The sequence below is a fragment of the Gracilinanus agilis genome, chromosome 3, assembly GCF_016433145.1.
Source record: "Gracilinanus agilis isolate LMUSP501 chromosome 3, AgileGrace, whole genome shotgun sequence".
Classification (NCBI taxonomy): Eukaryota; Metazoa; Chordata; class Mammalia; order Didelphimorphia; family Didelphidae; genus Gracilinanus; species Gracilinanus agilis.
The window spans coordinates 257,766,410-257,910,588 of record NC_058132.1 but is presented as its reverse complement, the minus strand read 5'-3'; positions in this window follow the sequence as shown (position 1 = coordinate 257,910,588).

Below are 144,179 nucleotides of genomic sequence, written 5' to 3'. Positions count from 1 at the left end.
GGCTCTTTAAGATATTCTAAAATTCTGGTTTAATGCTACATTTAGAAATTAAAGTCTTCATAGTGGTCAGTTACATATGTATCTTTTTAAAATCATTAAGCCTTTTGTTTTCTTAACACAATAATTTTCCTTAAACATCTCTCTCTGAAATACTCTCCCATACATAAAACTATTCTTTGCAATAAAATGCCAAGAAATATCCAACATTGTAACACATATGTCAGTGTATGAATCATTCAAAACCCATACCATCACAAGAGAATTGTGTTTAATCATTTGTCCTCTTAAACTGATGTTTAATCATCTATTATAAGTGCAGCTATCTTTTAGTTATATTTCAATTTACCTTATTAGGTTAAGATGTTCTGTTCTCTTGGTTGTTATTTTTTCAAATCTTTTATCAATTCACACAAATGTAAAGCCCAGTTCTTTTGTTGCATATGAATCTCCAGAAATTTAATTCAGATTCAAGGTACCCTGTAGGTCAAAACTATATGCCTCAAAACTATAGCTCATTATCACTCATTGCTGTGTACATTTTTAAGTAGCCCAAACCAAAGGACACAATTTAAAGTAAAAAACATTTGCAGAAACTAGATAACAGGATAAGTGACAAGAAAGACAGGTTACCTCCCCTCCGTAAAGGAGGGGACATATTCTTGGAAAACACATACAGAGCACACAGAGAGACAGCTCATGATTGTGATGCCATTAAGCTACCAATGCTCTCTACTGGTATCATCAAACTTTTCCCTTCTGCTCTTTGTTGGGTATCTTTGTAGAGTAACCACTATGAGGTTTTTCTGTTAAAATTTAGTTTTTTCCTCAAAGAAAAGAAGTTTGCCAGATCTTTAGCTTATAGCCTAAGGGCTGTCTTAGCCGGTTTGTGACACATACCTCAGTCAGCAGCACTCAGCCAGCTAACCCAAAAAGCCCTTATGCATTTTAAATCTATCATTTTGATTTTTTTTAAATCATGATGCCACTTGGGTTTATAAATCTGATAAACTCTTATTTTACTTAAAACTAAAATATTCCTTTTAGTTATTTTCAACTCCTATGATGCCAGGTGGTACATGATCTCAGGATGTATTAGAGAAGAATAAAAAAGCTGGTGACCCTACTTCCTTCTAGAAACCAAATGAGCCCTCTCTTGATTAGTTTACCATGTCTTTCTAAGTTGATCCCATCTGTTCTTCCTTACAGTGAAGTAATAATCCTATTACATTCTTATACCAAGTTTTTTTTTTCAATCAATCCACAATCAATGCGGTCCCATGTTTTTCCCATTTTTTTAGCACCCCAAACTGCTGAAATGAATGTTTTTGGTGTTTAGAAGGCCTTTTTTACTGTATTTTACCTCGTTGAGTTTCATATTCAGTAGTATGCTTGCTGGGTCAATAGTTATTAATCTTTATACTTTTCTCTTAATTGTATTCTTTAAATATTTCTTATTGGCTTGTCATCCTAAAAAAGAGTTGGGGGGTTAAAAAGAGTGGAGGTTAGTCTCCTCAGCACTGAGCTTATAGCTGCAGAGGTTGAAAAAGAGGTTGATCAGGAGGCCAGAGAGGTCAATACCTTATGATCTTGGCTGAGGTCCTCCTGGGCTTAGTTATGGCTTGGTAAGGGAAACACTGCTTAGGCCACAGCTATGAACAGTCATGATGTAAGTGGGCAGAGTTAAGGCAGGAAGGCTACTTCTCTTCTCTACTTCCTTTCTTGGTGGGTAATTCTATCTGTCCTACCTAGAAGGAAAGAAAGTAAGGATTTCCATCTACTTCTCAGATTCCTCCTTTCCTTCATCTCACCCTCCTGGCTCCTCTCTGTCTTCCTCCTCCTCCTTTTCTGTCTCTCTGTCTCTTTACATTTTCTTTTCCTTCCCTTTTTATGGGATTCGTAGAACCCATCCCTTTTAATCAGCAAAGCCTTGCCTTAAAGTATTTGGACAGTAACTCCACAAAGCTTACAGAGTTAATGCCAATATTATTGGCTGCATAGTCTTATGGAGTCCAGGCATTTGTGCTGATGGTGTCACTTAAAGGTGGGTATAATGCAGCTATAAGTAGCAGCTGGAGGAAACAGTGCTGCAGTCAGCATTTGTTCTTATAGCTATGGGATGAATAAAAAAATGCCTCTCAATGTTTTCCTTTAGAAAAGAAAAAAACAGTGCTAGTATTTTAAGCAAAATAGAAGAAATGTGTTTCCTCTCTCAGTATATAATTAATAGCTTTAATCAAACACAAGTTCTAAACAATTTTTAAACTCCCTGGAGTTCTTAACACTAGGAAGATTCAAGCAATATCAGCAACCTTTGCATTTGTATATTATTCTCCTTAAGCAAAATATATTCCTTTGATCACATAATTTCAAAGCTGGAAAGAACATCAGAAAGTTTCCGGTCCAAACATCAACCTGGATATAATTCCCATTTATAATACTCCTGATGAGTGTTCCCGGAGCCTTTGCTTGAAGACTTTCAGTAATGGGGAACTCATCATCTCATGTGGCAATCCCACTTAATTTTTGGACAGTTAAGCATTTGGATGTGTTCCGTCACATTCAGTCTAATTTGCCTCATTGTAGGTTCCATCCACTGTTCCTAGTTCTACCCTCTAGGACCAAGCAGAACAAATATATAAGATCTGTTCCATATGATGAATTTTTAGATGGTTGAAAAGAACTATCCCATTTCCCCCAAAATTTCTCAATAATAAACACCAATATTTCCTTCACTGTATCTTAGTATAACATCATTTTAAGTCACCTCACCATCCTTTGCTCACCTTCTGCTCATTCTCCATTTTTTAATGTCTTTCCCAGAAATACAATTTTCAAAATGTATGACCAAATAAGAAGTCAGTGAGATCATCACCTCTCTTCTCCTCCTAAAAATTATACTCTTGTTAATGCTGTTTAAGATCACATCAGCTTTTGGAGGTGCCCTATCACACTACTGCCTCATATTCATCAAAAAAGTCTTCTAATTCCCACAAACCTTTTTTTTTTAACATAAACTAGCTTACCACATCTGTTCAATTCTGACTTTTGCAACCATTAGTAGGATAGCCATTTTTAGAGTTCCTTTCTACTATTGCTTTAATGACATGGCTATCAATCCACCCATCTAACTATTCTCTAACTATTCTCTCTCTCTCTCTCTCTCTCTCTCTCTCTCTCTCTCTCTCTCTCTCTCTCATTAAAGCCAAGCATTGATCCAGTTCTCTTGAACATAGTCATATTAATGGATCTGGTAGTAGAAAATGAAAGTGAAGAAGAAAAAGAATAGTTAGAGCTCACTGAGAAAGGATGTTAAGTCATCTGATCTATTTTGTGAAAGAAATCAGTCAGTGAAAAATCACTTATTAAGTGCTGGGAACTCTGCTGTTTAGGCTGTCCAATTTTTGTGTCTTTGATATTTGAGAGATTCCAAATGTCCCCATTTACTTTTGAATTTGGAGATAAAGTGAACTTACATTCTTATACTAAAAAACAACAAAACAGATTCTCAGTCCCACAAACCTTCATTTTTCATAATGACACTAACTGCAAGCCCTGCTGAATCTTCCTTCACCTAATCATTTTTTGTTATAACTGGCTGACCTATTCTTCCAACAACATCCATAATATAGGGTTTTCATGACACAAAACCAAAATTATCTTTCTCTAATATAGGCCTACTTTTAGAGCTCATATAATTTTAAAATACATTTTGGTAGGTTGAATTATATGTATTAATAAACAAATTAAACACCAAAATAATACACCCAGTATCTCCCGCATTCTTCCCACCTGTCAGGTTTCCCCTTGCCATATGCCCTTTTCTCATGTGGCTATTACCATGTGTCAACTATGAACCAGTAAAAGAGTTTATTTAAAGCACAACTTCCTGAAGAGGAAATGCATTTTTCTGGATCCATTTCTGTTTTTCTGTTGCAATATGTCTCCAGATATTGCTTACATTTCTCTAATGCTTAAACTATGTTCTTCATCTTTGTTTGAAGCTTTAAGCTCTGGACTATGGGGCCATTTAAGTGGTTCAATGATATATATAATTACAATTTGGCAAATTAATATGATTTTTATTTAACCAAGGTCTAGAGTCAGGGTGCTTATTATAGGGTTCTTGGATCTCCAAGTTGTCAATGGTTAGATTATTTGGATGGGAAAATGTTATCTCTTTATTTTTTATTAACTATTAACTTAAACTGAGCATTTTATTTAACTAGGAATACAGGCAATAAAACATTATTTTTAGATGACATCCATAAGTATTACAGACTGACAAAAGTGTTTGTGACACAAAAAGTTTAGGAATTCCTAGAATAGAGTATTTCCAAAGTCTCTTCCAATTCTGAAATTCTCAGGCTAGAGGGAGAGCTTGCACTGAGTTAATTCTTTCTGACACTAAGATTCTGAAAAAGCTGAAAGTTAAGCAAAATATAAGAGAAAAAGAAATCAGAAAAATGGAAGGAAGGAAGGAAGGAAGGAAGGAACTGTGGACTATGCATTTGTTCACACAGCATGCACCAACTGTCCACAATTTACAAATAAAAATAATTCACATGCATATTGTATGTTGAGGTTTGTAATACATTTTGCTCTCTATAGCCCTCTGAGGTAAAGAATACATTTTAAAATTGAAGACAATGATTCTCTGAAACCTTAAGCCCCGCAACCATGATCACATAATGTCTGAATTCCAATTCGAAGCAGATCTGAGTCCTAGTCCAGCACTCTTTCCACATTGCCATGATGCCTCTTAAAAAGCATTATGCTAAACACTGAGGGGAATACAGAGTTGTGGGCTAATGATAAAAGATGATTTATAAATAATGCTTAAAGGTTTGCAAATTGATGTAAAGACATTATGTCCTTTGATTCTCACAAGAATTACATGAGACTTGATATTTCTTTTTATATCCTTTCCTTCTGTCTTAGCAATAGCTCTAAGGCACAAAAGCAAGGGCTAGGCAAAGGGGGTTAAATGAATTGTCCAAGGTCATGCAACTAGGAAGTGTGTGGCCAGATTTGAACCCAAGTCCTTTCAATTTCAGGCCTGGTGCTCTATCCACTGGGCCACTTAGCTGCCCCTGAGGCAGGTGTTATTAATATTGTTATTTTTTTTAAATTAAGGAAACTTTAGTTGGAAGGTACCTAAATCTGGATTTAATACAGTTATTTCAAATATACCTCCAGTGTCGTATTCATTATGCCAAATAAGATTGAAGCTCTTGAAGGAGCTTAGAATATAATTGATTAATACTACTTGTAACCAAAAAACTATAAGGCAGAAAACAGGCCATAAAAGATGGCTATCATAACATTTTTTAAAATTTTTATATCTTCATGTAATTGTTTTTTATTCTTACACCAGGCCTATGAAGTAGGCAAGGGAGGCATTATTATTCCCATTTTACAAATGAAAAAAAACTGAGGCTAAAAGGAGTTAAGTAACTTCAAGGACCAAATATCAAGGATTTCCTGTGAAGCAAGAGTATGACCCTCCCACTGTCAGAAATTGTCCCTTTCATTTTGTCACACAACTTGAAGCTTAATCAATCTGAGTTAATAAACATCCATTTTTTTAAAAAAATGCCACCCACCTAGGAAATTTCTAATTCATATCTGCAGTAAGAATTATTTAGCTCAGGTCACTTTTCTTCTAACACCCAATTTCAAGAGAGCTGAAGCACTATGAGTCCTGATGTAGGGGTTGGAAGAAAAGATAATCTTGTACTATCTTCTGTATAGTATAGACTTAAGGAAGGTACCAAAGGGTGCACATATGGGTATGTGGTGGGGAAGGAAATTGTTAGTCCCACAATAGAAGAAACCTTCAAAAAAAAGAGCAAAGGAGGACCTGACATTTAGAAAATGGGAAGATAAAAAGATGGGAGAAGGAAACAAAGAAAAAATATTTCTTAGACCTAGAAGAGACCTCAGAGTTCATTTAGTCCCACCTATACCTAAGCAGGAATTCCCTTTATAAAGTCCTTAAGTTCTCATCTGTTTTCTTTTCTTTTTTTTTTTTAACCATTACCTTCTGCCTTAGAATTGATGCGGAGTATTAATGCCAAGGCAGAAGAGTGGTAAGGGCTAGGCAACTGGGTTATGTGACTTGCCCAGGTCACACAGCTAGGAATTATCTGAGGCTACATTTGAACCCAGAATTTCCTGTTTCCAGTTTTGGCACTCTATCTACTAAGTCACTTACCTGCCACTATCCATTTCCCTTAAAGATTGACAGTGGTGAAGAAATCATCCCTTATGTTAAAGAAATCCTTCCCAATATGAGGCAAAGCTAATTATTCATAGGAAGTTTCTCTTGGAAAGGCCTTTCAACCAATCTTTCCATTATTTGTTTTGGAATCACTGCAACATCCACGACACCTTCCTCAGACTGCACTCTGACTTTTCAATGTCTTTCCAAAGATGTGCTCGTAAGAATTGAATACAACACGACAAATGTGGTCTGACTGAGGTCCAGGACACTGAGAATATCATCTCCCTTATTCTGCACACTATCCTATTAATGTAATCTGAGATCCCATTAGGTTTATGATGGCCACTTCACACTGTCGATTCATGGTGAGTTTGCAATCCACACCCAAGATCTTTTTCAAATGAACTTTTGTGTCATCCTAGCTGGTACCTGAACAACTGATTTGGTGAATCCAGGCATAGGGCTTTCTTCTCAAGCAGCATTTATGGGGGGATTTTTTCATACCCACTACCTCGTGGAGTAAGACCAATTGAAAGCAGCAGTTAGGGGTGCACGTTGACTGAGGATGTTGTAATGAGCAGCAGCTGCCAAAAGCTGTGGCAAGCAGACGGTCATAAATGACAGGGAGGGGAACATGGCAACAGTGACTAGCTTCTGTGCCATGGAAAATTGGCTCTGGGCCATTTTTAGTACATATGCCACAGGGGTTGCTGATCCCTCCTCTACAACATGAAAATGCCTGAATTCAATTGACTCAGTTTATGATTTTTATCATAGCCAATATCTTTGTAAATGTTGGTAATGGGCAACTAAAATATTTTATTGACTTTAGTGTCCTCAAAGGTTTTTAAGATTTCAGCCTTTATAGTCACATGCAGAATTTCTTTCCTTGACTAAAGGGGAGATGGTAGAGATTTAACATGGGAATGTGAAAAATTAAAAGGGAGAGTTTGGTTTGGTAGAGAAAGTGATTTGGGATTTGTTGCAGCAAGAAAGTGGCACATAGGTCACTATCCTTTTCACTCTTTTCCAACCAGTCCTGCTCTTTCAATAAGCTTTTAAAGAAGCAACAACAAAATAGTTGAGTCAACTGGATTGAAAGAAATGGAGGAAGTTCACGTGAGCAATATGAGATTAAGTTATTGCTACCAGAAACTAGAGGGAGTTCACTCTTAAGAAGTCTGCATTTATTGATCATTCCAGACTTTCCAGAGTAATGGGAGAAACTGTGCATCTGTGTAAACTGTAAAAATTTGGCACCTAGAATGACAATATTCAATAGCTAGAATTATAGACAAGAAGCTTGCTAGTCATAAAGTGTCAAGTGACAAACATTTGTGTTACAAAAAGTAAATCTAAAATATCCTAGAGAATTAAACAAATTTTTAAAAAGCATTATTATAGACACAATTGTTGCTTATAATCGCCTCATCATAACACTGATCTGTAAAAATTTGAAAGCAATATTTTCAATGGATATCACTAAACCAAATGCTCAGAACTTTAAAATTACATGAAATGAAATCACTCAAAATACAGACTTAGAAGAAATAAAAAACCATGCAAGAACAAAAACAAAGTATATTTCATCCCATTGTCTTCTTGTCTGCTACTGAAATTGCCCCAAATATGCTTTCTATGATTCTACAGAGGATGAGCTTGCATCCTCACTCCTTCATTCAACTACAAAAGTCAATTATTTTATCTGCCTATCGAAAATGAAACATCAAAAGCTCTTAGTAGAATAGCAACTCATCTCAAGTCTGTCTCCAGCTCAACTTCATTAAATAAGACTAATGTAATAATAACAAGAAGATGGTGAGAAGAATTGAGTTAATAACAGATAATATTGATAATAATAACTAATATTGATATAGTGTTTAAGTTTGGCAAAGCATTTCACACACATTAACTCATTTAGTCCTCACTACAATCATGTGAGATATGTATTATTATTATTCCCATTTAAGGATGAAGAAACAGGCAAAGAGAGGCTAAGTGACCCATAGAGAGTCACTTAGCTAAAACGCTTCTAAGGCAAGTCTTCTTGTCTCTGAGTCCAGGATGTTGTCTATTGTGCCACAGTCTCTTTGGGGATAGATAATGCAGGTAGTTCTCATCTCACCAGTTGAAGTGAGGTTGAACATATATATATTGCTTTGTAAATTTTAAAAGGGCTATCAGTTAATATTAATAGTAGTATTTGTGGATCATTTGCACTACATCTATGGTCTCTAGTTTTCCACTTATAAAGTGGATTGGAGGATCTCTAAGGTCTGTCAGCTTTAAATTCTATTCCACTTAAACCTTTCTATACATACATTTTTCTGTTCCCCTACAACTGCCAGAAACATCCCTCCCAAACTATTATGAATTTCATTATCGCATATAAATTTGATTTATTTACTTTCTACTTATGCTATACATACATACACATATATGTATACATACGTACACTCACTTCTTGTCTTCTCCATTAGAATGTAAGTTCCTTGAGAGTCAAGATTATTTGTTCTTTGAACTTTTTCTCCAGTCCCTAGCACACAGGAGGTGCTTCATAAGTACTTGTCAATTGACGGATCTTTGAATGCTTGATAATTAACATTCTTTTTTGCTATCTTGTTCTTAAAAAAATCTTGAGACTTCTTTGGTGTGGTGGCATCACTGGTGTAGTACTACTATTCCACTAAGGAAGATGAGCAAATCATCTATAATTTGTAGTCCTAAAGAGCTGCCTGGGCACTAACTGGTTGCCCAAAGATATGACCTGAACCTAAATTGTTACTCCAAGGCTGGCTCTATCCCCACTATATCATGTTGACTTTTTGTCTTACAAATAGTAGACACAACTACATTTTCTAATTAGTTGGCTGTGTGACCTTGAGCAAATCACCTGAGCCTCATTTGTGAAATGGAAATAATACTTGCAGCACATACTTTATGAACTTGTACTAAGGAAAGTCTTCTATGAACTGCAGACCTATATAAATGTGACTTATTAAGATATCACAATATAAAATGAGTTATTATGATAATGCTTATCTATTATAATAATGACAATAACTTGAATTTGCATAGCATTTTAAGTTTGCTAATCACTTTACAAACATTCCATATTTGATCATAAGATGAATTTTTTACCTAGCAGTAATTAATAGGGTATATACTTGAATTATCACTCCAAATTATTATGTAATGGAAAATGATGGTAATGTAAAATTATGATGGATTTACACTGATCCATTCCTATATTAGAAAGTTTGCTTACTGGGGCCATGCATCGGTCTTGTTACTATGAAAAGAATAAAGCTAGCTAGCTCACCCAGCAAGGCAACTTCACCCATAGTTCTGGATTCCTTAAATAATCAACTGATATGATATGACAAAGCCATAGTATTAACATCACTATAATAAACAATGGCACTGATAATAACATTATTTCCTGTATGTATATGTATGGAGGACACAGGGTATATTGTCATTTGAAATTGTCTCTTTGACTTACTATTACTACAATTAACACACTGAAACTCAACTCTGCCCTATTTGTAGGTTCAGCACTGTTTTACTCAGGGATATACTTAATAACTGTCAAGATCTCATTCTTAATGTTGATTATATTCAGTGTATGGCTCATACCACCAAAGTCACTGATATTGGGTGGGGCAGTAGGAGATGGAATAAAGAATGAAGGCATATTCAAGATACAGGATGAATCATTTCTGGTGGCTCAAATCAGTACAATGAACACTATGTCAATGTATCCATTTTAGAAGCCATCTTGGTTAAGACTATGCATTTTTAAATTTTAATTTTGTTATATTTTTCAAATAACAAATAATTCATTTTCTTTTCTTTCCATATCCTTTTTGAAGACTGAAAGAAAGAAAACACTTTTTAAACAAATATGCATAGTATACATGTATGTGGGAAAACAAAATATCTTTAAAAAGAACAAATAGGCATAGGTATGCAAAACAAATTCCCTTTTGGCTAACTCTTGAAATGTATGCCTCATTTTTCATTATGAGTCTATTACCAGTCTGCATTCCTCTGGAATTATGGTTTGTCATTTCATTGATCAAAGTTCTCTGATTTAAAATTTTTTTTTTCTTTATAATGTTGTCATTATGTAAATTCTTCTCCTGACTATACTCACTTCACTCAGCTTCAGTTCATTTAAGACCTTCAGCAACAGCAAATGACTTGCCTCGGGAGCCTTTGCTATATAACACCTAGGCACACAACCTCCACAACAGGCATTTTGCTAGGGTCTGCCTTAGACAGCTTCCTAGTCTCCCAGAGCAGTCACTCTCTTACCCTCTCACACTCCACAATATTAGCTTACATGATTCTTGGAAACTCCACCTAGCAACTCCCATCTCATTTCTAACTTTACACTGCTGCCTAATGCTCTGGGATTATTTCATTCCTAAACTCCATTTAATGGACAGTGATAACCTATCCAAATTTATTTGTCAATGACTAATATACTTTTAAAAAACCCTTTACCTTCCATCTTAGAATCAATACTGTGTATTGGTTCCAAGGAAGAAGAGCAGTAAGGGCTAGTCAATGGGGATTAGTGACTTGCCCAGGGTCACACAGCTAGGAAGTGTTTGAGGCCAGATTTGAACCTAGGACCTCTTGTCTCTAGGCCTGGCTCTTAATCCACTGAGCCACTTAGTTACCCTTGACTAATATACTTCTACCCTGTCATATCCTCCCCATCCCAGTTTCCTGAATCCTTTACTCTCCTTATATAACCCCCCACTTTTTATCCTCCATTGACTATTTTTTATTCCAACTCCTCTCAACCCAGCCTCTCTCATAGTCTGCCCACTGCTTGAGGGGTGCTTTCTGGAATCCCTGCTCTATAGGTAACAAACTAGCTTTCATCTTCAATTTTTTCCTTTCCCCAATCCTATCAAGTTCTTGGATCACTGAGACCTGACTCCTTCCTGAAGATACAGCTTCCCTGGCTATCTTTTAAAACACTTGTTGCATCTTTATTCACATCTCTGACTCATTGGTTTGTGATGAGAGAGTTAGAATATTCCTTGTGGAAAATTCCCATTGCTATTTCCAGGCTTTCCCTCCACCATCATCATTCACCTTTCTAAATCATTCATTGTCCTACTCACTATGGTGGCTCTTCTAAACCTTTTCATTCCTCTCCAGTTCTCCCATGGCTACCCTATACTCCCCCATATCATCTGAGATCCCTGCTCTCTCACTTATCTTCATCCTCTCTCTGATTACTGACTGCTTCTCTACTGACTACAAACATGCCCCAGATCTCTGCTATCCTCAAAAAACCCTCATTTGATCCCTGATAGTTATCATCTTATATCTTGTCTCCCTTTTCTGGCTAAACTCCTAAAGAAGACTGTCTACCAATGATGCCTCCCCCCTTCTTTCTTCTCATTCCCTTATTAATTTCCCTGCAGTCTGACTCCCAGCTTCATCATTCAATTGAAATACTCTCCTCAAAGTTATTAATGATCTCTTATATGACACATCAAATAGTCTTTCCTTAATTATACCCTTCTTGCTCTCTATAACTTTTGATGCTGTCAGTGAAGAAATACTCTACTCCTTGATATTTCTTTTCCTCTGGGTTTTCAAGACACTGCTCTCTCCTGGTTCTCCCTACACCTGCCTATGCTTCAACTTCTCTATTTTAATTCAAACATTCACAAAAAAGGTTCAGGATTCATGACCTATCCTTCCTGAGAGTAAGAGGTTGGTGGATGAAGAAATTATGGATAAGACCAGTTTTCTCTTTGTTCGTAATTAATAACATTCCAACTTAACTATACTACATCCTGGGTCAAAGTATTATTTTGTGCATTTTCAAAAAGTATAGCTTTTTACTCCAGTCACTGGCTTCTTTGTTCAATTTCTCAATTTTTGTTCTAGTGCCTAAAGCCTTTAAGCCTTCAAACAAAAAGAAGGAATGGAGTTTAAGAGACCAAGGGATTGAAGTAGTAGCAATGACCTTGAAACAGTAATTTTATTTCCTCATTATTCCTCTAATATTCATATAGAATCATGTATGAGTTACAAGGACCAAAAATTTGGCGTTAGACAGGACCTTATAGTCCCCCCACTTTTTATCCTCCATTGACTAGGACCATCTATCTAGTTCAATCTCTGTTTTCCAGGTGAAGAAATTGAGGACCAGGAGGGACTTAGTCCAAGGGCATACAGATTCTAAGACAGTGATGACATCTGTACCTAAGTCCTCTGCTTCTAGAGACAAGAGACATGGAACAACGCTCTCTTCTGAGACAAGTTCCATTTCTGCCTTTGAACATAGACTGGGAAAGTGGGAAACTTTGTTATTTAAAGCTTTTTCTAAAAAGAATCTTTAAAGTCAAGATCAAGCATCACCCACTCAGTGAAGTCTTCTACAATCTCATCTAGAGTGATAATGCTCTCTTCTTTTTCTTCACTCCAGGAGCACTTATTGCCTCTCTTCACTCTCTATCTCTGCCCTGGTCTATCTATCTCTTTCTCACACACACTCCCACATCAGGGATCTATGCTAAATCATGCTACTTAATGTTTTTACCAAATAACTTGATTGAAAGCATAGAAGATACATTTTTCAAATTTCATTGAAACAGAAGGAGCATATTCTGATTTCTGCTCCATGCTGCATATGCACAGATATTATCTACCTGGTTCCAATTCAACATGTGGAACTGTGGAAGTCCATGTCCAGACTTTTGTGACTGAGTGACTGATATTTTGTAAAGACAAAAAGTATTCTTATTAGTTAAACTTCAGGAAGGCCTGCTAACGTTATGAGCTTCTGCGTTGGAACTAAGAATGCATACATAAGTAGTGAACTACTTCTCTGATCCTTTCTCCATCTTTGGTGTCTTAGAGTAAGGAGGAATACTTTAATCTATTGAATGAGGAAAGAGCAGGTGACCACACCTCTATCTGAATACACTGTCCCTATGATCACATGTTGCTGCTGTTTCTCTTAAGTTTATTATTTCCTGATCTTAGGTGAATGAGTATTTCAAGATGGAAGTGCTTCAGTCACCTGGTGAGAGTTTAGGAAATCCAGCAAGACTTCTCAACAACAAACTGAATTGTTCCACAGTTGAAAGCAAGTGGTCACCAATGGCTGTGGTTTATAGCAAAGGAAACACTATGGATAGATATGAAAAGATTGCCTCACCAGTGACTGGAACAGGTGGTAGTGGCTGCTGGAGAAGTATAGCTAACACTAGAGAAAGTAACTACAAAAAAGATAAAGACTTACCAGAGGACAACCATAGCTTCAGGGATCATAAGCCCTTCTAATAAAGAGTACTGGCTATGGACTGAAGAAAGGCATTGATTCTTGGAGTCCAGAAAAGAGCTACACTAAGATTTTATAAGCATTTTATGAAGGGAGGCAGATCCTTTCCAGGGTCAAGCAAGACCTTTTACCACACATGTTATCTACAAGTGTTACTCATTACAATTTTATTTTAATTTTGGACCCATTCCCTCAAGCATCTTAAATTCTAATGGAGTTCAACTGTGATAGAAAATGGGAAGCATATCAAAGGGAAAGGGTTCAGGAGTTAAAGTGCCAGAAATCACACTCCCTATAGCCCTAAAAAAATGAGGTAATTAATTCTCTGAGGACCCCAACCTGAGGCGGCCATAAGCAGAAATCATGAAATATGGAAGGAGAGCTTATTTACAGGGAGGTAGAGTCTGAATCTAGAAAAATATCCATTGTTAGAATAATGAGTTGATTCAAGCAAGAGAGACTTTAACTTAGATGTAAAATTGTATGCTATAAAGTTCAAAAAGTCAGTTTCACAAATATATGACAGGAAGGTATGACTAGGCAAAATTTCATGTGAAAAGGAGTTTTAGTCTAACCTAAATGAATGTCAATCATGTGCCATGGCAATCAAAAAAAGCTAATGCTTTCATGAAGTGTTCAGAATGAGGGAATCAATATGTCTGGTTAACCTCTGACTTGTTTAGATCTCACATGGAGTACCTGTTTTCTTCTAGTTATTCCATATGATCAATTGGGAACATATCTATAATAGGTCAACTAAGAAATAACTGGAGTCTATGCCATAGTAGGATTGCAAGAAAGAAATGAGCATTTTTAGAGTAGAGAAAAGTGGGTATATTGATAGCCTTCTTCAAGTATGTGGAAGATTGCATATAGAAGAATAATACTTCTTTAGCTCAACCCCAGAGGGCAGAATTAGGAACAATGATGAGTGGAAGCTGGAGAGAGACAGCTTTAGTCAATGTAAGAAAAAACTTCCTAACAATTAGAACTAGAGTTCCTTTCCTTCACTGGAGGTCTTCAAATAGAAGAGGGATGACCACTTTTGAGGGATGTTGCTCAATTGATTTTTAATCAGGTATGAACTGGACTAGATGATCTCTGAAGTCCCTTTTAGCTTTTATATTTCTATAATCACTGCTACTTAATTCCAGATGATAAGAAATTCCTATATTCAAACATCAGTACGCAAATACATTCCAATGTTAATAGAGATACAGATATAAATTTGGGATCTTTTATTTTGTTTATAGGGAAATATTCATCAAAAACTAACAATAGTATTTATTTCCTGAAGGAGGTTACATAAAAATAACAAGCTTTTTCAAAATTAATTTCTTTCAAAAGATTATATTCTATTTCAGGTACTAATTTTTTACAGACTCATATTCAACATATTAATAAAAGTAAGGGCACTGTTAATCTGTCTCATTTTTATTTTTCTTTCTTTATTAGCAACCATAAGCATGGAAGAACACAAAATTGCACTGCAAAACTGCCGAGTGACTGATGGGCGAGTTCTACTGTGTACAGCTTTACTGCAATGCACCTGATGCAGCAAATAGATGCAGTAGAGAAGCTGGAATTAAAATCATTTCTTTTCAGAGCAGCAGTATTCTCTCTCTGCTGAGACCAAGTGAGAGATTTTCCTTCCTCTGCAAAATTTACATTACTATTTAATATCAATTCCTTTTAGTAGTAGTTACAAGGAAATGTATTTACTCCAGGAAACAGGATAGCCATTTTAGAAACCATACATAGTCATATTGATCGTTTTCCATTACCTAACAACCAAAGGAATGACATTATTCATGTTAGTGACTATATTAAACAAATTTCTGATTAATTTACCAAGCATTTGGTTTGAGATGAAAACAAGGTTCATTTTGAAAGCTGAAATTGGCTGTAAAAATCAGGGAAAAATAAAATCTGCACAAAATAATACTTGACTTATGGAAAAAGCTAAAAACTAGTATTAAATTTATAGGTTTTATCTGGGTATTAGGAGGCTGATAACTTCTGACGGGTGTGTTGTTTTAAAATTTGTACAAGCTCAATCATATTAATCTTCTTGCAATTCAAATAATAAATAGTGTTAGTTTCTCCAGTTGTGAAATCAAATTCTTCACATTAAACTCAATTCTGTAAATCTTTTGGTTACCAGTTGCATGTTTTTATAATAACCCTTGACATATAGATATATAAAAATTCTAAGCCTCAATTAATCACCTATCAACATTTATTGAGAACTTACCATACATTCTGCACTGACCTCAATGTGGCATAGGCAGAATAATATTAGACCTACCAAACAATTTTAGCATCTAATCAGTCCAACTGAGGGTGACTATTGCAAGGATTAGGAATATCAAGCTTAAAAGTTTAAACCTGCTACTATCCAAGAAATAGAGGTTCTTCCTCTATGGTACAATGCTCTGGTATTTTTTTTTGTAAGAGCTTTCTTTTATAATGGATCATGCATACACCATATTAGGGTGGCCAGTAATTTAGTGTATAAATTAGTCAATCATTTATTTAGGGTACAAAGTTTCATTTCTACATTGTTAGGACATCTAATGGTACAAACTAAATACAGGTGGGTAGTATAAAGACACAGATCTTTCCTGAATCCAGCTTGCCTCAGTTATCCAAGAAACCAAGTGTTTACACGGATTTTTTAAAAACTCAATGATGTTGGAGAAATGGCTTCATTCATGACCCAAAATAAAATAAGCTCTACTTGAGAGATTAGAGACAATTTCACAGAATAGTATAGACTTGATTTCAGCCATTAAGGAGAAATAAGAAAAAATTGGTGCATTGTAAGAAGGAAGAAAAGAAATGCATTTATTAAGCACTTATGATATGTTAGGTTCACTTAACCCTTTTTGCCTTAGTTCCTTAGCTATAAAATGAGCTGGAGAAGAAAATGGCAAGCTACTTCAGTATCTTTGCCAAGAAAACCCCAAATGGGGTTGCAAAGAATCAGAGATGACTGAAACAACTGAAAAACAACAAGGCTCATCAATTTTTCCTATAGAACATCTCTTATATATGCCTTCCTTTCTTCTCTGATACTATCACTTCTCTAGTGTAGGCCTTTATCACCTCAGACCTGGACTGTAGAAAAAGCCTATTGGTGAGTCTGCCTGCATAAATCTCTCCCACACTCCAATCTTCCATTCAGCCACCAAAGTGATTTTCCTAAAACATGAGTGGGACCATATCACACACACTCCCCTCTACTTAATAAACTCCCATGATTCCCAAACACCTCTAGGATCAAAGATAGTGCTCTGTTAGGCATTCAAAGTCCTTCATAACCTAACCCTCTCCTGCCTTTCCAGTCTTCTTATATCCTATTCCCCACTTTGATCTAGCAGCACTTGGCCTCCTGGCTGTCTCTTGGTTCTGGGCATTTGCTCTGGCTGTCCCCCAATGCTTGAACACTCTCTCTCCTCCTACTCTCCATCTTGGCTTCTTTGGCTTTGTGTAAATCCTAACTAAAATCTCGTTTTCTACAGGAAGCCTTTCCCAGCTTTCTTAAATTTAATGCCTTCCCTCTGTTAATTATTTGCTATTTATCCTGTATATGTGTATATATAAATATACATATATATGTATATGTATTTGTTTGTTTGGATTTCTCCTATTAGACTGCAAATTCCTGAAGAACAGGGACATTCTTTTGCCTTCTCTTGAATCTCTAGTACTTAACACAGTACTCGAAACATTTTGTTGTTTAGTTGTTTGTTGTGTCTGACTCTTCATGCCCCTATTTGGGTTTTTTAATGGCAAGGATACTTGGAGTGGTTTGCCATTTCCTTCTCCAACTCATTTCACAGATGAAGAAAATGAGGTAAATAAGGTGAAGTGACTCAGGGTCACACAATTAATAATTTTCTGAAGCTAGATTTGAACTCAGGGAGTTGAATCATCCTAATTTCAGGCCCTGGGTTCTATCCACTATGCCACCCAGCTGTCCATATTAAATATAGTAGGTGCTTAATAAATGTATATTGATTTATTGATTAAATTACTTACTTTTTGTCCTAAATATTTTAGACCAATATGGCTTACTATCCATTCCTCACACATGGTATTATATCTTCTTCTGTGCCTTTGTAAAGAGTTGTATTTTCTTCTCATCTTCACCTCTTAGAATCTTTATCATCTTTCACAGCACAGCTCTAATACCACCTCGTACATGAAGCCTCAATTTTTAGTGCACTCTATCTTTTGAAATTATTTTTTATTTCTTTGTTATTTATTTGTGTCCAACCTCACCATTATCAATAGAATATAAGTTGTTTAAGGACATGAAATGTTTCCTTTATATATTTTTGTCCCTTGTACCTTCTTAGTACCTTCTTAAACTAAACTGAATGCAATCTAGTTGCTGGATCATAGATGTAAACACTTGGAACAAATGATATCTTCAACTGTTTTTCCAACTCTAACTTATAAACATTTTCTTCACATACAATGGGAGTCTGTTTCTGTTGAGAAATAAATAATGAAAGCCGAGCTTTATGTTACTAGATAGTGAATATTTACAAATAAAGAAAATCTAAATATGTAAAAGATAACTACATAATTAGTTCTCTCTTTACAATATCTATCCTATCCTTATCCTGTACTTTCGTTATTGATACACTAATCGAAGTTCTCAGTACCACCAAATTTGGATTTTTTTAAATGGCCTTCCAACTGGCTCCCCTAATTTGAGCCTTCCCTGAGCAAAAATACCATTAATTTATCCTAAATTCCACTTCCATAATGCCACCCGTTGTCTAAAATACCTTATTACTTAATGCATCAGCTCTAAACATTTTAGCCTGGATTCTGTTATCCTTGTAACCTAGCTCCATCCTATTTATCCAACCCATTCTATAATTCAGTACTTCCCAAAACAAATTCTCCATTTTACTTAGACAAATCTCACTCACAAAGATTCCATGCTCTTACCTTTGTACCTTGGAGCATATGGTTCCCACCATCTGGAAGCAGGTAACTGGGATAAAGCAGGAAGATCTAAGTTAAAATCTATTCTCAAACATTTAGTATCTGTGTGACCCTACTACTTAAGTCACTTAACCTCTGTCTGCCTCAGTTTCCTCAACTGTAAAAGTGAGAACAGTCATAAACATCTATCTTCTAGGTTTGTCATAAGGATCATATGACTCACCAACAGGCTTTCCATAGTTCAAGTAGTAGGTGATAAGGGCTGACACTAGAGTGGTCATAGTGTAAGAGAAGAAAGGGAGACAAATCTATCTATCTATCTATCTATCTATCTATCTATCTATCTATCTATCTATCTATTTATCTATCAGATTCTCTGTAGGAGAAATTGATGAACCTTGGCAACAGATTGAATATTGGAGGAGAGAGAAAGTAGAGTCAAATATAACTTTGAGTCTGTGGCATTTGGAGGACATTGGTGTCCTGTAGAGTAATAAAGAAAGTAGGAGATGGGAAGGGTTTAGAATGGAAGATAATAAGTTGTCTTTTGGATCTATTTAGATTAAGGTGTCATGGAGGCAGGTAGGTAGCTCAATGGATAGAAAGCCAAGCCTAGAGATGGTAGGTCTTAGGTTCAACTCTGGTTTCAACAACACTTCCTAAGATATGTGACCCTGGGCAAGTCACTTAATCCCTATTATCCTATCCTTTATTGCTCTTCTGACTTGGAACTAATACACAGTATGATTCTAAGACTAAAGGCAAGAGTTGTTTTTTTTTAAAGATATCTACTACATATCCAGTTTGAGATGTCTGAAAGGCATTTATTTAGAGATACAAGATTGAGGTCAGCAGGGAGTTTGGGGCAGGATAATTAGGCTTGAGAATCATTATCTTAAAGATGGTAATTATGTCCATGGGAGCCAAAAAGATCATCAAATGAAGTAGTATAGGAGAAAGAAGGGAGGTGAGGGCAGAACCTATCATTCCAGGTTGTGATCTAGATAAAGTTCCAGCAAAGTATATAGAGAAAGTGGGGGGCAGATAGGTAGGAGAAGAAGCAGGAGGGAATGGTGTCCTAAAACATAGAGAGAAGAGAGTATCTAGGAAGATAAGTTGATCAACAATGTCAAAAGCTTACTGAGGATTAAGAAAAGGCCATCCAATTTGGCAACAAAGGGATAATAGGTTTCACATCTCCAGCATTATGAATTTCATCTTTTCCAGCTAGGTGTTGGGTCTGGAGTCAGGCAGACAAGAGCTCAAATCTGACTTCAGAAACTTATCAGCAGTGTGACCCATAGGCAAGAAAACGTCTATATGCCTTGAGTTCCTCATCTGTTAAACAGGAAAATAACAATAAATATCTTGCAGGCTTGTTTGTGAAGATCAAATGAGATGATATTTATAAAGTGCTTACTAGCACATAGAGAAATGCTTGTTCTCTCTTCTCTCTCCCCCTTTACAGTTTCTATCAACCTCTGAGTCAACTATTCTTTATGATTAGTAGTACAATGGATGAGTTCATTTTCAATAAATGAATGTTTTATCATATGAATATTTCTGACTGATAATTCATAATCAAAAAATTCTTGAGTAGCTCATGTATGTTGCCCAGTGGCAAAATCAGGAACTTGGTGATAATGAATGGCTTGGTATTTTTCCAAGGGCCACTCATGTATAAACCTTCATCATCATGTTGTTCCATGATGGCAGGAATTGTTTCATTTTTGTCTCTTAATGTCCACCTAATCTATTCACAGGACCTGACAGACAACAGTAGGTTAATGAATGCTAATTAATTGACTAGAATACTTGAAATCAGGCCTCCTTTGAGACCATACTTCTTCAAACAATTCTAAATCCTTTAAAAGCAAAAACAACCAAAAATAATTATCATCACAAAAACTATTGATTGATCTCTTTGTTTGATTCTCTCTAGTTTCATCATAACTCTGCTAGCCTAAAGACCAGAAGTGACCATAGTAATTTAATTAGTTTATGCCCTGAATGCCAAGGACTGCTTTTTGACCCTTGTCTTTTATGTTTCTATTAATGACATTCAAGTACTACATTAGAATTTTTAGAAACAGTACCACTTTACCCCCTCAGGCTTTGTCAGTATGTAAAGCATTATTTTGTTGTTGTTGGTTTCTTTGTTTTAATGATTAGTTGATTAAGTCAAATCACATAGAAGTGTGTATTTTTCTATATTGCACTACTATCATGAGAGAGTGTGTCAAGATATGTAGATGATCTTGAATCTAGGAAGACAGAAATCTGGTCTCAGAGGCATATTGGCTACATGATCCTGAGTCAGTTCCTTAAATCCTCAGAGGCCCAGGAAATGCCCTAAGACTATAAGTTGTAGGAAAATGCCAATATATGTTAGCAAAGAGAATTTCCTCTTCTGGAAATTCCCTACATTTCTACATTACTAATCCTGTTGAAGATATTACCAAATGATTGTTCTGAATATTATTTTTGTTTGGCCTTTGTTTTCAATGAGAACACTATGAAGTAATGTTGTGACTTGAAGTAAACTGGATTTAAGTGAGGCAAAGTGGCACAAAGTTGTCAGCCTCACTCTCTTCCAGTTTCCTAGAAGTCCTTTAAGCAAGATAAAAGTCAGGATGATTCCGAATATTCCGAATATAAAAAAGTGTTTTAAAATACATGATTCACTTATGTAGCTTCACTTCTCCAGGCATTTACACAGATGCCATGGAATTGAGTAATGGCCCTAGAGACAGTAAAATCAGAGTTCAAATTTGGCCTTACGAGCAGTAAGACTGTTGGCAAATCTTAACCTCATCTGCCTCAGTTTCTTTAACTTTAAAATAAGGATAAAAATAGCAGCTACCTCTCAGGGTTGTTGTGAAAATGAGATAATACCTTTATAGCAACTTGTTAATCTTAAAGGAATATAGAAATGCAATCTATAATAACAATAATTATTATGACCATAATAATTATCATGTACTGAACTGGCAAATATTATGGTAGATTCACAAAGAATTTTGCCTCGAAATTATAATACATTTATTATGTAATGTTATGTATTATGTTATTAGGATTAACTTTGTGTGATCCTCCTAAGAGAGGGAAGTAACTAAATTTTATTTAAACTTGGTATAGCTTCCTGAAATAGTAGGGTGCTACACACAACTTTAGCTGTATTGAATGTTCAATTTAAGGTTGAACGTATCTTTAGGCACTGTGTTGTCCAATCATTCTATGCCCTTCAGTATCTGATATGTAAAATGCCTGGTTTTACATAATATAGTAGGTGTTCAATAAATGTCAAAATGAATTAAAATTAAAATAAATGCCTTCTTACCTAGTTGAGGAGAAATATCATATAAACATTTTGGTCCCTCATTGTGAAATTCCATTTGGTTCTTGCTCCAATCTACTCATCCTTCCTATGATAGAAGGAAATGAAATTTTTTGACAAATTTTATGCATCACTTTGTAGGTCACTGCCAGAACCTGACATTGCAACCCCTGTCATTGTGAAAATCAAGAACAAGGAAAAGCTAAGAAAGCATTTCCAAGAATGTAGCCACTGGGGCATTTAAGTGGCTAACTGGATAGAGAATCCAGTCTGGAGACAGGAGGACCTGGGTTCAAATCTGACTTCAGACACTTGCTAGTTATTTGACCCTGGGCAAGTCACTTAACCTCAATTACCTAATCCTTACTTCTCTTCTGCTTTGCAACCAATACTTAATATCCATTCTAAGACAGAAGGTAAAGGTTAAAAAAAGAAAGAATGTAGCCACTACTATTTTGTGACAGAGTCATCATCTACTGACTCTTTGCTTTTACTCTATATGCAGACATATAGAGAAAGCAATTTAGGCAACCAGATTCCTGAGCTTCATTGCTCTGCCACAAGGAAAGCTGGTTTTCTTCTTTTTTCTCTTCCAATTCTAGAAGCACCACATAACACTCAGTGTAGGGCCACAAACCTAGAGGCCTGTGGTGTCTCTGATTATATATGTTGCCTTAAGGCAAGCTCAGAGTATCTATACCCTTGTTGGGCTTTTGGCAGTCGGTGCTGCATTCTTCCTCCTATAGCTCAAAAGCTCTGCCTCCCTGACTGTGCTAATAGTCATGCTGGTTACTGAACAATTGTTCTAGGTGATTTGATCTTACTGACTCTGAAGTTTTAAAAGATATATAAAGTTATTTTTGTCTTTTCCAAATGTAGGTCCTAAATTCTCCCTTTTCTGAAATTCATCCCTTTCAATATCAAAGTATATTTAAAGATTACTGATAAAAATGACTCCATAAATATTTTACACTTCTTTGTCTTTTTAGAACAGAAGATATTGAACACAATTTAATATTTTCTTGATGACCGATTCTCATCATACAAACCCAATCTAACAATGTACTATAATAAATAATTTAACTTCCTTTTTTGAAGCTTCTTTTTTTCTTTATAATTATCAGGTTCAGAGATATCAGAGACATTAAGTGGCAACGTGAATAAAATGGCAAGCCTATAGGTAGAAGGATCTGAATTCAAAACTTCCCTCAGATACTTACTAACTGTGAAGTCCAGAAAAGCCACCTTTCCCTATTTTTCCTTAGTTTCTTTACCAGTAAAATAAGGATAATAATGTCACCTATCTCCCAGGGTTGTTGTGAGGGTCAAATTAAATAATAACTATAATGTGCTTAGGACAATATCTGGCACCTAGTAAGCATTACATAAATATTACTTATTATTCTTATTTTTAATCTGTCTCCTTTAGTTGCTCTTCTAATTTTCCAATTCTATTTTGCTATGGTGTAAGAAACCATAACTTTTGAAAAATTAGTATAAATTTAATGTCAATAAAGACTTAGATTTAGTGTAATTCAAATAATTAATTTTGGCCGATTGCAAGCCTATAGCTTAAATTCAAAATTAGTTTTGGGGATTACACAAAAATGAAACCTTTCTTCTTTTTTTAACAACTATAATTTATTTTTATATTTGAGACCTCATTTGGAATGTTCTCCTTAGTACTGATATATGTGAGTATATCAACATAACAAGCACAAAGCAGGGAAACCTCTCCCCCACTGCCAATTTATAGTCACATCTTCTTTAAGAATAGTAAGGGAAAAGATAGGCCTTAACTAAATAAGGAGAATAATTTAGGGCTACTAAAAAATCAGAATGCCTATATATCTAAAGGTAAAGCCTTTCCTGGAATTTAAATTGAAATTTAAATATATTTTCATTAAAAAAAAGAAACAACCTAGATTAGATTTTATAGAGGCTTTCAATTTGCTGAGTTTTTGGTATGGTGAGCTTTTACTTAAATCTGACCTTGGACTTAAATTTATTATTTAGAATATATTTGCAATTTCTAGTAAGAAAAATATATGCTAAAAGCAGTATTCAAGCAGGAAACTACATTTTAAGGGTTGGAGAGTTGATATAATTATCTTCAATAAAGAGAGATGGACATCAGTTTGAAGACTTAGATAACTTTTTGAACAGACTAATTTTCATCTTGTTTTAAAATAATTTATTCTTATATAAGTCCTCTAACTTGCAAATTCATTGACCTTTGAAAAATGTCCTATAATTTCCTATAGAAGGAAAATAAATGTTCAGACTAAAGCAATAGCTGACCTTGGAACTGTTAATGTTCTCATGTAGGAACTGGAAAACTGCTTGTTTCCATCCATGTGAATGCCAAAGTTTCATCTTACTGTTTTGGGCAAACCATTGCCTATAAGAGATCTTGGTATTTTCCTCTATAAAATAGGGTTCTGGAGTGGCTAAGCTTTAAAATGGGCTCTAAATCCTATGATCTGTGATCTACATTTGTATATTACATATTAGAGACTTAAATATATAGCTCACTCTATGAACTACATGTAAGCATTTGATTATTCATAATGAAACAAATATTTGAATAGCATTCAAAAGCAAGAGAATAAAAGAAAATGTTTGACTTTTCACTTTTATAAACAAATTTGAAGTTGAAAGGTATTCAATTCAAGAGATATTGCATCTATAAAGCCTTCATCATTTTCAAAGTTTCAAAAGTAATCACAGATAGTGACTACACTGTGGAATTCAGAGCTTTTGTTTAATAAAATTAAAATGTTTAAATAAGTGACTATCTTTTAGTTATCATAATTTAGAAAGTTTCCTGAAATAGTTTCACTAAAAATAAAATTATACTTATGCAAATTAATCAAATGGTTAAATTTCTTTTAGGTATGGAAGGGAAATTCAAATCCTATAAAAATTTAAGCGCAAAATAAAAAGATATAAAAATAAGAATTAAATTTGTTAATACCAGTTTGTGTGTTGGGACAACTTAAATCGATCCAACATTTTAATTTCACAGTTTAACTCAATATATCACTTCCTCTTTAGTATTCCTACTTGAATATTAAAATGTCATTTAAAAAGATAGCATTGATTCTGTTATTTCTTAGTGACTTCTTTGACACTGGTAAAAATAATATTTTGGGAAACATCTTATGTATCTCTATATGTCTTTTTCAGTATTCCTGTGATTTTCTGTGGGTGCATCAGTGTTTATTTTATTTCTCTACTTCTCTTTTGGTACTCTCTTTTTTCTGCTATGCTCTTTTTTGTCATGTTTCTATATGTGTATGTTTATCTTTCCCTTTCTTTTTGTTTTTCTCTTTTTTGTTGTCTTTTTTCCTCTTTCCCATTAACAGGTTATAATAAAAACTGAAATATACTTTTATTATTTATTCATTGGTTGATGAAATGTATAGTCCTTATTCCTTAAGAGGAAAGAATATTGTGTATTTTAATTAAATTGATCATTACTCATAAGAAACCCGACTGATTTTGTTCAGTGAATTAGTAGCTCAAAACAGATGAAAGGATTTCCCACTTCTGCCTTGAGCCTGAAATCCAACTAGTCACTCTCTCTGACCATGGTGCTGACTTTTTTACCAAGAAGTTCCTACTAAGAAGAAAAGCACAGTAGTAACAAAGTATTTGCCCATCATTAATAAAGCTATGTTATAACTCAATAATGAAACCACACACTAGAAGTTAAAATGATTTCTCATTTATTCTGATATGTTTCAGTTACAACTAGTAAGGGGTCATGAGTGGAATATCCACACTCATGTCTTAATTTTTTTTAGCAGGTAAAAATGCAAGTAGTTTTTCTAAGAAAGCACAACATAGATTGTTTGAAGTGAATGGTTTTGATGGTTCTCCTCAAGAGATGATACAGAGTACTTTGTCTTCACTTGTGCATACCAAAAAGGAGGAAATGTTTGAAAATGAAATATAGGCAAGAAATGTTTTTTTTCCCTTACAGGAGCCAGTGAGTGATTCTAGCAACTATGGAGAGCTTTATTTTTTATTTCTCACTTTTTAGGACATTAAGTCAGTTTGGAGGTAAGACTGTTAAACACACTTAATTTAATGCTTCACCTATGCAATCTTCACTTTGGGTCTATGAAGGCTCTTCTTGCACAGTAGGGAGTTTAAAAATGCTTTAAACTTTAAAATATGCTATGATCAAGCATCATCTATAATGGGGATAAAATAAAACTCTTCCCAATAAGATCAGGTTTAAAGCAAAGATTCCCTTTATCATCACTATTATTTAATATCATGCTAGAAATGCTAGCTATAGCAATAAGAGAAGAAAACAAAATTGAAGGAATTAGAAGAGGCAATGAAGAAACAAAGGCATCACTTTTGCAGATAATATGACAGTATACCTGGAGAGTCCTATAGAATCAATTTAAAATTACTCTTGGCAATATAAAATATCTGGAGTTATACTTAATAAAACAAATCCACTAACTATATAAACACAATTACAAAATACTCTTCACAGAAATAAAGTCAGGTGTAAATAATTGGAAAAACAGTAATTGATCATGGACAGGCCAAGTCAAAATGATGAAAATGACAAACCTACATAAATTAAGTTTCCTGTTTAATGCCATACCTATCAAACTACGCAAAAATTATTCTATAGAACTAGGAAAAATGATGACAAATTCCATCTGGAAGAAAAAAATGACAAGAATATCAAGAGAATTTATGGAAAAAATATGAAGGTAGTCTGGGTGTACCAGAATTCAAACTATAATATAAATTGGTAATTACCAAAATAATCTGGTACTGGCTAAGAAGTACAATGTGGATCAATTAAATATACTAGGTAATCAGCACATGCCTATTAATATCCATAGCAACTTAGTGTTCACTAAATCCAAAGAATCAACTGTTTGACAAGAAAATTCACAACTTAAAAAAACTTTTGAGAAAATTGGAAAGCAGCATGGCAGAGACTAGGCATTAACCAACATCTCATAACACACACCAGGATAAAGTTATTTGATCTAGAAAAAAAAGTGTGACACCATAAACAAACTAGGAGAATAAGGAAACATTTATCTGGCATACTTAATAGATAAGGAATTTATGACCAAGCAAGACATAGAGAACATTATGAAAAATGAAATGGATAACTGATTATATTACTTAAAAAGATTTTGTACAAATAAAATAAATGAAACCAAGATTAGAAGGGAAACAACAAATTTTGGGGGGAAATATAGCAAGTCTCTCTGACCAAAGCCTCATTTCTTAAATATGTAGAGAATTGAGTCAAATTTATAAGAATTCAAAATGTTTCCCAATTGAAAAATAATCAAAGGATGATAAAGGTGAACAGGTTGTTCTCAAAGGAAACAAATTAAAACTATCTATAGTCATAAGAAAAGTACTTCAAATCACTATTGATTAGAAAGATGCAAATTAAAACAACTGAGATACCAACTCACATCTATCAGAGTGGCTAACATGACTAAAAAGAAAATGATAAATTTTGAAGGGGATGCGGCAAAATTTGGACACTAATATGTTGTTGTGGGAACTATGAATTCATACAACCATTCTTTAAAGCAATATTACACCAAGTTCAAACAGCCACAAAACTATGTTTACTTTGTGATCCAGTAATACCAGTACTGGGTTTGTATCCTAAAGTGATCAGAGATAAGGGGAAAGGATCTACCTTTACAAAAATATTTTAGCAGCTCTTTTTGTATTGGCAAAGAATTAGAAGCTGAGGTGCTGCTCACCACTTGGGGAACTGATGAACATGTTGTGGTATATGATTGCAATGTAATACTATTATGCTATAAAAATAAAGAACAGGATGAGTTCAGAAAAACCTGGAAAGACTTATATGAACTGATGGGGAACAATGTAAACTAAACTAAACTATTATCAACAAAGCAAGTGAAAATGCCTAGGCATTAAGCATGCCATCATCCATGTTATTTTATTCATGATATTTTTATTGTTTGTATGATATGTATCTTCCATCACTAGATGAGCAATATAGAAATATGTATGGCAGGGAAGCATGGGCAAAACTTATATCAGACAATTTACCACCTTGGAAAGAGTAGGAGAGTTTAGGGATCTAGAGAATCTGAATTCCAAAATATCAGAAAAAATTGTCAAAATTGTTTCTACATGTAACTAGAAAAATAAAAATAAATAAAACATAAAATATGCTATGCTATGTTAAATTGAATCCTGGTTGTTATATCATTAAAACATGTGAGTTTTTTATTACAGGTGTGATATGTGTCTTCTTTCACAGCGTAAGGAATATAGAAATACATATTGCATGACAGCACTGGTATACCCTATATCAGACTATTCAAAACCATGATGAGGGGGAGGTGAGGAAGGAAGAGAACAGAACTACAAAAGGTCAGATAACAATTGTCAAAAATTGTTTCTACATGTAATAAAAAAAAGCTAATAAAGTCTGTAAGATATGTTAAGTAATCTACTGTAAATTCCTAATAGATTTCATTTGACAAAAGAATCATAATTAGAATTAAGGAATGGATAAATCAAACTCTTAAAAGAGATGGCTTCCAAGTATGCTTCCAAACATGCTTATGATTAGAATCATTAACATAGATGTTAAAAGACATAATTAACTAGTGATGCCGTGAACTCTAGGATGCCAGTACAAACCACATATCTGTGTTACATCTACTCATATACTTAATTTCACCTGCAAGATAATAAAATTCAAGTAATAGGTAACAATTTGAAGCTTTTTATAACTTTCCAGGTTGTTTTAGGAAGGCACATTGCACTATAAGTGATAATTTATAGTTAAGTACACATAACTTAAAAGATACCTTAATAATTTTAACAATGTTCAGAATTTAGGCAAAACTCAATCCATGCCTCTAAAAATTATCATGGAACAGAAAGGTGGATAGACATTCACTGAAAGCCAGGGCACTGAGTCAAAATGCTGACATCAGTATATCTGTTAATTGTTCCCTGCAAGGAAGAGTAGACTTCAGTGAAGCATGGCAAACACAAATGAAAAAATGCAATCTATTTGTGTGAAATCTGGTATAATGATGATGTAAACTATTTGAAAGTCACTTCGTTTCTCTAACACCTTTTTCCTTATTTATAAAGTAAAGAAGTTGCACCACATGATCTCCAAGGTTTCTTCTAAGTTATATGTTTCTAATTCAGTTCAATTCAGTTTTTAGGACTATTTACTGGAAATCTCCAGAATAACTTGGTGACTATTTCAGAAGAAACTTTTCTTAAAACATAGTAATAAGTTTGAAGAAAATTTGGCAATAAAAAAATCAGAATTATCTTAAACATATGAATATTAATATTTATATGCTTTATTGAAGATTATACATTTTTATCAACTATATTAATTATTAATTTACGTATATACTAATTTCTCAGCAAAAAATCACTTGGATATTCTGGCAACACTTACAATTTGATATCCAAAATAAACATTTTCATTTTTTCCCTCAAAACAGGTTCCTTTTGATTTCAATGTTTTTGTCATTGTTACCATTATTTCCCAAGTCACATTTTACCTCCTAAACTTTTAATGTTATCTTTAACTCTTTCTTCTTCCTCTCCTCCTATATCTGATAGCCAATCTAGTCTTGGCAATGGTACCTGTCCAAAATATATATCTTACCCATCTCTTCCCTCTCTCAATTCTATTCCCACTGCCACCACTCAAATACAAGCTTCCATTAACATCTACTTGGTCTACTGCAATAACTCCCTAATGGACCTCTTTGTACCTTCATTCTCTTTCTCCTATAATCTATTCTTATCACTATCTGATCAATCTTCTTTATACACAGATCTGATTGTTTTATCCTTTTGCTTCAAACTATTCAAAAGCTCCTTGTTATGATTAGAAAAAATATCTATACTCCTTATTTTGGATTTAAAACTCTCTGTAATCTGGAACCTTCTCATGTTTTCAGTCTATTTCATTATTTCATCCTCCTCTACACATACAACCAAACCAAACTACTAGGATAGACTTTATAAAGCTCTAGCATTTTACTACCTCTGCTGTTTTGTTCATATCACTCTCTGCACTGGGAAAACCCTCCTTGTACCTTACCTTTGCTTTTGAAATCTATCTAGAGGTCTTTCTTGACCCATTTCTATTAAGATTATTTCTTCTTCTTCTTTTTTTTTTTTTTTTTGATTTTTTTTTGTTTAAACCCTTAACTTCTGTGTATTGACTTATAGGTGGAAGAGTGGTAAGGGTGGGCAATGGGGGTCAAGTGACTTGCCCAGGGTCACACAGCTGGGAAGTGGCTGAGGCTGGATTTGAACCTAGGACCTCCCGTCTCTAGGCCTGGCTCTCAATCCACTGAGCTACCCAGCTGCCCCAATTATTTTTTCTTCTGATCTTTTTTTTTTAAAAATCACTTGGGCTCTTATTTTATTGTACACTGTATTTATTAGATATTTATTTGTAATATTGCATATTTTGTATTTATTGTCTGTCCCCTATCTTCTTACTACCAGAATCTAGTCTAGTGACTATAGCATAAATTCCCTGTGAACCTAAAGTTATTGTCCTCAGTGCTTAGAATAGTGCTTCACATACAGAAAATATTGTTCCATCATTTTCAGTTGTGCATTTGTGACTTCATTTGAGGTTTTCTTGGCAAAGATGGTAAGAGTGGTTTGCCATTTCCTTCTCCAGCTCATTTTACATATGAGGAAACTGAGCAAACTGGGTTAAGTGAAATGGTCAGAATCATACAAATAGTAAGTTTCTGAGGCCAAATTTGTACTTCGAAAGATGAGTCTTCCTGACTTTAGGCCCAATACCCTAGTCACTACACTACTTAGTTGCAGAAAATAGTGGATACTTGATACATTGTTGAAACAATGAATGAGCATATAGGCATTTCTATACCTAAATTTTGAGCTTCTTCTATTGATAAACTATATAAATGTCTATTTCTTTCTAGCTCCAAGGATTACCCCAAAAGAACTACAACAAGCTAAAATGAGAGGTACATATTACGCACTTTCCATGATTCACTGATAGTCCTGGGATAGAAAAAGATATTGCTAATTATAAAAACAACATAGTGAACTTGGTATGATCTACTGAAAGACCACAGGTTCATATGGAGATAAAAATTTTTTTAATGAGATATTCCACAAGGAGATGAGGCTGAACAATGTCAAATGGTACAGAGAGGTCAAAATGGATAGGATTAAGGAAAGTCATTGGCCTTTAAGAAATCATAGGCAACTTTTAGAGGGCTCAGGTCCAATTTATTAATAAAGTTAGAAGTCAGACTGTAAGGCATTGAGAAATGAGTGAGAATAGAGGAAGTGGAGGCAAGAATTAAAAACACTTTTTTCTAGGAGTTTGAAGAATAGAGGGAAGACATAAGATCATCAATTAATGGAATAATATGGTCAGGTCAGAGTATGTTTGTAAACAGCAGAGAAAGAAGCATTTGACAGGGAGAGATTGAATACTGAAGGGGGAATGATTATTAGGGAAATGTGGTAAAGGCTATAGGAGGGGATGATAGAGGTATTGGCCTTGGCAAAAAGAAGGGCCACATTATCATCAGAGATGGCAATAAAGGAAGAATGAAGGGGAGATTAAAAATGAGATATTTGTTTTTATATGTGGGAATCACACTATGTTTCTATTCTACTCCTTTGTGAATAATCATAATTCACATTTATATAGTATTTTAAGATAAAAGAAGTTCTTTTGTTGAAAACTTTAGAGGTAAAAAGCACAAACATTAGAAACCCTATTCTATAGAAGAGGAAAGAGAGACTGAAAGAGATGAAGTGACTTAGCCAGAGTCACACAACTTCTATAAAGTGGTATAAACAAGATTTAAGTCATCTACTGACTACAAATGCAATTCCCTTCTTTCTGTTCTATGCTGCATCTTTTAGTTTCATACAGTAACAATGCTGCTATTTGGTAAATACTATTGTTTCCAATGCATCACTTTCTTCTGTTTAGAATCCTATGATTATTCCAACTCAGTGAACAGAGTGCCAAGTCTGCAATCAGGAAGACTCACCTTCTTGAGTTCAAATCTGGCCATAGACACCTACTAGCTATGTGACCTTGAGCAAGTCACTTAACAATGTTTGCCCCAGTTTCCTTATCTGCAAAATGAGCTGGAGAGGGAAGAGGCAAACCACTCTAATATCTTTGCCAAAATAAAACCCAAATGGTGTCAGAATAAGACATAACTGAAATGACAACAAAAAAAGCTATCACAGTGCTATAATATGTACTATAGTTCAGATGTATTATATAATATGAAATGCTCATTTCAATGAGATCCATCGGAGTACTGAAGTCATAACAGTCCTACACAGAATGCCCCTTTTCACTAGTTTTAATGACTATTGCTCCAGTGTTAGACCTTTGAACCTAGGCCAGTTCTGGTAACCGAGCTGTTTTTTGCTTGTTTTCTTTTATTTTACATATTAGAGAATGATGAGGTAGAGTAATCATGCTATTTATTCAGGGTCCCACAGAATGATCAAGTGGATGGATGGATGAAAAAAGCATTTATTAGATTTACTATATGCAGAGCATTGGAGCAATCACTGAGGATAATCTGATAACAGAAATTAGCAATGGTAGCTGATCGGGTGTGTAACCACTGGATGGTACTTTGATTATAGGCCCATATATTGTTACCTCCCAAGAAGCCCAAGGAAAGGGGCAAGGTTGTAAGGGGCACAGTTATAGGTTTCCTCCCCCTCCCAATACCTACACACTATATATACTAGTCATTTTTAGATGCTTTTTCCTTTTTTAAACACCTATTTATATATTAGATCATAAAAATAAGATCATGCAATGATCATTAATTTAAGAGATGGTCTATTATATAAAATTATTCTAGATAGCTTTTTGATAGCATTCAGTTTCAGCATGGGTACTTCTGAATATAAAATTCAGATCTGGGAAATATTTTTTCATACCCTACTTGAAGTAAACTTGAAAAAATATTTATTACTTCAGAGCACTGAGAGATAATTTTTTTATTGGTAGGGAGTTAATCTGTTAGATGCTTTTGGTAATAGAGATAAATTAAATGAGATATTATTTGTAAAGCACTTACCATAGTGATTGGTACATAGTAGGTGCTTTAGAAATGCCTAGTCCCTTTCTTCTGTCTCCCTTTCCTCACTGAAGAAAGCTAAGCAAATATTGATGAACTTTAAGCTTAACTGATAATTCTCTTATTGGGACCTCTCTACAATAATCCTAGATTTCAACATGATGAGATTATTGGGTTCCGTGATATTTTAGAAGAGATATTTTATTTCAGGCACCATGAGAGAATTCACTAGACTGAAAGCCTTGAGCCCTGAGTTCCATTTTCAATGCTTTCAAAGCAAATGAAGATTCTCAGCATTTACAACTGTCTGAGTAAGATTTGGATAGTAAGGTAGTCAATCAAGAAACATTTATTAAGCACCAGAAAGTGTTTAAATCTTGGGGATACAAAGAATGGTAAAATGTAGTCCCTTTTCTGCATGTTTGCAGATGTAAGAGCATGGTCATACACATCGGTCTAATGCTAAGAGAATAATTACTGATTTATAGTGGTTGAGCAACTCTCAAGATGATTGGCTGGTGAAATTGAGGAGATGAGACTTGTCCTAAATGCCATCTCTTTGAATCAATCTATAAATGGAAGTTGGAAGCAAGTGTTGGCCTTTTTGTCTTTTTGCTCTTTCACTGTTCATATCGTACTGGAAAATCAGGTCTATAACATGGATGGAAGGGGACCTATGGATGACATTGTTTCCCTCTCATTCCCTGCATGAGTAATGGCAGCCTTGGGGCAGGAGTACATGAGAATTATGTCTGTACATCCACAACTTTTTGAGCATAGGTGAAAGACTATAGTTCTAAGAAGAAACTTTTTCCTAGCTCGAGAGATGGAAAAAAGATGGAGATATGATAAAGTTTCTGTAGAACCATAGGGCAGAAGTAGATAGATGTTTACGTGGCCAGTGAAGAAAGAGCATGGATATTTCTGAACTTCAACAACTTGGGTGGGAGAGTTCTATTTCTTATGCAGCATAATATAGGAGTCCAGACTCCTGGTTAGAGAAAGGAGATTTCCTGGATAGTTTTGAAGTTGCTGGGGTTGTTTTGAAGATGTCCTCAAGTCCAAGGGTTGCCAGCTTTTGGTATTGGTCATTCTAGAAAGAGGTGCATTTCTGAATAGCATTCTTCTTATGGAAAGAAAATGATCATCCCCATAGTTTCTTGCTAGTGTCCTTCTTGAAGAATAAATCCATAAAAAGGAAAGGAACAGGAAGGAAGCAAAGGAGAGAAACATTTATTAAGCATCTATTATGTTCAGATACTGTGCCAAATGCTTTAAAGATATCCTCTCCTTTGATCCTTATAGCTGCCTTGGCAGATAGGTGCTATTATTATCTTGATTTTATAATTGAAGAAATTGAGGCAAAGTAATTTACCCTGGTGCACACAACTAGTAAGTGTCTGGGGCCAAATTCAAACTCCGATCTTTCTGACTCTAGATCCATCACTCTATCCTTTGTACCACCCAGCTATAAGAAATCTAAATTTTGTCATCTTCCATGACTGGAATGAGTTATTTATTCAGCCAGTGCAGATCTCATGGGAAAGTAGATTATTTGCTCAATATGTTTACTTTTCAGCAGGAGTCTAAACCAAAGGGGATACTATGAGTCTTAGAGGTTTGGAAAAAGGAGAGTATAGGCAAGAACATGTGGGAAAATTGGATTCACTAGAATGTCAAAAAAAAAGTTTTTTAATAGTAGTCATGTATTTTATTCCCTTGCAAGGGAAGCTTGTAGACTATTTGAGAAATTTGTGTATTTCCTTATATATTTATGGACTACCGTGAATCCTTTGGGTCTTGGGCATTTTCTGTGTGGTAAAATAAAGGATGAGGTAGGCATTGCTCAATTGTATGGGAGCTAGGTCCTTATTACTTACATTTTTGGAAATATAGACACAAGCTATGCTTAAGCTATACTGAAAGATTTTCCTTCAGTAACCTTTAGGTGGGAGCGATGAATGAAAAGAAAACATACTTTGGGGAACATAGGGAGTTATTAGTCAGGATCAGACATATGAACCCAGAATCTTGGAGGAGAGGTGAACCATGGTTTCTAATCTATGACTAGATGAATAATTTCATTTCTCTAAGGCTGTTTCTTCATTAATAAAATGAAGGTGTTGAACAAGGTGACGTCTCACATCCATTCAGAATCTAATACTTGATGGATCTATTCTAGGTGGCTCAGTGGATAGAGAGCCAAGCCTGGAGACATAAGGTCCTGGGTTCAAATCTTGACCTCAGATATTTTCTACCTGTGTGATGCCAGACAAGTCATTTAACCACAATTGCCTAATCACTGCCACTCTTCTATCTTGGAACTGATACTTAGAATAGATACTAAGACAGAAGGTAAGGGTTTAAAAGAAAAAAAGTTTATAACATCATAGTTCTAAAGCTAGCAGAAAACATAAATACCATATTTCCCTTGTTTTACAGTTGAAGAAACTGAAACGCCAGCAAGATTCAGTGACTAATGCAAGGTCATACAGGTAGTAAGTAGCAACAATGAGTATAACACATCTTCTAACTCCAAATTAGGAGTTTTTGCTACTTGCAAAAACCATTTCCAACTAAGAATCACTCCACTGGATGGATATTATTGTTTGAAGAAAGACAAAGCACTTTAAAGAACAATATCATTGATTAGCATGAAATGTACTTAATATAGATGTACTTTTAATGGCCAGTTATAGCCCCTTAGAAAACTCTTGATTAGAATGGCCATGTGCTATAATTTACCTAAAATAAAAGAGAATATGAGGGGGTTTAGTGCCATTATGAAATGATGATAATAGCAGAAAGGTTAGGCAATAACTTCTAGGCAGACATTTGCATAATGTGCTTTAATTCTTTAGCATCTATTTCTAAAAATAAGAAGAAACTGACTGGGAATATTAATAGATTGGCACAGAAGACCATTTTCCCTCAACAAAACTGTATTCGAAGTGGAAAAGTGACCTGCAGCCCACAGCTAAGCCCCAGAGGAAGTGATCTGAGGTCTCCATCCCAAATATAGACCAAAATGGGGGCATGAAGGCAGGGGGTGAGAGACAGGAACAAGAGAATAAAAGGAAGTAGCTCTAAAGTCAATATCTCTGAGTTTCTGTCTCATTTCCTAATATCTCCCTGCTGCATGGCCTCAGGACAAAAATTAATGTTTCTGGGCCTCCATTTTTTAATCTATGAGAGGGGAAAAAGTTTCATGGCATAATGGATAGTAATTTTGGGGTTAGGAAGTTTGGGGCTTAATGTGTTTTCTAAATATTGACTGTGTAACCATGGATAAATCACTTAATCTCTCAGTAAGTGAGCCCCAGGAAACTATCAAGACTTTAAGATGGCAATATGAATTGATAGAGGAAATTCTCATTGGGAACTCCCTTTACCCATGAAATCAAATCAAAAGTCTAGTCTAAAATGAATAATGTACTTTCATTATTTAAGCAATTATGAAATTTATCATGGGATGGAGTGCAAACACCTATTAAGTACCTACTGTATGCCCGGTACTGTACTAAGAGATTTAGCAATATTATATGATCATCACAAGCACCCTGGTAGATGCTATTATTATCTCCATTTTACAGTTGACAAAACTGAAGCAGATAGAGATCAAGTGACTTTCCCAGGGTTCCACAGGTAGTATCTGAGATCTTAGGTCTTCCTGACTCCAGGTTCAGCACTCTATTTACAGTGTCACCTAGCTGCCTTATAGCTTCTTAAATTTTATAACTTTAGACTATAAGAACTGAGACTTTAGAGATCATTAGTCCAACCTCTTAATTTTCACAGATGAGCTGGTTATGATGTGCTATAAAAAACCCTTTCTGATAATAATATATGCCATGAGAAGAAAAAAATTATTTTTATACCAGATGTCAATCATGTAATACCAACTGGCATCTTGATAAAATTTTCAGAGATGAATAAAATGATGAAGGTCATTGTGAAGGTTAAAATTAGTGACAGGAAAAAAAGCTAGCCATGAAATCATTTCTAAGGACATATTTAATCAGTTCCTGGATATTAGTGCCAGAACAGAGATCTTTATAGACTTGGAAAGACTGTGGGAATCAGGTTATCCCTTTCTTTTTTACCTGTTATTTTCTACCTCTGTTTGTGTATAATAGAGTTGTGGATGTTGAATCTCAGGAGATCTAGGTTTGAATCCTTCAAATATTTACTTAGCTGTGTAACCATAGGCAACTCACTTAACCCTCTGAGATGGCAGCTCCCTCATTGGCAAAATGGGGATAGCAATGTTTTCAGTGTCTTCCTCACAAGATTCTTGTGAGGAAAAGCACTCTACAAACCATTAAAATATTTGTAATAGGGGTCCAGACAATTCAAATGCCCAGAACCCAACTCCCTAAGGATGCAGTGCTATGCCTTTTTGATTCAGGTAAACATAATCACCCCTTTCTTATGAGAATAAATGTGTCAGATTGGGTCTTGAGGGAGAATTCTGAACAATCAATGGACTTCTTTCCAATCACAGTTTTTTTGTCTCAACTAGTTCCTCAATGGTTAGAATAGTTTTCTACTTGCATCCTCTTCTCATATCAGTGATTCTGAACCCTTGGCTGCCAATGTACAGACTCTATTCTTCATCTCTATAATATTCCTTACTTCCATCCCTCTCATTCCTACCTCTCTCCCCAAAGTCACACTCCAGATCCACCCAGCCCTTCCACTGTGTTCTCTGAAATGCTTCATCTCTTGTCAACAAACTTACTTTCATCTTAAACCTTTTCATTTTTTGCTCCTTTGTTCTGGCTTTCACTGAGGCTTAGTCTGTTCCTGATGACACTGCATCCCTGGGTACATATTCTATTATTGGTTGCACTTTTATTCATATTCCCCACTCATGGTCATCATGAAGAGGTTGAGATTATCTTTGCTCTCTATTTCCACTTCCAGGTTCTCCCTTTACTCCCATCACTCTTCAATTTTCCATTCTGGGGTCCAGAATATTTTAATTTATTATTCAAATCCCTTACTGGTAGCTATTATTTTTCAACTGCCAGGACATTTTTCTTTGTCAATGAGTTCAGTGTCTGCCTTACAGTATTTTTCCTCCACAATTCCTACTCCTACAATTGGGGGCTTCATACACATTTATGCCTCTTCAAATACTCTTATTTCCCAATGCTTCAATCCACTCAATTTTCATAGCATATTCTTTCATTCCAAATCAGTTACAGGAAAAGATGATCATAACCTTGATCTTGCCATTATCCCACAAGTGCTCTACTTTGATGTTCACTACTGAAATTACTTTATCTGATCATGATCTTTTATCATTTCATCTTTTCCAATGCCTTGTAATCCCTAAGCCTGTTTGTTATGATCTCCAATCCTCCAATCCTTTCACACTTTATTTTTTCCAGCATCATTAACCCCTGCACTAAGTACACAGTCTTCCTTTTTTTTTCATCTTGACCTCTTGATGAATCAGTTCAGCTTCACCATTCTTTATACCATAGATGTCAAATACATGGCCAGCTGGTCCACAAGATTTTGGAGTGTAGCCCAAACCAACTTAAAATGTAATTGTAATTGAACAAAACAAAAATGTAAAGAACATAGATAATGTTTAAATGTGTTTTTAAGTCAATATATGGCCCACAGTAATTCTTGTGTAGAGTTTGGTAGCCCTGCCTTTTCTATTTGAGTTTGACACCTCCACTCTACACTCTTCTTTCCTTGACCTCTTCCTGAATCACATCTTGCCAAACCCTAAATTGGATTATTCTCAATATGTTTTTCTTTTCCTCTTATTCACATGTTGGATAAAATAATGAAATTTTTCTGACTTGGGCCTAATAAAAATCTATGTTGCAAAATTTCAATTAGGTCCTTAGTGTAGCAAGAGAATCCTTTTAATCACTTTACTAACCCATTTACCACAGTGGCTTTTCCAAACATTCTTACCTCTCTTTAAGCTCCACCACATCACCCCTCTCCCACCTTCTGAAGTGAGGACCCTGGCTAATATTTCCTTTAAAAATTGAGGTCAATTACTGAGAACATCCTCTTCTATCCTCTATGTCTTACATCACTCAGACATCTAACTGCCTCTCACTCCTGTTTCCTATGTGGTGGGTCTTCTTCTTGCCTAAGTAAACCCTTTTACATGCCTGTTTAATCTTATCCCCTCCTTCCCACGTTCTCAGATAGCCCCTCTCTCACTGCCACTCTCTCACTAATCTTCAACCTTGCCCTATCTACTGTCTACTTCTCTGGGGCATGCAAATATAGCAATGTCTCCCCCATACTTGTAATATCTTCAATTGAGAGGAATATCTCATTAGCTATTATCATATATTTTTCCCTTCGTGTCTGAACACCAAAAGAAAGTCCTCTAAACTAGGTGCCTCCATTTTTGTCTTATTTCTAAAACTTTTGCAATATGGTTTTTCACTTCATCATTTAACTGAAATTGATATCACCAAAGTAACTGATAATCTCTTAATTATCAAATTTAATGGCCTTTTTCCAATACGTAGTCTTCTTGACTTATTTGCTGCCTCTGGCATTTCAATCATGTTTTCCTCCTGCAACTATCTCCTTTTTATGTTTTTATGACTTTCCTTTTTATGTTTTCATGACTTTGCTTTCTTCTGGTTCTCTTCTACCTATCTGACCATTTTCTTTCAATGCCCTTTGCTAAATTTGTTCAGGTTACATCCATAACCATAGATCTTTCAGAGCCCTCTTATATTTTCTTTCTATACTACCTCACATGGTCATGTTATAAGTTTCTGTGAGTTCTTTTCTCCCTCTTCCTGTAATTCCCATTTCTATATATCTAGCTGTAAGTCCCTCTCATGAGCTCCTATTACTCCTTTTTAAACATCTCAACTTGGATATCTTGTAGACATCTCAAACTTAAATTACTCCAAAAAGAATTAATTACTTTTCCTCTCAAATATTCTATTCTCCTCAACATTCTTATTCTATTGAAAGTATCACCATTCTCCCAGTCACTTAGGCTCGAAACCCTGGTGCTATCTTTGATTTCTCACTGTAAACCATGCTAGCTATGTGATCCTGAGCAAGTCACTTAATCTCTCAATGTCTCAGACAACTCTCTAAATTTATAAGTTGCAGAGAAGGTGCATTGGTAAAAGAGGCTTATTCATAGAAGCTTTCCTCTCCTTAAAAAAATTGTTTGAGTTAAGACAAACAAAAATCAATGTCTTTTTTGAAAGTCGTAAAAATAATAATTAGCACTATTATGACAATATATACTTAAATACATATATGTGTATACACACATAAGTATATGTATATATATTCATACACATATGTATTTTGGGATACCACTCTTTACTGATTTTCTTCCTACCTATTTAAACAATCCTTCTCCATTGCCTTTGCTGGATCCTTCTCTAAATCATACCCTCTAACCATAGGTACCCCTGAGGGCTTTATCATAGGTCCTCTTCTTTTCTACCTCTATACTACTTTGCCTGGTGATTTCATCAGCTCCCGTGGTCTTAATTATCACCTCCATCCTGATGATTCTCAGATTTACCTTTCCTGACCCAATCTCTGTTGACTTCCAATCTTGCATCTCCAACTGCCTTTCTAACATCTTGAACTGGATCTTAAATTCAATATGTCCAAAACAGAACTCACTATCTTTCATTCTATACCACCCTTTCCACCCACCTTCCCTATTATTAGAGGACAATGGAATTCTTTTAGGCTCTCAGTTATCCTGAATTCCTCACTATCTCCTATCCTCCTTACTCAAGCTGTTGCCAAGGTCTATTGATTTTACTTTTGCAACATCTCTTATATATTACCCCTTTCTTTTCTCTGACACTACCACCACTCTAGTTCAGGTCCTCATTACGTCACACCTTGATTATTAAAATAGCCTGTTGATGGGTCTGCCTGCCTCATTTTTTCCCGTTCTCCACTCTAATCCACACTCCATTCAGTCACTAAAATAATTTTCTCAAAACACAGGTCTGAATATGCTAACCCCTTATTCAATAAATTCCTGTGACTTTCTTTTTGCTGTCAAGAACAAATAAAAAATGCTAAGTTTAACATTTCAAAGCCCTTTATAATTTAATCCCTTCCTATATTTCTAGTTTCCTACACCTTACTACCCCATAAGTACTCTTTGATCCGATGACACTGGACAACTGGGCTGCTCTGTGAACAAGTGTAATGCAAAAGTTGCAAGAGAGGTTTTTGCTCTTGGTGGGGGAGGGGGGCAACTGAAAACTTCTGGCTGTCAAGCCTTAGAATTCTGAGAAAAAGTTCAGTTGGTCCCTGATGCTTGAGCAGAGCGGAAGGATCAACCAGAGCTCTTTTTTGGCTTTCAGTTTGCTTTGGCCTGTGCCTTGTCTTTGGATAATTTGAACCTGGCTAATTTCTCTGGATCTCTCCCTGACCTTCTCCATATCACTTCCCTGTTTTCCTGTTTTCCTGTTTTCCTGGGGCTCTGGGAGGCAGGTTGGCTTTTGGGTTTTTAGTGAAAAGACTTTGTGGGCTTAGTTTTCCCCAATAGGCAAGTAGGACATCCTTGAATTCAAACTATCCCTTTAGTATACCCTCCACCTTAAAGCAGCCAAATCTTTCTCAGCTGAGAGAGCAGGTTCTCTCTCAGTCTAACCCATTCCTGAGACCCTCCCCCATCTTGAGTTTCTCCCTAGCAGTTGTCAGGAACCTCAATCCCCTCTCTCCTTCCAGACCACCCAGAAACATTAATAAAACCTTTGGTTACCTAATTAGACCCTCTAGAGAATCTTTGTGTTGAAGAAATTAGGCAAAGATGAAGGGGAAGGAATAATTCTCTTTTATTTCCTGAGGAAAACTGGAGGCATCCATCTTGGGAGGAAGTAGTTACCCAAAGCTTCCTCCTGAATCCCTTCAGTTTCACTGACAGGGAGGAGCCTTGTGATTCGTCCTTTGAGGGCTTGAGAAACTGACAAGAAAGCCCTCAAGTCAGATTCAAACCACTTCTGTCTGGCCCTATTTCTTGTGTCTGTAAAAATACCTTTCCTGCCTGGTAGGGTTCAGCCTATTTCCCCCCAGTGTCCTCTGTCTCTAGCCTGAGTGTCTGGTCTGTGTCAGCTGCCTCTCCTGAATACCTCACCTGTACCCTTACCATTCAAATACCACCTTGTCCATTCCTCCCTAGACTTAGCCTTCCATTCCATTCCTATCCTATTACCTCAATCACCTTTACCCCTCCATCACTCAGCAAGGGAAGAAGATCACCCGAAACTTTAGTGTACCACCCTATTTTATCCATAACATTTAATTGGCAAACAAAAGTTAGCAAACGACCTTAAATCTTCTGATATACCCAAAATGAATCTGGCTAGAATAACATTCATCTTATCTAGCATATCCATCATGTCATGCTCTTTCATGCAAGGTGTAATGGATTTTTGGTTCAAAACAGTCCCCAATTTCGTGCAACAAGCTTTAGACCTCTATGACTATTATAAATGGTGTGCCTTAACCCTGGCTGAGTGCATTTGTTTTATCCCAACTGCCATAGCCATAACCCTATCCATTTGGCAATTCATAACCGTCTCAAAGAATGTAAGCTCTCACCTGTGGAACTATTATAATTCAATCACAACCAAGAAAGACGATAATTCTCAGGAACTGGTAGTAAACATCAAGCTACTCTTCCACGTACTAAAACAACTAAGAGAAGGAAGGGAATTGGACAAGCACACAATTCTCCAACTGGACATTGTGGAAGCAAAGTACTTAGGAAGCAATACCACTAAAAACCAACCATCCACAAATGCCATAGTCTCTCTCCTACCAATTGTAGACAGAACAATAGTACAACCTGGTGAAGGGGTAATGCATGTGAAAACATACAAAGCATTCACTCCAAGTGATATGGAGGTCCTAAAAAGATGCTTTCCCAAGAATTTTGAAAAACCTTTCAAAAGCATCAAGGAATTAAAGAGGGTGTTTACATTATTTAATCCAAGTTTTGACAACATGGAATTTCTTTTAGGGGAATTTTACTCTTCCTCAGAAAAAGAAATATTCCTGAATGAAACAAGGACGAACCCCAATTTGAAAGCATGGCCACTAGTTCACCAAGACTTAGATTTCACACAGCACGCAAACCTTAGATACTTGATTCATTGTAGAATGGACTTACTTGAGGCAATGACAATTCACGCAAAGAGAACAAACTCTTGGCAAAAGTTCGAAAAGCTAAAACAGGGGGAAGAAGAACATCCAAGTAGTTTTCTAGATCATGTAATTGAGGCAGCTGAGACAATACTTGGTCTACGAGATACTCATGCCCAGGACACTATAGACCACATCCATAGGCAATTTGTAAAGGGAACATCAATCCCAATACAAAACTACTTTAGACAAAATTGTCACACTGGGAATCACTGCCACTGGAGGATGTAAGGCAACACGCTTCTTACATCCATGACTCAAAACAGAAAGCAGCAAGAATTTCAAGACAGACTGACTCAGACAAAGATGAAATGATAGCTGATTTAAAAAGGCAATTAAAACAAATAAGGCGAGAGAAAGAAATCAAGGAGTTGAAAAATTTTGCCCTCCAAACTAGTAGGAGCCAAAATCAATACAGGCAACCTACAGATAACACCCAAAAAAGAAAATCATCTTCTCCTAGATGCTATCTTTGTGGATGGCTTGGTCACATTATTTGTTTTTGTAGATTCAAACAACAAATTGATTTCTCCAAAAACGATAACTATAATCAAAGAGACAGAGGAAATAGAAGGACCTACTATAATTCTAAGTGGTCCAAAAACAATCATGACACAAAAAGAAATGAAGAAAGCAAACATGATGGTTCATGCTATAATCATGCATGTAAAAAATTTAGTCAATCCCCATCCTTAGACGACATGGAAAGATATATACAGATGGGAAAGAAGCCAAAATCATTATGAATAGAGGTTCCTAATTCAAAAAGTTCTAATTAGTATAATTTGGGTGTGACAGTGTGTAGTCTGAGTGAGAATAATAAAATTGAAAATCTGGGCAAAATAGAACAAGTGTCTAAAGCAAGCTACTCAGAATATCAACATAGATATGTGGTAGATAATAAACAATGGGAAGAGATAATGCAGATGCACAGAGAAGTATATAGCAATAGTGAGGATGATTATATAAGGGATCAGCTTTCTCATTCCATCACAGAAACATTGGGTGAGAAGCATGAGGATCAATCAAGCAATTGCAACAGCTCACATCATGAAGCTTTGCAATCTTGTTCAAAATCATCAAAAACTCAAACTCCTCTCTTTATTCCAAGTATAAAACAAAGGGGCAACTTGGATAAAGAACATCATGGTGAGGATTTACATTGTATTCAGAAAAGAATACATTTAGTAACCTCTGGGGAGTTAAACGCCAAAATTCTATCCCATTCACTTGCTTCAGACACAATGTCAAAGATTAAGGTTAAAGAGCAAATAAATCAGTATATTGGCAAAAACTTAGATTTGAAAAAGCAACCCACTGAGTTACAGGGTGATAGTAGCTGTTTAGGAAATTCCACATCCACCTTTCTCAACCCCTTAGCTGAAGAATTCCAACCAGAAGCATGGGGAAGGGAAAGGGAGCAGTTGTCATCCCCAGTAACCACTGTGGCTAATAATATCAGTAATGAAACTTGTTCAGTTATTGAAGACAAAAACCATCTGACTTCAGTCACACAAACTTCAGGGCAAGATAGGGGACATCAGTCAGCTTTTAAGTCAGTAGTTGTACCTGAGGTGTTGAAGGGAACACAATCTAACTACCATACATTCCCGGATACACTTCATCTTTCACCTCTGAGAATATTCCCTGGCTATCTCCCATGCCTTCAGTGTTCTCCCTTTTCTGCTCCAACTTCAGTCCCCAATGGCTTTCATTAAATCCCAAATGAAATCTCACTTTCTACAGGAAATCACCCAAATTCCTCTTAATTCTAGTAGCTTTTCTCTGTTAATTATGTTCTATTTATACTGCTAATAGCTTGTTTTGTACAAATTTAGAGTTTATGCCTCCATTAGATTTTAAGCTCCTTGAGGGCAGAGACTGTCTTTTGCCTTTTTTTTGTATTCCCAATATCTACCACAGTGCTTGACACATAATAAATACTATCAATTGATGTATATTTATATCTAATGTGTTAGGAAGACCTAAATTCAAGTTTTTCCTCTAACATATACTTAGTTTTTATTCTGGACAAGTCATTAAAACCTCTTAAAGCTTCAGATAACTCTTTTTTTAAAAATTGAATTGAATTTTTAAATTTTTCTTCATGGTTATATGATTATTCTTGTCTCCCTATCTTCTTCCCTCCCCCTTTCTGGAGTTAACAAGCAATTACAATGGGTTATACATATGTTTCACTCAAAACCTATTTCCATATTTTCACTGCAGATAACTTTTGAAGAAGAGTTTCTGATCTGAAGGGTTTTCCACAGAAGGAGTAACCTACTTGGAACCATTACTCTGGGTATTCTAAGGGGAATAGAGTGAAGGTCATGCTCCTACAGTTTTTTTTTCTGCTTCTCATTTTGCTGCTTGCCTCTTAGCTATTCTTGAACTATGGGTCAGATATATTTTTTCAAAACTAGGTTCTTTGGCCTCTCCATGGGTTTTTGCTTTAGTTCCCCTAAGTCCTAAAAATTACTTGCAATTCTTCATTTCCCAGACAGCATCATGATTTTTGCCAGAATTGAAAATCAGGCTATTGCCTCTTTGGTGTTGTAATGACACACTGACATATAGAGCCCAAAATATCATTGGCCTTTTTTTTTTAATGGCATATCACATTCCAGGACAATATCAAATTTGCTGTCTAGCATCATTTGTAAGTCTCAGCATAACTCTTTCCAGGATTTTCAAACTCACTGAATGTCTGGGGCTGAAGGATGACTATGTTTCCTCCACCACCACCCCAAATGCATATTTGGGGACTTCAAGCTCTACTTCTAAAATATGATTTTGTCCCTTAATTTCTTTCCAGTGGGGTTTTCACAAAACATTCAGATTAATTTTTAGTAGTAAATTAAAGTCCTGCCTCTGATCCCTATTGATTTGTAACCCTGGACAAATTACTGAACCTCTCCATGCCCCTAGACAATCCTTTAAGACCATATTTCAGAGAAGTTGTCAACTAGCTTTGTAACATAAAGTTTTGTCATTTGGGAATTCCCCATGTCACTGAAATCACAGATGTCAGCCTGTGGCCTCTTAAACTCAAAATAATTTGTTGTATACTCTGCAAACTGATCTTATTTCAACCCTTTCCCCAAAATATGGCTCATATTTTGGAATGTTTTCCATAAATCATTAACTAGTATCTCTGACTAGACAACTTTCTCTGTCTCAACAAATTGGCTCACAAATGCTTGACTTTGTTATTTGGGGTCTTTGGCAAGTGTTCAAACACAGTACCACCATTATATCCAGTATGAATCAATTTGATAAGATTAATATGGCCTTCTTTATAAAAGGGATAGAAGTATATGCATCTTGAAAAGTCACTTAATTTTATAATCTTGTAATTTGATTTCCAGAAGAAATCAAATTGGTTTGGGATCTTACGGAGCTATTTATCAATTGATGTGATTTATCATTTAAGGCTTTCTACATCTTTAGCCATTCCCAGTTATTTTATTTTATTTTTTGGCTTTTCTTTGGTGCCTAATGAAGCATGATAGTGTAGGAATAGAGTGTTAGACTTGGATTAAGATATATATGGACTTGAATCCTTGCTCTATACTAGATTTGTGACCATGGGTGAAACATTTAACTTTTCTAAGCCTCAGCTTAAATGCTTATTATTACTATCTTTTAGTAATTTTTCAGTCATGTCCAACTTTTCATGACTCCATTTGGGGTTTTCTTGGCAAAGATAATGGAGTGGTTACTCTTTTTCCTTTTCCAGATAATTTTATAGATTAGGAAAGTAATTTACCCAGGGTCACACAATTAATAAGTGTCTGATGCTCGATTTGAACTCAAGAAGATGTCTTCTGACTACAGGTCTCTCACTCCGTCCACTATGCCACATAGCTGCTCTATTATCTAGTTCTAGTTCAGTTCTACAGGGGAAGCAATTGGATTGCTACACAAAATTTTTAGGGCAATGCTCTTTTGCTATTTTTAAAACTTGTTTCACCTTTCTAATTCTTTATTCTAACTCCTGATTTCAAAAAAAAAGAAATTTCAATTATAATGAAGAAAATCCAATAGCCAATTTTATCAGTATCCTGATTAAAGCTACTCTTCCTGATCACAGAATCTTAGATTTTAGAATATTGACATTAAAATTCTACAAATGCTTCCTCAAAAAATTTCAGTCATTGATTTATTCATAATCTTGCCATTACTTCTCAAGTGTACAACTTGGTAAATAAGAAAAAGCCAAGAAGACTTTGGAGTCAGGAGATCTGGATTAAATTATCACCCTCAGGAGGTCATTTAACACCTCAGAACCTTAGTTTCCTCATTCATAAAATGAGAATCATACTACTTGTACTACCTATTTCAGGAAGGATGCATGATACTTTTACTATCTACTTTTGTTAGGAAGCAGCTTATAAGCCTTAATTATGTAATTTTTATAAGTTTACAATTTATTTTTACAAAACAGAAAACAGTTCTGAGTCTTAGTTTTAGTAGTTACTTATTCAAGCAAACAATGGAACTTTTTGATTCATTTAATGAAGCTACTACCAACACAATTTTTTTTGTTTTCCTTTAGTTCATTCAAATTCTTAGTATCATTGATCAAAAGATGGAAGGGAATTTAGAAGTCAGAGATAATCTCCCTAATTTTATAGATGAGAGTTCTGAGACCCATAGAGGTTAAATGACTTACCCAGGATTACATAGGTAGTAAATGTCTGATTTAGGATTTCAATCCACATGTTTGACTTCAGTTCTACCCTTCTACCCACTCTCCACCAAATTATCTTCCTCTCATAATCTTACAACCTTCTCTTGATTTTTCCCCTTCCAAAAAGTGAAAGAATAAGGTACTAAAACGTATGACACTCCCTCCCCACATTAAAGCCACAAAATGAATATTTTCTTAGTGTTTTCATAGATGGCACACCATGTCTTCTCATGTTCATGCCTTTCCAGGCTATTTCCCATGCTCCTAGGTTGTAGTCCTTCCTTATTCAGCCTCTTAGAATCCTCACTGTCCTTCAGGGCTCCGTTCAAGGGCACCCTTCTCCCAGGAGTCTTTCCTGATCCTCCAAGATTCTAGAGTCTTCCTTCCCATATTTTCCTATATCTATTTCTCTTTCGAAGGACAGACAGCAAACTCCTCAAGGGCAGGTTCTTTTTTTTTTTTGCTTTTGTCTTGATATTCCTATCACCCAGCATAGTGTTTGGCACATAGCAGGTGTTTAAATGTTTATTGATTATTATTTTTTTAAACCCTTACCTTCCATATTAGAATCAATACTGAGTATTGCTTCCAAGGCAGAAGAGTGGTAAGGGCTAGGCATTGGCGGGGTTAAATGACTTGCTCAGGTCACATAGCGTGGAAGTGCCTACAGCCAGATTTGAATCAAAGACTTCCCATATCTAGGCCTGGCTCTCCATCTACTGAGTCAGTCTAGCTTCCTCCATGATTAATTATTGATGTCTTTACAATTGCAGGTCTTATATGTTCAGCTAAATTCTTCTAGAAAGCAAAGCACTGTAATCTTCTATATGGAGTTGCAAACTGAAGGCAAAAATAAAAGCTGTATTCATTCCTACTTGATTCCATTTTGCTAAAATTATATAGATAAACTACCTAATATGCAAAGCAATATGGCAGCTCCTGACCCAAGACCCATAATGCCTTGCTACACTTGCTCTAAAAAACCATATAATTGATAGTCTACTGTGCCCAGCAGGCAAGATTACTTGGTTTGGAATACAGTACCTTACGCTAATATCAGAGTGAGATAAGATTATTATAAAAAAGGGTAAGCCATACTGTATAGGGCACAGAGAAAAATAAATTGAAAGAATTCAAAACTTGAAATAATAGGACTTGTATTCAAATATCCACTCTGCTACTTATTGCTGGTGTAAGTCACTTAATCTCTCTGGGACTCAGTTTTCTCAATTGTAAAAGGCAAGACCTACATCTATGATCTTATGACTTGTTGCTAAAACAAGAAACTAGCTGATCACCTCTTTCTGCTTCTGTAGTATCAATATATTCTAGAGAGAATGAAGGGGACAAGGCTATGGTCATTTGATAGTTTTTTTTTTTTTATATTTTTTTTGAGAGTCAGAAGTCAGGCAGAGAGACAACAGCCAGGATTAAATCCAAGCATGGAGTGTTTAAAGGACTAATAAATGGTCATATAATTAGACTGTGTCTGAGGTGGGACTTAAAACCCAAACCAGCTTCTTATCCATCATCCCAGATGGATCTTATGTGCAACAATAAAATAGACTGTGATAAATGAATCAGTTGTATATAAAATAGACAATTCAAGCTCACAAGAGATATAAATGATTTCCAGGTAGGAGTAAGTGGAGAATCTAAGGAGAAAATCTTGTGGATTAAACTTTAAAGGATGGACATAGGTAGAGCTAGGCAATAATGAGTAGGGGAATAGTATTTGTAAAATGTTTTGCTCTTATCCATGACTAATGTAATAGTTGCTCTTTATTTTCAGACCTCAAGTCCAACATATTTTTTTTGTTGGACACAAGCTATAAAAACATACAATCAACTCTGATTATTAATCAATCAACAAATTTTTTAAAAGACTTACTACTATGTACCAGATATTATGCTAGATATTAGGGACATAGGCACAAAAAAAACTATATGATCTCTTGTCACTGGTAGCTTATCTTTTAATGGGGCAGACAATAAAGTACACATGCATATATATTATACATAAAGCATATATTCATGGATATATATATATATACACACATGCATACAAAATAGTTAAATACAAGAGAATTTGGGAAGCATTATGCTAGTAGATGGCAGATAGGGAAGGACTTCATAAAGAAGATGGCAGTTGATCTGCATCCTGTGATATTTAGATTAAGTGTACACTGCCCATCTTTAGATTTAATCACCAAAGGTGAGAGCACCTTCCAATTCTGGGAGGTCCTAACCTACGTGTACTAGAGTGAGTAACGAATCAGAATCAATTTTCTATGAGAAAGCGTCTATTGTGATTGGACACACAGGCTAGGGGAAGGCACTGGAAGTGACGCATACGTGACCCCTTTGGAAGAGGGACTTGAGTGAGTGAGGCTTCTGGCTTGGTGAAGGGGACCTGAAGGAGCTTTGCTGGTTCGTGACAGAGACTGTTCCACATGGTGAGTTTAAAGACTGAATCTTCCTGAACTTCTATTAAGAAACTTCCTCTTATAGACTCTGTGAATGAAGTTTGCTCCATTCACCTCTAGGTCTCAGGCCCTTTAACCCTCAGCAGAGGGTTAAGATCTACCTGGATTAATTAGTGAGATAGATTCTTATTTTCTTCTTCTCTCTCTTCTCTCATGTAAATAAACTTCCATAAAAGTCAATTTTGATTTGAGATTATTCTTAATTGAGGATTGATAATAGTTCAATCCTCTGGCAACCATTTTTAATATACTGAACCCATAAAACTCCTTTTTCACCCTTACAATCCTAAAGGTAGAAAACAATTCTTTGAGGTCCAATTATGATGAGGCATACAGAAGAACAAAGGAAGGACATGGGAAATATAATGCATGATAAACAAAATACAGTTTGGATAGATGTAGAGTACTAGTATAATTTCCAATGACTGTAGAAATGTAAACCGGGAACAATTTGTAAAGGGCTTTAAAAACTAATTGGAGAAGTTTCTATTCGATCCTAGAGCCAAGAGAAAGTCGCAAGAGTTGGCTAAGTAGAAGAGTCACATGGTCAGATGTGAACTTAAGGAGAATTCCTTTGGCAGGTATGTATAGAGTGAATTAGATTGGAGGGAGAAATGATTCAAGGAGAACAATTAGGAGGCTGTTGCAATAATATAGATGTCAGGTGAAATGGACTTAAACTAAGGTGGTAGGTATGTGAGAGGAGAGAAAAGGTTGGAAATGAGAGGTGTGAAGATAGAAATGACAAGATTTGGCAACTAGTTCTAAATGTTGGGAGTTGCAGAGAGAGTGATCCAGGATAATGTGGAGATTACAAACTTGAGACACCAGAAGCATAGGGATATTTTTATATAAATAAGGCATTTGGGAGTGTTAAGGTTTAGGGGGAAAGAGAATGAGTTCAGTTGTAGACATGCTAAGTTTAAAAAAAAAGAGTTTTAAAGGATACCTGGCTTTAAATTTGCAATAGACAACTAGTCATCCAGATTTGGAGCTCAGGCAAGAGAATGGAACTAAATATATAAATCTGGGAATCATATACACAGGTTAAATCCATTGAACTGGATGAGATTATCAAGAGAGAGCAGCTAGGTGGCTCAGTGGATTGAGAGTCAGATCTGGAGATGAGAAGACCTGGTTTCAAATCTGGCCTTAGCTTCCTAGCTGTGTGACTCTGGACAAGTCACTTAACCCACATTGCCTAGCCCTTACTGCTCTTCTGCCTTGGAATGAATACATAGTATTGATTCTAAGATGGAAGGTAACGGTTTAAAAAGAGAGAGAGAATGTAGAAGGAGGAGGGAAGAGAACTTAGGGAAGACACGGGAAATGTTTATATTAAAATTTAAGATAATGAGTCATCAAAGAAATTGAGGAGAGATAAAATAGGTAGAAAGCAAACCCAGAGAGAAATGGCATAAAAACCAGAGGGGGAAGTGTCCAGGAAGAGAGATTAATCAACACAGTGATTTATCTTGTAAGCTCAACTTAAGGCAAATAAAAACAATATTAATGTTATTTGGCATTTTCCATATTGTCCCCTAATTTTACCCTTATTATGGTTGCTAAAATTAATAAAAATAATGATTTTTAAATATGTCAAATTCCTTTCTCTTTACTGTTAACTGATAGGTAGAAGAATAAAATTTAAAACATTTTACAAAGGATTTACTATTGCTCCCTCTCAATCAGGCTAATACAATAACCATCTTAATATAGAGCAGAGAGCCAATGATTTGGTCCTAGAATTGATGAATGTGGCCAAAGATGACCACCAGCAATAATATTCTTCAACTTCACTACTTTTTATCTTTGATTTCAAGGCCAAGATTAAAGTAGTATTTTTGGTGTATTTACTAAAGAATGCAAAATATAATCAAGAAACTTCTCAAAATTGGCTTACTAGAAAAATACTATAATGATATCTGATATTGCTTATCAATATCTCAAGTAATGCATAGGGCTCCAGTGTGAGCTGCCCCAGGAATGACCCAAGTTTAAAGCCATTCATTCACTAAATAACTCTTTAGGGACCCAAGAAAAAAAGATCTTGATGATAATCTCAGGAATCACTTTGTGCACCAACTGAATATGGATGTGGTAAGATTTACAAAAGAATAAAAAATGCATCAATAGGTTCTTAGGAATATGGACCAATGCAGTCTCACAAAAAAGGTATAAAACTTTTCTTTTTAGAAGTCCAAGTAGTGGAAGACAGTCCTAGCAGAAAGTAGTAGTAGGATTTTAGTAAAACAGTGAAAAGTAGTAGAAACTTATAACCACAAAGGTAGAGTCAAAGCAGCAGTTAGACATTGCCAAGAGTTAGATCTGTGGGAACTCTTCCAGCCAAAACATAGCCCTAAGGTTATGAGACACCAAGTACCTCTCTCCTAGTGGCATGGATATCTGTAATAGATTGCACTTACAGGATCATAGAGTTTTGGAAGAACCTTAGAGGACATGTAATATAACCTATATCCAGAAAGGACCCTCAAATTGATACACTCAACAGGTGATCATCCAATCTTCTTCTCTGCCCCTTATGGTAGCCCATTACACATTTGAATAGCTTTAATTGTTAGGAATTTTGAATGTTTATTGTTCAGTTGTTTCAGTCATGCCCAATTCCTTGCAACTCTATCTTGGGAAAAATCCTGGAGTGGTTTGCCATTTCTGACTCCAGCTCATTTTACAGATAAGGATGCTGATATTACATTGTCCAAATTGTCTTTTTTCATCCTGTCCCTTTTGTTCTTAGGTCTGCCCTTTGAAGTAAAAAAAACACATTTAAAGGCTTAAAGATAGATATAATATCCTCTCAGTCTTCTATTCTGCCAAAAAATAAAATTCTTTTGACTGATTTTCATATGGCATGAACTCAAGTCCCATTATCATTATCATTCTGTTTCCCTACCTCTGGATATTCCTCAGTTTACAAATGTTCTTCCTAAAAGGAGATATCAAAAGCTAGGTCCAATATTCCAAATACGGTCTACCTAAATCAGGAATCAAAACAAGACTGTTGCCTTTTTATTCTTGGAGTTATACCTTTTTTATTCTAGTCAATAATCTAATTTATGTTTATACTGTTTATTCATAATGAGTCTGAAGTTTACCAAAATATCTAAATCTTTTTTTTTCAGTCAACCTGTTGACTAATTATGTTGCCACCACCTTATGCTTATGAGGTCAATTTTTAAAAGGACCAAGTATAAGAATTCATATTTATTCCTATACATTTTATTTCTAGATTTGGCCCAATGTTATGTCTTGTCAAGGTTTACTTTTTGGATACTGATTCTGTAATTCAATAGTTTTGCTAACCCTCCCAGTGTTGTATAATCAGCAAATTTAGTAAGCTTGGGACCCTTATCTAGGTCATTGATAAAAGCGTTAAACAGTACTGGGCTGAACACAAATCACAAAGTCACTTCACCAGAGACTTCCTTCTAAGTAATCATTGAATCATTAATGAGTACTCTTTGAGTCCATCCAGTCATTCAACAACTTCTGACTCTCAATAACAACTATTTCTAAGCCATATCTCATCATTCATGGAAGAGGACAGTGATGCTACTCTGTAATCTCCCTTGGTTATTGACTTTGATTTTAGTTCTAATTTAATATTTTGATATTTTATAGCTCCTATTACATTTTTTGTCATTGAATGGGGTACTTGAGCCTTTAAAAATGTAACTTTAAAGCTGTTGTCTTGATATGGAATATATTTCTTTTTATTCTTCATAGTTAGGTCCTCAGTGTGATAGTTGTGCATGTACAAAGGTTTTGCTTAGTAACATAAAATATTAATAATAAAAATAATTAATTGAGAGATTTTAAAGAGTTTGGGGAGTTATTTTAGGCCAAACTAAGCTATATACAACTATATATTGTTGTGGCCAGAACATTTTCTAGCTACATACTTTGCTAGTATATACCAAGCACATAACTGACATACCATATTCCTGTCCTAAAATAATTGAAGAAATTTGGTGATAAGCTTACTTTAATTCCTTTTTTTGACCATAGAAATGTGGAGTTTGGGAAATGAGTAGACTATGGTATAATTTATGGGAAGTTTAAGAAGTAATGACATTCATCTAATAGAAGTGATGATTTTTTCCTTCCTTTCCCTTCCTTTTTTTTTGTTTCCAAGAAGGGATAACCCTACTTCCATTTTTAAAAGGTCTTGTTTTCTTTCCATTTTCTAGTGAAGCAAATAGGTTTATGCTAAAAATATACATGATCATTAAAGATGTCATGGTTGGGCTTCAGGAGAACATTTAGCAACTGAAAAAGCTGGTCATAAAGCAAACACCATTAAAAGTGAGTAAAGAGAAAATGATGTCCAGGGATGGAAGAAGCATTCCAGTACATTTGGAATGTTCTCAAATTTCAAAGGTTTAAAATGCACTCAGATTTCCAAACTGAAAGGTTCCATGACATAGCAGCTCTTTTGAACTGAACAGAAGTCCTGTTATGTCTTACTTAGCCAGAGCATTTCTGAATCATAATATTGCTGAAAACTTCCCTGAGAGATACACACCTGGCCACAGTCAGACAGGTTTTCCTTTCTCTTGTCTTAGGTCTAATCAGAACTCTAATCAGTGGTACTTGGCTACTTTACATTGTAAATAACCAATAGTTACTGAAGGACAAACAAGAAGACAAGTAAAAAGGGGAAATAAGACAACACCAAGAGAAAAGAACTTCTCTTTAAAGGGAAATCCTAAAAGTTGAGACCTGGTCAAAGTTGGAAGAATAGTGTACAGTTGGTGGAGAAAAGCTAAAACTCACACCAAAAATAAAGAATAGGATATAGTAAAAGAATGCTACAACAGAGATACTGAAATGGGAGTCTTGGAAGAAAAGAAATTATAAAGTAACATGAGATTCATTCATAAAATGAACATTTATTGAACCACTTTTTTCAAAGTATTTGGGAACTACAAAGATGATAGATTTAGAGTCAGGAGGGACTTAACAGATGTGGCCCCTCTCTCACATTTTATAGATGAAGAAAATGAAGTTCAGAAAAGTTGTGACATTTTTCATGATCATACAGGTAGTAAAACTAGCAAAGCTAAAATTAAAACACAGGTTCTTTAACCTCAAGTACAGGCCACTATCCCCTCCATCAAGTCATTCTATAGGCAGTCACTGTCACTGACTTTAAAGATATTCTGGTAGGGGGATAACACAATAAACAAAGAACTATGTAGGATGGCCTAAGTGCCATAAAAATGACTTGATTAGGCATATTAATTAAAATAAGTTTGTTTCTCTTTTCTCCACCTCCTCTTTGGGGTGTGTAAAAGAAAAAAAGAGATTCCTGTTTGTTTTTTAAGAGAGCAGTGATGTTGGTGAGTGCTATAGATATAAAATAGGTGTAATTTATAATAGTAAGAAATAAAAAACTAAAACATATGAATAAACTTCTTAAATAAAGAACTATGTTAATGTGAACAAAACAGAAAATTCCAGAAATATGGTTTCTTGATTTCATCTGATTCTATAGCTTCTAAGTAATGTACAAAAATGGAAGATTTTTAAATTTGTCTTGATAAAAAGAAATGCTATTTTTACAAAATGAAATGCAAGAAAATCATGGGTAGAACATGAAGTGCCAAGATTATGTCTAGTTAAAGAAAGAGGCAGGAACTGATTTTTTTGTGCTCCTGGATGTTTAAAAAAGCATAGCAACATTGAACACATTGTAGTTATTTGGTGAACTGAGACTCAGAAAGTCCGATGTGGTATGAAAAAAGTATCTGTACAATGAAGAATTAATTTAGTACAAGTTATCAATTAAAAAAAAAAGAAAAAAGTTGTTGGTTTTTTCTTTTTAAAGAAAGAACAGTAGCATGAAAGCAAACCATGGTTTAAAGTAATATAGTTCTGTGATTTTCCTCATTACAAACCTAGGAGAAGGTTGGGAGGTGGAAGTAGTTTGTCCAAGTATAATTTATTCATTTTCAATTATGATATTATGAGTTATGAGCCCTACTTGTAGAGAAGTGGCAATATGTGACAAGAGGCTTGTTGCGTGACTGGAAGAGAGGCAGAATAGACATCTCTAGCCTTTTCTCCTCACTACCCTTTTCCAAGGTAGATTTTTATTCCTGCCAGGAGGGAAAGGGTTAAGACTGGAAACTACCATTCTGTTCACCCCTGAGAGAGGGGAATACTGGAAGCATATGTCTGCTAAAAGTACATCTACATGACCCTTAGATTTTGTTTGTCTAGAGGTATGATTTGGTTCCATCTAACTCTTGATCACTTTGTCCTTTTAGGAGAAGGGGGAACTCAAGCTCTGTATCCTAGACTTTACTCCTTTCCCACCTAAATCAGTTCTACAATGAATAATGAATACACATAGAGAATAGCAAAGAAGTCTGTTTAGTTAAATTGCAGCAAAACAGAAAACAGAAAATTTATACATAGAAGCATACAAAGATGAAGGAGACCTCCTTTCCGGAGCAAAATAACTCAGCCCAACAGAGCGTATGTATAATCTCACTGAAGGGGAACTTCCTGAATTCACTAGAGTGGCAAGATGGGAATAGGGAAATGATGGAGAGTGCCTGCTCCTCTCATGTCTTCCCAGTCTTTTCCTTCAGGAAATCAAAGTGGGGTTAGCCTCTTCCAAATTGTCTCTTGAATCAAGAAACCAAGAGTACCCACATAATAAGCACCCAAGGTACTGAAGTTCATGGCTCTCATCTCTTGTCTGCGCATCTTTCACACAGGGCAGGGAAATCATCTCCACCAATAAGGAGAGAGTCTCATACCAATGGACTTTGAAACAGGTGTCTCACAAATAACAAAAGAAAATTGTCAAGGTAATATAAATAGTAATGGTTAAAGATTGGCTTTGAAACTGGATTTCCTGATGTCAAGTCCCAAACTATTTTCCCTATACAATATTGTCTCATAAAACACAATGGTCTTAAAAATAATAAGTCAACTTTAGCACTTCTCAATTTTATATCTTTCCTTCTTTAAATGATTCTGATGTAAAAGATGCAATCAGTAGAAACTTGATAAATTTAAAAAATAAGGACTATAGCTATAGAATAATTGAGAATAACATTTATAAAAAAAACTTAAGTTATGTTTTAATAGCTTAAAATTGCATTAAGACTTTTTGGATACTTCATATGATACTTTTCTCACATACTGACAAGTAGATGTTATAAATATTATTATCCCTTCTTAGGAAGATGAGTTAAAGCAAACTGAGCATGCTCACACACCTACTGAGTGAAATAGGATTTTCAAGCCTCCTACAACAAATCCAGCATTCCTTCCATTTGGCAACACAGTATCCCAACAAGAGGACAACAGAAAAGTAAAGCTAGGTTGTTCAAAGATAGAATGCTAGACCTGGAGTCAGGAAGACTTCTATTTGTGAGTTCAAATTTGGCTCCATCAACTTACTAGCTGTATGACCCTGGACAAATCACTTAACCCTATTTGCCTCAATTCCTCATTGGTAAAATGGTCTGGGGAAGGAATTGTCAAACCTTCTTGTATCTTTGCCCAGAAAACACCAAATGAAGTCACAAAGAGTTGGACATGGCTGAAAATGACCAACCACTATGACAAAGAATGTTCTCATCTACGGTTAAATCAATTTAAAATATACACTAATACAACATCTACATATCAATTCCACTTCTCATTTCTTCCAATTAAAGAGTTAAATCTTTAAAGAATGAAATTTTCTAGAAATTGCAGAGACCAATTATGTCCAAATAAAAGAAAAAAAGTCCTAATGATTAGTTAAATGTGATGCCTTTGGAGGTAGTGGGTTTTCCTTAAACAAAAGTCTTTAAGCAAAGCTTGGATGACCACTTTTCAGGTATGTCATAAGAAGAATTCTTTTTTCAAGCATGAATTGGCTTAGATAGCCACAGAGCTCCCTTCCAGCACAGAGATTCTCGATTCTGTGTTGCAACCTATGTTGCTCCAAATAAACAATCACATTGTTTTTTAATTGAATAACATGACAAAGCCGCACCATACAAAGTAGACTTCCTAAATCTAAGACTTAGTTCTCAAGACTATGCTTACCTTCCCACCCTTCCTAAGTCTAAGAAAGAGAGGGGTGGGAAGGTGAGGATAGTTATACTCATTCTTAATATTCTTATTACAAACATTTGGAAAAGAAAAGATACTGCCCATGGCATTGTCTGCCTGCTATTATATCCATCCTGATATATAGGGGGTACTTCCTCTCAATTTAGCTATATACACCTTTCTAAAAAAAGTCTTTGACAAAATATTTTATAGAGAGGATCTAGATTTTAAATTATCCACATCTAAAATATTAATTTTTGCATAAAATTGCATACTATGGCAATTTCCTACTGCTGTTATGGACCAGTATGGCTCCAATATCTTTTAGCTAGTGAGGGTCAGCCAAGAGATAAGATTGAGAGATAACCAACAGACAGCTCTCAGGTTCCAGGGGGCATTTACACAATGACTACCTGAATGGGAAAACAATGTCAAAGGAATGTGAGGAAGACCATCATGATGCTAATGCCTTTCTTTATAGGATAATATGGCAAGAGTAACACAGGATAGGCAGGCAAGATATGTATTGTTGTAGAGTATGTGTGCACCAATAAGATCACAGCTCAATTGGAGCACTGAAGTATTAAAGGACCTATTGTTTGCGATATTATATTAACCTAACCTACAAGAATGATCACATTAAATTTATAATCTGGGTCTCAAAGTCCATTTGCTTTGGACTATTTTGGATTGATTACTCAGTACTTTACACCTGAGTGAGAGACAGAGCTGGAGAAAAGAGATCTGTTTCTGACTTCTGTATTGACTCTTTGAATCACTGAAATGATCTTCTCTGGAAAGAAGCTGACAAGAATGAGGTGCTGTTTCCTATAAGTGTTACTTTCTTCCTTAGGAATAAGTCTTGAGTCTCATGTCTTCTCTCTCAGAACTGGAAGCTAGAAGAGTAAGATTTCACTATTCCCAAGCTCTTACCAAATCGGTTCCTCATTCAGGAGGAGAGCACTGGGTATGACATCGCTACAGATGTGGAGAGTTCCATTCAAATGACCTTTGAGCCAAAGGTTACAAACTATTCATTGAAAAATCAATCACTTTATCTTTTTTACTTCAAAATGTTCCAACAATTTAACCAGATCACTAGGGGGATGTAACTACATACATAAGCTGCTCATGAAACTCTTATAAGCAATAGATTGAGTGAACATTTCACCTTTCAACTATTACAGATGTGCATTATTTCTTTAGGTATCAGTAGAATCTGCTGATTTGAACAGAATTTTGTTTTCCTGTCAACATGAATAGTGACTTTTTGTTTTTAAATTGGAGCCAACTTCATGGCATTCGAAGAACTATGGCATGACCAACACTCTAAATGCTGCTCAATCAGATATTTTACTCTTACTTTTAGAAAGATATTTTCTTAGTTTTGGGGGAGTTTTTGGTTTGTTTTATTTTTAAAGGAAGAGGTAGATCTTATGCAAGTTATTTCTTGGTTTAATTTTTTTTAAATGGGTATATTGCTGGAGATATAATAGAGAGATTGGCTATAGATATTACATGTGCTGAATTGAAATGAACTGAATTTGTAAGAATTTTAAATAAGTGTGGTGCTTGGTGTGACTTCAACTGGTTATAGGATACATTTGTCTTGGTTACTGAGTCCCTGAGAATAATCTTCCAACGGGAGATTTTGGTCAGAGAAAACCTTTGAACACTAATTAAGCCAAATAATTAGAAATTCAATGGGCAGCAGTTACTTTGAAACCCAAGTTTCAATGAATTTGATGTTTGGCAAGTATGACTGAACTTAACAAGGAGCTACTGAATGTTCTCTACCATTAGTGGTCTCATTGTTGGTCCCTCTATCTGTGTGTGTGTGTGTGTGTGTGTGTGTGTGTGTGTGTGTGTGTTTTCCCTATAGCCATGTGACCCTTCATGAAAATATCACTTTTTAGAGTTCACTTTTTCAGTTGCAAAATAGGGCAATAATGCTAAATAAGTCTTATAAGTAACACTTTCAGAAAAGAGAAGGACATTTCAGATCTTAAAAATAAGTTATTCATGTTTTAGAACCCCATTCTAAGACAGCCATGTCAAAATGGCCTAGTCTATAATGTCTAAGAAATAATTACATACAAGAGATACTCTGGCTCAGGAGTAGGTTGTCCTACTCCCTTATTGGCAATGATTAGAGATAGACCAATTCAACAGATTTTTCTCTTGTCTTCTTAGTATCCCAGATTTCTACCTCTAGATGGAGTGATTTTTATTAGGTTCTCTTATAGCTTTCTGGATGCTCTACTTCTAGTATAAGGCCACAGTAGACAATATCAGGTTTTCTACTCAAGTTTGTTGTTTTTTTTTTTTAATTTTTTTCTTTCAAGAATTTTTAAATTTGTTTATTCTTCAAGGCTTTTTTGTGTGTCTGGAGAGGATTTCCTGGGGAGCAAGTTGGTCTGTCATACCCTGCTAGGCTACCATTTTGCTTACCATTTACTAACTGCTTGATACATTTTAATTAATTAGGTTACTTCTTATAACTAGCCTTCTTATAATAAGGTTCTCTCTTGGCCAGCCCTCAAAGGCCTATTGTCAAAGTGAACAACTAATGAGATTTTGAAATGCTTTGCTGTCTTCACAAGGAGGTGCTATATAAATCCAAGTTATTATTACTGGCATTAGGATTTGACATGCTATTTTTATTTGTGTGAATCCCCCAGACTTTCTGGTTAAAGGCCCAACGCTAACTGACATTTGAGAAACACTTAAACAATGCAAAAACAACGAAAGTCACACACACACAAATGAACTGCAATGAGTTTCTTTTAAAAAAAAAAAAAACTCATTCCACTACACATAACACAAAATTCACCTACGCTTTGTTCTGGTCATTGATAACGCCATCTGACCCATACAACTAAATTCTTTTCCTGGGCATCTCTATAAAGTCATCCATTTCTGTCTATATAAGATGTTCCTAAAATAGACACAGTCCAACAAATATCTTCAAGGAGCTATGGGAAGGAAGGCCTGAATTGCCACCTTCCTCCTCTGAGGGATACAGTGCCATAAATATAATTACAAATATAATAAAAGCCATGTAGAGGTTTTAAGTACTTTTTCAATTGTTTTTTATTGTTTTTAGTGTACGTGTTTAATGTGAATATAGTGTCAGACAGCTTATAAAATGTGAGGCTGCTCAGAGTTCCGGTTGCATCACCCTGCTATGCCTAGGTATTGCAGCAAACATTAAAGGTAAACTCAGTCCCTGTTCTGAGAAGCAGGCATTAGGCAAAGGAAACTAATCAAGCAGAAACAGCCAAGACTCCATATGGAATTTTCCTTTTTTTTTTTTTTTTTTTTTGGCATCAGCCTCTTGGGGTGATTTTCAAGTACTTTCCAGAGAAATTTTGTGTATGTGACAGTATTAGTGCACCAAATAGTTGCAAACCAGCCCAGGCACCTACAGAAAAGAAGCCAGATTTACTGGGTGTGATTCTAACAACAGTTGTTAATGCACAAGTTTGTATCTGCACCCCTAAAATATTTTAAGACATAATTTCTCTCACACACACAAACTGCACTGAATTTAAATAATTAAATCTAAAAGAAAAAAAAACACCTCTATCTGGAACTCCTTTATAAGGACCAATGAAAATCTCCTTCCAATTAAAAAAAAAAAACAACCCACAAATAGAGCAGGGAACACTGAACAGGAAGCAAGCCTTTTTTTATACACATACCTCAAACAGGTAGGAGTGAAGGAATCCATATTAGAAAAGATGATGAAAGAGCTTCATGTCCACCTGGGAAAATGTCTTGTGCTGTTTGGGAAAGCAAGACGGTTCAGATTATGAACCGAGTAGCATCTGCAGTATCATTGCTGGCAATGACCTCTATCTAATTAAAAGTAAGCCGGGCTTTCCAAGGAGGTATTCCATGGGAAGAGCTATGTTTTGTTATTTTCCTCAGATACACAATTCATGTGGGGGGGAGGGACCCAATATCAAAGCCCCCCAATCTGGGCCAAACTGGGATGAGGCATATGCCCAAAGCACAGCAGCGGCCTCAAGAAGCTGGACACCCCTGCAGTGCTAGGCTTCTCAAGCAATCCCACCGCTTTCCTCCTATGGGCTGCAACCTGGTCTCCAGTTTTTGCTTCATCCTCGGGAACAAGATGACCTCTATTTAGAGCCTAGCGATTCCAATTCTAAACCAACAGTGAAGAAAGGGGTGGGGGTGGGGGTGGGGTGAAGGGACCTTGGATATGATTGAAAAAGAAAAACAAAACAAAACACGAGAATTGGCAAATGTCCAAGGTCTATCAGGCTGAAAAAACCCCAATCTTCTACCAAAATGCTGATTTGCAAAACAGACCCGATTTCAGCTTCTGGAAGGTTGAAGGGGATGCTGGTGGGAGGGTGGGAGGAGGGGGAAGGAAGAGAGGGGAGGGGAGACTAGTTGGAATTCACATGCAAAAATAGACTTCCTGCTCTGCCAAGAAGGGCAGGCTCTTTTTAAAAGGGTAGCTGGAATATAGGAACCAAAGCCTGGAATGAAACAAGCCTTCAGCTGGCTTACCTGAGAAAGAGGAAAATCACCCATCTGCAATGAGGAATGACAGTATCTCCTAGAGCCTGGACGATAGCGTGCCCTTAGTGGGAACTAGCCCGATTTTTTTGTTGCAAAAGGTTACCAACTATTTACAACTGCTGCATTCTCCCTGGGAGGAAAGCCCCACACATACACCAAAGAGACCTCTGCAGTATCCTCTCGGCTTCATCCTCGGCTTCCTGTATTGAGGCTCACTCTATGGTACCTAATACAAATCAGCAAATAGCTTGTTTAAAAAAAAAAAAAAGAAAGAAAGAAAAAGCCAGAAGCCGGCACCTTACATAACAGCTCCATCTACTGGGCAAAAGTTAAACACTTGTCACCCACAGGATTTGTGTGATCTTTCTCAGCTTTCCTCTTTGCTCTTTGGCTTAACCTCCTTCTCCTTTCTAAAGCTTCCTCCTCCTCTTCTTTATATGTTATTAATTTTTTTTCCTTCCTTCCTTCCTTCCTTCCTTCCTTCCTTCCTTCCTTCCTTTCTTCCTTCCTTCCTTCCTTCCTTCCTCTCCTCTTCTCTCTCTCTCCTTTCCCTTTTTCTCTCTCCTCCCTTTTTCTCTCTTCCCCACACCCACCCCTCACCCATTGAACCAAATTTCTTCCAACAATAATGAACAAATTTTAGCAAAAATATACAGCCATAGGGGCAGCTGTGTAGCTCAGTGGATTAAGAGCCAGGCCTAGAGATGGGAGGTCCTAGGTTCAAATCTGGCCTCAGACACTACCCAGATGTTTGACCCTGGGCAAGTCACTTAACCCCCATTGCCTAGTCATTACCACTCTTCTGCCTTGGAACCAATGTACAGTATTGATTCCAAGATGGAAGGTAAGGAGATATATATATATATATATAAAGAGAGAGAGAGAGAGAGAGAGAGAGAGAGAGAGAGAGAGACTGAGTATACAGCCATGTCTAAAGATGAAGAAATTAAGGTCGAGAGAGGTTAAAACAATTCATCCAAGGTCACACTGGTAGTGAATGATAAAGCTGAGTTAAGAACTTGCCTTCTCTGTGCCATACTGATACTGATTTAGAATTTCGTTTTGGTAAACATGAGCATTTTCCCATTTCTATCATCAAAACCAGGCTGAGTAAAACAGTCACTTAAAAAAGCAATAACAACAACAAAGCATTCTAAAAAGAGAAAAGAGAATACTCTATTCACTCTTTCCATCTTACATAGAATAATTTTACCTTTTTATAGATTTGAAGAAGTCATTTAAGCAATGTTAGGAAAATGCCAAGAATGTTCTAGTTTCTGTGTTTTACTCTACTTTGTAGTTTGTAATTTTTGTGTTTTCATTCCAATTCTTGTGGTATTTATGTTTTACATTCTATAACATTCTGTCTCATAAGCATCCTCGTGATTTTGTAAAAGTATGAATGCATTGGGGTTCTAATTGTCAAGGTTGATCCAAACTGGAGTTTGTCTTGCTCTGCTTCACTATTCTGAATCTTTTTTACTTGTAGAATAGTAAGAAATAGTAACTCATACACTGACCTTATGTATCTTTGAAGTTGCTTTGAAGTCATCCATAAATTCTCATAGAATCATACATTATTAGACTTGAAAGGGACTCATGAGTTACTCAAGGTCACACTGTAAGCTCTTAGATCCAGATAGAAATTCATAGTTTTGAGCTACCACAATTTAATTTGTTTTGAAAATTATATACTAAGGAAACTATATATGGAGCTGGAAAAGGGCATTTAGTGTTACGCTATCATTTTACAGATGAAAAAACTGAGGCCCAGGGAAAAAACTGTGTAAGCCTTCATGACAGACAGAATAGAAGGGCAGCCTTGGTTCAAAACTTGCTTCTGTTACAAACTATGTTACGAACGTTGCATAACTTTTTTTCAGTATTCCAGGCAACTCTTGAATTGATGGAAGAGTTGCCAAGCTGTTTAAGTAGAGGGAGTTTCCAAAGACAGAATTCCTTTCATTAATAAAATAGGAGATTTTAAACTTTAAATACTCAAAAAAAGAGTTAATTATATATGGTTAACTACAACCCTCTTTCATTCCTCATCCAAATACATTCTCATATGTGGTGAGTGCCATACCAGGTGTAGTTATATCAAAAGGTCTTGTCAAGCCAGAGCAAGTGTTAACCAGTAGTTTGACAACAGACATTATATAAGACAATATTCAAGGAGAGAATGAGAAGCCAGTCCAGGGAACAAAGAGACCACCTTTCTAACACTTAATTTCCTGATATAGTTTTCTCTAGTAATAGTTAAAAACTGTCTAAGTCTATAGTTTTGGATATAGAGTCAACTCTCATTTTATCTATGTGTGGATTCTCCCCTTGCAGCCCGTATTTGGTTCCAGGCTGACTTCTCCCTTCAAGGTAGGACATTTATAAAGATTTCTTTCCACCACTGTCAGCTGCTGTGTGATCAGGAAATGCAAACTAATCTGACTATTGCCTACCACTAAAGGTTCTTATGAAGAAAAGATTTTTTAGATCTTTAAGTGCTAGATAGTGATAGATATATAAAGGAACTGTTATTCCTTTGGTGAAGCTCTAGGAAATCCTGGTATAAATTAGTAGAGAAGTCTTTGAATGTTGCTTAAGGAGCAAAGAGGTTAAGGAACTCGTTTGTTCCTTAACACAGCTGTTAAGTGTCAGGGGCAAGATTTGAAATAAAGTCTTACTGACCCCAGGACCAAAGAATGCTTTATTCACTATTTAAGCTGCCTTTGTATTGTAAAATATGACTTATATCAGGGCTAAGCAAAACATCATTAGGAAGTCATATCTGTAACCCTCTCTCCAAATATGATCTATCTTAAATACAAAAAAAAAGTGATATACGGAAGAGCCACAAACTGGCTAATTTATACTTCTATCCAAGTGTATCTTTTAAAGTTTCTTTTTTTTTTTTTTTTGGCCATAACTTAAAAAACCCCAAACAACCATATGGATATATAAAAAAGAAGTCAAAATCTCTGTGTTTCCTAACACCAGGTGGTTAGGTTGTTTCCAGTTGAGGTATGACTTTTTAAGAAACTCTGATAATAGCCCTAAAGCATAATAAAAATCACGATTGGGCTATGAGTATCATTGGTAAATCGCAATTTTCACTTATTAATTACTAAGAAACTGAGAAGTCACCACCCACTTACGAACCAAATTATTAACAGACTGTTTCAGGAATTGGGGGGAAATCAATGTAGGATATATAAAATTTCAAATTAAGCCTAAAAAAGTTTTATTCTTTAGAGCAGTGATGGGCAAACTACAGCCAGTGGGCCAGATGTGGCCCCCTGAAATGTTCTCTCCGGCCACGACATTATTCCTGATCTGACGAATACAGTGAGTAGGATACAATACAATGAAACTTTGAAAGAGTTGCCTTAGAGACAGACTGACAGATGAGCATTTCCTTTCCTTTGGCTCCATCTTTTAAAAGTTTGCCCATCACTGCTTTAGACTATAGAAGGAGGAACTCTAAGTTGTAAAGTATAAATGTGTTAGGATTTTGCAGGTCTTCATTCAGGTCATTTTCATACAATAGTATTAAATGGCTAACTTAATAGAATATATTATATTTGAATACATTAAAAACTTAGGGTGGTGAAAACTAGTGACTACCGCCACAAAAATTTCAAGAATAAATAAATTTTCCCTTCAAAAATAACCTAATCAAATTAAAAACTGAAAGTTATACAGCACTTCAAAATTTACATGAAGTAGGTACTAGAGGTGTTTTTTTATTCCCATTTTAAAATAAAGTATGGTTCAAATAAACTTTGGCCTTGATCATGTGCCTGGTATTAGAATAAGGATTTGAACAAAGGGTTTTTTCACTCTAAGTCCAGCAGACTATATGGTATATCATTCTAATTCTAGGGAGCTATTATACAAATTTCCTTACAACATATTTTACAGTCTTAAAAAAGCACAGGAAACTGGAAAGACTTCTGTCAGAGTGACAGATTAATTTAACTATTTGAATTTTTTGAGTACTGTGTTTCAGATGAATTATTTTTTAACCATGATATGTATATGGCATCCAACAAACATTTATATCCCCATCCCTCAAATGAGTACCAAAAAAAACAAAAACCAAAACAAGACAAAAAAAATCCACAATAACTCCTTCACTTTAGACATGGTTAATTCTATTTTAGCAATGGGGAAACACTAGCAGAAAAATAAATTACTTTGACCTCTGTTCTTAATGTTATCATTTTCACACAACTTTTATCCATTTTAAAACAGCTAAAATTGAATGTGGAATTTACCTCCTCCTAGATAAATATAGACATGCAGAGAATGTAATTAAAAACCCTTCAGGCCTTGAGCCAAATAGCTTCCCAGCAAGGGTCATGTTATAGTTTTATATAGGACATATAATTTGTTCTAGTTTAAACATATATGGAGTCTAGTCCACTAACTTTAAAAAATCATCTGGGTTCAAGAGTTGCTTTGGGAAATTGTGCTTTCTGTATAGGACTCCCAAATTTATTTTCATTGAAAAGGGAAAAGCTGTCACTCTGATGTTTTGCATATACAACATCAAACTTTTTTTTCCACATAGAATCATTTTAGTAGTCTATTGACACCTTAGATCAAGGACTATTTTTACCTCAAGACTGCCAATCGAGGCCTTAACAATTTTAATAATTTGGTTTTTTTATCTTAAAAACATGTCATCATCTAGTACCAAAGCCCAAAATAACAGAAAAATCACATTTTTGAGAAAATTTTAAATCAACATGAGTAGCTCTATATCTATAATTACTATTTCTAAACTTTATATGATATTTTCTTTTCTCAAAATCTCCAAAATATTGTACTGTTTCCAAGTGGTGAACTTATTTGTTTTTTCTTTAATGAGGAAGGAATTAAAGCTAACGTTATCTTACCATCTTGCCTATCTTGCCACAGTAGAGATAGTAGCATTTTAATCTGCCCTGTCAGATACATTTCCCACTCCCTTCCCCCCTCCCACCTTATCTACTATACCATTCCAATTTAATTTTCTTCTAAGCCAATAAAATATCATTTGAATGCTGTAGCTTTGCTTGAATTGTACAAAAAGTCCTCATCCTTAAAGAAGTAGTTTCCCTAAATTAAAGTAGTTCTGTTGGATGTGAACTGAAAATTGATCATAGCACTGAAGATCCAGATCCAAGTCAGACCAATCCTATCACCTCACAGAGGGAAAAACTAAGGCTCCATCACTTCAAAGTGAATACAAAGTGATCCCCCTCCCCTTTTGCTAACATATTATGCAAAATGCAGTAAGCCTAAGGAAAAATAAAAGTATTCCAAGGTCTTCTAGCAGACAAAAGTATTTACTAGTTCCTAAATTTCAGTATTCCTTCTCTTGCCTAGGTGAGAATGAAATCATAACTCATAGTAGTCACCAGCAGTATTGTAAAGAAGAGTATTGGTGCTCTGTGTTTTCTACTTTTAGAGGCTTAGTGGTCAAAAGTCTGATTTCTTTTAGGTCTCTTTCTTGTGTTAATTATATTAGAGGTAGAAGAGAGAGCTAAAGTGTTCTATAGAAATTTTGATCTTATCTTTTGATATTAATGGCTGCTGATTCATAGATGAGACTTGGAAAATATCCTCAGATATGATAAACCCCCCAAAAAAAATCAGAAAAAAGATTAGCTATCAGCTTGTGTTTGTCCCTTCATTGCTTCATAATGATATAAAAGACTCTCAGAGATCTTAGATTTTACACTTTAGAGACTTTAGACTTAGAATTTAAATCCAACTCTATTATTTTATAGATGAAAACTTAGGTATTTGTGGGATTTTCAAGGCTCATGCAACTAGTTAGTAGAAGACTTGGTACTAAAACTCAGTCTTGTAGCATGGCCAAAAATCTCTCAAGTTCTTTGTCTTGTCTGTCCAATGAAGAAAATTAATATTGAGTACTTAGAGAAACATGTACCAAGAAAAATGCAAGCATGTAGAGTATTTCTAGAAATATCTCAATTGATTTTCATTCAAAGTTTGACAGGTGATGAATGTGCTGGAATTTATGAGTGCATTTACTGTTTAAGAAGGTGATGGACTAACCAACACTGGGTTTAGCAAAATATGAGAAAAGTTCATGTCTTTAAAAAAAATCCAGCTTTCTTCTATATATCAACATTAAAGGTTGCTTCTGGATCCATCATATAAAGATGAACTTTCCACATGGAAAATCAGAAACCAAGGTGAAGTCTATAAAGATATTAAAATTCAGCCAAAAACAGCAAACATTTATTAAGCACCTCCTTTGTGCTAAGCCCTATAATTGGCATTGGCTTTATAAAGACAAAAAGCAACTAATAGTGTCTGCCCCCAGAATGGTTATAATTGACTGTAAATTGGGGACATGGCATTTTTGCAAATAGACTAATATGAGGAAGAATATTATGGGGACAAAGAATATTTTTGCAAATAGACTAATATGAGGAAGAATATTATGGGGAGATGTAGTTCAGAAAATTCCAGAAAATTTTGAGGAGGGCCAGAAAAATCTTGGTTGTGTCATCAAGGACATTTTCAATGAGATGAAGGAAAAGAATAATTTTGGTAGGTGGAGAGAGGACTGAAGGCATTCTAGACATGGGGAACTACAGGCTTAGTTGCCAAAAGCCTGATTTCTTTTAGGTGCCTTTGTTGGTTTAATTAAAAAGAAATCCTTTGCATATATTAGAGTTGGTAGAGAGAGCTGAAGTGTTTTCAATACAAAGGTTGAACATATCTTCCATCTCTTAATGACTAATGATTCATAGATGGTTCTCCAAAAATAACTCTAGATATGATGAACTAAAAAAGAATAGCAATCACCTTCTATCTATCCCCTCATTGCTACATGAATATGAAGCATGAATGCATAGAGTCAAAAAATGTAGGACAAGACTGGAGAGCTGCTACAAGTCCAATTCAGCTGGAACAAAATAATTAGAGTGGCAATATGAAAAAATGACTGGAAGTAGAAGTTAGTGTTATTTTAAGGGTAACCTTAAAAGACAGAGTTTGTATTTTACCCTCTAAACAACAGGGAACACTAAAGATTTCTTTTAAAGAAATAACTTGCCAGTGACTATGAAGTTATTTGGCAGCTGCATGAAGGAAGGACTGGCTAAAGGAGAAAATAGTAGCCAGAAGATCAGTTAGGAGAGGAGATAAGAGAATAAATTAGGGTGGTAATACTGTAAGCAGAGAGCAGGAGACTCCTACCTCCACTCCTCCCATTTCTGAAACCATGAATCTTAAACAAATCAATTTTGCAATTGTTCCTGGATGTGGGATGTCATTTTATTCCCTTTTGATCACAGTCAACTATTCCTTTAAATGTCGTGACCAAAATGTACCTTCCATGTGGGTTGACTCTAAAAATCATTTAATTATATTAGTAGTTGCAGAAAGAGCTTTTGACAACATACAATATCCATTTATGTTGACAAAAACTTGAAAGCCCAACAAATAGAAAACATTGATAGTTAAAAAAACTTCAGGGGCAGCTTCGTGGTTCAGTGGATAACCAGGCTTGGAGTCAAGAGGTCCTGGGTTTGTCACCTCAGACAACTTCCTAACTGTGTGATCCTGAACAAGTCACTTAATCTTAATCACCCAGTCCTTACCATTCTTCTACCTTACAACTGATACTTAGTATTGATTCTAAGACAGATAGTAAGGATTTAAAACAACAGCATGCAACAAAGAAAAGTATTTCATTCATTCACTCATTTTAAATCTTTAAACATAAAAAGGCTGCATACTCAAACTACTATTCAGCCACCATAAGACAATAGATTAAAAGCTTCATGTGCCAAGGCATAATGAAGTAGCTGGATGGTTTCTGCCTTTTCTCATCTATATTCCTCATAACTCTATGATGTTTTGGCCATTGTGACTGGATAAAGATAATTTGTGTTATTTAATTATGTACAATTGAGTTTCACTATCACGGAAGGATAAGAAGGAAAAGAAGGGTTTATTTCAATTCAATTTAACAAATATTTACTTAATGCTTACTACATGCAAGGCACTTGAAGAGGTTCTTTAGTCACAAAGACAAGAAGAAGCTGACTAACGGAATGGAAATGGAAATAAAGGAAACACAGAGATGCTAAAAAAAAAAAAAGTAAGAGATTTCTTAGTTCAAATGTCCTCTTCCCAATACTCTGAAGTCAATTTACATATAATATTGTGAAGTATGTATGAGTTTTGTTATCTTAATTCATGTGGTTAAGTGTATTTTAGGTTGATACTAAAGTGAGTCAAATGATTCTGCTTGGGGAGACTAGTATATATTGGAAACAAAATGCAGAAATATTTTAATTCATCCTTAAATAATTGATGTCACTGACTACAAACATGTTAAAGAAATTAAATTAGATAAGTCTTTATATGGGTGGCTTTCTCCATAGTATTGGAAATAACTAGTACTTTATAAAGATATGACCTCTGCCAAAATGAAATACAAATATTTAGCTCTTGATTCCCTACAGAATTGTTCCCAATATTCTTTTTTTCTTTTGTAAAAAACACAACTTTTAATAGTCCAAAGAAGGAACCAACTGAGTACTACAAAAGGATTTAAGCTTAGGCTGTTGCCCTGTATGATACTGGAATTAGGTGTGGTATTTCCCTGATAATTAGACTTCCCTCCAAAAGCAGGTATTCTACGGTACATTACCAGCAATTCTAAGTTCTTAAATGATATATGTTCCAGAAGAGGATATTATGTCTGCCCTGGGAAAGAAGAGTCTTATTTGGGTCACAACAGACTCCTTATTTTGTTACAAAATAACTAAATTTGTTGGGGTTTTGGAGGGGGCATGATTTAAGCCACTGCTGCCTAGGAATTTGAGGTTAAGATAATTTTAGCTCTTCGCCTATCCGCAGGGAATTTCTTAAGCAATAGTTGAAAATCATGGACTGAGGAAAAAAGGTAAAGGGAGAAGTTTCCTGAACCAGTCAGTATTAGTAGTCATTTGTAATTCTAATGAAGTCAGTCAATCTTAGCAAAGATTTCTTAAACTATTACTACGTGCCAGGTACTGTGCTAAATGCTGAGAATACAAATAGAAGCATAAAGATAGAAAGTCCCTAATATCAAAAAGACTTCATTCTAATGGGGCAAGACAATACACAAAATGGAGCTAAAAAGGCCAAAGTGGGAAAGGAAGGTATTGAACTTGGGGCAAGGTAGAGAAAGTCCTTGGGAATATGAATCAATAGTTCATTCCAGAAGAGCTTGAAGATATCTTTGCCTGGATGTCCTCTTTAAATTGGAGGTTCTGGAAGGAATTAACCAACTAGAAGGTAAGACTCTGAGGCAAAACTGAATAGAATTACATAGCTCTCAAGTGTCATTTTCTGCATAAAGCCTTTCCTTTTCCCTCTGTCCCCTAAAACTACCTGGTATTTCTTTTGTCTATATTTTGTGAAAGGGTTGGATTGAAACCACTGCATTTGGCAACAAGACCATAACTAGGTAGGGATACTTTTTGATTTTATTAAACAAATTAGAGTTCAGTACAAAACTATTGTGAAAAGTAGAAATGGGAAGGGAAATCATTTCAAGGCATAGCTGAATGAGTGGAAATGGTATGTGGACAATTGAGTTTTGGCTAGAAGAGAAAAATTCTAAGGAGAAAAAAAGGAAAAGAGACTGGAAAAGTAGCCAGACTGTGGGGGCCTTTAACTGTCAACCTCAAGAGATTTTCTTTAATTTATTTTTTATCCTGGAGGCAATAGGGAGCTATTTATGTATTGCTTTTTGTTAAATTAAGGAGGGTGACACGATCAGACCAGTACCTTAAGAAGATTATTTTGGAAGTATGTAAAGGATGTGTTGGACAGGAGAGGAAGTGGTGATCGTAAGACAAATTGGAGAACTATTGTAATAGTGCACTAAGAAGTGATTAAAGGTCTAAGCTACACTGGTAGCCATTTGAGTGGTGTCCTGGGACAGTACTAACAGATTAGTTCAATAGTTCAGACTGGAATGTAATGAAACACTTGTGGGTCATATGGATAGGAATTGGATCTATGAATACAGTTTGTAAATTAAGCTTACTTAATAATAATTAAAAAGGAGATTAAATAAGGATAAAGCACTGATTCTCCTTTCTACCTCAGCCTTTTGCAATGGATTGGGTGGAGAGGGAACAATGCCCAGTCAAAAGATGTGTTAAATGAACACTAAAGCTAAAATTTTAAATTAAAAATAATAAAATGGCTACAATAATATAATAAAAATATTATGCACTTTGGTCAAGTTGAATTTATACAAAGAATACAGGGTTAATTCAATGTAAAAAAGACCATAAACAATAAGCCTTTTTAGTAACATAAATATTAAAAACCACATAGTTCTATTTATAGATGCTCAAAAAGGATTTTTAAAAATAAAATCCAACACTTGTTTCTCTTTAAAGCAGATGAAATCATTGGAACACAAAAGACTTTACCTTCATATAAAAGATAGAATCTATCTAAAATCAAGAACGAACATTATATATGAAAATAAGTTTGAAGTCTTTCCAATAAAATTCAATAAAACAAGGATGTCCATTATCATCATTCCTATTTTATAGGAGGCTAGATATCTATAGATAACTAAAGCAATAAGAGAAAATCAAAGAAATCAAGGGAATAAACATAAGTGAGGATGAAACAAAATTAGCACTTTTGCAAATGATATTATGATTTATCCATAGAACTCTAAAGAATCAATAAAAGAGTAGTTGATATATAAATTCATCAAAGCTGTAAGATATAAATTAGGTCCACTTGAAACATGAGCATTTCTATAACTACTAATTAAACTCAGCATGAAGGATAGAAAGAGAAACTGCATATAAAATAATTATAAAATGAATTATAAAATGTGTAAATATTTGATAATGTATCTACCAAGTTACAAGAGGAACCATATGCACCTATAACAACTACAAACACTTTCTACAGTAGTGGTGAAGTAAGGACTGATTCATGATTAGGTTGAGTCAATATAATAAAAGTAATACTGCTTAAATTAATTCAAGTACTTAGTACTATACCAATCAAATTACCCAAAGGTTATTTTATACTGCTAGAAAAAAATCCAAGAATTAAATTTATTTGGAAGAATAAAAGAGCAATATTATTTAGGGAAATGATTTTTTAAAGTCAGAAATAAGATATACTGATAGTATCAGATCTCAACAAATCCCAACTAGAAAGAATTTTCTACCAGTTAAGAAATAGAGATATAGATAAATGGTACAGATCAGGCATATGTTAGAAGGACAAATTAATACAAAATACAGTAAAAGACACTTCTAATTTTTGAGCATTAACCATTTGACAAAAATTACTGGATCAAATTTAAAGTGGTATGGCAGAAATTGGATATAGATCAGCTTCTAACATCACATACCAACATTAACTCTAAATGGCTGTGTCATTTAGCCATCATGAGCTGTTTAGAGAAATAAGGAAGAAATAAACCTTCTAATCTATAAAGAATCACAAAAAACTAAATGAGTAATTTTGATTACAAAAAACTTAAAACTTTTTACATAAATAGAAACTATGAAGATCGTATTGAAAATAAATGGTTAACTAGGAAATTGTTGTAGCAAGTTTCCTTGATACAGATCTCATATCCAGAATATTTCAGAAAGTGCTTAAAATTTATAAGCCTAAGAGCTATACCCCAATTGATAAACACTAAAAGGATAGGAATTGGTGGTTTTCTAAGGAGGAAATCCAGGCTATCAAATATCATATGAAAAAGATACTTCAAATCACAAATAATTAGAAAAATGCAAATCAGTGTTTACCTTAACCCCATCAGACTAACATAGATGACAAAAGAGGAAAATAACAAATGCTAAAGGGGCGTAAGGGAAAAGGACACATTAACACTCTTTTGGTGAGGTTGTGAATTGAACCTTGCTTTTTAGAAAACAATTTGGAAATATGGTCTAAAGTCACTATTTATGGATACCCATTTACACAGTAATGCAGCACTCCTAAGCCGATAGCAGAGAGCAAAAAGACTTTTTTGTAAGAAAAATATTTATAATTGCACTTTTCAGAATAGCAGAAACCTGAGAACTAAGTGTTTACCTCTTGGGAATGGCTAAGCCAACTATGATACATGAATGTAATGAAATATTATTTCATAAAAAATCAATTAAACGAATAGTTTCAGAGAAAACTGAGATCTATATGAACTGATGCAAAGTGAATAGAGCAGAAACAGAAGAAAAATGTGTACAATGGCAACATCATAAAGAAAAAAACAACTAAGATTTTAGAACATTGATTAATGGAATGATAAATCACTGTTCAAGAGCCCAAATGATGAAGCACACTATCCAGTTCCTTACAGATGGGAAATGGACTCAAAATGCAGAATGAAATAGGATATGGCCTATGAGACAATTTGTTTTATTGATAATATATATTTGTTATGAGGTTCTTTTTTCCCTTCTCCCACCCTCCCTGTTTTTTGTTCAATTGTGGGGAGGAATGAGACTAAGGGAGGAAAAATAAATGCTTGTTAATTGAAAAATTAATCAAAATAAAAATTCTAAAATGTGTAGACTTGCGTGAGTTTTAATCAAGTTAAAAGGGCCCGGACTCCTCATAAGCTGAGTTTATTTATACTCTAGCTGTCAACTACTTGAGCCCCAAACCAGTCAAGGGTTGAGGGTAAATTCTTGTATATTTAAGGAGAAACTATGCTAGGTTACATGACATAAATATTGCATCTAACAAAGTGGAGGGAAGAGGAAAGATTCAAAGGATGTTGCAGAACTGGCAGATCTTGACAATTGCTTGGATATGGGGCATGAAAAAGAGAGAAGAATCAAATACAACTCTGAGGTTATGAACTAGGTACCTAAGAAGTTATCAGTGGTCTCATTAGAGAAGTATGGTGCACAATAGCCTTACAAGAGAAGTTAGGTTCAATTCTGGATGCATTGTCTTTGAGACACCAAAGGGACAGATGACCAATGTACATGTGTAGTAAAGAAGAAGGGGACCCAGCATAGACTCTTAGGGAACATCTTACTTTAGTGGACAGGAGATTAGATGATGGTCCAATTAATTTTTTCAAAACCAGAAGTAGCATATGTTTTTTGTACCATTGACAAACCCTAGAACTTTTAAATAAGCTACACTTTGTGAGGGAACTATCAGGAGACAACTGTTAATCATGGAAGACAAGGGAGGCAGCCACCATTGTAAAAAACGTGTGTCAAGGTTAGGGAGAAAAAGAGGCCATGAGATTTACAATCAGAGATTGATTATTAATTTTTGATAGAGAAGTTTTAATAGATTGGCCAGATCAGAAGCTAAGTAGACTCAATGGACTAAATATGTTTCCTCTTTATTCAGCTAGACCCAACCTTCTCAGCATACAGCTGGCTGACAAGAAATTAGGAGATGCCTTATATCCCTTAAGGAATCTAGAATGAAAAAAAATTTTGCATTTCTTTTCCTGAAACCTCATAAAATGAGGAAAGCTAGAGATACAGAAAAGGAATAATGGATTCTTTATTTTTCTCTGTTTTTGTCCTTGCTAATATATTTTTTCAGAATATTATACAAACTGTCATGACTAATATTATTCTTCCTCTGTCCCTTGGGACTATCCTATACCTTCAATTAACAAACATTTAAGTGACTACTACGTGTCTAGCATTTGCTTAGTATCAAGGATAAAGAGTCAAAAGAGAAATTGCCCTACTCATTCAAACAGAACTGGAAACAGATAAATGATCGAGTAAAACATTCCTCAAACCTGAGGCTTCAACAGCTTTAAAAATTTTAAAAGTAGAACTTTTAATGTGAATTTACATGAAGAGAAGGGAAGTTCAAAAAAGAATATAATACATTCTTTTACTTTCCTATGAAATATAAAATATAAAATGAAAAATAAAAAAATATATAAAATAAATATTCATCATGTATCACATTTAAAAGTTTTTTTCTAAATTTAATACTTTTTATTTTTTATTTGTTAAAATTATAAGCCATATAAAGTTCAGTGGGCCCTCAATGGTGCTGTCTGCTTTCTCTGGCAATAGGTTTAAAGATCATGGAGATCATTAGAATTGGAAGGGAAATTATAGGTCAATAATTCCAAGTCTCTCATTTTACAAATGAGAAATCAAAGGCCTAGAGAGGTAAGATGATTTGCCTTCAATCATATAGGTAGTAAATGGAAAAAACATAATTTAAATCATAGTTCTCCAATTCCAAATTTATTTTTCAAGTCAAAGCAACAAGCCTACTATGTGACAAGAACCGAAATAAGTGCTTTTTTTCTGTGTGAACCCAGGCAAGTCACTAAACTACTATATACCTCAATTTCCCCAACTGTAAAATGGGGATAAAAATGGCACCTAACCCACAGGATTACTGTGAAGATCAAATGGGACAATAATTGTCTAGAGTCTTAGTCCAGTGCCTGGAATACAGTAAGTGTTACATAAATAATAGTTATTATCTTTATTAATGCTAAGCCTTTATCTCCAGTAACCAAGAAGAAATGACTTTAGGGGCAGGGAGGTGGCCCAGTGGATAGAGGACCAGTCCTAGAGACAAGAGGTCTTGGGTTCAAATCTGGTCTCAGACACTTTTTTAGCTGTGTGACCCTGAGCAAGTCACTTAACCCCAATAGCCTAGCCCTTATTGCTCTTGGAACTGATATTTAGTATATATTCCAAGATGGAAGATAAGGAAGAAAGAGGATGGAGGAAGAGAAGGAAGAGGAGGAGGAGGTGGGGAGAAGGAAGGAGAAAGAAGAAGGAAGAAGAAAGAAGAAAAGAAATGAAAGTAGTAAATGATCAACCAGGCATCTCAATTGACTAGGGTATCAATTAATCAATCAATTAATCAAAAAATCTAAGAGCATTTAATCAGTGCTTATTATGTCAGGTACCACGGTAAGCTCAAGTATTGACAAGACTGCAAGAAAACTGACATAATAACTCGTTAGTGAGATACCAGATGATGCAATTATTTTGATAGCAATATGATCATATACAATATGAGTGATGAAACTGATCATACCTTTTGACCCGACTATTCAGTTGATAGAACTTCACCTCAAAAACATCACAAAAGAAGGATAAAAAGACCTATCCTTTACAAAGATACTTTCTTTGGGACAGAAATAAAATTGGTCAATACATGGCCATAGTTAGAGAATGGCTAAATGACTTACAATGTATTAATGTAACAAAATGTAATGTCATAAAAATATAAATTTGACAAAGAAATATGGAAAGAAATATGAGCTCATATAAAATGAAATCAGCATTTCTTCTATATACTCAATATTGCAACTATATAAAAAAGAAGGAATAAAACATTGAGCCAAAGGTGATATACTTTCAGGAAGGCCTAAAAGAAGACTCAGAACAAAAACATTTCTTTTGCTTATTCTTTTTTGTTTGCTAATAACTCTGGTTCTGCCTTGTTACCAGATGTTTTAAAGCAAGATACTTGTTAATTTTGAATGTGTGTTTGATTTTTTTTGGCAGATTGTTATTAAATCATGGTAAAAGAACTTGTATTTTTTCAAGGATCCTTAAAATAAGACCATATTAGTTAAATGGATAACGTGTATAGAAGCAATACTGTACATTATATAATGAATCTATAGCATTAATATTCTAAAGTGTATACTGTAACATAAACCTTAAGAAAAATGTTATATCATAGAAATTTGAAAATTTTGGAGGATTTTTGAAAAAAAAAATGCCAAAGAATCAACCCTAAACTTACAGGTGGAAGAGATCTTAAAGATCACTAGGTCCAACTCTTATTTTACAGATCAACAAACAGACTCAGAAAGGTTAAGCAGGCCAGAGTCACAGAAAACTTGAGCCAGAGATAATAAATGCCTAAATTACAACCACAATGAAATTACTTTTACTCATGTTGTTGTTGTTCAGTTGTTCAGTCATATATGGCTTTTTATGACCCTGTAGAGACCATACTGTGTATGGGGTCTTTTTTGGTGAAAACACTGAAATGTTTTGCCATTTCCTTCTCCAGTGGATTAAGACAAACAGAGGTTAAGTCACTTGCCCAAGGTCATACAATTAGTATCTGAGACTGAATTTGAACTTGAGTTTTCCTGATTCTAAGCCCTGCTGATTCTATCCACGGAACCACCTCATTACCTCCATTAATTCACATATGTTTAATTGATTTGCATCTTATTTTATGACTTTTAACATTTAATGCAAATAAATGGCAGTATGTAATAAGAATGATCTTTTTTATAAAAATCAAATTTATTATTATTGTTTGGAATTAAGAATCAGGTTCCACTAAAACAGAGTGGATAGAAGGTAGCATTTGAAGTGAGGAATGCCTGAGTTCAAGTACTGCTTCCTATACACAATAGTTTTAGGACCAAAGGCACGTCATTTAATCTGGTAGTGTGTCCCACAAAATTTCAAGATTGAATTGCTGATTTGTAGAAGAAAAGGCAATTCCCTATAAATATGAAATCACAAGTCTTGAATAACCCTTCAACCACAAAACGTCTGGAATTATTTAAAACCAAGAGGAAACTGGCAAATGTAAACTGATGCATGATTCTAAGAACGATTTGAACCATATTTTTGGCCAAATTTATCAAAGTAGCCACAGTGATATAACCTGGACAGATTACTCCCTCTGACAATATGAGGAAGACTAAATTACCCAGCTAAAATTTATTAACCAATTAATAGGTTTCTATGAAGCCCATAAGCTATGTTTCACAGTGGAGTGGAAGTGACCTTCCCAAATCAAATGCTATGTTGTCAGAATAAAAACCCTGGCAGGTCCTATCCTGTTGGAAAGACTTTTGACTACAGTCTTGTTAAACTACAAAGGTCTTGCCTTGAAAATTACAATATGACTTATTACCTACAAGTTGACTACTGGTGATAATGTTTTTCACCATGGCAAGCTATGAAACAAAAATTTTAAGTAGTCTTTAATCCTTTGAAATAACTATATACTTCCAATATAACAGTAACATAGTAAAAGAAAAATCCTTACATTACTTATAAATCATTCTCTCAACCATAAGTTCTTAATATGTAAGATTTTGTACAATAATATATAGTTTATACAGATGAGTAACATGGAGAGAGACTAAATTATATTAATGATCACATTTTCATAAAAATTACAGAAGTTTAGAGTTATATAAGAGGTGCCAGTGGCCATCGAATCAAACCTGGACCTGAAAATTCTATCTCCGAAAAAACCAAACCCACACCAAAACAAAATTCACAAATGTCACCCAGCCTTTGCCTAAAACTTTCCAACAATTAGAATTCATAACCTTCAACAGCAGATCAGACCACTTTTAATCATTCTAAATGAAAGAAAGTTTCTTTTTATATCAAGTCAAAATTTGACTCTTTAAAACTTTTACCATTGTCCCAGTTGTATTCTTTTGGGCCAAGTGGAAAAAAAAACCCCGACTATTTTTTTAAAAATTGGTAATATCACTTAAACACTTTAAAGGCATCATCATGTATGCCTTGTCTTCACTTTTTCAGGGTAAACATTCTCCACTCTTTCAAGAGAACCCCTTACGGCATTAAAAAGAAACTGAAAGATAAAAAATGGCTATAGGAAATGAGAGATGGTTCAAAAGTTCTTGGAGGGATAAATAAAAGAGTTTGAATAGCTAGCTTCATTATATGCAAAAAGATAACAAGAAACATAATTTCATGGGATCCTTGGTCATCTAACCTCAGGGTAAAAATAAGTAAAAAGAACCTTATGAAGAAAATTACAGTTTAGGCACAAACTTCTGTTGGAGAAGATAAAGTATATTTCTATATTTTATAAAAACTTAATAAGATACTTCTAAACCAGTTGAAAATAATGCCTCAGTATTCAGTAACTTCAATATCAAGATGGAATAGAGGAGAACAACAGAAAATGCTGCAAAATATATTTCAGGATAAAGAAGGAATGAATCCAAAAGCTTATATATTTCTCAAAAGACTAACATTTGTATACCTTGAAGAAGAGAATTTGATGACAACAGATGTTGTTGGCAATGAACAAGATCAGAAAACTTTCAAAAGATCAGAAATGGTTGATTGCTGATGTGGGAGCCATTTCAAAAACAGCTGTCTCTGTGCATTCAGATCTTCAACTATTTAGGACAAAGGCTAAAACCAATGAATGATTTTGAATCAGAAGAAAAAAAAATATTAGAGGGACACTTCATATAATTACAATACTAACACAAGTTATTTCAACTTTTAAAAAGTTATTGATAATGAAAAATGGCCAAACGTAAAAGATATTGATGCTCATGATTTCTTTTTCTTGGAAAAAATTAACCACGCATGATGAAATCATAGTTCCAAAACTATTCAGAATATACCTTTTGGTCAAATTGACCAATACAGTCTTCTTGTTCAGGGATGGGATTGGGAAGGATTACTTCTATAATACAGTATTAATTTTAAGCTATCTAAGCAATGACAAGTAGCCATCAAATTTAAAAGGTCAACAGAACTCCCCAAACTGCTCAAGTCAGGAAGATCTTGATTCCTTTGCTAATGAGAGAAGTATAGATACTAAGGGCACACCATTTTAGAATATAAGCACATTTGCCAAACATTATGAAAGTGCCTGGTACAAAATTTTGAGAGGTGTTTTCTTACAGAACAGCAAAAAATGGCGGAGAGGAAAACATGCCTGAAGAATGTTTAACATTAGTCACAACTAGTACAACCAACATGATGGTAGACTGGACATTTTCTTCAATGCTCATGAATTCTGAATATACCCACAAATAAGAATCATGCAAAAGAGGCAGGAAATTACAGATATCACCTCAAACCAATATACCAATAAGCCTAATGACATGACAACCTCCTAAATTAACAGACTAGAAAGCTAATTCCTAATTGCTAACACATTAACTTAGGACTCCTTCTCCATTAACCCCTTTGCTCTGCTATTGGAGTATAACTGGGTCCAGAGACTTGTGACCTGGGATCTGCTCAGCAATTTCCTCGCTAATGCTGCAGTCTCTGCCAGCATGTCATATTACCCTTTCTGTCATGATAGCATTCTATGGTAACCAACATTAGATCTCAACATCCACTCCATTCCCACTTGCTATATAGTGGAGGAGAAGTATAGGAAAGTGGAAGTATGGTTTAGCCAGAGAACAAAAGAATAGAGAAAACTGGGACAGGGCACCAACATGTATAAAATGCTATAACAGGTTTGAAGGAAAAAGAACTGGACTCTCCCTGGGGCCAGTTCTGTTCCCCAAAAAGTCACTTGGGCCAGTGACTAAGACTGATGAAAAGTGAACTCTAGGGGGCAGCTGGGTAGCTCAGTGGATTGAGAGCCAGGCCTAGAGATAGGAGATCCTAGGTTCAAATCCGGCCTCAGACACTTCCCAGCTGTGTGACCCTGGGCAAGTCACTTGACCCCCATTGCCTACCCTTACCAATCTTCCACCTATAAGTCAATACACAGAAGTTAAGGGTTTAAAATTTAAAAAAAAAAGTGAACTCTGCTCAAGATAGCTTTGAGATCTAATTCTCAAGTGAACTTGCCTTCTAAAGGAAAAAAGGCAGAAAGTGAACAGTAGGGGGATATAGGGAAAAATCACTAAAATTATTAAATATCTGAGGATGAAGAACACAGTTAAAAACCTTGGGCAGGAGAGAAATAAACAGGGGAGATATTAAAAGAGAAGGAAAGATGGTAACCAGGATGTCTAAACAAATCAAAACATCTCTCAATAAATATTGCATGACAAAGGAAATTGAACCAATACTCAGTGAGACAGAAGACTCTGAGTTCTCAATAGGGTGTTCTTAAATGATTCAATAGTGAAACAAGAAACATAAAAGCAGAATTTATGGTCCGCTTAGCAGAAGTAATTATGAAATAGCGAAACTTTAATCCATTAATCTCTTCAAAGAAAATACCAATACATGGAAGTAAAAGACAATTTGGAAGAAGAAAACTAAATATTAAAGAAGCATGTTCTTTTTACACGCAAAACATATTAATGTCAAAGACAGGATGCATTAACAAATTTAAGGATCATGCATCTCCCAGAATAACATGTCAAGCTGAATAGACTGAATATGATAATGCAGAAAGTAATATATAACCTACTTGGAACTTCTGAATGCAGAAAACAAAGTATCAATGGAAAGAATCTATAGCTTGTATCCAGATTTGGGATAAAAACTTATTCTATAAACTCCAAGACATACAGTGGTTAAATAGAATAATTTTGAAGACAAATTTTGCAAGTGACTAGAAGAAATGACCTTCAAAAGAAAGGTAAGGAAATATGAGTAATATACAACCATTCTGAGTTCATTAGAAACTGCAAAAGAAAATGCAACAAAATGTTCCAAAAGGCAAAGGAATTTATGATACAACCCAATGGGATGACACTATATATTAGAGCCTTATTATCGGTGAAAAGAAGATTTATGTTCAATAAAAGATAGTCATTTGAAACTTTCCTATAAAAAACAAAGTATGAGAATATTATTCTCATTACAAATATCTCAGATAACAAAAGTACAGAAAGATAAATCAATATAGCTACCAAGGAAGGCACAAGTAATGAAATAAATTACCCTAGGAAAAAAGAAGGTGGATCTAGAAAGAGAAAGACACATATGGGACAAAAAACAACAAAATAACATGAGAGAAACCGTCTATGAATTTCTCTCTTAAACTACATAGATTAACCATCAACAGCAATGCCAGGAACCATGACAACCCCAAAACCCAGAAATGGCTATCCACCACAGAAAGAACTGATTTAGTCTGAATAGAGTCTGAAGCATATAATTTTTCATTTTAACTCCTTTGTGAGTTTTTTCTTACATGTGTCTTCTTTAACATGATGAACACTGAAATAGATATTTCATGATAGCACATATATAGTCTATATCATATTACCTACCATCTCAAGGAGGGGAAAGATAAGCAGAGAAATGAGGGAGAGAACATGGATTGCAAAATGTCAGAAAACAATTATTAAAAATTATGTCTATATGTAACTGGGAAAAATATAATAATTTTATAAAAGTTCACAAGGAGTTAAAGATAAAAATGCAGCATAAATAGAAGTGATTGTGGATGAACAAGATTAAAAAGCATGTATTGAACCTCACAATACTCCATAGACAGATGAATTAATTTTTTGTGGGACTAAACTGAAAAATAAGAGTTAACATAAAAGGGGAGAGGAGAGGAGAGAGAGGAAGCAGGTACTTTAATCGAGCCCATGATGAACAGTGAAGGGGAGATAACTTATCACTTCAGGAAGAAGTAGGGGCTGTAGGAAAATGTGTGAGGAAATAAAGGGGAGAATTGAAATCATGGGGAAAAGGGGAAAAACTTCAATGAGTGGTGTGAGGAGGTCACTGAAGTAAGTTCTCACAGGATTAAAGTTAGCAATATATTCTATAATGGGAGACATGGACCTTACAATCAGCATAATCACCAGGGATTTGGTGCTCAGAGCATCTATTATTTCTGAAAATGTTTCAATTTTTCTCTTCTCTCCAATTTCTGCTGTTACTACAATGCCTACATACTGACTCCCCCTCAACACTCTAGCCACTCAGTTCCTCAGCCTATTCACTTCCTGTCACTTACTCCTCCACCTCACCTCAAGTCACCCACAAAATGGTTATAGACTTGATTTTGCTATTACCCACAAAAGCAATACCTTCATATGCCAAAATTCTGAAATCCCCCAATCTGTTTATAACATACTGACTTTTCATGTCTTCCTCTGCCTTCCAATAAGAAACCTTAGACTTCATCTACACTGTGACTTCCAGTCTTTCAATCCTTCCACTCTCCCGTACGTCATGTACCCTACATTAGTCATTCTCTGCTCTTTTCCCTATCTTTGATACCTTGGTGAATCAGATCAGTTTTACACTGATCTCTTGGGTTCCTGGACTCTATAATATTGTCGATTATGCCTTGCCGAGTCTCAGACTTAGATCACTCTTACCATCTGTCACTTTAACTACTATATATATGCTGTTGAATGAAGTTGGAGGGGCACACAACTCTTCTGAGTACATTACACATTTAAAAATAAAGCAAAAACTCAGCCTCAGCTGGGCTTACACTGCTAAACAAAGGATTGCTAGGAAATCCTTCTACATCTCACTTATTAACACATTATCTCATTTTCCACAATCAGCCCATGTAAATATCTCCATTCCTTTTTGAACTTCTCCTTTTTCAGCTGAAAACCTTGCCTCATATATTACAGAAAAAATAGAGACCATTTGCTGTGAGGTTCCTTTTTTCTCTCTTCCTCATCTTTTAATATTCAGACACCTTCTTCCATTATTTCCTCTTTCACTCCTGTGTCACATGAAGAGGTGATCTTACTCCTTACCAAGGTTAACCCTTCAACCTGTACAAGCAATCTCATTTCATCCAGTCTCCTTCAATAGAATGCCCCCTCTGTCATCTCCCCTTTTTCACTTATTTTCAATCATTTCCTATATCCTAGTTCCTTTTCTTCTTCCTTTAAGCATTTCCTCCTATCTCCCCTACTCAAAAAATTCTAACTTAATTCATCTACCCTTACTAAATATTATTGTCTATGCCCTCTGCTTGAATAAACACATTCAAAAAGCCATTAGCACTAGATGCCTCCATTTTCTGTTCTTTCATTATCTTTCTAACTCCTAACAATCTGGCTTTCAACCTCATCCAACTACTCTTTCCAAAATGACCAAAGATATCTTAATTGTCAAATCTATTTGGTCTTTTCTTTCATTCTTCTTGACTGCTCTGCAGCTTTTGACACTGTTGACTACCCTATCTTCCTTGATATTCTTTTCTCTCTAAGTTTTTGGAATAACATGGTCTCCTGATTTTTCTCCTCTCCATCAGACCACACTTTCTCATTCTCCTTTTCTGGATCTTCATCCAGGTCTTGCCCATTAAACATGGGTATCACATTGGGCTCTTGTAATTGAAAAAAATTGTGGCTCCTAGAAGTAGTCATAATGCTCTACATCTGTTCTGACAAGAATGCAAAGGGACTATCAAATTCACATTTCTAGAAATTATGCCTATTTCAATGCAGTCCAAGATCACGTTATCTGTTTTGAATGCTTTATCACACTTGACTCATTATGGGTTTTCAGTCCACTAAAATACTGGATACATTTCAGAAAAACTGTCATATAACCATGATTATTCCACCTTATATGTGTGAAGTCAACTTTTTTTAGCCCAAATATATGGCTTTATATTTGTCCATATCAAATAACATCTTCTTCAGTTTAGCCCAATGTCCTTCTTAGACCCATGTTGGTGAACCTCTGGCACGCTTACTGGACCATGCCAGAGAAGGCTGCTCTCTTCTCCCTCTCCACCCTTGCCTGAGGGCATTCCTTACATCATTCCTCCTCTGCCCAGAAGCCCAATGGGAATGCTTCCTCCTTCCCCTGTCTGGGGTAAGGCGGGGGGCTCACATGAGGCACTATGAGCTCTTGGTCTCTAAGGTCTTTAAAGGCTTCACCAACACTGTTCTGGACTGTGAAGATCCTACTTTTGCTACTGTTTATCTTCATAATTTGTTGCTTTGATGGTAAATGATTGCCTAATGACAGTTATGCAAATAATATGCATACTCTACTCAAATCTTTGTAAGGAACATCATGGCAATGCTAATAGAATATTTATATGAGGTAATTTTGTGGGAAAGGGTACTGTGGCTTAGTGGATAGAGGGCTGGCATTGAAGTCAAGAAGACCTGGTTTCTAGGTCTGCATCTGTGGCCCACGGTATGGCCAAGGACTAGCTGGCTTATTCATACCACCTGACCAAGTAGGCAACCATCTAAAACCAGTGATTTCCAAAGTAGGTGCCACCGTCCCCCAGTGGGTGCTGCAGCGATCCAGGGGAGAGGTGATGGCCATAGGTGCATTTATCTTTCCTATTAATTGCTATTAAAATTAAAAAAAAATTAATTTCCAAGGGCGCTAAGTAATTTTTTTCTGGAAAGGGGGCAGTAGGCCAAAAAAGTTTGGGAACTACTGATCTAAAATTGTAAGTTAGACATGAACTGCACATTTGCTTTGGTGGAGGGAGTTTCTATACCAGGTCTGAAGAAATCACAGATACTATAATAAATTCCTATGAGTCCAAAATGCTTAATTAATTACTATCTGGATAACTGAGCAATATAAAATTACGTTGGATTATTATGTATGAATTAGAGTGAACTATAAATAAGAAAAGTTACATTTTTAAAATAGCAATGTTTTGAAGGAAATAATCTCACTCTAAAAATGTATAATAGGGAAAGGTGTTAACCTGGCATCTTTTGCCACAACTCATTTGCTACCATAGGAACAAATCCTGTATAATAAAATCCTGTAAAATAATCCTATATATTAAAAAACTGATAGCAACCCATTCAAAAGTGATCATAATAAAAGCCTGCAATGTTATCTCAAGGGAAATGAAGCTCTTAAAGATCATAAGTGAATGGCAATTAAGTCATTTTGCATTACTTTAGATCAAGATGTTATGAGGGAAATATTAAATGCCTAACTTTTCAAAACCTGATTAAGAAAGACCCTTATGCCAATCTCCCTCTGTAGGGCAAATTCCTTTTGACATGAATAGTATAAAATAATATCCCAATGGACTATAATTGCCTAATCAAATTATTTGTGGAAACATGTATATTTTAATCAATGAAGTAAAACATAAAATGATAAGTAGTACATTTCTTCATAAATAATTAATCCCAATTTAATCTTGTTCTAATATTAAATTTACCACCCCCAGAAAATCACATTCCATCTACATCAGTGTATGCCAATACATTATTCATTACTTGTATTAATAAAAGCAACTATCAAAGTGTTCTTATAAAAGTTCATATTCTAAAAAAAACCTTCTCCACTTGTCTAGTAGACTGAATATATTAAGCCTAATTAATACAAAATACCTTAGTATTAAGAAATGCCCAAGATGCTAACCTAAATCTTAGTTATTTTTTTAACCAGATATTTGACAATATTTTAAAGGCTCTTTGATTTGATCACATTCTGTTACCTAGTTCCACCTCTCCATAGCTTTATTCTAGCCAGTACTGTCCAGGTTATTCAACTTTAACTTTCCTGGCAAAGGACTCTAAGCAAGCTGAAACACTTTCAAATGTACATCCTCTGAATAGCCATGTATCTTCAAAATCATGCACTGCCACCTCTGGTTGAATCTTCTTATAATTCCTTGACAACATCAGAACTCTGCAGCAACATGACCCTGATATTTCTTACAGCTTATTTTACATATTCCATCATAATTCCCTTCCTTCCCTTTCTCCTCCCTTCCTCCACCATAACCATTTTTTATATGTGGTGACATAATCTGTAAAAAAGGATCAATTGTATATTTTCTCACTCACTGCTTAAAATTAATGCCACCTCAAAATTTCCCTTTGATTCTTTTATCACACAACTTAGAGCATGACAAGTATTTGGTCAATGCAGCTAAACTAAAATGAATTCAGAGCTCTCATGGAATGCAGTTCCTCTGCAGTGCTTACCATAAATACTGGTGAAAGTAGATCTCAATTTGTGAAGTCATTCAATAGTCCAGTTCTGCACTCTCTATCATCAAATTGACACAACAGTAACAAGAAAAGCAAGAATAAGAAAACAAATAGTCCACTTCCGAAGGAAGAAAATTTGCAATCCAGAGGCAAAGGCAATCCAACAGCCAAGAGCTGCAGTGAATCACAGGGAGCTAATAGTCACATCTACTAATGCTCCCCCACAACACCTTCAAGCAAATGGATTGCACTCACATATTAATCAGTCAATTCAGCAATGATCCCAGATGGATAGAAATGTTTGTTAAGCAAACTCTCATTTACGATTTATTTATTCATGAAGTGACTTAAAGCTGGGTTTGCTAGAAGAATTACTATGCTTACTGAAGCATGCTGACAGTCCTAGTTTCTCCTGGTAATTTTTCCTGCAGCTCACAGCATGGCTGACAGTCATCTGCCAGGACTTTTATACATTAACCATTAAATCATGCAAACATATTTACCTCCAAAAGATGTGACAAAAAAAAAAAATCAGTCTCCTCCAGTTTCCATAGCCCATGCAGTGTTAATACGAAGGAACAGTCCTATTAGCTTGCCAAGCCAGCAGTGTGTATCTCCTACACTTGACCTAGTCCGCCTTACATAATGAGGAATCAGTGTTGGATCCTGTGCGGTACAGCTAGCTGAATGTCATCACTGGCAAGAAAGAGGGGTATTGGCAGCAGCCAAGCAGGCAGGAAGGCTGGTACTTTGCATGGAGATCACGGACTTTTTTTTCCCATTCACTGTTCTGGGAGGAGCGTTCAGAATAGCGACCTCGAAAAGCTGTTCTTCTTCTGGTCCGTATTACCGGAAACAACAAAAGGTAAAGCTGTCAGCAAGTTCTGGGCAGCGGGGTAAGGCAAGCTCACACAACTGCTTCTAAGGGGCTGTGTGCACCAACACTTAAGAGGAAGGAGCAGAGTATTGGTTCAGACCCACAGACTTATGTGGCTGCACGGTTTTACCTACACTTAACTCCTCGTGGTGAGTACAGGGGGCGACAGGGGCAAGGAACCTAGCTCAAGAAATATACTTTCCTAAAGGATTACTCCGCTGCTCTTGAGCAAATATCTTGTGGAATGCAAGACAATAGTGCCCACGAGCCTTTGTATCCGATACAGAACTAGATAAGGGAATTGGGTTAAAATGATTTGTATTGGAATTTTTAGTATTCCCACGTGGTTAATGCCGACAACCCCCCTCCCCGCCCCACAAAAAATAAAACAAAACATATATGAACATGTTTCAGAGTATTGTCACAAGCATTGCTTGTTTCTTTACCCTGTGAAGAATTGACTCAGTATGCATCAATATTAAATTTGCAATTATAATTGGTACATTATATGCCTTAAAAGTATTTTCCCAAGGTGGGGGGACTATCAAAACTTAGAGCTCACTTTTGTTGGAATCAGTCTGTTCATCCCTAGCGAATGAGGACTGATAGCAAATTGAAAGGAATGTTCTCACTTACTGATTTTCCACTTCATTATATCTAATTTATGCAACGATATTCTTAAGGATGGGAAGGGGGAGGGGGGAAGTTCGTGATAATATTTTGATATTATATCTTAATATGAGAAGGAATGATCTTTTTTCTATGATGCATAAAGCAATTGTTTAAGATGGATATTATATCATATTTATAATTTATGAGTCAACAGATGTTTAGAAGGCGCCAGGAACCATTTTAAAATAATGGCCATGTATTGTCATTTTCTCTGGAGAGTTCTCCAACAATCTGGCTCAGAAATAAAATCATAATATTTTAGGGATGAGGAAATCATTTTATTCAATTTGGCCATTTTATACTGAATGTAAATTAGGTAAAAAGTTGTTAAGTAATTTACTCACCGGTACATTTTTAGGAGAATGGAGATTTGAATCCAGGACTCATGATGCCCAGATGAGGATCTTTTCCCACTACACCACAATAAATAGCTACCATTCGAAGCTAACCAAGTAGTCTGTTGTACAGTAACTTTTAGCCTCATGGTGTAACAGCAAATATAATGGGTTTGGAATCAGCGACTTGGATTTGAATCCCTGCTTACTATCTTAGACAAATCACTTGATTCCTCTAGGTCTCAGTTGCTTCATCCATAAAATGGTATAACTTATATTACCTACCTTATGGGGCTATTGTAAGAAACAAATGAGCTTGAAAAAATGCTAAACCTGGCATATAGAAACAGAAGATGAATCTAAACCCTACCGCCTACTGACTTTAAACAAATGAAATTTAACTTCTTTAATCCTGTTTCCTAGTTTGAAAAATGTAGATAATGAATGATATTTGTAACACCAACTTTTGCAGAGCTCTTGTGAGGACTGTGTTCTTAGATACTAAACAGTATGGAGTCATAAAGATTTATATTTACTTTTTATCACATTTTGTACCTAAATGTATCTATTTGAAGCACAGTTACACAGAAATGATGTTTTCTGTTCTTTAAAATATTACAATATATTTATCTGACAGGTTTATAGGGTGGACTTATAAAAGCAGAAGGTGATAAGTCTAAAGGGGAATTCAAGGGACCATAGAATTTATCTTCATGCCATCACTACATTGAGCCCATCACAGAAATATAGTTTCATATAATTTTAATGTCAATTACAAATAAATTTTTAAAAGATTACACAGTTAAAGAGTATTGGGACAGTTAGTTTTGGGTTGTGAGGTGGTACAGTGAATAGGACCTAGGATTTAGAGTCAGGAAGACCTGAATATATTTATAATAATGGTGTATAATAGAATTGATATATAGATATGATATACTATGTGAATATATTCTCATGGTCATATAGTAATATATAATGAATAAATTTTATATTTCCCTTTTATCTAGTTTCACCCTTTCTTAACATGAGAAAAAGACAAATGTTGGTTTCATAGCTCTTTTTATACATTCTTCAGAATCTGTCCCCCTAAATTCCAGTCATTCAACTAATATGAAATCTCTGTACGCTATGAACTATCAATAAGCACCAACAGGTATGATTATTTTTTCATGAAGAGAAATCCTTTCAGAGGCCTCGAAAGCAAAGGTTTTTAATCTTTTTGTGTATTATGGACACTTGACTGCTGAAACTTATGGATGCCTTCTCAGAGTAATATTTATTGCCTACATTCATAACCAGAAGTAATGCTAAACAGTTAGAGGTCAGCGAAGATAAAGATATAAATTTTGTTCTTGAAATCTACCCACAGGACCCTTGAGAGGGGCAATTTATGGGGTCATAAGTTAAGAATCCCTACTCTAAATAAAGGTTCATGCTTTCATGATAGGAAATTGATCAAAATGATAGAATTGTTTATATTCTTAGCACAGTACCTTCTACTTTGGGATATTTCAAATTGTTCAGAAGTTTTCCTTTGCATCAAGCAACTGTTTACATCCTGGCAACTTTTACTTGTTACTAGTTTTGCCCCCTGAGGCCCAAGTAAAACAATATGATGAACTATCAGTCTAATCATAGCTCCATCAATCAGGTTGGCTAGTATGTAAGTGATCATCTGGGAGAAAGAGAAAGTTTTATAAAAGTTATTTTTAGGAAAAAACTACAATAACACAAGAGTTACCTACCCATGAAATGTTAATGAGGGATTTTTCTCCCCTTATCTTTTTGTTCTATGGAGAAATAGAAGCACATATCTCAAGAAGGATTCTTATAAGGACAATAAAAAAATGCTCGTCATTTTAGAAATAGCATGCCTCCTCTTTAAAGACTAAATAGAATGTAAGCTTCTTGAAGACAGTTTGTTTTTGTCTTTGTACGCCCAGTTCAGCAGATTTCTTTATATGCCATAGGTTTCAATAAATATTTGTTATGAATTGCTACATGACAAGATGCCTGGAAAACTAAAAACTTCACAAAGGGGCCTATGAGAAGATCTCGGGGTGGTCTTGGGGAGAAGCACTTAACTATTTTAAGTGATTTTCTATTTTTTCTTTAAGTAGTAAACCTTACTTTCTGTGGAAGCTAGGCAAGGATTTTAGAATCTAATTCAAAGTTATATCCTTCATAGTAAACTTCATGGAGGCAAGAGAAATGTGTGATCTGATCATTTTACCTTTTTAGAAACAAGCACAGTATTCTACAAATACTAGGTGCTTAATAAATGTTTGTTGAATAAATTTAAAAATTTTTAGTAAAAGGAACCTACAATTTTTACTTATTTCTGCTCCAGACTAAAGTAATTTTATAGTAACTTGCAGCATTGACTAAATAGATGAAATTCAGAATTTTTATAAGTAGTCAGCCCCAAATCATTGTGGATCAGAAGTTATGTCTAGTAGCCCTGCTTATAAGGTCTTGGGACAGCAGAGCCAAGAGACTTGAAGTTCAGGGTAAATTCCCTAATCATAGCATAGGTATTTGATAGTCAAAAGTTCCCTATGCATGTGTAACAGAATTCACACTCCCATCCCTTGCTGTCTAAATCCCCTAAGACAAAAGTTAGGAGATTGGTACAATGGCCAGGATTTTCAGCCTCCTGTTTTTTCAGGATTTATAAACTAAGAGCCCAAGGACTACCAAATTTCAGATATGCCCCAGGAAATTCTGGTGAAGCTATTTGTTCACAGGTAAAGTTAGCATGTTTATTCAGCACACACTCGTGATCAGAAGCACCTAAGGGAGGGACAGGGATACCACTGGAATGAATAGTCCTCAGATGGATTGTGACATGAGAAATTTTGCTATATGGGGAGACTTATAGAGGGGCTAAAATGGAGACAGGTGGTCTTTTTTTTTCCCAACCTTAAGCCAAGGGGGTTAGACATAGTTTCGACATGATACCAAGTAGGCACCACCATGAAAAGGATTCTAGAGTTCCTTTGGTTGGTGGGCTTCAATGAGCCTTGATATGCTAATTAGACAATCCTAAAGTGGCTAGAAGGATCCTGATACTGAAGGAGCTAGTCTGCAACTCAGAGTGTCCCAGAGTCAGTGAGCTAAAGTCACTATATCCAACCTGACTAGAAACAGAGAAATTGTAAATGTTCTATTTTTTTTGCTAGTTTCCTGAAGATTGATCCTGGAAATGTTTCCCTGGAAGGAAGGCTGGCTATGGAGAGTCTGAATTACATGTTGGAAGCATACTCTGAACTGGAAACAATAGAGCAAAAATGACCAATAGAGAATTAATACTCACGAATCTTGAGTTAAAATAAATAGAGAGATATTAAAACAGCTCTCAGTTTTTTTGATGAGTTAAAATCACCAGGTTCAGATGAACTACATGGTTATATATATTAAAAGAACTGAGAAATATGATTACTATAGCATTGTTATTGACAATTTGAAAGACTATGAGTAAAGGAGGAGGTACTAAAGAACAGGAGAAAGAAAATTACCTACTTTTTTTTTCCAAAGGGAAGACAAGACTTCAAATTAAAGGCCAGTAGAATTGACTTCAGTTCCTGGAAGAATTTTAGATTACATTATTCAAAGGAGGTTTGAAAATCTAGAAAGAAAGCAGTGATAGCAGTGATCCAGCTTGGTAACAATAAGAAGAAAGGAGAAAATAAGCTATTATTAAGTACCTTCTATATACCAGTACTTTGCTAGTATCATTTCATTTGAATCTTTATAGCCAAAAGAGGTAGGTGTTTTTATTATTACCATTTTATAGTTAAGGAAAGTGAGGCAGAGGTTAAATGTGTTACCTAGAGTCAGAGTTAAGTATCTATCTCTGGATTTGACTCAGGTTTTCTTAACTCCAGTCTAGTTTTCTGTCCACTGTACCACTTAGCTGACTCTATAGCAAGTTATGTGGTATAGCCATGGCTAGAGGGAAAATCCTTGACCATAAATGGAATGAATGAAAATAAAATATATAATAAACAATTTCTTTTATACAAAATTAGGAACCATTTGCGCAACTCAACATGTCAGTAGCATTTTATCAAGTACCTCTTATGTGCCAGGCATCATACGTAGAAAGGACAAAACAGCTTCTGCTCTCAGGTAGCAAGCAGTCTAATGGCGAAGAGAATATGCAAACAACCAGGTACCAAAAAGATATGTAGGATAAATTGCACATAATCTCAGATGGAAGGTACTAGCACTAAGAGGCATAGGAGAACTTTCTTTACAGAAGGTAGGCTTTTATCTAATACTTAAAGGAAACTAGGGAAGGCTGGAAACAGAGGAGGAATAACAACATTTCAGACATGGAGGACAGCCAGTGAAAATTCATGAAGTCAGGAGGTGGATTGTTTTGTTCAAAAAAACAGAAAAGATTCCAATAAAACGGGACAAATGGAAGGTATGGACAATACATGAGTAATAACCAGAAAAATCCAGATTTGGGGAAGGGTATATTACATTACTTGAGTGTCTGATTTTAACAAATTTCTCTAATCTGATGCATTATTGAAATTGCTTCTAATTCTGTTGAGTAGGAATACCCAGGAGAGTAATCTCATTCCCAAATCATCTTTAGACCCAAGGAATAGTTACAGAATGGAAGTTTTGTCTGGAGGGTGCTAAGATGAATAATCAATTTATGAAAAAATTAAAATTTGATTAAATTTTTAAGTTTAACTAAATTGATTGATATAACCAATCAGATTTAGTTCTGGGTACCTGTAGCCTATGGTTAATCCTCAATAACTCCTAAAGTTACTGTAACATCCATGATCTTAAGTGGGTTTAAAGTTGCCTCACAGAATTCAACAGTGTCCCCCAGAACTCCAGGAGAGAGGGCAGTTGTGTCAGTTAAGAACCTGGGTATAAAAAGCCAAGACACCCAACTTGCAAGGACACTTTGGACACTGCTTTTGGGTTCAAGGGGCTGGGAAATAGAGTTAGGTTGCTCTTTTTGTTAGTTTTTCTCTGACCTCAGGGAGCAGAGTGTTACTTTGCTGATTTACTCCATAGAGACTATAACCAGGCTATGAGCACTGGGAAATATTATCTCACCTACAAGATCTCAACTAGTCTTCAATCAAAGTTTTCTTCACCATCTTAATCTTGGTAACATTAGATTAGGAGAAAGGTTAGTTAGTGAGTGAGATAAAAGTTAAGTTATTCAAAGCCCTTTCCCTTAGGGAAGTTTATTGGGTATTTTAGATAGTTTACCTCTTCTTCATTCCTAAAATCCACCTCCCCTCACCCTGTTTTCCTGAAGTTAATAAATCCCTTTCCTAGTTAAATTTGAGAGCCTGTGTGAAGTTATACTGGGCTATACTTAATATCAATATATATTATGTAGGCAAAATCTTCATCCAAACAAGCACTGGTGCAGCTATTATCCTGAGAGCAAGTCTGCTGTATTGAAGACAACTTGATCCTTCACTATCCTAGGGTTTAGGGAATAGTCTTAATCAGTGGGAGTGGCTAATCTCAGTGGGATTATTTCCTATCAATTCAGCAATTTAGCCCTGAATTAGTCAAGCCAGTTCAGCCTCCATTACTTGACCTAAAGGGGATTCAGTTAACTGTTATTCCCCTCTGCTCTTACTGTTTCAAGAGGGGGAAGGGGAAGAATTCTATTTATTCCTACTCCTCCCCCCTGTTGGATAGCAGCATCCTCCTAGCTCTGACTCCATTACCAACCATTGCAAATCTGACCTAATTCAACAGTTCTTATTAATATGACTTGACTCTCTGGTAGTAGAGTGTATGGTGATAAGGGAAAATATGGTGGTAAGGAAAAAGTCATGAAACTAACTAAGAAATAGCTTCAATTGGTAAACTTGGATCCTAGCTAACAAATAAGATCAGAGATTTACAGAAGTTTTTCCATATTTTAGTCTGTCACACATTTCAGATATTCCAACAGTCTAATCATTTGATCCTTTTATCATACACCTTCACTTTCCTCTTCACACACACACACACACACACACACACACACACACACACACACACACACACATATATATATATATATATATATATATATATATATATATATAGTTGTTCAGTCAGTTTTAGTCATGTCTAACTCTTCATGATTTCATTTGGGGTTTTCTTGGCAAAGATATTGGAGTGTTTTGCCATTTCTTTCTCCAGCTCAGATGAGGAACTGCATCAAATAGGTTTAAGTGACTTACCCCAGGGTCACATAGTAAATGTCTGGGGCTAGATTTGAACTCAGGAAGATGAGTGTTTCTGACTCTACACCCAGCACTTTATCTACTTTACCACCCTGTTGCCTTCTCTCTCTCTCTCTCTCTCTCTCTCTCTCTCTCTCTATATATATATATATATATATATATATATATATATATATATATATGTAAAAGTATGTGCATATGTACATATATAGACAGAATGTTATACAGGAAACACAGAATTTGTGGTTTTATAATTTGCATTAATGTTTAAAATATTCTGGCATACGGATCATACTGTTTTCCATTATTCTCTCATTTTGATGTCTTTTCACATTAAGGTTAACATCAAGGAGATTGATTACATTAAGAAGAAATTCTCTTTTAGATTCTCTTTCCTTTTCCTGGCTCTGTTCCTGGTTTCTTAACTTCAAAACCATATTTTCTCATCCTGGAACTTCCCTCAGTGACTGGGGTCTCCTCGCCTTGCAACTACCAAACATTCATCAGGTCTTTCCCCCTCTGTCATTGGTTAGTTCCTCCTGGAGCTTCCATTTTGTGGAGAATCCCAGGTGATCTTCATTCGCCTCACATCCCTATTCCTGGCTTATGGATTTTGAAAATAAGACCCCCTCCAAAAATACCCCACTTTTCAGTTCCCTTTTGTGTATTGTCTTCCTCTAGTAGAACACTATAACATTAAAAGAAATTATGTATAAAAGTAATTCAGAGAAGCATAGGATGATTTAAATGAGTTGACAGAGAGTGAATTAGGCAGAACTTAGAATACTTAGAATGATAGATATACATATAGTATCCACATATTCACATATATTTATATACATATATAGCTATAAGATCTCTAAATAGTATCTATGTGGTATATAAAAATTTTAACATAGCATCTATGTATAACATAACAATTATTTGAAATATATTTGAACTATACAAATATATCTATATATAGTATCTATCTTTTGTATCCAGACACATTGATCTAGATTTGTCTTCAGTCATTTCAGTCCTGTCTGACTCTTTGTGATCTCATTTGGAGTTTTCTTGGTAAAAAACTGGAATGGTTTGCCATTTTCTTCTCCACTTTATTTTATAGATGAGGAAACGAGACAAATAGGGTTAGATGACTTGCTCAGGTTCACACAGTAAATGTCTGAGGACAGACTTGAACTCAGGATGACTTCTTTCTGACTTCAGACCTGGCACTCTATATACTGAATCACCGAGGTAATGCTATATATGTATGTATCTATGTGTATGTGTATAGAATTAATTTAATGATGTTACTACTTTGTGTGATCTTAGGCAAGGCACCTAACTTTATTGAGCTTTAGTTTCCTCATTTATAAATGAGGTATAATAATAATAATAAAAATACCTACCTCATAGGTCTATGATGAAGAAAGTACTTTACTAATCTTGAAGTATTAAGTGAATCTGAGCCATTATTCTCTCTCTCTCTCTCTCTCTCTCTCTCTCTCTCTCTCTCTCTCTCTCTCTCTCTCTCTCTCTCTCTCTCTCTCATTACAGCTTCCTCCAAACCAGGATGTCAGTCTGATGTATGAGCTTAGTACGTTTTGGTTAGTCAACCAATCAATCCATCAAGAAAAATTTATTGAGCATCATACTTAATTTGTTGTTTCTGAAAAATCTTTAAGCAGTTTGAGTCAGTATTCCAACTTGTTATTGAAATTTGGAAATCACTATTCAGAATTCAATTTTCTAGGCATAAGTCTTAGATTCATTAATGGAATATGATATGAAGATGTCACTGTAGTAGGGGAAGGGACTATTAATACCCTTGCTTTTGAATAGATTTTTTAATAATAAATTGCTATTTTTTGTATAGTTCTTTAAGGTATACAAAGTTCTTTACAAACACTATCTCATTCATGGCAACCTGGGAAGTAAATGCTATTATTATTCCCAATTTACAGATCAGGGGATGGAAATATACAGAGGATAAGTGACTTGCACACAACCACACAGCTAGTATGTGTCTGAAGTTATTTTGAACACAGGCCTTCCTGACTTCATGTCCTGGGTTCTGTCACAGAAAAAAAAGAAGAAAAAAAGATAAGAAAGGAAAGGAAAGGAAAGAGAAAAAAGCTGAAAACAAATTCAGAGACTTCAGCTTCCTCAAGAAAGCATATATATATATATATATATATTTTTTTTCCTTCCAGAGACCTTACAATCTATTAGGAGAGGTAAGATACACCTGCATAATAATGCAACCTGTATAATAACCAGGTTTTGTTTTTTAAATAATAGACTGTGAGAGCTGGAAGGGATATTTTTGTTCATTGGCCATTTACTACCTGTGATCTCAACCTCCCTGGGGCTTCATTTTTTTAATCTCTAAAATGAGGAAAATAGAGAGTTATGTTGCATAACCTTTAAGGGTCTAAGCTTACTAGACTATCTAGCTTCTAAGTTTATTGGAAGGGTAATCATCTCCTCAGGCCCTCAGGCTCATAGCCTAGGAATCTATGACAACCTTGACTCCTCTCTATGTCTCTCACACATTAGCTTCTCATATCCAATCTGTTGCCAAAGCCAATCAGTTATAACCTTAGCAGCATCTCTCAAATATGCTCCCCCTTCTCTCCACTGATCCTGCCACCAATCTGGCATAGGCCTTCATCATCTTCCACCTGAAATAGTTTTTGGTGTCTTTCCTCATTCTTCCTTTCAGTCACCAAAGTGATTTTCCTAAACGGAAAAGCTAATAGTGTCATCATCTTACTCAGTAAATTCCAGTGTCTCCTTTTGTCTCCGGGATCAAACACAGAATCCTATTTGGTGTTCAAAATTGTGCATAACCTTGTTCTTCCCTGCTCTTCTTTTGCAGTCTAATTATCCTTTATTTTCCACCACATACTCTTTGATCCAGTGACACTGGGCTCTGGGCTCTGGGCCGTTCTTTGAATAAAACACTCCATCTCTTGGTTCCAGATTTTCTGTAGCTGTTCCCATACATGGAATGCTCTCCCTTCTCAACTTTGCCTTCTGATGACCCTGAGTTCCTTTAAGTCTCAACTAAAATCTCGTTTTTTTTTTATAGAGCCTTTCCTAACCCCTTAATTCCAGTGCCTTTTCTCATTTCATATTTGTCATCTATATACCTTCTCTGTATATGATTGCTTGTGCATTGTCTCCTCCATTAAATTTTGAGCTCCTTCAGGGCAAGGACTGTCTCTTGCCTCTTTTTATATTCTCAGAACTTATCACAGGGCTTGGAACATAGTAAGTGCTTAATAAATGTTCATTGAATGACTATCCTATGATCTAGTTGAAACTTCTTATTTTATAGTGTTAAAATAAAGATAGATGAAGGCAGGCTTGCAAAAGACTTTGGGGGAAAAGCATGCAAGAATCTTGTGCAAGAGACTCTTTGCAAAGGCAGTTGACTGCACACTTAGAACCATTTGGGGTCACATTTCAGAATGAGGTGGAAGGATAAGGAGGAAGACAGAGAGTCCCAGGGGGCCTTTTTGCCTTGGGACACTGTGAGAGGAGACAAAAATAGGAAGACTTCTGGTAGCCATTTTTGATTGGTTACAGGGGTTTTCACAGAGCTCTGGACTTACCTAAGAAGATCCAGGAATCCAGATACTCTTTACCTGATCCTGACTCTCATCTTTATCTTGTTTTAGTGCTGAGACCCGGTTCCAGGAGATTTCATCTACGTGAGAGAAGTTACCTGGACAGAATCCGTCTGCCATACTCTGAGCCAGATGACTCTCTGTTTAAGACTCTTGACTTTTAGCTAAACCTTATAATCTGAACTTTGTTCCCATTTTTAGACCAGCTAGTCAGATTTTAGTTAGCTAGAAAGGATTTAGACAGATAGAGAAAGTAAATAGAGTAGTCCAAGAGTGTTGGGACCAAGCAGGTCCTTGTGCACCAGTATCTGAGTGCAAGGAGCTAGAAGCTGGTAGCTTAGGAAACTCCTTTTACCCTGGTACTCTACCCATCCTACCATTTATAAAGTAAACATCTTTTATTTGAATAACATCAAACTAAAGTCAGATTCTGTGTTAAACTTACAGAGAACTGTTGTGGCTGATCCCTGGGCCTACAAACTAGGCCAGAATCACTGTTTGGGTCATCACTGATCCAAACCTAAATCCACACTGAGGGACCTCTATTTAGTGAGTAAAACCCCTTATTCTTTTAGTAGACTGTATTTTGCAGGGATTCCATACTGCCATCCTTTATATAACATAGATAAGGCAACTGAGACTCAGAGAAGATAAGCCACTTATTCAAAGTTAAATATTTGGGGAATAAATTGGAGAATTCAAATTTTGGCCCTGCCTTCTCATCCAGTATTCTTTCTAGTGTGTCACTGTACTATTATGACTAATTAAAATTCCTGTTCTTCTAGATTTTGTTTCATTGTGTTAACAGTTATTTAGTTATTTGGCAACCTTTTTTGGATCCTTTTCTATTAAAAATAATGTTTATTCACAATGATCAGTCGAATATTTCTGTATATATGTATATATATATATGTATCTTATCAAAAGAGATCATGATAGAAGTTAAAACTAGAAGATATCATAATTTTTCATTCACCAATCATATTCTAAATGGCATCCTAATCTTTGAATGAAGATGTCAACCATATAAACTAAAGGAAAAATGGTTTCCAAAACTGGGTCAGATTAAAGATCGTTTAACAAAAAGTTCTTAAATGGGAATGCAGAATCCAGGTCAATAAATAAGCTATTCCCTTCGGCCAAAAGCTCTCAACAAAGTTGGGTCTATGGAAAGTACAAACAGGGAGGTAAAACATAGATTGTTTTGTTACTACTCTGGCTAAACTTATATGAATCCAGAGGCTGGCAGGTGCCATGAAGAATGCAAGAAAAACTCCAGAGTGAAGGCCACTAGTATAATATGGCATTAGTGTCATAACACAGGACTGTGCTTCTTACCAATATCAGGAAACTCTGAAGTATTCATTCTGCAGTGTTGGGATGGCAGAGAACTGGTAGAGTCACACTACAAAGGACCAGTACAGGACTGGTGACAGAGAAGAACATAAGGAAGCCCCAGTGAAGAACAACAGTGGGAATTATCCACTGACAGCTCAGAGAACTCTAGGGATTCTAATGAAGAATGACAGTAGACACTGCCTCCAGGGAGCTCCAGACAATCAGCACTAGGATTCATTAGAAGCAAGCATTTGAAGCAAAGAAGCAAATCTGTGGGATTTGCTTATTTGCTGGGTGCTAGACTTATAAAATTCTAACCCTATTTCTTCAGATTTTCTGATGTCCCACAAGCGTGCCCACATTCAGGTACCTTGGATGTAACTGGTGTATGCAACTTCAGGATGCAAAAGTGTTGTATTTAGTCAAAATCTAAACGTAACCTTTTTTCCCCACAGTGACTTGAAATATGGTCAGTTATCTTCATGGTACATCTTTTTTTGCACCTGAAGGAAATGACAAGAAATTGGACTAATGTATAATACCATACTTAGAAACAAAGCCACTGTCAAATATTTAAACCTTATGCCATTTGGCCTGTGGAAAGGCTGTTTATTAACCACAAACTTACCATGAAACCTTTGTCTTAGCCAACATTTTGGTACAAAGTTTTGGCTCTTCTAAAAATATCATTCCATTGTTTCACTCAGAATTGGGATTAGGATGAGTGAATAATTGTTCAGCTCTTTAAAATTCAATGATGAAAAGGTCTTCAGAAGTGCCAAGCCTTGCAATTCTTTTAAATAGCTATCATTCCCAAAATGACTTATGCTAGAGGGTTGAAAGTCTCAGAAGTGATTAGTCAACTAGCCAAACAGCTGCACATTTTTTTGGATTTAAAAATGCTGTTTTCTTTGCAGCCACATTCTGAATGCAAAGAGAAATTTTTTAAAAGCAAAAACCTGCTTTGTCAGCATGATTGACTAAGCAGTACAATTTTATATCTATTCATCCCAGCTTTAAGACACTATAAATAAATAAATCGTAAGTTGAGATCAGCAATGGCAAACTTTTTTTTCAAAACATGTGGGAGGAAACCCCCAAATATGGTGCATATCAGCAAAACCCACCTAGGATTTAGAATTGGAAAGGACCTTGAAGATTGCCTAGTTCAATTCACTCATTTTGTAGATAAGGAAATTTAGGCCCAGAAAGGAGAAGTAATTTCATCAGAGTCAAAAAGGTTCTCTGATTTCAATTCTCTCACTCTTTCTGCTTAACGATGGTGTCTCTCTTTGCATAGAGACACATTTTAACCCTTATGGGAGAGACTTTTTTGACATGAAATAGGCATGTATACTTGGTAATATTTTTCTTCTCTATGGCTTGTTTTCTATATCCAGAAAATCTAGGAGCAACCAAGCACGCAATTCACAAAATTCAAAGTAGAAACTTTTTTAAAAAAAGTAAGTTAAGGGAGAAGCTAGGTAACTGAATGGATAGAGAGCCAGGCTTAGAAATGGGAGGTCCTGAATTCAAATCTTTTCTGGGCAGATCACTTAACCTCAACTGCCTAGCCATTACCACTCTGTTCTTAGTTGCTAAAACCCCAGTTAACCCAAATGCTCCTAATTAGTTCTTATGATTAATTAATCCTAATACTTCTCCCTTAGCTCTGATACTTGTATCTACATCAGTTTCCTGGTTAAAAAAACAATAGGCAAAATGATAATACAGAAGGCACTTTGTTGCATTGGATAAATATTATAAACGGGAAATTGGCTAAATGGCATCCTAACAAAGAGGTTCACCAATGTTACTCTGGGATTCTTAAAAATAAAATTAAAGACTTTATCATGGAATTTTTTGGCTGGAATAATATTATTCAAGATGTTACTACTTGCCTCAGTTTTAGACTAAACTCAAAGGTAGATGAAGCTGAGCTTTCATGCTTCCCAATTACTTCCTTTTATTCCTTCCTACTCTTCTCTAGGTTCCCAGAGCATTTGTGCTATCCATTAAGTACAGAGTCTCTCTGTTGTGAATAGACTCTACAAGGTCCTTTTCTCCTGGAAATATCATATCTATATCTATCTTTCTATCTCTCTATCTATCTCTCTATCTATCTATAACATTATTGCTCTTATGCTTTGGAACCAATGCGCAATATTGACTCTAAAATGGAAGGTATGGGTTTTAAAAAAAGAAAGTAGGTTAAGGGGCCAGATAGGTGTCTCAGTGGATAGAAAGCCAGATCTGTATATATATATAAATTTTTTTTCAGTCTCTCCTATCAATATTTTTGTATTGTATTTCCTATTCCCTCAGTCTTCTTTCCTGGGATCAATCTGGTCATCATCTTTTTAATGGATCCATTTAGCAACTGGACCTGTGAAAGACCAACCTTGGAGTCCTCTATTCCATGTTTCCAGTTCTCACGTCTAACCCATATGAAGGCAATCTTTTATTATTATTTTTCTACTCTGGGACAAAATGCAGTTGTCCTGCTATAGAAATAAGTCCAACAATGACTCTATTTGTAATTTCATAGCAATATCCTAGAATTTTAATGCCAAGATTAACTTAACAGGAAAACGCTCATAATATAAATTTCGGGTCCTAGTGTGACAGTACACCAGAGGAAGATGTACTTTGGAATAGCAAGAACTTAGTACTTAGTAAATTATATCATATCATTGATTGACTCTAAAAATTATATCTCTATTACTTTGACTCCACCATCATATTACAATAATCATCATAATCAGAGACATTGTCAACATATTAAGCACCTGTTGTATGAAGAATATCATACTTTGTATATTTGTATATATACATATATACATATACACATATGTATATATTTTGAGGGTAGAAGCTATACACAGAATGTGACATTTCCTGATGTCTGAGAGCTTACTGACTAGGTGGGGGAGATAAGATATGAATATGAAATATGTTCTATAATACAGAGTGTATATGATTAGTGTCAAATGATGGGAACATAAAATAAATGCTCTTATTTACCCTGCATTTTGTTTGTGCATATTTTATGAATGCTGATTATGTACATTTTGTCAGCTTTCCTCCTTGATACTTTTTCCTTTCTAGGTTTTTAGGGTACTATTCTCTCTTTGTTTTCTTTCTATTTTACCATTCCTTCTTAATCTCTTCTGCTAGATCCTCTTCCAAATGACATATTCAAACTATAAATCTTCCCCAGGATTTTGTCCTGGGTCCTCTTCTTGTCTCCCTCTATACTAGTTTACTTGGTGATCTCATAAATATTCATGAATTTAAAGACTAATTCTATAACAATGATCCTCAAATGTACTTATTCAACATCACTCTCTCTGTTGGCTGCTAATCTTGAATCTCCAACTGTCTTTCAAACATCTCAAATTGAATGTCTCAGTATGTTCAAAACCAAACTCATTATCTTTCCCCAAAAACTCTTTCCCCTCCTATCTTCCCTGTTAGACTATTGACGGAAACACCATCATCCCAGCCCCTCAGGCTTGCAAAATAGGTGTCACCTTTGATTCCTCACTATTTTTAATCTTCTCCCCCATATCCAATCTGTTACCCAGGCCTGTCAAATCTACCTATACAACATTTCCCAAATACAACTCCTTCTTTCCTCTAATACTGCCGCCATTCTGGCACAGACTCTCAAGCTTGGACTATTATCAAAATGCTGATGTGTCTGCCTGTCTGTCTCAAGTCTCTCCCCACTCCAAACTATCATCCATGCAACCACCAAAGTGATTTTCCTAAAGTGTGTGTCCAATCATGTTATCTCCTAAATTAAAGAAACATATATCCATTGGTTGCCTATTACCTTCAGAATTCTTACACCTTACTCCTTGTCATCCTTCTTCCAGCTTCATTCGACATTGGGCTCCATGCTATAGCATGAAAAAGATACTCAAATCTTTTGGGATTGAGCATTTTCTCTGGCTGTCCTGCAAGCCTGTAATACTTTCTCTCTTCATCTCTACTTAGTCCTATCTAAAGTAAGTCCCGTTTAAAATTTCATCTTTCAATCCCCCAATCGATAAATGGGCAAGGGACGTGAATAGGCAATTTTTAGATAAAGAAATCAAAAGTATCAATAAGCACATGAAAAAGTGTTCTAAATCATTAATAATTAGAGAAATGCAAATCAAAACAACTCTGAGGTATCACCTCACACCTAGCAGATTGGCTAAAATGACAACAGGGGAGAGTAATGAATGAATGTGGCAAAATTGGGACATTAGTGCATTGCTGGTAGAATTGTGAATTGATCAAACCATTCTGGATGGAAATTTGGAAATATGCTCAAAGGGCTTTAAAAGACTATCTGCCTTTTTATCCAGCCATAGCACTGCTTGGTTTATACCCCAAAGGGATAAAAAGGAAAAAGACTTGTACAAAAATATTTATAGCCATGCTCTTTGTGGTGGTAAAAAATTGGAAAATGAGAGAATCCTTCAGTTGGGGAATGGCTGAACAAATTGTGGTATCTGTTGGTGATGGAATACTATTGTGCTCAAGGGAATAAAAACTGGAGGAATTCCATGTGAACTAGAATGACTTCCAGGAATTCATGCAGAGTGAAAGGAGCAGAACCAGGAGAACATTGTACACAGAGACTGACACACTGTGGTACAATCAAACATAACAGACTTCTCTATTAGCAGCAATGCAAGGATCCAGAGCAAGACTGAGGGACTTATGAGAAAGAAAAATGGCCGCATTCAAAGGAAGAACTGTGGGAGGAGAAATACAGAAGAAAAACAACTGCTTGAACACATGAGCTGATGGGGATATTATTGGGGATGTAGACACTAAACGATGACTCTAGTACAACTATCAATAATATGGAATTAGGTCTTGATCAATGATACATGTAAAAAACAGTGGAATTGCGTGCTGGCTAAGGGCAGTTAGAGGGTTTTGGGAGAGAAGGAAAGAACATGAAATATGTAACTATGGGAAGACATTCAAAATAAAAACTTAAAAAAATAAAATGAAATAAAATCTCATCTTTCACAGGAAGCTTTTCTGCATTTCTCTCAATTCAAGTGCTTTCTCTCATTTATTTATTTCCTATTTTTTCTGAATAATTTGTCAGTACATGTTTCTTTGCTTGTGGCTTCCCTCATTAGTTTGTGAGATACTTTAGGGAAGCGGCTGGCTTTTGCCACTTTTTTATTTCTAGGACTTATCACAGTGCCTGGAATATAGTATGTGCTTAATAAATGTTCATTTAATAATTAAGAGAAATGTCTTTATAGTTCTGATCTTGCAATTGCTAGATAAGCTGAGTTTTTAGTGGAATTTGATTCATCAAGAAGTGTGCAAAGGCAAAAATGAAAAAGTTGTTGTACCCAAGAAACTTTCATTCTCCTGGGAGACAGAATATGTAACAGAGATAAGTAAATACAAGGTAATATGAAGAAGGTGAGAGTGCTTAAACCTGAAGTTGAGCATCTGAAAAGTGGAGAAAAAGAAGGACTTTAGGTATAGGAATCCACTTGAATGAATACAATCAGGCAAGATATGGAGTATTAAGTGAGAGAAACTGTTAGTAAACAACTTAACTAGAATACAGAATGTGTGAAGGGTTATGATATGAAATAAATTTGAGATTGTGAATATTATTAAATGCCAGATTAATAATATTTGGATTTTGTCTTATAGGCAATAAGGAAGCACTGAAGATTTTTAAGAAAGAAAATTAAATGGGTAGACCTCAGCCTTAAAAATGTTTTTTTTCATAGGTATATAAGAAATAAGTTGGAGATGGACTAATGACATGGAAAGCAATTGAGAAGTAAAATAAAAATAAATAGAAATAAAAGTTTGGAGAGTGATGACAACCTGAACAACCATGGTGGCAGTGAATAAGGTATTAGAGATATAGAATCAATAGTACTTGGCAACTAATTATTTATGGGGAGTCATGTGGCAAGCGAGCAAAGAATCTAGGATAACTAAGAGGTTACAAACTTGAATGAAGGAGAAGGTGGAGGTACCCTGAAGAGAAATGAAGAAGTATGGCCAAAGAGCAATGTAAAAGAAAAGATAATGTTCATTTTGTAGACATTGAGTTTGAGATGTGGATGGGTTTTCAAAGCAGAAATGTACAGTAGGCATTTTAGTGATGGGAACTACAGTTCAGATGAGGGATTAAGCTGCACATATTAAGGATGTACATTTGGTAGTTATCTGATTAGAGAAGATAATTGAAGTCATAGGAAGTGACAGTTTACCAAGGGAGAGAAGAGAGTAGGGGCATAGAAGAGGACAGAGATAAAGCCTAGAAGAGGATAGAGATAAAGCCTTAAGGAAAAATGAATTTTGATTTAGTAAAGAACACTAGGAAAGAGTAGTCAGGTAAAAGAAGAAATAGGAGAGAAGATTGCCATGGGAGCAAACATTTTGATATTATTCAGTTGTTTCACTCATGCCTGACTCTTTGTGACACTGTTTGGGATTTTCTTGGAAAAAAGCCTGGAGACTTTTGACTATACCACCCAGGAGTCTCCCTAGTGAAGAGGACAATAGTGTCAGTACCTATGGAGAAGTCAATAAAATATAAAGACTAAGAAAAAGGTTATTAAATTTAGCATTTAAGATTTTTTTAATCCTAGAGAGGGTAGTTTCAATGAAAAGTGAGGTCATTAGCTATATTATAAGAGATCATAACTGAAAAAGTAGTAGAAGTGAGAGAAAAAATGAGCAGTTTGAGATTTTATCTTTTTTGGGGGGAACTATTCCTGCCATTTGTTGGTATAAAGAACTATCAACAAGGAAACTCTCTCTCTCCCTACTATATATATATCCTTTAACTTTTCTGTGATTTATATAGCACTAGAGTTTTTTAAAGTTAAATTTATTTGCTTATTTGTTATATTAAAATACCCAGGTAACATTTTCCCTTTCTACCTTCTCTCCACCAGAGAAGGGACAAAAAGATATATTTACATAAAAACTGTCTTGCCTATTTATATTTACCAGTTCTTTTTCTGGAAGTGTACATACACAAGTCATTCTTCAAACCTTATTTCTCTTGCTCTATCTATCTATCTATCTATCTATCTATCTATCTATCTATCTATCTGCTGTTCTCTTGGTTCTGCTTATTTCACTCTTCATAATTTCATTTAGCTCTTTCCATGTTCTTTTAAAATGAACCTCTTTGTCACTTCTTCTGGCACAGTAGTATTCTATCACAATCATATTCCACAATTTGTTTAATCCTGTTAATGGAAGTACTAGAGTTCTAGGGCAGCTAGGTAATACGGTGGATAGAGTTCCTGTCCTGGAGCTGGGAGACTCATCTTCCCGACTTCAACTCTGCCTTCAGACACTTACTAGCTATGTGACTAAAAGCTAGTCACTGAATGCTATTTGCCTCAGTTCCTTCCTGTAAAATGAGCTGGAGAAGGATATGGCAAAATAGTCCATTATCTTTCCCAAGAAAGCCCCAAATGGGGCTAGGAAGAGTTGGACATGACTAAAAATTGATGGAACACTTACTTTTATTTTTATCACTACAAAGAATTTTTATTTATGTGGAACCATTCTTTGTACCTTGGTCTTCCTGGAGTACATATGTTCATTTGTTCATTTGTCAAAGGATATGCACAAGTTAGTGGCTTTTCTAGTATGTTTCCTAGTAAATAGACACTCTCCAAATACCTATTTTAGAAAAGGTACCACAATCATTCCCCCCCCCCCCACACACACACACAAGTCAAAAATGTACAATATTCAAAATGTAACATTTGGGGAAATGTAGGGTAGTGATGAAGATATGTGATGTACCATATATATTTGATAGGATGTGCCAACCAAACTAGCTTTTTAGACAAAATAATTTCTCTATGAATTTTAGAACTCTGCTAGAAAAAATAATTGAAGAATGTGTCCCAAATACTGAAAAAATCAAATGGGCACAACATAATATTTGCAGTTATCTGTCAAAATGATTTACAATTAGACAAGCTACCTAGATGTCCCTGGAAAATCAAAGTTCAAAACAGATATTTACTAACGATATGACCCTGGGCAAATCACTTAACCTCAGTATCCTCTTTTATAAAATGAAGATAAAAATATAATTTACTTCTCAAGATTATTGAGATAATATGTAAATTAGGTAATATTTATAAAGCACTTTATGAACCTTAAAACACTTTTAAAATGTTATGTATTATTTTTACACTATAATTAGTATAATCACATGCCTCACTTCTAATGGCTTCTTCTAGAATTATCCTAGAAATTTAGAAACCACATTGCAAGTCTGGTATGGGTGGCAAAGTTAAAGACGGAGAGGAGCAAGGAGCAGAGATACTGGAAGCATCTAATCTAGTCTCTTCATCCTACAGGAGAGGAAATAGAGACCTTACTTAAGGCTATGCAGTCACTCAGTAGTAGAACCAAGACTAGAACCTAGTTCTATTTTTCACCAGACTGTGTTCTTTCTGCTAATTACAAACTATAGTAGATATTTTAAATGAAGCCCTAAAGACTCCACTGTAAATTAAAAAAATAAAAAGGGAAATGGACTAGACCTATTATTTCATTGGTAAGGGGAACTCCCTGATGAGGAAATTCCATCTATTAATACAGGTCAGCACTTTCTTTGCAACCTCTAGTCTTATGAGGTCTCTGTACATTTACTCTAAAATTTTGATGATTATATTTCAATAAAATTGATTTTCTTTGTTTCATAGCTATTTAATTTTATGCATTGAAAAAAATTATTCTTTACTAACTTGCCAGGTGGGTCCATGACTCCCCTCAAAAAAGCCATGGCCCTAGAGCAGTGATGATGAATCTATGGCATGGATACCAAAGATGGCATGTAGAGTACTCTCTGTGGGCACCTGGCCATCCTCTCCCCCACCCCAGAATTTGTTACCAGAAAAGCAGATTGACTTGGGCAGAGCTGCTTCCCTACCCTCTCCACCATGCCTGCCAACATTTTTCCACTTCCCTTGCCTCTCTGCCCAGCATCCCAATGAGAGCTCACAGCAGGTAAGGTGGATGGCTTACAGGCAGCAGAGCTGGAGGGGAGCAGAGCTCTTGGTCTACTCCCTTCCTCTTCTCTACACTCACTGAGGACATTCCTCACTTCATCTGGCCCTCTGCCCAGCAGCCCAATGGGAGTGCTTCCTCCTTCCCCCGTGTGGGGTAAGACGGGCACAGGGAGGGGCATAGCACAAGGTTTCTGGCAGGGTTGGACACAGCATTTGGACTGGGTGGTGGGGCCCAGCATTCTATTTCTAAAAGGTTTGCCATCACTGCCCTAGAGCATCAAAATATTAAGAAACTTCTTTAAAGTCACTAAGCCAATAAGAGTCAGAAAAGGGACGTTAATGCTGGGCTTCTTGGTTTAGAGGTTAGCTTTCCATCCACTATGCCACACCACCTATGCCATGAAATAAAATATTAGTTATGTCTCACTGCATCTAGAAAGTAGTCAGAGAATCCTGCGTCCTTTTGATGGTAACAGAATTTTCAGGAATATGTCTAATGGGCTGAATGCCTGGTATGACTCCATGTTGGTTAGACATTGATTGTCATTATCTCATACTTGTCAAATGGTCTAGGTTGACTTTGGTAAGTTATACTCTAAGAATCAGAGAAGACTGTATGACCAGGATCAACTCTTTTTACCATCTATTCCCAGGTTCCTTCAGTCTTTTTTTCTTTCTCTGAAGTGAAAAATGCTTTGGGAAAATACAAGCCTAATTTGTTCCATAAGGGGTAAGAGAGCATGAGCAATTAAGAGTAGACAAATTTTATGTCTTTAGCAATTTTCAGCTTGATAAAATATAACCTTTGTGTCATAGATAACCCTATCACAAAGAGCCATGGGATAATTTTTTGGGCAGGATTCTTCTTTAGATCTGAATCCTCATTCAAAAACCTGGGAAAAATCCTTCCACTGCCCCATTTATTAGGCTAGCACCAATTTCTGTCCTCCAGCATTTTGACTCTTGTGAAGCTGAAGGAAGTTTTATTAAAAGAAAAGTAAATCAGTAAATGTTCAGCAAAAAATAAACTTTCATAATTCAATATCCTGACAGTTCTCAACAATGTCTTTAAAAAATTCAACTTTATTTTAAGTTCTGAATTCTCTCCCTCTAATCTCTCTCCCCTGTGAGGAGGCAAAAATGCCAAATTCCATTGGAAATATATATAGTCAAGCAAAATGAACTTCACTATTTATGTTTAAAAAGAAAGAAAATATGCTTATTTATGTGAGTCCCCTTGATTCTGTAGCTAGAGGTAGATAGCACAAATCTTTAATTTATGCTTAGTCATTGGATTGAACAGAGTTCCTATATCTTTCAAAGTTATTTATATGTATAATACTGCCAACAATGACTCTTTTGCATTGTAACTCTGAGTCCCTGTTGGCATTACTGTCTAGCCTTGAATTACAAAGTTCTTTTTTTGACATCCTTATCTAGTTGAGATTGATTCTTAGCTAGCTAAGGCCTCAATTTCTCTTCCAATGTGTCCTACGTATTAGTAGGAAAAAGACTCAGACTTTCTCCTCTGGTTTGTCTACTATTTACAAATCTTCTAGCTGAGGACTGGAAATAAGGCACCAAACTAAGGATTTCTTTCTGTTGATTCAATTATATTTTATTTTAAATTCTGAATTCTCTACCTTTCCCTTTCATTGAGAAGGTAAGAAAAACTGAAACCTTTACATGTGCAAATTATCGTGTAAAACAAATTTCCCCATTATTGCCCCAAATTCCCCCATGTCTTCCCCCACCCACCCTGAAAAAAAAGAAATGAAAGAAATGAAAAGAATATTAAAATATTTTGATCTTTACCTGGAGTCCATCAGCTCTATCTGGAGTTAGTGTATTTCACCATGAACCCTTTGGAATTGTGATTGTTCATTGCATCAATCAAAGTTACTAAATCTTTCTAAGTTGATTATCTTTCTGATATTGCTGTTCTGGTAAAAATTGTTCTTCTGGTTCTGCTTATTTTTACTTTGTATCAATTAAAATGCCTTATCAGTTTCTTTTTCTGAAATTATCTCATTCTTCCTTTCTTTCAACATAATAGTAAATCCATAACTTGTTCAGCCATTTCCCAATTGATGGGTATCTTTCCAGTTTTCAGTTTTTGTCACTATGGAAAGAACTGCTATAGATATTTTTTTAAACACATGGATCTTTTTCTCTCATTCTTTGATCTCTTTGTTGTGTAGATGAGGATTTCTTTATGATGAGATTTATGTCCTCTGTTCATAGAGAAACTCCCTTTTATATTCACAGAGATGCAAAATGGGGATTATAATCTGTTTCCTTAAATTATATTAACTCTCCTTTATAGTTTCTGATACTCCTTCTGTTCTGAGCTACAGTAGAGCCCCATCAATGAATCTATTTCTAGATAATGTAATGGAAATATCACCTTAATTCTGGAATCATTCATCCCTCTCAACTTTTAAATTGCTCTTTCTTCCTCCAAGGGTTAAAAGAAAATCCCTTTTGTCACAGGGTTAATTCCCTACTCTTAGTTAAGAATTGTCAGATCACTAAGACTGAGTACAAAATTATTATCATGTTATCTATCACAGGCAAATTCTGTCATATATTTGGCAAACATTGCACCTAGTAGATGCAAGGTCAACTAATGTTGCCTTTACAAGAGCTCTAGAAGCATAAATTTCTGGGATTCCTTCCTGAAATTTTCCTTAGTTAGATTGTAAAGTGGAGTTAGGGCTCACAATCAGAACTCAAGCTTAAGTAAGGCTACCATGAATAAATTTCCAAAACCTGTCCAAATTTTCTTCAAGACTTTATTCTAACATCTTCCTAAAATGGTTCTAAAACTAGAATATGCTAACTATTTGATAAAAGCAATTATAGTTTACAATAAATTTCATTGGTTTATCAGCAATATAACCCTTTAAGACCCAAATTCAAATGCTATAAAGTCTTTATCACTGCACAGGAGAATGATTAAATTGACCCATTCCCTATAGACTTTCAGAAGATTGAAAAGACAATGGTAAAAAAAATAAATCTGGAATGAAAGAATACTATGTATTAGGTTACTGGACTCATATTCTAAATACAAATATAGAACTTATTTAAGGCTAGGATTGGCTTTCTGTAAAATGTGCAGAGAAATTGTCAATAAGCATTTATTAAGCGCCTGCTATGTCCAGACATCATGCTGAGCACAGAGAATAGAAAGAAAGGGAAGGAAGGGGTGGGAGAATAAACATTTATATAGTGCCTCTATGTTCCCAGCCCTATACAAAGTGTAGGAAATGATAAGTAAAGGTAATGGAGACACAAGGGATATTATAATAAAACTTAAGTGATTTGTGGGTACACACACTGGGGTTTATGAGAGACTAGACCTGGACATGGATACCAGAACAGCCAAGCTGCTCCTAACTGACAAAGAGACAGTTGATCAACTGTCACCCTGGGCCAGAGGCTTTGAATGCAACAGACAAGGTAACAGGTTATAACTGATTTTAATTGTGAACAACTAAAAGGTGGGATAGGGATGTCTACTCCAAACCCTTAAAACCTAATGACAAAACCCACAGGGAAAGGGGAGGACTTATTTCTACACTAACTTAGTGACCTAAACAGACAGAGCCCAAGGAGCTGTAATAAAGTCTCTGGGTGACTGCCTCAGACCTGGACCTGCCAGGCTTGAGCACAGCTAGGGGCTTTGTGGCTTTGGGGTTCTGCAATCCACTGATGATCTCTGGATGCCAAGAGCCAAGGTAGTCTCAGGTACCAAGTTGAGAAGGTGTGCTCGAGACACTGTCCACCAGATCTCAAACTTCTCCTCTTCCCTTGGTACAGCACTGAAGATCTTGACCTCTTTGCTAGATGCCACCACCACACAGGATCCCAGGGAAAATCAGGATGCAGGATGTCCTTTTACTCTGAGTTCTCCCAGGGCTAACCACAGTTTGTGCTAACCCCTAATGGAGTCCCTCTCAGAGCCCAAGTCACTTCTTCCTGCTCCTTCATTCCATCCTGGAATTCCAGCTCCAGCTCCTTCCTGCTAGATACACCTTAATACTTAATCAATAACTAATCTAATCTTCCTCACAACAAAAGGACTCCCCCACAAGTCTCACAACAATCCTGTCAGGTAGGGACTATTATTATTCTCATCTTATTAAGAAAATTGAGATAGGTATGGGTTAAATGACCAGGGTCACATATGTAGTAAGTTTTCGAGGCCAGATTTGAATTCATATTTTCTTGACTCCCAGCCCAGTGCTTTAGGTACTGCATTATCAGCTTCCAGGTACAAAACCAATCTCTGATTGCAAAGAGATCATATTCTAACAGGGTCAGGGAAGGTGATTTGCGGTCATATTGCGTTCCCAGGAAAATGTTGGTGTTGGGAACATGAGTTGCAGTTTATCCCTCTGTAGAATTGTTAAAATAGTGCTTAACAATGGTCTAAAAAACCTCTAAAGAAATATCTGTTCAAAGAAAGCAAAGGCTATCAATGTTAACAGCTACCATTCTGCTAGGGAACTTCATGGAATCATTAAAAGCATTGGGACCCTTCCCAGGTGTCATTCAGATTGCTCGCCTTCTTTCTATTGTATTATAAACTCAGAGCATTGCCAGAGAGAGTATCTGTCCAAGAAATATGTACTGATGAACTAACGATGACTGAGCTGTGCATTCAGCTTGATGTGTTGTGCAATACATTTTTCATCCACTTGGTTTTTCCAATGTTGATTGATAAACTGATTTTTTTTGAGTGACTGTAGACCCCACTGAGAAGCCAACATAGCATTCAAGACTCTGCAATTGATTCAGTGTTATTCATGGTAAAGATATATTAGGGAAATTTTCATTACCACATATATAAAAAGGTCAATTAAATTAGTTATCCATCTCCTTATACTTTAGCATGTTCTGGAACTGAGCCTAAAGAGGGAAAAAATCTAGTGATTCATTCTCTACTACTACTACTACTACTACTACTACTACTACTACTACTACTACTACTACTACTACTACTACTACTACTACTACTACATATGCCTGGGAATTGGCTGTAGAATTAGCAAATATTTTGCATCCCAAAACATCAGAATTTTTAATTGTTAAAATATCTCTGTAGACATCTCACAATAAAATTAATTTTGTCTCTTTATGAGCAGGTGATTGGGAGTTCTGAAATCACTAGCCTATAGTCTAGTTAATTTTTTCACACTTAGAATGAAATAAGATTTGATTTTATTTCATTTATTTAATTATTTAATTAAAAAACCTTACCTTCCATCTTGGAATCAATACTGTATATTGGTTCCAAGGCAGAAGAGCGGTAAGGGCTAGGCAATAGGGGTCAAGTGACTTGCCCAGAGTCACACAGCTAGGAAGTGTCTGAGGTCAGATTTGAACTTATGACTTCCCATCTCTAGGCCTGCCTCTCAATCCACTGAGCCACCCAACTGCCCCCCAAAATAAGATTTTAAATGCACTTCAATCCTAGTTTATCCCTCTGCAGAATTGTTAAAATACTCCTTAACGATGGTCTAAAAAGCCTCTTAAGAAATAGCTGTTCAAAAGAAAGCAAAGGCTATCAATTTTAACAACTACCATTCCACTTGTTCCCATAAGTGAATGAAGGAAACCTGTTAGAAAAAGTCAGTGGGGATCTTTTAACCAATAAAACATAGCTAGTCAGGAAATATATTGACATTTCAGTGGCTGCTTCTACCAATGGTAGTTTAAGAAAAAAAGAAAAAGGGACAAAAACCTCTTGAGGACAATTTAAAAACCATTTCAGTGTTTGTGTTTTGTCTGGGTAAATGATATAAAAGGTAAGTTATTATAAAGCTGTGTATTTTTTAAAAGAAAACTCTTTAAATGAATGCATTTAAGGAAGATATTAGGTTGTACATAACTTAATTCTAGTCTTCAAGAGATTTGATCAGTGTGGGTATCCTCTTTGTGACGCAGATTTCAGCCTTCATGCTTAAATGATGGTGTTTATGAATACTTTTGCCAAAAAGCCATAGATGGGTGGTTAACGTGATGCAGAATCTCTTCATTCTTAAGTAGGCTGGTGTTAAATTGAGAGGCATACATTTTCTCATTTAGTCTAACCCATATTTGAAACTTTAATGACTTAGTAGGTTTTTCTGGAAGCCTACCCTTTAAAAATTGAGGATTGCTACCATATTTCTTAGTTGAGCTATGTTTTGCAGCTCAGTGACATCATTAAATTGGAACTTCAGCTGAATAATTCTGATGGAAAAATGGAATGGCCTGTAAACAAGTGTCAAAGCTGTGTGATGTAGGAAACACCTAGAAGATCACTGAGCATAGATGTTAGCTAGTAGGGCAATTAGAGGCTATTGACCCCTTCATTTTAAAGGCTAAGAAACTCAGGAGGCTTTCAGAGGTTAAGTGACTTGTCTAGGGTCACATAACTATGTATCTTATGACAATTTGAACTAAGATCTTTCTGCCTTTGCATCTAGCGCTCTCTCCGTTGAGCTGTACTAGGTCTTAGGAGGCTTTATCCTGGCTCTACCCCTAATTCACTGTGTCTCCTTAAGTACTGATCTGTGAGTGATGCTGCACCACAGACAATGCCAATAAAACATAACCATTTCAATAGTTCTGATTTCACTGTCAGCACTGCTTTCTGATCAAGCCATTTTTATTCTCTGACTCATGCTTATTGTTCTCTAAAGTAAAATAAAATATCCTTGGCTCAGCCCTATCTGAACAGTGTGTGCAGTCCTTAAAGTAGGCTCACTCAGAAGACTCTAACCCAAGGAAACAACTTAAAATCTGATCTTTTTCAAGGCTTGCTAGTTCTAAATAAGACATGAGAGCACTTGGCACCCAGGCTGAGAACACTGCAGTCAGGGATATATTTGTTACACAGTGAACTTGGCACTGAGCATTTTTTGGGACAAAAGAAGCAGTGAAATTAATGCACAAAAGGAATATGTAATTTGCCCTCCCCTCCATTAATTTTAAATGGCTAAAATCGAATAGGTTCCATTTTTTTCTTGGTTTGAGAAAGCTAACATTTTATATGATAATTAAAGGGTATGTGAAATATTTAACAAACGTTGCTTTTCTTTAAAATGTTTTTCATATTTGCATAACAGCTTTCATAATTATCTCATATGATTTTTGTAAGAATTCTCTTTACTAGGTTGTAAAAACTTTATTATTCCCATTTTACAAATGAAGAAGCTGAGGTTTAAATTCCTCATAAATAACTAGGCTACTTGCCTCAAACACAGTTCAGATAGTGGTTTTATTTTCTGCTCATTTCTCTACTTAATACTATCATCTGGTTTAGAAGTCTTCGGATACTTAACTGAGATAATCAATTGGATCCTCATGCACATGCTTAGAATTTACTCTATGAAATCACATCTGACTCAGTAGCTCTGCTTCTCAGTGACTTGTTAAATACTGACCAATTTCTGCTTCACAGAGAAATTTTGAATATGCCATTAAAATATTCTACTGTCCCATTCCCTTTGCTTTTCCTTTTAATGATGCTATTTTGCAAATCTAGCTCTAACATTTTCTCTCAGGGAAATAAAATTGCACTCAAAGGATATTCTGGTCTCCTTCATTAAGACTCAAAGTCACCTCTACTCACTTGTGGTTCCCCCAGAACAGTCAATCTCCAGTTGAAAGTCCTCTCTTTTGGTGGCCTCTGAAAAGCATAGCTCATACATGGAAGTGCATCCTTCCAATAAGTATACTTTTCTCATTTATCCGTGGACAGAATCCGCTTAAAGCAAGGGCATTTAATGAAATACCAAAGCAGGAAATGTAAATTTGACTATTTCTTCCACAAATCTGGGGCATACTTAAAAAAAAATCACCATAAGTCAGAAGAGTAGATATGTTTAGGAAACGTGTATGGATCACATGCGTAGAGCACACATAAAAGGGAAATGCATGTTCAGGGTGCTTGTATATACATTAGGAGCATGTTATAGACAGAGAATGCATATGGATGTGCAAATTAATGCCTCTAATGACGCAGGGTCACCAGTGTCTTCCTACGATGTCATCACACTTCTCCCATTGGGAATGGAATGTCTGTTTTTCTGGTGTCATAGTTGTTGCTGGTGAAATGTTTGCAGAGCCTTTTTCTGTTACCCACTTCTAACAAAGGTACTAACTTCCCCATAAAGGAATGGTCATTATCATCTCTTTTTGGCTTAGATTCCAAATGCTTAAACTTCAGTTCTTCTAGTGAGAGGGGAACAACTTTTTTTTTAATTTAAGTTTTTTCTAATATATTTGTCACATTAAAATTCCCTCTCCACATTATAGAAGGCATCATTTATCAAATATATATATGTACATATAAAACTATGTTTTGCTTATTTCTATTTATCAGCTTTTTCTCTAGAGGTAGACATACACAACTCTGTTGCTATATGTAATGTTCTCTTGGTTCTGCTCATTTCACTTCTAATAGCTTCATGTAGTTCTTTCAATGTTTTTAAAAAATTAACCTGTTTATAATTTCCTGTGGTGGTATCCAGTTCTTTGCCACCACAAAGAGAGCTGCTAGAGATATTTTTGAACATGGATTCTTTTCCTTTTTCCTTAATTGCCTTAGGAAATAAGCCTAATAGTTGTTTTTCTGGGTCAAAAGGAATATATAGTTTTATAACTCTTTGGGCATAATTCCAGATTTTTTCTCCAAAATAGTGGATCAGTTCACTATTGCACCAACAGTGTATTAGTATCTCAGTTTTTGTATATCCTCCCACAATGCCATTTTGCCCTTTTATCATTTTATCCAATATGATAGATCTAGAGTGATATCTCAGAGTTGTTTTGCATTTCTCTAATCAATAATGACTTAGAGCATTTTTTCATATAGTTATTTATATATATATATATGTGTATATATATATGTATATATATATATATATCTTTGATTTCTTCATCTAAAAACTCTGCTTATCTATTTTGACCATTTATCAATTGAGGGACGGCTCATTCTTAGAAATGTGACAAAGTTCTCTATATATTTTAGATCTGAGACCTCTGTGAAACTATTTATAATTTTTCCCAACATACTTCTTTCCTTCTAATCTTGGCTACATTAGTTTTATTTCAAAAAATTTTAATTTATTTATTGTTTATTTATCACATTTAAATACCCAGCTAACTACCTCCCTTTCCTCCTCACACTAGAGAAAGCATCATTTGACAAAAAGATATACCTATGTATAAAACTATGTCTTGATTGTTTTTATTTATCACTTCTTTCTCTAGAGATAGATCTATGCACAAGTCAAACTTCAAACAATATTTCTGTTGCTGAATATGATGTTCTCTTTGAATTGTTTGTTTCAATCTTCATCATTTCATATTGGTCTTTTTATGTTTTTTCCAAAATTTAGTTGTTCATCATTTCTTACAGTGCAGGAGTATTCCATCACAACCATATGCCATAATTTGTTTAGCCATTCCCCAAGTGATGAGCATCCCTTCAACTTCCAGCTCTTTGTTCCATTAAGAGAGCTGCTAGAAATATTTTAGAATATAGAGATTATTTTCCTTTTCACTTGATCACCCTAGGGAATAAATGTAACACACAGTTTTATAATTTTTTGAACATAACTCCAGATTGCTCTCTAATGTCTGGATCAATGCACAGTTCCACTAGTGTTGTATTAGTGTCCCTATTTTTCCATACCCTCTCCATTATTTTGCCCTTTTATCATTTTCACCAATCTGATAGGTATGAGACAATATCTTAGAGTTGTTTATTATCATCAAAAGTATCCATTTTATATCTTCTCTTGTCCATAAAACTAATGGGTATTATGTTCCTTGTTCTAAGTTGCTCATGGTATCTCCCTTTATGCCTACATCACATATCCATTTTTATCTTATCTTAGTAAATGGAGTAAGATATTTGTATATATCTAGTTTCTGCCAGAACGTTTTCCACTTTTCCCAACAATTTTTAGCAGATAATGAACTCTTACCCCAAAACTTGGATACTTGCTTTTGTCAAATACAAGGTTACTATAATCATTTATAGGTGTTTGTTGTATTTCTGTAGGGTAAGATTATTGTTGTAGAAATGTCTCTGAAACAAGTTGTTCATTTTATAATTTTTGGAGAAACAAGTGGTATCTAATTTTATATTTGCAAAGTCTATCATTCTTAATGAAGAAAATAGCAAATGGTCACAGAGAATGGAAGTCATCTGTTCAATGCAAGAGCTCAGTGAAGCTCTTTTGATGCTTCCCTTTCTACTTCCAGTGTCCTTATACTCTTGTTCTCTATGAAAAATTTTCTGATTTGGAGTTAGGGACAGGTCTTGAACATGTGACCTTCTTTTGTAAAAGAAATACACACATGAGGAAACTTCCTATCATGCCAACCACTGGTTGGCATTTCAAAGATGGAGAGACTGGTTCGGTGTCATTCAGCCTTTGAATATTTCAAAGACAAAACTTTTATCTTTGCCTTCCTGCCTTCACGTGAGCAATCTTTATCCACTCACTACATCTCACTGCTTCTCAACTTGAATTTTATTTTATAAAATATTAATGGATTTTGTTTTGTTTCTAAAGGCAGACTTTTTCCCTGCCATTTTGGGTATCCCTTGACCATAGCACAGCACACTTGGTATAAAGGAAGTGTGATGGGTGAAGTACTTAAAAATGCTTTTTGACAAATTGATTAAAGTAGAGCAGCTGGTACATGATGGGGAGACACTGGACTGGCCAGATGAACTGGATTAAAGTTCTAATTTTTTCATTTATTTTACCATGTGACCTTGTAGAATTTATCTGATTCTAAATTTTCTTCCCTGTTAGGTGAGGATAAAAGTATTTTTCTATCTAACTGATGTGATTGTTGTGTGGATTGAATAGCACAAAATGAATTATTTTATGAACCTTCCAGTGTGATATTAACATTACTACAAAGTCTGAAGAAATTGTAAGTCCAACTATATTTGACTCTATTAAATCTATACTTGAGGAGCAGCTAGGTGGTTTAGTAGAAAGAAAACCAGGCCTGGAGATGGGAGGTTCTTGGTTCAGATGTGGATTTGAACACTTCCTAGCTGTGTCACCGTGGGCAAGTCACTTAACTCCAGTTGCATAGACCTTATCTCTCTTCTGCCTTGGAACTGTTACCTAGTATTGATTCTAAGACAGAAGGCAAGGGTTTATAAAAAACAAAACAAAACAAAACCCAGACTTGAAATTGCATAGGCAGTTAATCCATTTCAATGAAGTATTCCTGACTGAACCTTAGGTTGGTAGAGGGTAGGATCAAAAAGCAATTTCAATCAATTTATATCACCAAGTGCTTTCACAGAAGTGCCAAGAATTTATTATGCTAGGGTGAGCTGGCTTTTAAAAGTAGGTATTAATAGGGGCAGCTGGTTGGCTCAGTGGATTGAGAGCCAGCCTAGAGATGGAAGCTCCTGGGTTCGAATCTGGCATCAGACACTTCCTGCCTATGGAACCCTGGGCAAGTCACTTAACCCCCATTTTCCAGCCCTCACCACTCTTTTGCCTTGGAACTGTTACAGAGTATTGATTCTAAGATGGAAGGTAAGGGTTTAAAAAAAAGTAGTAGGTATGATTGAAGAAAGAAGGAGAGAAAGCAAGAAAGAACAAAGGAAGGAAAGGAAAAAAGGAGTGGAGAAAGGGAGGAAAAAAGGAAGGAAAAAAGAAAGAGAGGGAGAAAATAAGTATTTATTAAACACTATGTATCAGATACTATGCAAAATATTTCACAAACAATATCTCATTGATCCTCAGAACAACATTTGATGTAGGTACTATTATTATCTCTATTGTATAGATGAGGAAACTAAGGAAGAGAGCCATTTTTACAGATGATAAAACTGAGGTTAATTGATATCCACGGTAACCAGGATTTAAATTCCAGTCCTTATGATTAATGGCCTTTTTCCTGTATCATTCTAGATTTTGGTCTATAAGTTTTGGATATTAAAGACTTCTAATCAAAGAAATAACATTTTCTTTATGACTTCCCCTCTCTGATTACTTGTCTGTCCTTGAAATTCCATTTACTGTACTGAGTAGAACATATGTTTAATTCATTTACCTAGCACTTTAAGGGAAAAGGTTTACAAATGTCTATGAAAGAAAGCAGGTAGTCTTGGAAAGAGCACTCAAAACACTTTCTAGCTGTGTTTCCCTGGGCAGGCCACTTAACCTATTTAAGTAGCAATCTTCATCTATAAAACAGGAATACTACTACCTTTAATACCTACTTCCCAGAGTGGTTTGGAGGACTGAGCAACAAAATGGCCCTGTATAAAAGAAAGGGAAAGAAAGACCTGGTCTAATTTTCTTTGTAATATAGGAATATATACTTTTTATATTCAAGTATTTTCATAAAATTCAATTCATATGCTTAAATAATTTAATAATAGCACTTAATTATATTTTTAAATAGCATAACTTTTCTGCTAACAATTTCCTTTTCCTTGACCCTAAATTTTTTCTCTGTGGCATGTCAAGACACCTGAAATATTCACAAATTAGAGATTTCCTTCCTTTGGTTTTAAGTCACTGTGACTATGAGTCCTTTGATAGAATGCCAATATCCCTGGAAAAAGTTATATATTAATCTTTCACTGATATTTTAGCAGCAATGTTATGAAAGTTTTCCCTTTTTCAGGTGGAGGAGAATAGAGAGGAGCCTGTAGGAAACATGAACCTACTTTGTAATGAGAAGGGAAAAATGTAGTGCAAATAGGACACAAATCTTTGGGGCAGCTTTGCTCTTTTGGCTCTGAGGCCCAAAGAATCAATGACTTTTCTCCATCTCTGTCAAGCCCATTTTTGAGATCTTTTGACAAACTCCAGGGCAATTTGTATAATCCAGTCAAGCTATCTCAGCATGTAGAAGCTAGAAGAGTGGAGACTGAGTTTTTGAAACAAGAAGTTTCAAAACTCTGTGTGTGTGTGTGTGTGTGTGTGTGTGTGTGTGTGTGTGTGTGTGTGTGTGTGTGAAGGAGTAGGAATCCTGTCATCTCAGATGCCAGGATAGTTTTTTATCACACATCAACTTCTCAAACCCTTGGTGAAAAGGAGAACTGAACAATGGGAGGCAGTATAGTAGCCATGGCTAGGATTTGAGCCACCTGAAGAAGAGAACCCTAACTGGGAAAAACAACTGGTAAAGGGAAAGTCAGGGGGAAAATTGCACAGTCAACAGGAGCCAGGGGTGGGTAGTTGGGGAGATGGCACATGTAAAAAGATGGGGCACCAGTGATGTTAAAATATAACCTAAATGGTTGTGGGTACACACAATTGGTTGAAGGAGAGACAGGACCAACAAGGATAGGGAGACCAGAATTCACTGCCAAGCTGTTGTTAACTGTCAAGAATGGCAGTTGGCCCAGCTCACCCTAGGCCAGAGTCTATGGAACCAGCAGGCAAGGTAAAAGTTTTAAACAGTTTAATTGTGATTAACTAAATAAAGGTGGGATAGGGGATTCTGCACTTAAAACCCTAAAGGGCAAATCACAGGGGCAAGGGGAGGACTTGTCTACTCTAATTCTAATTGACCTAGGCCAGGCTGGGCTCAAAGGAGCAGTTCTGGAGTCTCTGGGGGCTGCTTCAAACCTGGTTCCAGACAGGTTTGACCAGCACAGCTAAAGGGCCTGAGGGTGGCTTTGAGGTTCTCATGGTAATTCAAAGATGATCGCAGGATGCCAAAAGCCAAGGTGGTCCAAGGTACCCAGGTAGAGAGAGTGTGCTTGAGAGGCTGTCTACCAGATCTCAGACCCCTCCTCCACTGGGTGCAGCTCTGTAGGTCTTGTCCCCTTGCTGAAAGCCACCACCACTCAAGATCCCAGGGAATCAGGGTGCAGGTGTCCTTAACTCTGAGATCTCCCAGGGCTAGCAACAGTTTGTGCCAACCACTAATGGAGTCTCTCTCAGGGCACAAGATCACTTCCTGCTCCTTCATTCCATCTTGGAATCCTCCAGCCCTTCCTGCTAGGTCCATATAAACTATATGCAACTAATACTACATAATCTTCCTCACAACACACAGGTGAGTGGAAATTAGCCCCTTTGCTGTAATTCCCAGGGACTTTCCCCATAAAGAAGGATACTATGTCAGTGATTCCCAAAGTGGGCACTACCACCGCCTGGTGGATGCTGCAATGATCCAGGGGGGGGGTGGCCACAGGTGCATTTATTTTTCCTATTAATTGCTATTAAATTTTTTAAAAAATTAATTTCCAGGGGACTAAGTAATATTTTTTTCTGGAAAGGGGACGATAGGCCAAAAAAGTTTGGAAACCACTGCTATAAGTTATGGAGACTGTAACTGGGAGTAGGATGGCTCACTGAAGGCTCTCTAAATTCTATTTAGGTTCATATGAAAAAGAAAGTTCCTCCTGTACCCATCACTATAGATGGACACTATAGATGGACATTCTAGATCACACTCACAGAACTTGTATTTTTTAAAAGTTTGTGAACTTGAAAACTTGTAAGGGAAGTTCCTTGCTATTCTTAGGGGGAGTTGGGGTATAACAACTACTGAAGTTCTCCCAATTTGCTTGGTTAGGGTCAAAAATTCAAATAAACAGGAAGTCCCAAAAAACTACTGAAACTCTTCATGTTGGGTAGAAGTGGAGGAATACATATGGGGTACTGTCTGGGTAGGGCATATCTGTGTGGGTCATATAAAAGGCACAGGTATACATGAGATAGGAGAGGAAGATATATTTGTTTACTGCCCAAATCTGCCTAGAGGTAGTAGGGAATGATAGAAGAAAATAGTGTGGGGTTTAGAGACAGGGAGACATTTTCAAATCTCACTTGAGAGGGCAGCTAGGTAGCACAATGGAGAATGCATGGAGTCAGGAGAATCTGGGTTCAAATGTGTCCTTAGAAACTTTCTAACTGTATGACCCTGGGCAAGTCACTTAACCCCAATTGCCTAGTTCTTGATGCTTTTCTGTCTTAGAATTGATACTAAGACAGAAGGTACAAAATATCTGTCTGTCTGTCTTTTTATCTCTCTATCTATCATCTATCTATCCTTCTATCCATTTATCTATTTTTCTGTCTATCTCTATATATCTATCTTTATATATCTGTCTATCTATCATCTATCCATCTATCTATCTATCATCTATCCATTTAGCCTTCTATCTATCCATCTATCTTTCTTTCTGTCTATTGTTATATATCTGTCTTTCTATCTATCTATTTTTCTGTCTCTATAAATCTCTCTATCATCTATTCATCTATCTATTTTTCTGTCTATCTCTACATATCTCTCTATCTTTATATATTTGTCTATATATCTATCCATTTATCTATCTATTTTTCTGTCTATCTCTAAATATCTGAATATCTATCTATCATCTATCTACCATTTTATCTATTTTCTATCTCTATATATCTATCTTTATCTACCTGTCTATCTTTATCTATCTACCTATCTATCTAATCTATCTATTTTTCTGTCTATATATATATATCTATTTATCTATTTATATATATCTTTCTGTCTTTATATATCTATCTTTATATATGTCTATCTATCTGTCATTTAATCTATAACAACCATCTCTCAGTCTTGTTTTTCTCATCTATAAAATGGGGAGAATAATCCTTGAAGCAATTACCTCCCAGGCATGCTGTAAGGCTCACATAAGAAAATGTATATGAATGAATAAAAAATGAATGATTAAAACATGTAATAAGTACTTCCTCTGTGCAAAGTAGCCCTCTCCTGAGTCACTGCTTATCATGCAGAGGGGCTTACATAGCTCAAAGAAACTCTAAGCTATGCCATGAAGTTTTAAATAAGATAGACAGGACATAATGAAAAACTCTGATATAAGGTGATCTACTGGAGAAGGAAATGACAAGCCACTCCAGTATCTTTGCCAAGAAAACTTCATAGATGGTCTTAAAATGGTAAAAGGTATGACACTGAAAATGAGCCCCTCAGATCAGAAGGCTCTGACAGGCTGTGATCCAGAAAGTCACAAATAGTAGAACATGACTGAACAACAGTACAATAATAACAATGTGCAAAGGACTGTGCTAGGCACTGAGGATACTAATAGAAAAGTGAGATAGTTCCTGCTCTTAAAGATCTTACATTCTAACAGAGATCAGACATGAAAGAGTTGAGCTTCTGCTAGTAACTATAGCAAATGGAATCAGATGAGAGGTTCCCTGGTCCTTAGGGTTCAGCAGCAAGGCAGATATATGATAATGCCTATTCTTTAATGTAATTTCTGATGATAAAAATTATGTTGAACAATTTATTTTTTATAAAAATATGTTTTGGTTTTTTTATTTAAAAATTTTTACTTTTAATTTTTACCACATATATGGTAAAATATAAAATATATAGAATAATATATAAATAAATAATAATGTTATATATCATATATCATAAATAATATATAAAATAATAGAAGATATATATATATATTTAAAAGCCCTTACCTTCTGTCTTAGAAAGTTAAGCATATGTTCCAAGGCAGAAGAGCACTAAAGGCCAGGCAACTGGAGTTAAGTGACTTGCCCAGGGTCACACAGTTTTGAAGTATCCAACACCCTGCTTCTAACTTTCATTTTTAATGTACATTTAAAAAAAAAATTATACTCCTATCTTCCATCTTAGAATCAATTCTGTGTATTGGTTCCACAGCAGAAATGGGCTAAGAGGTAGGCAATGGGAGTTAAGTGACTTGCCCAAAGTTGTACAGCTAGGATGTGTCTGAGGCCACATTAGAACCCAGGACCTTCCTTCTCTAGGCCTGGCTCTCAATCCACTCATTGTACAATTCATTGTCTCCTGAAACTGGACCATTTAAGAATCCCAAAGATTTTAGTTGCCAGAGCTTCCTATCTGGAAATTAGGTAGCTGTGGGCTGTTGCACCTGTAGGAACAGTTTCCAGGCTATATCTCCACAACGATTGCTTTCTAGGTGGAAGCTGAGGGTATTGGACTAGAAGCCTTGTTATTCCTAAGGTTATCTGTTTTAGGGTCCTGAACTGTCTCCACGAGGGTATAATATAAAATGGTGGTCAAGGTGGTGGTACAATTTGCCTGCTAGGTACATTCTCCTTTGGGGATCCTTCCAGTTTTAGCTAGGCTTGCTTGCCTGCCCCTTTGCATATTTAAAACTCCATGTAAATGGGAGCTATTAATGTTTCATAACTTAAACAGATTAAATAAATTTACTCCACAACAATGACATATTCTATAAGAAAATAATAGTAAAAGCAACACATTTATGTAGTACCTTATACAATAGAAAAACATTATTTATCTCTATTGATTTTTTTATCTAAGAGTAAGAAAGTATGTATAAATATCATCCAGATTTATAAACGAGAAATTAAATTACTTTCCCAGGATCAAACAAATAGCAAACAGCTTTACTGGGATTGGAAATCAAGTCACTTGATGCCAAATCCAGTGTCCTTCCTGTAAACAACATTCCTCTTTCCCCTTCCTTTATAGAGAATTTTTTATCCTACTAGGAAAAAAGAGAAAAAGAAAATTATCATATTATATAAGGAGATTGGAGCAAAATAAATCCTCATATTGTTCATATACCAAAATAGTAGACAATGTCCATCATCAGTCCACTGGAAACACAGTTGCTCGTTGCATTGATCAACATTCCAAAGTTGCAGAACAATGTGCTTTTATAAAAGGAAGATATGTTACACAGAGTATTGAGAAATCTTATTTTCCCAGGCAGAACAGTTTAAATGTTTATATGGGGATGGATAATGATTTGGTTTAGGCTAAAGTTTGAAAAATAAACTGAAAAGTATTTATTTTGTTTGCCAGTAGATGGTGGTATTACATAAAAGGTAATGGGCTGGGGCAAGAAATCCAGAAAAACAAATACTTCTAGGAACTGTACTTTGCTTCTGGTTTTCCTACATTTTACTTAGGGGAAAATCAGATAGGTTGGTGTAGTAGAGAGAATCTTGGAGCCAGAAGAACTGGCTTCAAATCCTGCCTCTTATGTGAAAATGGGCACTTCATTTTGTCAGGGATATTAGGGTGCACTCTGCTCAGTGATAGAAGGATTACTTGCCAGGTATTTCTCATGTCATGAGGAGGCCCAAATGGTAAAAGAACCTTCAGGTATTCAATCTGAGAATGACAGAGAGCAATTGTGGCCTGGGTTTAATAATAGTTAACAAACATTTGTATGGAGCTTATCATAGTGCCAAGAACTGTGTTAAGTGCTTTCCAAAGATTGAATCCTCACAACTCTGAGAGGTAGATACTATTACTATCCCCATTTTACATTTGAAGAAACTGAGGAAAGCAAATGTTAAGTGACCTATCCAAAAACACAGCTAGTAGGTATCTGAGACTGGATTTGAACTCAGAACTTCCTGAGTCCAAACTGGGTATTCTATCCACTGTGCTGCCTTACTCCTTTTAAAGTGTATTTACTTTTTTAAAAAAAACCCTTAACTTCTGTGTATTGGCTCCTAAGTGGAAGAGTGGTAAGGGTGGGCAGTGGGGGTTAAGTGACTTGCCCAGGGTTACACATCCAGGAAGTGTCTGAGGCTGGATTTGAACCTAGGACCTCCCGTCTCTAGGCCCGACTCTCAATCCACTGAGCTACTCAGCTGCCTCCTTTTTGTTGTTTTTAAAACTCTTACCTTCTGTCTTAGAATCTAAGGCAGAATTGTAGTAAATTGTAGTAAGACCTAGGCAGTTAGGGTTAAGTGACTCGCACTGGGTCACACAGGTAGAAAGCATCCAAGGCTAGACTTGAATCTAGGGTCTTCCAATTCCAGGTCTGACACTCTATCCACCATGCTCTCTAGCTGCCCCAAGTGTATTTGCTTTAAAAGAGAAGAGTCACTGTCTATGATCAAATACTTTTGCCAAAGATCTTATAATCTGTAAATAAACAAAGCCTATGAATGTCATAACTATTGATATGTCTTGGGATTCTGATTTAGACTTTTTGGGTAGCCAGTATTCTTGGGAGATTTTAACTAGAAGCATAATACCATTATTCATAAAAATATGGCAAATTTTGTAAACACAGTTGCCAGAGTTAATACTAAGGGCAATTTGGGACTATGCCTGATAAAATGTCCAACTGCTATTCGCACTTTTTCAGTGTGATTTGGTTTATGTAGCATTTATATTCTGGCATCTCTCTCAGAGCCAGGTCTGCTGCATTGGTTGCACCTTAGGGTAAGATGGTAGCCTGAGGGATTTATGGGTGGATTTTTTTGTCCACCACCACGTTTGCTATCTCATCAGCTGTGTTCTCCCATTTGTTAGGAGGTTAGTAACCAGCCATCCAGGTCCATTTAACTACTTAATATTGATTGACTTTTACAAAGGAATATTTCCTTCAGCTATAGTAAGGACAGATATGCAAACATTTCCCTAACACCTTGGTGGCATATTCTTTTATATTGCTGGTGTGTTTAGGTGGAACAGGTTCAGTTTAGCTCATTTCCTATGTAATTTTGGTTCCATCATGTTATCTTTCAATGTGGCATGATTATCGAGTAAGGCTGCATCTCAGTTACTACTGGATAATGGTTCCAATAGTTACTTGCAAAGATTGCTTTTTGTTCCTCAGAGCATTATTGCTGAATGGACAGCGAACTGGTACTCTGGAATGAACACTTGTCAAAGTGCCCATTAGACTTTTCGAACTCCTAAGGTCATAGGCTCCACTTCATTCATTAGTCAACAAGCTCCCCCAAAAGTAAGATAGAAAATAAAGGGGATAGGTCCTTTCTGAATGACTCTACAGCCATTCCAATCAACCATTCTAGTGTCTTTGCCAAGAAAACTCCATGGAAAGTATGGTCCACAGGATCACAAAGACTTGGACAGGACTGAATGACTCAGTAACAGCAACAACAACAATGTCAATGGATCCAAGGACCTCTTCTTCACCACTTGGTGAATTTCCTATAACTAGTTCTCACGTGTCTGCACATACTCCAGTCCCTTCGAGGCACTTCCATTCTACATCATCACCATTCTCAAGGAGGTCATTTTTCCATCACACTCTGACCCTCCCATTACCCTTATTTCATACTCAGGGTCTCTCTAATGAAGAAACATGTTTCAGTGTCAGTCCTCTGAAGCTATGTTTGTCTTAGATCATCATGTTATTTATTGAGAGTTAAGAGAGAACCTCAAAGGCTGTTTAGTCCAACTTCCTTTGTTTTATAGATAGGGAAATTGAGTCTCTGAGAGGTTAAGAGACTTGTTTAAGCTTATACAGAGAAGAAGGAGCAGAGTCAGAATTTAGGTCTTCCTACTGTGCTTTCCCCACCCTCAACCCCCTTAATCCTGGGCATACTTCACAATGTTGTATTTGGGAAGCTGTAAGATGAAAGGGTCTGTAGCAATCAAATCTCCCTAATCCTTTGGTCAATGGAGGGAACCACCCACAAACAGGCTTGACTGAAGAGAGGGGATGGATCTTGTCAAAGTGCTCCTTCACTTCCTGCCTCCCACTAGGCAGTTAGAAAGTCAGTTACAATATTGAGGTTGAAACGATATCTTCTGGGCCAAGATGTTAAGTGGAGAAAGGCAAAACACCTTATGCTTATATCTTTCTCTGTATTATTCCCCATAGGATAGAATAGGAGAAGCTTGATGTCTTTGAAGCTTACAGGCACAGAGGTTAGGATTTTCTTCTGTGCTACTAATTAGGAGGAACTCAGCTTGAGAAGGTTGTGAATATATCCCAAAATATATAACTAGCCACTGCTCCCATTTGATAAAAGGTTTACTGATAGGTGGGAATGGGAAGGAAGGAAAAAGGGTTGATAAGGTCAGAGAAGCCCTCAAACAGTATGTCCAAGCAGCCCCTCCCCCCAAAGGGGGATAGTTATCTTGAATGGCTGATCTGCTCTATAACCCTATAAATATTCTTCTTCTATATCAGGATAACTAAAGTAAGGTAGACTGTGATGTTGACTGAATGTCTAACCAAAGTAAGGCAGCTTGGCAGTTAGGAACTAAAATGACTGTGCCCTGATTCAAGACCCAACCCCCCCAGACCAACCCAGGACTCAAGATCCAGCAAGCAGAGTGACCTGCCTCCTTCTTCTTCCAGGGCTCCAACTGCCTTTAACTGCCCCCTCTCTCAGAGTTCTCAGGGGGCCCTATGGAATTCTGAGCTGTAGCCTGAACCCCCCTCTGCAGCTAGAATCCCTCTCTGCAATATGAATCTCACAACTATTGCTGACTAGTTAGGAGCAGTGCTCTAAAGAAGCAATAAAGAGAAGGTAGTAAGTGTTGATTGAAGGAAGTTACATAAAAAGAGTCAGAATAAGGGGGACAAGGTACATAGATCTAGAAAGAGTATTGAAACCCGGAGTCCTGTAGATGCCATAGAGACATAAGATGTTGGAAGAAAGGAAGGAAGAGAAAGCCACAATAGAAATCTTTCTTAACTTGAAACTTTGGGTTAGGGCTAACTCTTCATGCGTATTTTGTGACTAGGTCATCAATTACTCAAAATACTCATTAGCTGGATGGAGAAGTTTAACTGGTAAATGAATGGAGTGGACAAATAAAGCATTTATTAAGTACTATGTGCAAAGCCTTGAGCTAATCTATGAGGACACTGATGAGACAAGTAATGAAGTAGGTCATTTGCAATTATTTTAAACTCTTACCTTCTGTCTTAAAATTAATACTGTGTATTGGTTCAAAGGCAGAAGAGTGGTAAGGGTTATGGGATGGGGATTAAGTGACTTGCCCAGGGTCACACAGCTGGGAAGTGTCTGAGGCCAGATTTGAACCTAGGAATTCCCGTCTCTAGGCCTGGCTCTCAATCCACTAAGTCACCCAGTTGCCCCCACATTTGCAAATTTTGTACACTAAATGGAAAGTTGATGTCACAAGCTCAATGTTTTCTCAAAGTGCTAAAATGGTTGAATTCTGTTTTATCTATTGTTTGAGGAAAGAGATATTTTAGCTTGTTTCTGTCTTAATTATAAATTATTTTAGCTCTTTATGATGTTCATCAAAAAACATTTATTGAATGCCTATTATAGGGAGACATAATGCTAGGCTCTGGAGATAAAAACTTCTATCCTTTATCCTCACTGACACTCCAAGGTTCTAATTATTTCCATTTTCACAAAGCAAATGATCCAGCAAATGGATATGTCAAAAATAGCATCCAATGTAACAAAGGGTGAGTTGGAGATAAAAATAATTAATGGCTTTGATAGAGTTTAGGTAATTCATTGGACTTAGATAAGTAGCTGGAAATCTAAATGTAAATGGGAGGTGACTGACAGAGATGATAAAATACCTTGAGTCCATATCATAGTAAGGATTGGTTGGAGGAAGTGGACTAGTTCAACCTTTAGAAGAAAAGACAAAGGAAGGAAGGAATCAAGCATTTGATAAGCATTTACTCTGTGACTGGTATTTGATCCTTAAAATAACCTTGGTGGGTAAGTGCTATTATTATCCCCATTTAACAGGTAAAGAAAGTGAAAAAGGCAGATGTTGCAACTTTTCCTTGGTCACAAATCTAGTAAGTATATGAGGCCAGATTTGTACTTTTCTTCCTCACCCCAGGCTTTAACATTCTTTCTACTGTGCCACCTAACTGCTTACATAGATGGTAGCTAACTTCAAGTAACTGATGGACTGTCAGGTGTTACAGGTGGAAATGGGATTAGATTTGCTCTTTTTGGCTCTAATAGACAAAACAAAAAAGCAACGGGAATAAGTTGAAAAGAGGTAAATCTAGAGCTGGAGCCAATAAAAATGTACTCAGAGGTGTCCAGGAGTATAATGGGTGATGAATTATATCACCTTAGAAGGTGATGAATTCCCCTCTTTGGAGGTTTTCAAGTAGAGACCAAGTGACCATTTGTCTAGTATATTATAGAGAGGATTCTTTTCATATATGGATGAAACTGTCTGTTATCTATATATCTATCTGTCTGTCTGTCTGTCTATCTATATACCTAAATATCTATTACCTATATTTGTCAATCTATCATCTCTATCATCTATCATACCTATCCATTACCTACCTACTTATCTATCTAAATATTTATCATCAATCTTCTATATTTATTCATCTGTCATCTCTATCACTATATTTATCCACCTGTCACCTACTTATCATTATCTATTTAAAATTTATCTATCATCTATATCTGTTCATCTATCACCTCTATCTAAATAGCTACCATCAGTCATTATATAATACATACATACATACATACATACATACATATGTATCACCTATTTTTCTCTTTTTCTCTGTTTTGGTCTCTATTCTTTCTCTTTCTCTGTTTCTCTGATTCTGTCTCTGTCTCTCTCTGTCTCTCTGTGTCTCTGTCTCTCTCTCTCTCTCTCTCTCTCTCTCACACACACACACACACACACACACACACACACACACACACACAGTCTAACTACAGCATACCTTTTATGGATTATTAAGCATTATCCCCTCTTGCACATTTCCTGTTTCAACTAAACTGAACCATTTGTTGTTCTCTGAACACGTCTTTTGCTTTCCTTTCTCTGGGCCTTTGTAAAGACTGTTCCCTGTGCCTGAAATGTACTATTTCCCCACCTTCAACTCTTTAGTTCCTCTTTCTCCTTTGAATAAAAACCACCCTGATCATCCCAGTTGAGGCTGCCCTCTCACTTGACAAAATTACTTTGCATATTTCCCCCTCCAATAGAATACAGACTCTTTGAGGGTAGACAGTGTTTCATTTTTGTCTTTGAATATCCAGCAACTATTTCAGTGCTTGGCACATAGAAGGCATTTAACAACTATTTGTGAAAAGAAAAATATAGTCATAACGGAGGCATAGAATATAGTGTGATTAAAAAATGCTCTAGGACCCCAAATGGAAAAGACTAAAAGATGTGATGCTTCTTCTTCCTCTTGGCTTTCTGCAGGTTGAAGCATTGGCAAAAGGCACTCAGTTATTGATTACCTAGACAAAAATTGGCTGCCTTTTTCAGTATTAGTATGTATAGGCAGGGTTTCTCAGTTTTCCTTCAAATCTCAGCTAAAATTCTATTTTCTGCAAGAGGCCTTTCCTCACCTTCTTTGTAACTAACAAGTGAGAATCCAAACCCAGGACTACTTGACTCCGGATCTAGCCCTCTATCCAATATGGGGCTTGAACTTGGGTAAGATAAAGGGGGGTGTTCAGGGAGGACTAGTAACTCAGGTATAATAGTTTTCCAAGACATTTTCAGAGCTAATCATCTTCCTTTGGTGTCTATCTTTCACCCAACTCTCACTTATAGCTCCAAGAACCTGTAGCATGCCAAACCAGGGACATTTCCAGACCTATGCTCCTCATCCCCTTTGTTCTGACTCATTTCTATCTAACTTCCTCCAATCAACACTTAATAATTCTTCTCTCTTGCTTCTTCAGGGCATATTGCTCCAAACTAGTCAAGAGTATTAGAGGCTGCCTCGTATTAATATTAGGCACTGAATTAGTTCTATTTTTTTACTATTTCTATGTACTGTGTAGTACTGGATTCAATAAGAATACCTAAATACAAATCCTAGCTCTACTACTTACTCTCTTTGTAAGCTTTGACAAGTCTCTTATCCTCTCAGGTCCTTAGTTTCCCTATTTATGAAGTGAGGGGATTTGTATTAGATAGCTTTTGAGGTTCCCTCTTAGTACTAAATAAATATTACAATGGAAAGGAGAAACATGGTTTTAGAGGACTGACACTGAAACATGCTTCTTCATTAGAGAAACTCTGGGTATGAAATAAGTGTAATGGGGGGGGGGGTGATGTCAGAGCATGATGGAGAGATGGCCTCTTTGAGAGTGGTCATGATGTAGAATGGAAGTGTTGTTGAGTCAGTCATGTCCAACTGTTTGTGTCCCTCTGCACCATACTTGCCATGGCATTTTCTTGGATGGTTGATTGGCTATGTGATCATTCTAAAAAGGCCTATCCTCTTCTTTGTTTATCTTTACTCTTGGAGGAGTGTAGTGACTAGTAAAGAGAGAGAAGACCATGACCTTATGAATTAAAAAGTCTAGTGGGATTTTTGACAAGCTTTAATTCCAGAGTACTGTTTTATAGTCAATTCAGCACTGATGTGTTGAGGAAGAAGGAACAACTTTTGGGAGTAACTATTGGAACCACAGCACAGTAATGGCTGAGAAGCAGACTCATCCAACCAGGCTACACCAGTTTGAGGGTAATTGACCGGTTGTGAAGACTTTCCCTACTGAAATCAGTGAATGAGAGCAGTTTGTTCCAGTGGCCACGAAGGCAGTTGAAAGAGGTACTTTGGAGTGCGTAGAGCTTAGATGATCATTGGGGACACTAATGTCATCCACTATATCCCAGGCCATAGCCAGTTATCCTGACTTTTGTCTTGTCACTGGATTTTGATGACTTTGGAAGAGAGCAAGGGTGATGACTTTGTGCATCTTTGTCTCACTTAAATCCAATTCACTTGAAAGTCAAGATATCATCCTGTGATGTCACTGGTCCTCTTAAAAAAACAAAGGGTGAACAACAATATAAAGATAAAACATGACATAATTACTTACATTATTCTTTCTATTCCAGTTATTGTATTTTACTTTCTAGAAATACATTTTCAGAGTTATAGTCCTATCATGGCTCTAGGTCTAGACCAATGGTTCCCAAACTTTTTTGTCCTACAGTCCCCTTTCCAGAAAAAATATTATTTAGCCCCCTGGAAATTATTTTTTTTAATTTTAATAGCAATTAATAGGAAAGATAAATGCACCTGTGGCCATCACCGCTTCCCTGCATCGCTGCAGCACGGTAGTGCCCATTTTGGAATCACTGGTCTAGACCATTATGAACATGAAAGAAAATTTCCTTACCCACTCTCTTGTCCCACTCTCTAATTTCTGGAGGAACAAGACATCTATTGCTCTCTATAGCATTGCCCAAGTTCCTTTTAGTGTTTTCACAGGCAATTTGTCTCATCAAGATGAGTAGGTTCATTTTCTTATTTTCTACCTCTGGGATTAATGGCCCAAATGACATAAGGGCCATTTGACATTGATATTCAGAGACTGAAACTGAATGAGAGTCAAAGGTAAAATGGCCCCTTTAATAGACAGTATATAAGTTGAGTTATCAGCTGGGAAGAGGGCAGTGATAAAGAAAAGGAATTTTCCTGTTCAAGGAATATATGGCTAGAAAGCAGAGTTGCCTGATGTTGCCCTTTAAGATGAGAAAATTTTTCTTTGGCTGCCTTCAGGCAAAGGGATGTCATCCTTTTTGCAGCAAGACTGATTCTCCCTACCCATTTGTTCTTTTCTTCCACTGGTGTCATCTGGTTGAGCAAAAAGCATTCTTATATACTTATACTTTTAATGAAGAAGGGCATTTATATGTGATACTTCTTGCTTATATTCTGACCTAGAATGCTAGCGCAGCCAGCCTCTCCCTCAATTTCTCTGGCTGCCTTCCAGAAGTAGCTCAGTACTCAGCCTTGACCTAAGTGGTATTCTAGCTGTCACCCAGGGAGAAGATATCCAATCAATCTCTTTCTCTCCCTTATCTTCCTCTTTCCATCTCCTCTCTCCCCCTCTCTCTTTTCTTTCTCTTTTTCTCTCTCCTTTTCTTTTTTAAATCAGCAATTTGTAACATCTTCAAGGATGAAAACATTTTTTGTATACTTATACTTGTCAAAATCAGTGTCATAATACTTCCAACTCAGTTATCAATCTTCATTCTGGTTGGAGGGAAGATTCTGTTATCTAACATGAAACTTCACTCTTTCCTTTCCAGAGCCTTAGGCCCCAAAATAAGATGCTTAGGACAAAAATTTGCACTTCCTTTAACAAGGACTCATGAACATTTATCAAGCCTGCCTTGAATCTCAGGAAATAGATTTTTATATGTAAAGGATAATGGATTTGGAATTATGGTACCTGGAAAATAATTTCACCTCTTTGGGTCTCACTCTCCTTATCTGTGACTTGAAACTCTAAAATCCCTTCCAGTGCTAGATTTTGGGTATTGTGATCCCCAGGGCTATCCCACCTTCAAAGACCCTTTCATCCTATGATTCTCCATAAACCAGGAATTAGTTGCTGACCCTCCTTTTCTTTCCCTCTGTTGTATCACTTCAGAGGCAGGACCAGAATGGTCAGTGGGAGTAACTTTCACACAGTATGCAGTTCTCTTGGGTACTCCGGACAGAAAAGGGGAAAATGTTGTACTCCTATAATAGGAAAACAGGCTCCTAAAAGTGACCAGTCATTGGCCATCTGTTTTTGTTTTTGTTTTTTTCAATAGGTGAGGAGCAAGGGTACCCTTATGATCAAGAAATTATTGCTATTCTTGGCAATAAATCAGCCTGTTTTATTGACAGTTTTCCATCTGGAATGGAAAAATGACTCCTTTGTGAAACCACAGAGTAAGAATTCCTAGAGGACTGGACTTGGTCAGGAAAAATTGAGTTCTAGTCTTACCTCTACCATTATGACCCTGGCCTAGTCACTTAATCTTTCCTAAGCTGTTTCTAAAATGTAAAATGGAGTGAATAATATCCACAGAGCTAATGATATGAAAGGCTTGTTAATCATAAAGCAGCATGTGAATGTCAGTTGTTTCTTTTGTTATTATTACTGTTACTATTCTTAGTATGTTGTCATTACCAGTCCCTTGTGAAGTGTGAATCAGACTTTCTTTGTCTAGCATCAACAACTTTTAAATTGATCAACCAAAACTGAAAACATCCCTATTTAACACTTTGTAAGCCATCAAGTAAGAGAATTCACAAGTTACTTACTTGGAGAGCTCCACCCTTTTAACCCAATCAATAAGAAACTTATGAATCCCATGATAAAAAATTGACACCTTCAGAGGATGAGGGGTATGAACCCTACAGACACTTCCCCACTGGGCAGTGCTAGGCAATTTGGAAGCCGTGATTGGCCCCTGTGAAGAGGGGAAGGGACAAAAAGGACTATAAAAGTCCTGATCTTCTTCAGCTAGAAGTCATTGCATTCTTCCACTGGTGACCTGTTTCTTGCAGGTAACTTGGGACTTGGACTGCTTCTTGGGTGAGTGAGTAGCTGGCGTTCCTTTTCTTGTGTCTGGAGAGAGATTAGTTTTGGAGAGGCTTTCCCTTCTTGGAGGAGGCCATGTGGGTGGAACTCCAGGTCCTCCAGTGGAGGGTTAATAAGCCCTGCAGGGCTGAGTTGAGCACCAGAGCAATATTTAGTGTGATAGGCTAGACATCTTCTCTACCCTCTTTTTGTATTTTTCTACTTTCACTCTTTACACCTCTTGATAAATAAAGCTACTAAAAGTCATTTTGGCTTGAGCTATAATATTTTTAAATCAGCAACCACAATATTAATTTAGAATTTCTCACAAAGTTAGTCAAACCCTTCATTTAATTCCTTACACCATGCTTTTTGAACTTATTTCAGAACTGCATTCTCTTCCCAAGAATATGCTGAATAGTGGGCCTCCACTAGTACTTGCATTCAGTTTTGCCTGGAGGCTAATGCATTTAAAATTATTCCACTTAAAATTCCCAGGAGTTGTGGAATATTGATGTGGCTCTAAGTTGATGTTACTCCTATTTGAGCCATCTGAGAACTTGGAGCTCAAGTTTCCTACAGGAAAGACATCTTTACACATTGCCAGTAGATTCAATATGCTTTTAAAGTGAATAGCTAGTAGCTCTGAGTGAGCAAAACCTTAATTACATTTCCTTAGCTCAAAGGAAGAGGGCAGTGTTGTTTTGTTTATTTGGGGCTTTCTGTTTCCCAAATATCTGGGTAGTAATTTGCCTTTCTCCCGAATCTCCACTAAGTTAGAGTTGGAGATAACAATGAGACATGGAGAAAGCTGAGGATAAATAGCTATCTAGATAACTCCCCCCTGTCATAGATACAGGAATTAAACTCTTAAGTAGATCTCTGAACTCAAGGATGGAATTTTCCCTCCACCAACCAAACAGACAGAAACCCATTCATGTCTGCTGTCTAACCTCTATGACTTTTTGCTAAATTCTCCCATGAGCTCACCACAAAGGCTCTTCCCAATGTACAGACGGGTTTTTGTTCTTGTTTTTTGCTTTCTCTTGATATTATGCCATATTGAAAGAAATGTGAATTGGAATCTGAACATCAGGTTCTAATCCTTCATCTAATTACCTGTGTGATCTTAGCAAAATTATTTAAGTTCTTTAGGTCTCAGTTTCCTCATATGGAAGAGAGGAATTGGGATTAGATGGACTCTAAATTTGCTTCAACTTCTAGATCCACTTGATTATGAGGATAGCAATGGAGCACACAGTGGCAATCCACTGATTATCTTTAGGTCTTGATTGTATATTGACCATAAATTTCCTTGATGACATCTTTTTACTTTATTTCATATTTCTCTGTAATATGTTATAGGTTATTTATATCTGCCATGAGCCTTTCCATTGCCCTCCAGCTGGCACTTATTTTTCATTCTTCAGAGACTGTAGCGTTCTATATCTCAGACATACAAGTAGCTATAGAAAATTTCCATGGACTCTATAAATCACATTTCAATTTAATATAATCTAGTGAACAGGCAGCCATTTAAAGATACAAAACAATGGGGTGGACCTTCTTGAGGTGATGAATTTCCCGGTATTGGCAATGTTCGAGCATGAAACTAGATCATTTTTCTTTAGGAATGTTGTAGTAAGAATTCATGAATTGTGTGGGAGACTCAGCTAGATGATAGCTAACATTCCTTCCAGCCTAATATTCCATAATTATGAGTAGAACTGTTACATACTATCTATGTATTTTGGGGTATCTTGTATATAAAATATTCTGCATGTTTTTTTGCCACATCTGTGTAACCTAGGGTTCGTGCCTGCCATTTATAAAGGATTCTCCTTATTGCTAGGAAAATTCTTTCTCTTCACCAGTAAAAAAAAAAAATCTTATGAAAATGTCATGTTTGAGATATAGATTACACTAGAATGTGGGATCTTATGGTCAGGGGACTGTTTTTACCTTTCTTTGCAATTCCACAGTTTTGGACAGAGCCCAGAGCATAAAAAGCATCCAATAAATATTAATAAATGCTGGCTGCTGATTATTGCCTGACTGACTAACTGGACATGATTTTCCTAATTTGTAAAGTGAGAAAGTTGGACTAGAAGGCCTCAAGGTCTTTCATAACTTAAGGAACTTTGAATGAAGATTTTACAAAGCATTTATTAAGCCTTTACTAAGTACCAACATGATACTAAACCCTGGAATAGGAATTCAAAAGCAGGATCAATCCTTGACCTTTTGGAAAATATATTTTAATGGGGAGACAACATAGTGAAAGGAGTTAAGTCTAAGGAGGAATATTTTGTTTTGGAAGTTAATGGGATACTGAATGAAGCCTCATTCTGATAGAAAATTTAGTAAGCAAGTATAAGAGCTTAGTTCTGATCACAGCACTCCCTTACCCAACAAGTTCTAGTGGCTCTATTACTTCCAGGATCAAACATAACTCTCTTTGGCCTTTAAAGACCTTCACAACATGACCTCTTTCTACCTTTCTAGTTTTCTTATCCTTTCCTCCCTTCCATATATTCTATGAGATGGCCACACTGACCTACTTGTTTTTCATTGCATACCCCACGTGATCTCTATTGCTTGTCCTTAGGCTGTTGCATGATCTGTCCCCTCTGCCTAGAAGGTCCTGCCTCCTCACCAGTGCCTCTTTGTTTCCCTCTTTTTTTTTTCAAAACCTCAGTTCAAGCCATACATTCTGTTAGAGGCTTTTCCTGGCCCCTAAAGCTGACAATGCCTTCTCCGTCAGTTATATTTTCCATATGTGTTCCATATAGTCTCCATATATCTTTAAAAAAATCCCTTACCTTCCATCTCAGAATCAATACTATGCATTGGTTCCAAGGCAGAAGAGTGGTAAGGGCTAGGCAATGGGGGTTAAGTGATTTGCTCAGAGTCACACAGTTAAGTATCTGAGGTCAGATTTGAACCCAGGACTTCCTGACTCCAGAGCTGGAGCTATATCCAATAAGCCACATAGTTGTCCCTACATAATAAAAATTTAATAAAACACAGACCAACTGACAAGAACTAGTGTAGAATTCTCAGGTCTGGCATTCTCTAAGTGCTCAAGCTTGGGAAGATTGAAGGTATCCTCCTATTCCAAGTAACCAGCTTTCCTTACTATGTATATTTCAGAAGTTGCTTCGAGAATATTTTTCCCAAGAACTGGCGGTGGGGGGTAGGGGACACCTGGACCTATCACATAGATTTTGACAATAAATACCTTGTGCTTGATGAAAACCCACTGAGAGGCAACTAGGATGCTCCACCATTCCCTAGATAATTAGGAAGACCCCTTTGGGGAAGGGATAGTAGGAAGGCAGCAAGGCTACCAGGGCTCGGATGGCATTGGCTTCACCTCACCTGAAGATAGAGCTCAGGCTAATGATTCTCCTGCTCTCTTACAATCAAAATAAGAACTAGCTGAGCTGGAAAGAGCTAGGATTTCCACCTGGGGTGTGTGTGTCTGTGTGATGCTGATCTAGCTCACAATTTCTAGAGTTTTCAACTCTGCCAAAAATGCTGTCTATAAGTATTGGCCAGATCCGAGTGACCAGGGGAAGCTGGGAACATCTGTAGAAGGAAGACTGAGACAAGACAAGTATGAAAATTAAAGGAAGACAGAGTGGGGACCACATGAGCACAAAAGGGAAGGCAGTAAACAGAGTATGCTGATTGAGTGACCTCCTTCCACACAGGGTGATGGGACCAGCTCACAGCCAGGGGAGAAACCTGGAAATCGACTTTGTGCTTTAAGGTACAGCACATTGCATCAGTGTGACTCATGACAAAATAAATTCCTTGTAATATCAGATTTTTTTAGACTACAGCTATGCAATACTTGGAGGAGGTCTTGCTGTGCAATGATGAAACATCATGGAACTTACTGCTTTGTTTTGGCTGTGGCAGACAAGTAAAGGTTGGTTGCTTTTCTTTTGTCTTAATAACAAATTGTTGTTGATAAATGGTGGCTAGCAGTAAGGGAACTGATGCCAGAAGCAATGTAGTTAGGTAGAAATTGAGCTGCATTTGAAGTCAGAGGATCTGGATTCAGTCACTACCAGTGTGACTTTGTGTAAGTTGCTTAAGCTCCTGGTGCCTCAGTTTCCTTGTCAGAACAATAAGAAGTTTGAAATTGACCTTCATGATCCTTTACAGTTCTAAATTATGAGCTTGTGAGAATATTGAGTATTTCAGAGTAAGACTTCTAGCCAAGGGAAATGTGGTACTCCAATAAAATACTCAGAACTCAAATACATGGTTTCTTATGACTTTGGATAAAGCTTCTACTTTACTGAGGCCAAATTAAGAGAGTATATGGGATCTATTAGTTTTTTAGGACCCAGAACTTTCTAGCTCTGGAGATCCTTAGAGTATGAAAAACAGAGATGTCAGCTAGGACAGGAAGAGCAGGAGAGACAGGAGGTTGGAGATTTTAGAAGACAACAGGATATATATGACATGCAAATATGAAGATTTTAGAGAATCATGTGAAGACTTGCATGAATTTCTTATTACCAAGCAAATCAAAACTGGTAGAAAAAAGTATACCATGTTTACAATAATGTAAATGAAAAAAATAGCAACAGACATCAGAATTTAGACTATACCCAACATCTAATCTTGTTTCCAGAGAAATTTATAGGATATGAATGCTATCCTACAAATTATAGGGTAATAAATTTAGAAAGGAAAGACACCTTAGAGGTCATATAGTCAAAACTTGTCATTTTACAGATGATGAAAAAAAGGATCAGATAGGTTAAGTGAACTACCTTAGATCACACAGGTACTAAGTGGCAGGCCCAGTCCCTAAACTCCAAATATTGCACTATTTTACCCATACCATGATGGTGATTAAATACATCTTCCTGTTCTTGGTAGAGAGGCTGTAGACTCCATAAAGAGACTGCTATATATTCTGCCAGATGTAATTTCTCTACTTGTGCATTTTGCTTAATTTTATGTTATTCAGGTGTTATTAGGAAATTAAAATAATTTATAAATACAAAAAAAAAATCAGCAAAAAATGCTTTAAAAAAGAGTGAAGCAGGGCAGCTGGGTAGCTCAGTGGATTGAGAGCCAGGCCTAGAGACAGGAGGTCCTAGGTTCAAATCCGGCCTCAGACACTTCCCAGCTGTGTGACCCTGGGCAAGTCACTTGACCCCCATTGCGTACCCTTACCAATATTCCACCTATAAGTCAATGCACAGAAGTTAAGGGTTTAAAATTAAAAAAAAAAAAAAGAGTGAAGCATGTATGGTCCCTGGATGTATATATTTTGCCTTGATGTGACTAATATATACACAAGAAAGCATTTCTTAAATGGAACATAGCTTGCTTTCTTCTTTTTACTCAATTTCTAGATCA